Source organism: Gasterosteus aculeatus, chromosome 8, assembly GCF_964276395.1.
Source record: "Gasterosteus aculeatus chromosome 8, fGasAcu3.hap1.1, whole genome shotgun sequence".
Classification (NCBI taxonomy): Eukaryota; Metazoa; Chordata; class Actinopteri; order Perciformes; family Gasterosteidae; genus Gasterosteus; species Gasterosteus aculeatus.
In genome coordinates, this window is record NC_135695.1 from 20621925 (window position 1) to 20762317 (window position 140393).

The 140393-nt window shown below is 45.0% G+C and overlaps 12 protein-coding genes and 2 long non-coding RNA genes across 27 annotated transcripts in view; 7 read left to right on the top strand and 7 right to left on the bottom strand.

Annotated features, from left to right (window-relative positions):
• serpinc1 (serpin peptidase inhibitor, clade C (antithrombin), member 1) overlaps window positions 1–2748 on the bottom strand; it is a 3944-nt gene extending 1196 nt beyond the window's left edge. The window contains exons 1-6 of the mRNA XM_040184600.2: window positions 2387–2748; window positions 1246–1624; window positions 945–1160; window positions 685–822; window positions 381–599; window positions 1–144 (exon numbers count right to left, since the gene is read on the bottom strand). The exon at window positions 1–144 is cut by the window's left edge and continues 31 nt beyond it. Of these exons, the coding sequence (XP_040040534.2) occupies window positions 1–144; window positions 381–599; window positions 685–822; window positions 945–1160; window positions 1246–1623 (1095 nt within the window). The 5' untranslated portion in view covers window position 1624; window positions 2387–2748. The remainder of the gene's footprint in view (window positions 145–380; window positions 600–684; window positions 823–944; window positions 1161–1245; window positions 1625–2386) is intronic.
• A 546-nt stretch (window positions 2749–3294) lies between these two features.
• On the bottom strand, window positions 3295–10918 carry stil (STIL centriolar assembly protein). 2 transcript variants are annotated; one of them, XM_040184069.2, is made up of 16 exons: window positions 10514–10918; window positions 9637–9744; window positions 9088–9203; window positions 8757–8938; window positions 7578–7828; window positions 7408–7491; window positions 7148–7234; window positions 6911–7076; window positions 6730–6830; window positions 6487–6595; window positions 5533–6381; window positions 5312–5411; window positions 5053–5215; window positions 4893–4974; window positions 4481–4812; window positions 3295–4074 (listed from the first exon to the last, which is right to left on the bottom strand). In XM_040184069.2, exons 1-16 carry the CDS (start codon window positions 10591–10593, stop codon window positions 3540–3542), a joined length of 3345 nt encoding a protein of 1114 aa, XP_040040003.2. In that variant the 5' UTR covers window positions 10594–10918; the 3' UTR covers window positions 3295–3539. The 2 variants fall into 2 exon arrangements, with proteins under 2 accessions (XP_040040003.2, XP_040040002.2); XM_040184068.2 differs by having other exon boundaries at window positions 6730–6833.
• Window positions 10919–12391: 1473 nt separating this feature from the next.
• On the top strand, window positions 12392–23670 carry ptbp1b (polypyrimidine tract binding protein 1b). Of its 11 annotated transcripts, none has more exons than XM_078108688.1 (17): window positions 12549–12588; window positions 14746–14801; window positions 15444–15477; window positions 17222–17427; window positions 17655–17715; window positions 17804–17976; window positions 18091–18237; window positions 18337–18465; window positions 18577–18687; window positions 18776–18953; window positions 19104–19181; window positions 19448–19587; window positions 20171–20204; window positions 21152–21244; window positions 21343–21559; window positions 21643–21720; window positions 21813–23670. In XM_078108688.1, exons 5-17 carry the CDS (start codon window positions 17703–17705, stop codon window positions 21943–21945), a joined length of 1524 nt encoding a protein of 507 aa, XP_077964814.1. In that variant the 5' UTR covers window positions 12549–12588; window positions 14746–14801; window positions 15444–15477; window positions 17222–17427; window positions 17655–17702; the 3' UTR covers window positions 21946–23670. The 11 variants fall into 11 exon arrangements, with proteins under 11 accessions (XP_077964810.1, XP_077964813.1, XP_040040004.2 ...); XM_078108689.1 differs by having other exon boundaries at window positions 15447–15477; XM_078108684.1 differs by lacking the exon at window positions 17222–17427 and having other exon boundaries at window positions 12392–12588.
• A 4413-nt stretch (window positions 23671–28083) lies between these two features.
• Window positions 28084–66607, top strand: efna2b (ephrin-A2b). Its single transcript, XM_040184748.2, has 4 exons — window positions 28084–29559; window positions 60783–61075; window positions 62625–62690; window positions 63072–66607. Exons 1-4 carry the CDS (start codon window positions 29396–29398, stop codon window positions 63206–63208), a joined length of 660 nt encoding a protein of 219 aa, XP_040040682.1. The 5' UTR covers window positions 28084–29395; the 3' UTR covers window positions 63209–66607.
• Window positions 66608–70587: 3980 nt separating this feature from the next.
• LOC120824040 (T-cell acute lymphocytic leukemia protein 1 homolog) lies at window positions 70588–72286 on the top strand. Its single transcript, XM_040184597.2, has 3 exons — window positions 70588–70905; window positions 71325–71389; window positions 71607–72286. The coding sequence occupies exons 2-3, from the start codon at window positions 71344–71346 to the stop codon at window positions 71978–71980; spliced, it is 420 nt and encodes a 139-aa protein (XP_040040531.1). The 5' UTR covers window positions 70588–70905; window positions 71325–71343; the 3' UTR covers window positions 71981–72286.
• A 3030-nt stretch (window positions 72287–75316) lies between these two features.
• On the bottom strand, window positions 75317–84563 carry LOC120824205 (uncharacterized). Its single transcript, XM_040184861.2, has 5 exons — window positions 83251–84563; window positions 79328–79424; window positions 77690–77843; window positions 77282–77415; window positions 75317–76280 (listed from the first exon to the last, which is right to left on the bottom strand). Coding segments are annotated over exons 1-5 (714 nt in total). The 5' UTR covers window positions 83578–84563; the 3' UTR covers window positions 75317–76278.
• Window positions 84564–85318: 755 nt separating this feature from the next.
• Window positions 85319–86764, top strand: sid1 (secreted immunoglobulin domain 1). Its single transcript, XM_040183847.2, has 2 exons — window positions 85319–85707; window positions 86225–86764. The coding sequence occupies exons 1-2, from the start codon at window positions 85665–85667 to the stop codon at window positions 86569–86571; spliced, it is 390 nt and encodes a 129-aa protein (XP_040039781.2). The 5' UTR covers window positions 85319–85664; the 3' UTR covers window positions 86572–86764.
• Window positions 86478–88055, bottom strand: LOC144411491 (uncharacterized). Its single transcript, XR_013468680.1, has 2 exons — window positions 87974–88055; window positions 86478–86659 (listed from the first exon to the last, which is right to left on the bottom strand). It is a non-coding gene; the product is annotated as an uncharacterized LOC144411491 (long non-coding RNA).
• A 3538-nt stretch (window positions 88056–91593) lies between these two features.
• LOC144411490 (uncharacterized) lies at window positions 91594–92181 on the top strand. The gene is made up of 2 exons (XR_013468679.1): window positions 91594–91949; window positions 91985–92181. It is a non-coding gene; the product is annotated as an uncharacterized LOC144411490 (long non-coding RNA).
• Window positions 92182–93494: 1313 nt separating this feature from the next.
• Window positions 93495–107183, bottom strand: LOC120823668 (calcium/calmodulin-dependent protein kinase type IV). Its single transcript, XM_040183845.2, has 11 exons — window positions 106369–107183; window positions 103243–103321; window positions 102364–102426; window positions 102055–102137; window positions 101514–101586; window positions 99459–99549; window positions 98725–98799; window positions 96312–96387; window positions 95944–96070; window positions 95367–95519; window positions 93495–95254 (listed from the first exon to the last, which is right to left on the bottom strand). The coding sequence occupies exons 1-11, from the start codon at window positions 106473–106475 to the stop codon at window positions 94742–94744; spliced, it is 1440 nt and encodes a 479-aa protein (XP_040039779.1). The 5' UTR covers window positions 106476–107183; the 3' UTR covers window positions 93495–94741.
• Window positions 107184–108029: 846 nt separating this feature from the next.
• On the top strand, window positions 108030–111284 carry fam174c (family with sequence similarity 174 member C). Its single transcript, XM_040183846.2, has 3 exons — window positions 108030–108945; window positions 109826–109948; window positions 110188–111284. Exons 1-3 carry the CDS (start codon window positions 108644–108646, stop codon window positions 110189–110191), a joined length of 429 nt encoding a protein of 142 aa, XP_040039780.2. The 5' UTR covers window positions 108030–108643; the 3' UTR covers window positions 110192–111284.
• Window positions 111285–112166: 882 nt separating this feature from the next.
• On the bottom strand, window positions 112167–116271 carry LOC120824463 (uncharacterized). 3 transcript variants are annotated; one of them, XM_040185352.2, is made up of 10 exons: window positions 116119–116271; window positions 115810–115875; window positions 115157–115492; window positions 114748–114939; window positions 114324–114518; window positions 114040–114198; window positions 113496–113642; window positions 113291–113416; window positions 112980–113016; window positions 112167–112621 (listed from the first exon to the last, which is right to left on the bottom strand). In XM_040185352.2, the coding sequence occupies exons 1-9, from the start codon at window positions 116176–116178 to the stop codon at window positions 112981–112983; spliced, it is 1317 nt and encodes a 438-aa protein (XP_040041286.2). In that variant the 5' UTR covers window positions 116179–116271; the 3' UTR covers window positions 112167–112621; window position 112980. The 3 variants fall into 3 exon arrangements, with proteins under 3 accessions (XP_040041286.2, XP_040041285.2, XP_040041283.2); XM_040185351.2 differs by having other exon boundaries at window positions 112167–112779; XM_040185349.2 differs by having other exon boundaries at window positions 112167–112811.
• A 3924-nt stretch (window positions 116272–120195) lies between these two features.
• On the top strand, window positions 120196–122258 carry LOC120824312 (growth arrest and DNA damage-inducible protein GADD45 beta). The gene is made up of 4 exons (XM_040185039.2): window positions 120196–120836; window positions 121048–121146; window positions 121268–121490; window positions 121609–122258. Exons 1-4 carry the CDS (start codon window positions 120793–120795, stop codon window positions 121720–121722), a joined length of 480 nt encoding a protein of 159 aa, XP_040040973.1. The 5' UTR covers window positions 120196–120792; the 3' UTR covers window positions 121723–122258.
• Window positions 122259–134335: 12077 nt separating this feature from the next.
• LOC144411492 (uncharacterized) lies at window positions 134336–137726 on the bottom strand. Its single transcript, XM_078108695.1, has 2 exons — window positions 136401–137726; window positions 134336–136016 (listed from the first exon to the last, which is right to left on the bottom strand). Exon 2 carries the CDS (start codon window positions 135838–135840, stop codon window positions 134545–134547), a length of 1296 nt encoding a protein of 431 aa, XP_077964821.1. The 5' UTR covers window positions 135841–136016; window positions 136401–137726; the 3' UTR covers window positions 134336–134544.
• Window positions 137727–140393: the final 2667 nt, after the last annotated feature.

A 140393-nucleotide genomic window follows, 5' to 3' on the forward strand; every position in this document is an offset into this window, starting at 1 on the left:
GTCCGTCAGTCCCATGGCCTGCAGCTTCTCCTTCACACTGAAGCTGTCCTCGACCCTGAAGCGAGGGACGTGGACCGCCACCGTCGTCTCTTTCATCCCATCCAACCAGGACGTCAGTTTGTTCAGGTCTAGACCCTCCTCCACCTCCACACAACAACACACATTTAAACATACAACACTAAAACACACCATCTTTATTGTCCTTAATTGTTGGATAAGAGACGGTCACCAGGACACTGTCAACTTGTAAACTAATAGACATGTGAATAAACAAACATACCTTTTAATGAATATACCTTTGAACTAATATACATTGAAGAATCATGTGCATTGACGAAATGAACATCGGTAAAAACAAAAGGAGTACCGATTGGCGTTACCTTACTGAGAAGGGTGTTTTTCATCGGCAGGATGATCACCATGGTGATGTCGTCTCCGCGGTACGGCATCTCCAGCAGCTCCACCTGGTCGTCGGGGAAGTTCTTGTACCTGAACTTGGTCTCCTGGTACATCATTTTGACGGAGCAGGTCCGAGCCGCGCTGACTTGGAAGTCCGCGACGTACACGTTGTCTTTGTCGAACTTGTTCTTCCACTGACCCTGAGAGAAGAGAAGTGTGAGCTCCTCAGATTTGGAGCCCCGTCAACGTTTCGATCTGGAACACAACGTGTGCCAGCTCAGGTACCTTGAAGTAGATGGTGTTGACGAGGACCAGGATCGTGTTGGAGTCCAGAGCCCCCTCTGGCAGCGTGTCCTGGATCAGGTTCTCCGTCTTGTTGGCGATCCAGTCGTTGATGGTGACCCGAGCCTTCTCCGGGTTCTCCTGCAGCACATAACTAGGGTTTTGAGTATGACCTCTGTCAGGTGTGACGCCTTAAGGTCTGAACCCTGAGTGGTTCAGGGGACGGGGAAGTAAAGAGGACTCGGGTTTGACCCCAACATTACCTTGAAGTTGAGCGGCAGCAGTTTGGCCCCGTACACCGCCTCACTGATGTTCTGGTACGTCGCGTTGAAGACCAGAGACTTGTCACCGAACAGTCGGTTGGCGGAGATCAGCTCAGTGGTCGTGTCCTTCTTTCTGTACAGACGACAGTTGAGTTTGGCGAAGAAGAAGTGGACCTGATCCGACGTCTTCTCTTTGATGCCGTTGAACTCAAACACCTGCGGACAGAAACACAGTTTCATGACAGTGGTCTTCTCCGTTAGCTTCATGATATCAGTAATAATAGTTTATAATAATAAAGACCTCCATGATCTGCCGTAGCGTCTGGTTGCAGGCTCCCAGTTTGGTCATGGCGAAGGCCGTGGAGATGCTGATGGGGGACATGAAGATGTTGGCCTCGGGGGCCTTGTCGAGGGCCAGGTGTTTGTACAGGGACAGGGCAAAGCGGCTGTTGGCCTTGGACAGCTCCCAGACTCGGGGGTTGGTGGACTCTGGGATCGTCTCCGGCTGCGGGGTCGGGCCCTGGCCGGGCTCGGGCTCGGGGTCGGGGTCGGGGCTGCGGTAGATGCAGCGCGGCTCCAGGGGAATGTTTTTGGGTTTGGCGCTGCAGATGTCCGAATCGAAGGCGAAGGAGACGAGGGGCAGGGACACCAGAACCAACAGCCAATCAGCAGCCTTCATTCTGCACATGGAGTAAATCCGAGGGGAGTTTAGATACTTGTACAAAGCATCACCGTACTTTTTACTTATTTATCTTACGTGAGAAGAATGGGTTTTAATTTGCTGCCTTGGGCAAAACGCTTTGTAAAACCTACAAACGCAGATTTATTAGATATTAGTTTATCTGACATGAGAGGGTCGACACTGACTCACATAAAAAAGTGTAATTGGCAAACAGCGTTTTTAATATCTGGATTAGTTGTTGTTTTTTAAGAGCAACCTGAGAACAAGAGATATTTAAAGACAAAAACACCACCTAATAAAAACTAAAAAGACTGGTCTGTTATATTCAGAGAACACCACACTCCATTTAAAATAATCTAGTTCCACATAAATAATACAAAACGGTCTATAATCATAAACCTGATTGAGTATTTAATTTCAGCATAAATATAATTAATTAGAAACAACATTCACACTTTTAGCTTCACAGGTTTTGGTTTAATTCAACATTAATAATCACTAACAGGCCGAGAACTAAATCAATGCGCAACGTCATGCTTTAAAAGCTTTATGAGAGAGATGAAACGCTCATTTAAGAAATATTTAACTTTAAAACAAAGCATGAGGGAACAAAACTATAAAAGATCTGAACATTTAAAACGGGGCAACAGGATCGGAAAAGCTTTTCACTGAAGACGCCCAGGAGATCAATAACTTCACTGTTTCTGGACAAAAAGGCAGAACCAGCCCCCATCAGGAAGATTAGTTGGTAAAATCTTACCTGAACAGGTAGATAGACGAGTGCTGAGACGGTCGGTTGTGTGCGGTTTGAGCTGAACTCAGGTCAGTGTCCTGCAGAGCGCTCAAACATCACAATAACCTTTGAGACATTGGTCAACATCTGGACACAAACCGATCAATACCGGTGAGTGCAGGTCGTAAACACACTTTTACGTCACATAATTCATAATAATCTCTGAGGATCACAAGAGATATTTAGTTTTAATTGAGATCTTTGTGTCACACAGCTGTGACTTCATTTGGGAAGTTGGGCTCCTATAATAAGTTTACAATAAAATCACTGCAGTGTTTCCACCACCATCGAACCAGTGCCCCGACCCCCGACCCCCAGGCTCCGCCCCCGCAGGAATTGTTGTTCACGTCGTCTACTGACTGTGCACGACAGTTCTGCACTGACACGCCCACGTGTGCCCCGTCGCCCGCAAAGGGAGAAACCAATTACACTCAAGACCCTTCAAAACAAAAGCTCCCATTAAAACCACAATGTTCTATCCGATTATAGCAGCTCATTTTATCAGACTTCTTTCTAGAGATTCTAAACTGTACTTTTGATTGATGCATTTGCAAATTTTGCTAATTTTTAGTCTCTGGAACTAATACATGTTGTTTCCCCTGGTGTCCACTGGGGGCATCACTGCTGTTCACTTGACTTTTCATTTCCCTCTGACAGAAATGAGTCAATGTTTGTCCTCTGACAAGTGACACAATGGTTCAGAACAGCTGTGTTTCAAAATGAACATTTCCTCTTAAATTTAGGGAGATAAATAAGAGGAAAATCTTGTCTTTTATTTAAAGTGACTTCCAGAACCATTTTTCTTTGAAATTAAAGTTGAATATTTTAGGAAATATTCTTATTGCTGAAATGTGATAAAATAAATAATTCAAGTATTAAAAGTAATATGAATTTTATTTGTGAAATAAATATTTAAAAAACCTATGCAAAAGACATTAAAAACAGGGAGTGGTAGAAAAACACTTCACACATACAAATTTCAGAAAGATGCGTCGGCTCCCACGTAAGACACAGACACTCATTTAGAAAACATCAATTCATAAAAAGTCTATTTGACTTAAGATGGAAGACCAGCGGAGACGTTCCACGCTGAAGTGACGCCGCGTGCATCAAGACGTTCTTAGAAGAGTTTGGGCAGCTGTCTGAGGCGGCTCAGGTCCAGAATGTTTCCCATCGATCCGTCCGTCTGACGGCCGCTCGCCCTCAGTACAGATGGCCGCTTGCTGGAACAGTTCTCCTTGTCGGCAGTGTTCACTAATGGCTGCATTTTGGGCCGTGGGCACAGGATCAGCTGACCTTGTGGGAGGAGCTTAGAATTCAGAACATCAGCCTCCTGCTCCTCGCCCTCCACTTCTTCTTCTTCTTCTTCCCCCTGTTCCTCTTCTTCGATCAAGCCATACCTCCTCATGTACTTCCTGGTGGCCAGAGACATGTTGCTAAGAGACATGAGGGAATGGTTGGAGGCGGGGCCTGTGCGAGGGGCGTGGCCTCCCACAGAGAGTCTGCTCAGCTGCGAGTCGCTGAGGTAGCGCAGGGCGATGGCGTTGGCCTCCATGCTCAGATCCACGCTGCCCTCAGAGAACAGAGCGCTCGCCGTTGGCTCGGACACACTCAGCCGGGACAGAACCGCCGCTGGGTTGATGCTCGCCAGAGTGCTGAAACAAACGCAAACACAGTGAGACAAAATATTACATTCAATATTATTGAAAAAGGCAAAAGCCAGAAACTATTTGATTTGAATGATTACATTCATGTAAATGTTGCTTTCTTTTTATAAAGATGTCATTATGTGAAAGACTTTTTTTTTTTTGCTGCAAAAATTAGTGGATTGATAATAAAACTCTGGACTGGATGACGGATCAGTTCAGCACTAAAGGGAAAAGAGGAGCAAAGATAACTTCGATCCCTGAAACCTTCCTCGACTGCCGATACCAATTATTGGTCATTGATTGGTGATGATCCCTAGTGACAGATACCTTTGTTGTTTGATTACAAAAGTACTTGGATACTTCTTCTGAACGGCGTGTGATACACATCCAAGCCCTCGGCTGAGCCCTGTACCTGCTGCTCTCCACCGTCTCATGGATTCTGCGCTCAGACTCCGTCAGATCGTCTCGGCCCACGACGACCCCGAGCTGCTGCAGCTGCCTCACAGTGGCTGCGAGCACCGGGTCGCCTCCACTGCTCTCCTTCCTCCTGGACTGGGAGGACAGGCTCCTCCTCCTGGACTCCTCAGACAGGCTCCTCCTCCTGGACTCCTCAGACAGGCTCCTCCTCCTGGACTCCTCAGACAGGCTCCTCCTCCTGGACTCCTCAGACAGGCTCCTCCTCCTGGACTCCTCTTCTACTTCCTGTTTACTATCGGACTCCTGCAGACGACTGGTGACCTGAGTCTGAGGACAGGGAGGGTTAGCATGAGTGACCCGACACAGAGTAAATATCTACAGTTGGCATCATGTGACGGTGTTGTTACCATCAGGTTGTGGTAGAAGCTCTGCTGCTCTTCGTACATGCTGACGCTCTCTCCCAGAACGGGACTCTGCAGAGCGCTGACGCTGCAACGGAAAACACGGAGTCAGAGTCCAGGTCTCCTCTCACAAAGACCCGCTTGGAGGCGTCTGCGAGCGGCTCACCTGTTCTGACCGGAGGGGGAGCATGCAGCCTCGCAGTCCTCAGTGCGGCCTGCAGACCCGACGGCGGACAGGTCGCCGTGTGAGGAGTAGGAAGAAGAAGGGGCCGCTACCTCCTGAGGGGGGAGGGGCGACTGGACAGGATCCCCCCAGAACAGACTGGCCCCTGAAAACCAGAGAGGGAGACTTGTGATGCTCAACAGACAACCACTCCCAGCTTCTGCACCTTCAGTCTCAGTCTCCACCGTCCCCAGAGTCTCACCTGTCCCTACTGCGATGCTGGCGGTGCTCCTGGGCGTCTGAACCTCCACCTGCCCAACTGACGGCTGAGGTCTGGCCTGAGCTTCCAGCAGCATCTGGACCTGATGGCAGTTAATCCTTCACTCAACACTGTTGCCATGACAACACACACACACACACACACACACACACACACACACACACACACACACACACACACACACACACACACACTGAACTTACCTGTGCCTGCAGTAGGCGGAGCTGTCGGTCCTGATGGAGGAGGAGCTGGTAAGTGTCAGAGGGCACGACCCCCTCCAACTGATCACAGCACTGACTCACACAGGCGGGACGGGAAGGCCTGGGGGGGGACGCAGAGTCTGCTGCTGCTGGACGGGAGGGGGAGTCACCACACCATTGGTCGGGAGGAGTGTGGCGACAAAGACGGGAAGGACGAGGAGCAGAGGGAGGAGACGATGAGCTGTGAGGAGAGTGGGTGGAGACGGGAGGTGGAGTGTGGTGAAGGGAGGAGAGAGGAATAGCAAGAATGGAGGAAGAAAGAGTAGTTGGATGGTGACTGGATGGTGGAGGAGTGTTGTGATGGGAGGATGGAGAAAGAGGAGGAAGGTGTTGACTGGATGGAGGAGGAGTGTGATGGTGGGAAGATGGAGGAAGAGGAGCAGGGCAGTGACTACAAGGAGGAGGAGGAGTGTTGTAATTGGAGGGTAGAGGAAGAGAAGAAGGCGGATGACTACAGGGAGGAGTGTGGCAGTTGGAGGATGGAGGAAGAGGAGCAGAGTGAAGCCTTGGGGAGGGGAAGATGGAGGTGCAGTAGGTGTGGGTGGGGCAGCAGGAGCACGGCTCCTGCGGGTTGGAATTGGGAGTGCTGTGGTGATGAGGAGGTGGAGCAGCAGGTCTGGGAGCTGAGGAGGCGGTAGTGTTTCTGGATGGAGGAGCAGACTTCCTCCCAACAGCATGAGGGGGAGGGTCTCTGTGGGCGGGGCCAGGGCTTTGCCGAGCGTTCTGATTGGAGGTGAAGCTGCTCTCCATCAGCAGAGAAAGTTCAGGGACAGACGGCTGGACCCTGCGAGCCTTCAACAGAGAACACAGGAACTCAACTACTCTGCTGCTATTGGCTGCCGGTGGTGACATCACAGTGACGTCACAGATCAACACGAGACCTGAGCAACGACTGACCTGCTGAGCGGGGGCGTGGGGGCTCGGGGACGGCCGCGGAGACAAGTCTTCGTCCTCAACTCCAGAGTCCTGATCGCTGGCAGACAGACCGGCGGCGGGGGGGGCAGCTCTGAGGACAGAGAGGAGCAGTTCAACAAAACAAACACATCTCTCTGATATAACGTAATTAAATATTTAAATTATCTCTGATTAATATTCATGGGAATGTTGCACTGTGGCGTAGGACAGGTGAGGTTCTGGTACCTGCTGAAGGACGTTCTGGCCTCCCTGAAGACTTCCGCCTGTCTGCTGTGATCCTCTGAGCGCAGCTCACACTGCAGAGTCCGACCCTCTACCGAGACCACCTGCTGAGACCACATCAGTCCACATTCTTCGTCTTCGTCATTACCATCACTAGTCTCTGCAGGGACAGGTGTGTCGTTACCTGGTACAGTGTGACACACTGGGTGGCGGTCAGCAGCTGGTAGTCCAGCTGCGCTGCCGGTCCTGGTCCTGGTCCTGGTCCTGGTCCTCGACACTGAAAGAACTGAGGCGCTCTGTGGGTGGAGGCGAACAAGACGAGGAGGAAACAGCGGCTCTCCGAAAGAACTCTGAAACACAAGAGGAACAATCAGGGGCTCGTCAACAGGGACATGAGACTGGACTGGACGGGTGGACTCACCTGTCCTGGAGGGCGGAGCTGTACAGGAACCTCACACACCAGGCCCACACCTGAGGGTTGGAGACGTGTGTGACTCCACTCAGCCACCTGTCACATGACGGAAGGTTCAGTTAGCCGCGAGGCTTCATTGTCAGTGTTTTTGTAAGGATGAGATGACATAATAACAAACAACAGGAGCACCAGGTGAGACGCTGCAGGCGGTTCGTTTTGAACCTGCTGACAGACAAAAGATCTCCGGAAACCCGTAAAGAAACACTCACAGTCCCACTAGCGGCAGGTTGGAGGCTTTAGGGTCGGACTCCAGCAGCAGGAGCAGCTTCCTGGTCTGATCCATGGTCAGGAACCTGCAGCCACAAACACAGACGTGAGAACCGCGGCGCGTCCCTCAGGAGGAACCACGCCTCCTTTCTCAACAGGGGCGGAGCCTCACCCTCTGTGGCGGCTGGCGGTGCGCGGCGGCGGCGGCCGGTCGACGGCGGTCAGACTCCTCAGCAGCGCGGTGGGGATGATGGGAACGGCTCGGACCGGCTGGACGTCCACACTGACGGACAGGCAGACGGCCGACCAGCTGAGGCCGAACACTGCAGCGTCAGCCTGCCGGGAGCAGGCGACGTGACCTCTGACCTTCATCAGCTGAGACAGATCCGGGGTCTGTCTGCCGCTCACGCTCTGCTGTAGCGCCTGAGACGACAGACACAAGCGCTTCAGTTTGGTTCCTGACATTTCGTTCAGGTTCCTCACAACACAACGAAAGCAGATATTCAGTCAGTTTATGAATTAACACAAATCAACGGAAAGCATAAATAAAACATCTACTAAATCATTAAGATAGCAAACAACACTGCACTAAAACCCCTAACATCAGGATACACGTAGTAAACGCACCTGTAAACATGATTTATAAAAGGGTTTTAAATCAATAATCTTTACTGTGTTGAAACATCAAGACCGGTGTTGATATTTGTCACCAAATATATATATTTTTTAAAAGATGCTGTATTCAATCAGTCCTAATTTTCATGTCAGTTCGGAGAGCGAATCGGCGGTTTGGGGTCGAGTCTACGTCATGAAGCAAGGAATGTAAACGCATCCAATCAGCTGTTTGGATTTCAGCGGTCTTCAGTTTCCAACGGTCCGTCTCTGAAGCAGGCGGCGCCCTCTCGGACTTAGAGACCATTCGTAGTCCAAAGATGTGTAAAATATATATATATATATATACATACATATACATACAGTATCTGTATATATATATATAAATATCTATATATCTATATCAGCATTGCTGGTTGAATTATTATTCCTATAATAAAAAATGTTTAAAAAAAACAGCACGAAAATTAGAAAAAATCAGCTGTTGGTGACATTAATCAGATGTCGCCATGACAACAGAGAAACACAAACATCAATATCAGAGGACGATTATAGAAGTACATCTTTTTGTGTCTAGTAACAGACACAAACAAACTATTTCTTTCATCAGAAGCGTTTAAGTTCTTTTTGAAACCATGGAAACTTTCAGCAGCAGCTCGTCTCCGATTGGACGGAGCACATCAATTCAAAGAACCAGACAGGCAGTCCGTGACCTCCGACATTGAGGTGTCCGACTCACCTTGAAGCAGTGATGCAGCTCCGCCTCCGATTGGACGTCAGACGGGCTCTCGGCCTGCGTGGAGAAACAACAGGGCACCAGGACGTCTCCGGGCAGCAGAGCAGAAGGGACCCTGCTCAGGGATCCAGCCTGGTCCCGACCTGGGTCGAACCGGTCCAAAGTCACAGTGACCCCCTCCTCATCTGGACCACAGTCATCAGAGGTAACTTTATTAAAATTGGGTTTGTTACAGAGTCTGCTTGTCTTTGATTTTCAGTGATTCCTGATCTATTTTCTGTGCGGAAACAAAAGTCATCAACACCCAAGTTTGATTTGTAACAACTATAATTACCTGCATCCACACACACTGACCCCAGGAGGAAACACGGGAGGCGGGGCTTGTTGCTGTGACGGGCGTGGCGTTGGGCCAGTCGCAGAGCTTTCTCCAACAGCACGAGCCGAGGCCTCCTGTGCGCACACACACACTCGCTCTCTAATAAGAGCTGCTACACAACTTCATGTGTGTACATTCTGACCGAACACAACAACTGATTGGTCGTTTTCCACTGAGTAGACTCCGATATGTCAAACCCCTAACTGATGAGACGTGGAGACAAAAACCTGCAGTTTATCAAAGTTCCACTGGAGATTCTGCCTGGTGTCTATTTAATACATCATATGATATAGTGGCTTAGTTCATGACAACATTTACAAGCGACGTAAACACATACAGGTTTTTTTTGTTGTTGTTTTTTAAGTACACTTCAGACTGTAGTTCTTGTTCCTTTGAAGTCAGCGGCTGCACCAACAGATAATGACGAGGTGGAGCGTCAAGGCGAGGCAGCGGTTCCAGACTATACCGCTGGTTCGATTCTAGCTGTGACCTTTGCTGTGTGTTTACCTGCAAGCACAGAGCCCGAGGCGGAGCTCCTCTCCTGCAGGGCTGCCGTCCCACAGAGCGGATCTGGATTTGGGGAAACTCAGCGTAGCGAGAGAGTTCATGGAGGTTCTGGACAAGAGAAGAAAAACTTCCATTAATGTCTGATCTACTTTCTGATCAACTCATTAATCAGCTGTAATCTCAGGCATACTAACAATATTCACACTTTCCTAAAACAACTCAAATCCTACTCATAGTAACAGTTTCCGGGTAATGTGTGTATTCCTGCTGCTTGTGTTAAGTTTGAGTTTACATGCGGTTGTACAATTTGTATTTTAAGTTAATGCACTTTATAATAATGTTTTTTTGAACTTTTATAGAAATATCTGTTTTTGTCCCTCTGGGTTCTTGGTTTAAAAGGCTTTTGGGGGAATTGTTTTCTTAGGTGACGGTCAAAGTTGAATGAAAAAAGTCAACACAGCACAACTCTAGTTTCTAGAGCTGATGATTATTGAATTTTATTAACCAATATAAAAACAGTTCAGGTAAACGAGGATGCATGTTTTACTACCGTATTTTAGATCACAATTTAAACTTCTCAAAGAGTTCCGATAATTAATTGAGATTTCAAGTCAGTGAGGATGAGCGTCGCCTTTAAAGTGATAAACACATTAATGCATCCATTTAAATTCTGTGTCAGTACTTTTACTTAAGATGTGTTATCAACGGAGGACCTTTAACAATACTTGTAACAAGGTATTACTACATTGTGGTGCTACGTTAAAGTAACGTTAAAAGGCCCGAGTCTCTCACGCATTCACCGGTACGCGGGCGTGACTCCCACAGCAGGTGTTGTTGTTGTTGTTGTTGTTTCCGGGCTCTGCTAACAGCAACTCACCTTGCTCTCGCGTTCTCTGGAGTAAAAACCGCCTCAAACACCCCGGACGGCAGAGCCTGGAGGTTCACCGGGCAGCTCATCCCTGCTAAGGCCGACAGAGTAGAACTATTGACGGCCACCAAGACGCCTGAAACGGCTCAGTGAGTTCGGCTAACACATGCTAGCATCGTTAGCTCCCGGTTGGGTCCGCACCGGCCGCCTCTTTCGGCTTTGGAACTCGAGCCACTCGGACGGAAACCAAATGTTGAATGATGTTGCGAACTCCGAGTTAACATTAGCTCACGCGTGAGACATTTTGTATAAATGTTACCACAAAAAGTCGGCAGACGACAACTAATTGGACGCTGTTCAATTGTGGCGCTGTTTCTGGACCCAACTGGCGGGGCAACTCGGGCAGCCAATAGGAAACGCTGCCGCGGCGCTTCTGACCAATGGCGCGTCGCTTCCAGCTCGTCTTCTTTGTGCCCTTTTTCCTTCGTCCGCGGCGGATTAAACGGACAGAGAAATGACAGCGCCCCTGCAGGTCAGACGGCCATGAATCATTTTAAAGGACTATAACGCAGTTTTTATATATATTTTCATCTTGGGAAGGTAAATAGTGTATTTGTTTATATGTTTGTTAATTAAATTGTATAATAGTGTTCGTATTATTTCATATTAGTGTCAGTAAAAATGCAAGTACAACGTTGAAATATTATAGTGGAGATTATTTGCCGAATCATTTTTTTGCATTTGTAAAGTAACGATTGTAAATTGTTAATGATACATTAAATGTCCGGGTTATCTTCCAAACAATATATATATATATATATAGTATTACAAGATCTATTTTACCTCAGTGGCATACAAACACAATTTATTTGGGATTACGGAAAGGAAGTAAATAAAAATATTATTTGCATATTATCAGTAAAGGATTCTTTTTTATAACTGTGAGTGAATGTTTCTCATTTAAATTCATTCCAATTAAATAGACGTCTGTCATTTATAACACGTATCAAGTATAAAAATCAAGTATAAAAGTCACAATGTGTGTGTGCGCGTGTGATGAATTATTCACGTGTGAGCAGCGGGGTCATCTTCACAAAGTAAAGTAACGACGGGGCGCGTGGAGCAGAGAGGCGGTTCCATGTCAAAGTGTCCCTGAACAAAAAGACACAACCCCTAATTTCCCCCCGGGCAAAACACATGTAAAAACCATGGGGTAAAAACGCAATGTACGTCGCTTCTGATAAAAGCTAAATGACCTGTGATGTAATCCAATCTCCTGCAAAGCAGCAGGCAGAGGAATTATTCATCAGCGTGTTACTCAACACTGAGATGGACAGTAACCTGTCTCCTTCGTCCACGCTGTCCACTGGCAGTCCACTAGGGTTTGTCTGAATCATATGGTTTGAACTTCCCTTTGTCTCTGACGTGCTGAGATCAGACACACCAGGAAACTCCGGATGAATCCTCGTCCTGCACGTGGATTTGTTTCTTATACAATAAGCATAATCCAAATTATTTTTTATTTGTTGGGGCAAACTGATATTTTTACAGGAGACGCCATAATGTTTCCCTTTGTCAATCAACCCCAGAAACATGGGATTAGTATAATTAGTATTTACTAGTACACGTGGAGGCTTTTGTTGTGAATGGAGGGTTTCCGTTCATTTTATTTCTCTGATGTCCTCGGGACATCGGTCATATGTCAACGCGCTAGTATTTTGTCATGACAACGCCCACTTGCCCATAATATAAAAAACTTGTCTGCTTCTTCTCTATTGAGTCGCAAATATTTAAAAAAAAACAGCATATAATTGATGCAGCATCATCGGGCTTTTTGTAGTTTATAATAAAATAGTCCCTTTATGTAGTACGCCTCGAGTTACCTTTTTATCGTGGAGCTCGCTACGCACCCAGCCAATCAGCGCCCGGCTCCAGCCTGGAACGCCCACATTATTTCCTAAGCCGCCAATCAGGGAGCTCCCCCTGGACGCCATTTTGTCGGTGCGAGCGGCGCCCATCGGGGTCTCCTGCTGGCCGCTGGATGGAACCTGTTGCTCCGTAGTTCCGTGTTGTGCAATGGACGGGTGAGTTATCCCGTCGTCTTACGCGTTCGCCCGCATTCGGCGTTGTCTTTTGCCCCTTTTAGTCACACGCGAGAACGACCCCCGCGAGCGCGTCGTCACGCAACGTGAACCAGAGGGGCCGCCGGTGTTCGCGTTGGTCGCTTAACTGTCGACGAAGTTGTGTTTGTGGTGTTAGCGGGAAGCTAGCCGCGTTAGCTCACCGCGTTAGCCTCGGTGCAGAGACACAACTCCACACTTCAACTCCGGTAACTGGCCTCTAATCCAGGCGTCGTTCATCTGCGGAACGCGATTGCTTATTTAACACCAAGCCCGACACACTAGGATGTGATTCATTAATACGTTATGGGTGTTTGTGGCCAAGCGACGTGCAAAATCCGGTAAAGCGTCACCGTGTTCTCACGCCCACCAAGCTAATGTTGTACGGCGATTCTGCTGCTCAATGTTATTAAACTGTTTGTCCCACTCAATTCCTTTAAGGTGAACACCTCGTGTTCTTGTGGATTCGTTGATCTGAGTATTCGGAGGAGAAGTAAAACATGACGGTGTTTAATGAGGACTTCAGATTGCTCATTAACGACCTGGAATAACTCATGTTTTGGGCGGAAAGCGGTTTTATTTACGAGTCTGTTATGAAAGTGTAGTTTTAGTAAAGTGCCGAATTGAATAGAGTTCCCTGTGTGTGTGTGTGTTGGTTAAAGACGTGCAGTTGTGTTCTGTGAGGTTTGTGTGTTCCTTATTTCGTGCTGAATGTAAGTTTTTAAATATTACGTTCTTGGTGTTTGGGGTTTAAAGTCATCACGTGTTGTCAAGGGGAGGAAACATGCGAGCAACCCGTTTGTCTGCAGTTCCTGTTGATGCTTTCAAAGTCTGTTCTCCATTGATTCCAATAAGCATCGATATATTAGTTGTCTTTCACCTGCAGGAGTCGGCGAGCGTTTACGACTCCGAGCACAGTTGGTTGTCTCCACTGCTTTTTTTTTTTTCCTTTCCTTCTCCACAGTTAAATTGGAGGCGTTTGAGTTCCTGCAGTGAATATTTGTGCGTTGTTGGGGCCCATTGGTGCCCCGAGGGTCTTCCAGCTGATTCACTTTCTGTGTTTCACATCAGCTTCAGCCCGAACAGCCGGTTTGTCAGCCGCTGTCTTGGAGTCCGTACACGTGACACGTAACATCTGAAGTCAATTAACACGTCAGGAGCGTTTGTCTTTAGTGCACCCCGCGGATCCTGGGGTGGGGGGCGATCTAACCCGGACCCCCGGTCACAAAGAACGATCCTGATATTTATCTTTCATTTCCCCTCATTGTGTTTATTGTTTTGCACCAAAACACAAAGTCCATGCATCGGATTCTCAAACATGGATGTGTACGGTCGTCTTTGGTCACGTGGCTGCCAGGGCGGCGACCAGTGTTCGTTGTCATGGTAACGGCACACGTCAGTCGGGGCCTCTTAAGGGTCGCAGCTCGCCCGCGAAGACGTTAGCTAGCTAGCTAGCTAGCTAACTAGCTAGCTAACTAGCTAGCTAGCTCAGTAGATCCAGAAGGCGTTGATGCTTCCATGGTTACTGACTAGTTGTTGCTCTTTCGCTGTTCTCTCCTCCGCTACGACAAAGCATCACGTTGTCACATTAACCTGTGGCCTCTACAGCGGTCACCGTGGTAACGCCAACACGTAAAAATGGCCGCCACTTACTTCAGTTCCAGCAGATCAACGACTCTCCACACAAGTTTTACATCTCCAGCGTGTTAGCTGCTGTTTTAGCGTCAGAGTTCAGATGTTGATGACGGACGTGTGTTTCCTCCTCTTCGAGATGCAGACAGAGTTCTTTTCTTTTCAATGAATCTACAATAAATAATTCAATGAAACGTGACGTCCTGAAATGTTGTTTGGCCGACAGACCAAATGGTTTCTGAATATGGCAAAGAAAAGCTAGAAACACTTCACATGCTGAAATCACAATATTCTCGGAAATTATTCATACATTTTCCATTAATTGTTGCTGATTCATTTCCAATTGTTTCAGTTCTAGAAAACACAACTTTACTCTCGGATTCACTTCACAACCTGAGAGTAGAATCACGTTTCTGATGTGGATGCATGTTTCCGTCGTCGTGCAGGACCCACTGATACTAACTGATTCATCCATCCTCTCCTATGTAGACTTTTCTCTTCTGTGAAGAACTGTCAAACATCTCAAGCTGCAAAAACAATTGAAGGTTAATCTATTTCTTTACATAATGTTATTCCTGCTACTGACGGTGTCAAAAAGCCAAAGATTTTGACCTTTTTGATCTCTGGAAGCAGAACTAAGTTAATAATTACTCCTGTTCCTTATTCTTTGGTACCCTTTTTAATGAATAAACATACATGGGGCAGGGCGTTTTAGCCTCATATCGAATTATTAACACCTCACGATGGCTTTTTTCAAGTGGTGAACCATAAATACAAAAGCGATTGTTGTGGCTCAATGAAGCTTATTGCTTTGCTCCGTGTCGATGATCATTGGAGCGAATGTCTCTGTCGCTTCCACCCTGACTGAGCCGAGGGTTTAACGTCATCGCTGTGATCATTAAATATGATCAGCTCATTAAAGGGAACATCTCCCTGAATCAATTCCTTCAGAATCAACCCGTCTCCATACAGAGAGACGAGGAACCAAAGTGTCAGTAAGACCTCCTCTCACGCTTGTGACGTGATGACAGTGAACGCATCGCCTCAGTCAGCTGGTTGACCCCCGTCCTCTCTGCTGGGTTCCTCTGCCGCTCACTCGTCTCCTCGGGCTTCAACCTCATTTTAACTGTTGGTTTGTTTTAAGTTTTTCTCCCTGCTGCTTCTAACACGCTGTCTTCTCTTCACAGCAGTGTCCACCAAGATTTAACAGTTGGTACTAAGGTAGGCACCTGCTCCTCCCTCCTCCTCCTCCTCCTCCTGCTGCTGAACCTTCCTGCTCTTCCTCAGCTCCTGTAACATGAGACATTCAGTCAGTCAGGAGTCCCTCGCCTTCATGTGGTGTTTTTGTTGCGTTCGAGGGCTCTCGGACATTAGAGCTGAATGAAGGATTCGTCAGTTGGTCCGTGGACAGGAGCAACTTGTTATTGATTGATTGATTAATAATCTCCGGCCTGGACAAACCGACTTTAACATCCAGCCTCGGTCAGGTTATCAGATCTTTACATGCCGAGTATCAGGAAACGGGAACCAGTTTGTCTACTCTGGTGTCACTGGTTCTACTTGAGCCTGCTCGTTCAATGCTGTAATCACCTGTGGTGGGCGTGGCCTCCGTGCACCTGAGATTGAGGCAGACCTGCACATTTTTCGAATGTCATGTTTGTTGCTTCCCTTTCACATTAAAGGCGTTCCTGTTGTTGAGAAGGCCGGATATATTCTTGCTAGGGCTTTAATTGTGAAAGTCAGTTGACATTTGATTATAAATACCGAAACAACTTTCACCCCCAGAAACGCAGAAGGAGGACCTGCTTTTACTACTCCGCCTTCGCTGCTTTCACTACTGCATCGCTGCGTCCGGGGCCGACCACGCGTAACGCCCCCGAGGCCCCGGCTCTTTTGTCTAAGTGACTGAGACTCGTGTGTGGAGTTGCTCCTCCGCCGACGATGACCACGGTGCCATGGGACTCACCTTCGTCTCTCGGCTAACGGGTTCGGTCTCTGTTGGTCTGCCGTCCAGCTGCTGGTGTTTTCTGTTAGAAAAGTCTGGAAATAAATCCTTTATTTCTGGGTCTGATTTCCCAGCAGCCATTGCTCACATTCCTGATTGGTTCGCATACTAATCAAAGGAATGTGAGTTGGGGATTTTACGACCAAAACCAGAATCTGAGCCAAAACCACATGAGCAGGAAGTGGCGGGAGGGAGGCGGACTCTTGACGATCACAGGTGACATTTTTCCTCCGGCGAGTCACCTGAACCTCTGAAGAACGACTGGATCCTCTTAAAGGAGAAGTTTAGGTTCCTTTCAGCCGCAGATGGAGGAACTTCTCATGAATACCATTTTCTCAGAAACAACTAGACTTTTGGCACAATCGTCCTGGTCTGAGAGATTATGAAGGTCAAAGGTCACCGTGACAATGAAACGTACTGACAGATGAGTTGTGTTTATCACAGGGTTGTTAGGTTTGTGATGCTGCTGAAGGTCTCCAGCTGGACTAAAGGGGGCGATGAGGTTTGGGGATTTGACGTAGAGCCAGTCAGCGAGGGGGGGGGGGGGGGTGGGGGGTGTTCAGGTAAAGACCGTCCGTCCTCCGTGAGACAGACCGGTCAGCAGCTGTCAGACGGCACATCCAGGCCCAGAGACCTGGACTCAGGTTTCCGCTCTTTTATTCATGAGCGGCGCTGTAAGGAGATCCGAGCTGCTTTTGTTCAGAGGAAACCGCCGGCCGCTCAGGGACACGAGTGTAGCTGTTCATCTCGTTCTCCGGTCGGCATTTAGTCCGACAATCAATATGACGTTCCCAAAAAGCAACATATTTACTTAAATACCTCAGAAGAAGGGCTGTCTGCAGATGTTCTAACGTGGTGTTTGCTTCATGGAGGAAATACTTGTTCTTTTAATGGCAGCAGGTCTCTTCACGGTGGTTAAAGGACTTGTGTCCTACTTTTAATGTCTCTTTGGTTTCTCAGCCTTTTGTGCAGAATGTGAGCGAGAACAGCAGAACAACTGTTTGTCTTCAGAATAAGACTTTGTCTCCATCTGGTTTCCATTGCCCCCCCCCCGCCCCTCCAAAGAAGTTTGACCTGTCTCGCGCTGACCGTTAAAAGGACAAGAAGGCGTTGCGTGGGACACGTGGCTCTCTGCTGCCCCCCGGTGGTGTCTCCAGCCTCTGAATGTGAGGATTTCCTGCTTTCAGCTTTGTCTTTTCAAAGGAAAGATCACGTCTGCTCTCGGGCTCTCAGACGTATCGTTTCTTAGTAGCGGTCAGCATGGACGAGGTGCAGTCAATCCGCATGAATGTCTCCCTGAGAACGACTGCAGCTCAGAGACAAACAAACCTTTCGTTTCCTGTCACTTCTTCTCAGCGTCTAAATATGAATCGCTGATGTTGTTGTGTTTCAGAGAGGATCTGAAGAGACTTTCCCCAGCGTCTCCATCGGCCCGTATATCATGAGCACCACAGGTCGGGTACTTTTAAGTTGTCCGTACGGCGGCAGTGTGGAGGAAATAACCCGTCCTGACGCGCTGTCGTTGTCTCCCGTCCTCTGCAGCCAATGGAAACGACAGTAAGAAGTTCAAAGGTGACATAAGAGGCCCCGGGGTGCCGTCCAGGGTCATCCACATCCGCAAGCTCCCCAACGACATCTCCGAGGCCGAGGTGATCAGCCTCGGTCTGCCGTTCGGAGACATCACCAACCTGCTGATGCTCAAAGCCAAAAACCAGGTGCGGGACTTTCAGTCGCCAAGATGTGACCAACTGTCCAAAACGCTCCGCCCCTTTTACAAGAGTTGTCTGCGGTGAATTGTCTCTACTAATCTGTGCGTTGTCCCCCTTCAGGCCTTCTTGGAGATGAACTCGGAGGAAGCGGCGCAGAACATGGTGGGTTATTACTCCACCGTGATGCCCATCATCAGGAACCATCTGGTCTACGTCCAGTTCTCCAACCACAAGGAGCTCAAGACCGACAACTCTCCCAACCAGGAGGTACGACTCCCTCCCGGCGACGGGTCGATGCCTCGTGAGCAGCTCTTCTAAGCCCACCCATTCTAAGCATGTGTTCCTCTTGCCCGTGTCCCCTCTCAGAGGGCCCAGGCTGCTCTCCGGGCCCTCACTTCTTCTCACGTGGACCCGACTATGGTGGCTCCGAGCGCCGTGCTGAGGGTGGTGGTGGAGAACCTGGTGTACCCCGTCACCTTGGACGCGCTCTGCCAGGTAAACGCTGAACTGCCACAACAACAACAACAACACAGGCAGGAGACACAAGAACTTTGAATACCTCTGAGAGGGGACATTTAACTGATCAGTCTCCTGTCTCGTCCTCAGATCTTCTCAAAGTTCGGCACGGTGCTGAGGATCATCGTCTTCACCAAGAACAGTCAGTTCCAGGCTCTGCTGCAGTACGCCGAGGGAGCCTCCGCCCAGTCCGCCAAGCTGGTGAGCATCACACACACACACACACACACACACACACACACACGTACCTCCTCTTTGGGGGCTTGACCTGCCGCTGTCTGTGCTTCAGTCTCTGGACGCTCAGAACATCTACAACGGCTGCTGCACTCTGAGGATCAGCTTCTCCAAACTCACCACCCTCAACGTCAAGTACAACAACGAGAAGAGCCGCGACTTCACCCGACCCGACCTGCCCTCCGGGGACAGCCAGCCCAGCATGGAGCACCCGGCCATGGCCACCGCCTTCAGTAAGTAACCCCCCCCCCCCCCAGACACACACACACACACACGATTCAACAGGAGGGTCAAATAACAAAACGACAGATAAGGACACAACTTCTCTACAGTTTCTCCGATGGTCTCGAAGCAGCGGTTCAGGTGTTGTTTCTTGTCTGCAGCTCCAGGGATCATCTCAGCTGGACCGTACGGCGGCGCGGCTCACGGCTTCCAGCCGGCCTTCACCCTCCAGCCGGCCAGTAAGTGAACGCGTGACGTCTTCGTAGAGAACTGACCCAAACCTCCCTCGTGCGTAGAGACCTTTGGTTTGAAACAAAGACACAAACGGCTAACTTAATATAATGTCCTATATTCTACCAATAGGTGCGTCTGAATGCTGCACAATGTTCCTCTTTTCTTTTTTTAAAAGTCTGTAAACTCCTGACAGCCAATCGCATCGCATCTCGTGCTCATGCTGCCTTTGTTAGGAACGAGCGTGTCGTAATGCTCGTCCCACTTCTCCCAGTGTCCTCCCACTATCCAGGCCTGGTCCCCGCTATGCCCGGGGCCCTGGCCTCCCTGTCCCTCCCCGGGGCCGCCAGGCTGGGGTTCCACCACATGTCTGCTGGAGTCTCAGTCCTGCTGGTCAGCAACCTGAACCCTGAGGTGAGCCCTTCACTGCGCCCGGCCGTCGCGGTCCTCTCCTGCTTCTTACCGCTACATTTGTTGTTTCCTCAAACGACTAAACTCAAAACCAGCAGCAATCTGTTTTCCTGCTTTTTCTTTGTGCAGTGCATTGTGGGATAGCGTTGTTTATTGTCATATTTGTTTCCAATTTGTTAATTTTTTTATTTTTATTTTTTAAAGGAGATTTTTATCTTAGACTTTAATGTAAGAAAACCTAAAATAAACAAATACCAAAGTAGCGTAATATAATGAAACTAATACCAACAATTGCATTTAAAGTGCGTGAACACACACACACACGCACACACTCCGCAAAGCGCTGTGTTTTACCACCATCTGTAATGTTTTGAATTGACATTAAGCATCAACACACACACACTCACCTGTCTTATCAAATGCTACCTCCTCTCCAAAGGTAATTAACCTCCTGATTGACCCCTCACCTGTCTTTTTTTCCCCTGTTTAATTTGTTGCCATGGAAACGGCTCGGACCCTCCGCCTGTCCTGCCCTCCCACCTTTACCTGTCCTGTCCCTCCACTGCCTTCTCTGCTGTCTCTAAAGAGAGTTACGCCCCACTGCCTCTTTATTCTCTTCGGTATGTTGTCACTCGCTTCTTATTTTGAAATTTCAGTAACGCGGTTGTTCTGATATTAAGTTCATGTTGTAGTTTTTTCTCTTTTTCATTTGTTTTTAATGAAAAGTAATGAGTTTGCTTTAGTCACATTCTGCATGTTGATTTGAGTCCATTCACAATATTTGCAGCTTTTTTTTTCTTTTTGGGTTTTAGATCCAACTTTTAAGTTTCTTTTAAGTTAAAGAAGGTTTCTGCTTCTCAAAAGTCCTCGTGTGCGTTGAGCCAAATTAGAGCGAAATGAAGACACGTTATTACGCATTTACATGGTAACAAAAATGCTATGAGGATAGAAATATCAATATCTAAATGAAAAAATAACGATTCTAGAAAGCTTCAGTCTGGTGACGCTGATAAAAATCAGTCAGTCAGAAATACTTTCATAGTGATAAATAATAATAAAGGAATAGATTAATTACTAATGATAATAAAATGGTAATAATGAAAAAGTGATTAACGATATAACATACTTAAAATAGGGATAACAGAAAGCTTAATTAATAATAATGACACTGATGAGCATAACAAGAATCCGGAGTTCTATTACATCATTATATTTAGTGTGAAATAAGCTGTCAAAGTCGTTTTTTAGCCACATTCAGATCTTGTGCTTCAACTCACACGGTGGCCATCACAGCCTCTTATTCGGTCACGGTCGTCACGGCGATCACATTTGACGGAAGCTGCATTTATTGTGTTCCATCTGGCTTTGGATACGTGTTTGCATGCTGGGTTTCTTCTGCATGTCCAGACTTCCTGAATCAGCCTCTCGCCCACACTCCCATAATTCATAGCGGCCTGGCCGGCTGCAGTCAGTTGCGTTAAAACCGAGGCGACGTCATTGTGCTTGTCGGGCTTCCTGTTTGAGGAGAATTTAACCTGTTGTTGTTGTTTCTGGCTGCATCGTTAAGGTGTTTATGGCGACGTGATGAGAGTCAAGATTCTGTTCAACAAGAAGGAGAACGCTCTGGTCCAGATGTCGGACTGCACACAGGCTCAGCTAGGTAACCACAAACTTCCTTTTAGTGGAACAAGCTGAAGTTGTCTTAACTCCAGTGATCCCGTCGGTCAGCGGTTAACCTTTGACCTCCCGCCCCTGCAGCCATGAGCCACCTGAGTGGACAGCAGCTGCACGGGAAGTCTCTGCGCATCACGCCGTCCAAACACACCAGCGTGCAGCTGCCCCGAGAAGGCCACGAGGACCAGGGCCTGACCAAGGACTACAGCAACTCCCCGCTGCACCGCTTCAAGAAGCCCGGCTCCAAGAACTACTCCAACATCTTCCCGCCTTCGGCCACCTTGCACCTGTCCAACATCCCGTAAGTGCTTCGCCCCCCGGAGTAAATGACCCGCGGCGTTACTGAGATGCTCGCGCTCCTCTGACGCTCCGTTGTGTTCACAGCCCGTCTGTGGTGGAGGACGACCTGAAGATGCTGTTCTCCACCTCGGGAGCCATGGTCAAGGCCTTCAAGTTCTTCCAGTAAGTCATCCTTCTTGACTCCTCCCTCCTATCCCTTTACTCCCTTTATCCCCTGAACTTCTCCATGTGTCTTTGTCTTGTTTCCCGCTCAGGAAGGACCATAAGATGGCTCTGATCCAGATGGGCTCGGTGGAGGAGGCGCTCGAGGCGCTCATCGAGTTCCACAACCACGACCTGGGGGAGAACCACCACCTGCGGGTCTCCTTCTCCAAGTCCTCCATCTGAGCCCCAGACCCCCCCCTCACTGGTGTCCACTACACTCCCGTCATTCCCGCCGGTCTGCAGGAGCCACCGGGAAGCCCGGCGTGATGTTAACTTATTTTTTTTTTAAACTCATTTTTAGTTTCTTAGGGGGGATTTTAGGTCATTTTGAGAACCATGTGGAGGAAGCAAGAATTCTGGAGTCAATCAGACGTCGTAATCAGAAACCACCTGTCTCCATCCCGAGGTCCCGGTCAGGGTTGTTGAGTTTGTGTATTCGTGTCCTTCTCGTTTTGAAGTCGTTGCTTTTTCGCCACTCTTTCCTTTTTGACTTTAATCCGAGAATCAAGGAATTAGACTCGGCCTTCTAAACGTATTCCTCTGGAATGCAGACTCAGTTTATCATAATCCCGACTTTATTAACTCCGAATTCTTTCTATAATCTCAGTTTTCCTGTGGTCCTAATCCTCTTCCCACTGAAGATTCCCATTCGAAGCAAACCTTGAGTTTAAAGTACCCCCCCCCCCCCCCTCATCTGTGCCTTATTCCTGCAGACACAATGACCTTGACTCTGACATTAAAGTCAAATCTCCCGCCGTGCCTCTGAGCTGGCAGGAAGCAGGTTTACAGTTGGTAACGGTTTACTGTTGTGTTACAAATATATATCTTTATTTTATTGGTGTTGTTTGGTGCCGCTGGCGACGGCGGCGACAAACATGTGAACTCTTTCGGCCGGTTTGCCGTTCTTTTGACTTTCTTTTCTTTTTTTTAGATGCCCTTTTCTTCTTGATTTCTTTTCTATGTACGCAATCACGTTTTATTCAAATCAAACATTGTAGCAATTTTTTAATCATTCCTGACCTTTAACTTGTTTTTTTGTTTTTTTCAGTTTCTGTGGTGTTCTGTTTAGATTTCTGTGCGTCGTCACGTCTCCTCCGAACGGTTTTTATTTATTAGTGTTGTGATCCACTACAGCTGAAACCAAAAACGGCCTTTTTAGATGCAAACGAACCGCCTCAGGTTGATGGTCAGAGGACCAAACCAGCAGGAGGCGGAAGACGCTCAACTGGTTTGGGCTTTTGACGGGTGTTTTACTGAGGGGGGGGGGGGGGGGGGGTTGTTGTTTCCATCCGTGACTCCGGCCCTCTGTGGAAACGAGGCAGATGTAACGAGGCGTGCCTTCCCAGACCGGCATCAGCTATTGATGCCTCTTCGCTCCCAGATGGAAGTCTGGAGAAGAAGAAGAAACTTGCGGCCGTCACAAACGTACTGAAACCACGAGGTGCTGGTTTGGTTTCTTTGTCTTAATATTATCACGCCGACATTCCAGCCTGGACCCGACGTGATGCATTCAAGGCGCCTAGGACGTTTGTGCGGCGGTGCCCGTGTTTAGGCTCCTCCTCCTCCTGTGTTTTCTTTTTTTAATTCGGTGAAGGTCATGTTGACGGGTCAGAGCGCCGCTCAGATCCAGGGGACCAATAAATACATTTATAAAGCGTCTGCTGGCTGTAAATATTAGTTTCTTTTTGGGGGGGGGGGGACAAGAAGTCCAGGACACGGCGAGGCTGCTTCCTCCCGGGTGACTTGAATGCATCGCAGGCGGATGAACTTGAATCATGTTTTAGGGCACATTTCTGTGTCTGCGAGCTGATTGGTGGTTTTATATCTGATGTATATTTTGATTCTGAGCCTTTGACTGTTTGTGTCACAAAGACAAAAAAAACAATTAAATCACTTTTTATCTAAAAACTGTGTGAATGTTTGTCTAAAAGTGTCGCTTTGGTTTCTGTGTAGTTTTGGTGTCTTTTTAATTGATTACTAGTGGAAAATAAACAGCAATTCATTCAATTTATGAAAATGATCATTAATAGTTCACGATGAACTTGTTTTTTTTTACAGTACTGCATTAGTAACAATACTGATGATTATTATACATGAAAGTACCAAAGTCACAGTTCTGAATAGTTTTACTACATTGGACTGATATTTCTGGCATGATTTCAATGCAGATTTTACTGTTCGAAAGAATCTAAACTTAACGCAATACTGTAGATTTCACAGTATTTTATTAATGTGTTTTGTGATCAGAACCAGCAGGTGGCAGCAAAACACAAATGTTACCACGACAGGAGACAATAAATACAGCCAAATGTGTACACTCTAGCAATACTGTGTATTAATACATTAGTGCTGTGTATCAATATATTATATGAATACTGTATTAATACAGAAATGCTGTGTATGTATACATATTGTGTATTATTATTGGAATGTTCTATTAATACCTTAATTCTGTGTATTAATAAAATAGTAGGAAAACTATTAATTCATGAATGCTGTGTATTAATACATAGTAGGAACGCTGTTTACTAATTTACTAGTACTGTGCATTAATACATCCAATTTGTGAATTATTACATTTTACGAATACTGTTTAAATACCATAATGCTGCATCAATACATTATAGGAATACTGTGTATTAATTCACTATAGAAATACTATGCATTAATATCTTAATTTAATGTATTAATAGATATGAATACTGTATTAATCCCGTAATCACGTGTAAGCTACTAAAAAAATATAACGAATGCTGTATATTATTACATAATATAAATAATCTATTATTACCTTAATGATGTGTATTAATAAGTCATATGGATGCTATGTACTACATAACATGAGTACTGTGTACTAATACCTTATTTCTTATGATTTAAATCACTAAAACCAAAGAATTAAACATTTTCTGATTTAATCAATAAATTCCAGAAACAGGAACCTTTTTCAGAATCTTCACACTTTTGAATCTTAAATCTTCTTTTTATGGTTGGAGTCTTTTCCCCTGTGAACAGATTCCCTGTTTTTTAGTGTGGAACTACTTTTAGTCTTTATTTGAGGTGACATATTTTTCCTTAAAAGCATTTTTTTTTCTATCCGATAATCCATCAATTAAATCAGTCAATCAATAACTAAACCTCAAAGAGGGAGAAGAAGACAATGAAACGGGAGAAGTGAAGCGATCAGAGAGCTGAAGCTTTACAGACTGAAGGAACTTCATATGCGTATCTTATCCCCCCCCCCTGCACCCCCCACATGTTGAACCGGTGACACACAGCAGAACAAAGAGGGATTGTGGGTAAAAAAATACGCCAGCACGCCAGCTTGGTCGACTCACATGGCTGTCAGACAGGAAACGTTTAACATAATCCTCCACACACACACACACACACTCACACACACACACACACACACACACACACACACACATTCTGTGAGGAACAGAATAACTGAAACGCCAACATCAAACTGCAGCAGCTTTCTGATCAGAAAGTGTTCATCACTTTATGTTGCAGCTGGTAAAAGAACAAAATAATCCTCAGTTAATTGATGCAATAAAAAGTACACTTTTACCGCTGAGATGGAGCAGAAAGAAAAGTACGAGTCTCTCAGAGTGCCAAATGCTCGGTGTTGTCCGTCGCCAACTTTTTGTTTTCGGGACCGGCGGAGAAGAAGCGACCACACTGGGACAGAGGAGGAGTGACCAAATGAACATCACGTACTGAAGAAGACTCGAAACTAGAGACCGAGACCACAAGCTGTCACGTGTAAATGTTTCCAACGTTTACTGGGGGAATAAATCAAGAGAGAAGTCGTTTTCTCGTTGGCTTCTATTGGACCAGAGGAGTCGCCCCCTGGTGGGAGGCAGCGAGAATGCAACACATGAAGCATCGTCTCAGCTTTCCACAAGTTGTCTCCCGCTCAACGACTTGCTCTGACGCGTTTTGGGTTGAGACGGGAAGCCGGCGTTGGTAGAGACTGTTTGCTCAGGTTCCCGCTCACCGCCGTTCAGTCTCCTGCAGCATCCATGCCGTTGATTTTAGTGATGATAGTGTAAGTCAATGGATCGGGACCACCTCCCTTCAGGCTAAAGGACTGAAACGTGAGTCCGGTCAATGTCAAAGCGCCGGATAGCATTGTAGCTAAGCTAACGCCGGCGCCCGGCAGCGGATCTCCACACTGGTTGAGCATTCGGGACCTTTGTGGGTCTCAACGCCGGCCCGTGAACGTCCTTCAGTCCAATTCCCCCGCCGAGGAGAGTCGAAAAACAAAACGCCGACCACCCCGTTAGTGGAGGTCTGACCCGACCGCTCCAGGAACCATCTGACCCGTTTAAGGCCTTAAGGTCCAGACGGTTTGTCTGAAGTTACCAGCTAATGAGAACACATTTGACAACGTGTGATTGTGAAGTGATGTTTTTGATATTTCTGCACTTTTCTGGGACCAGCAGGGAGCATATTGGCTGAGCTCAACAAGGTGTGCTAATGCCCCGATGGGCAACTACTTTAAATGCTAATTCCGCCCGCCGCTTCCCCCCAAAAGACATCAGCTAACCGCCTCCGAGCCAATCTCTTCCTCCACATTTGCTCGTCCTCCGCTCGGCGGCCCCCCCCCGCAGTGACCGCCGTAAACAAGCGCCACACGGCCGCCGGACAGCTGATGCGGACACGGCGCGCTGGACCCGCGTGGAGCCCCGACGAGCAGTCACGCGTGGAGGAGGAGGAGGAGGAGGAGGAGGAGGAGGAGGAGGAGGAGGAAGAGGAGGAGGAGGAGAGTCTCAGCGTGCGGCTAATGGCCGTCCGGCTGACAGGTGCATCGTGGGTTTGAACCGGACGTCTCGGCTGCTTTGCATCCGGCTGACAGCTCCGCCGCTTCTGCCTAAAAGGCGGATTATGCGCCGGTTCGGTTCACCGGCCTCCCATCAACACGCCGCGGCCCCCGCCGGGGGACCCCGCGGGGGCCGCGGCGTCCTCCGGCCGGCCGCCAGGTACTTCTGCTCGCGCGCGATGGGTCGTGAATAAACCGCCGAGCTGCAAATTAACCCTTTAATTTAGTTTGAAATTACATGGAAACGCACGCACGCACACAACTATGATGGTGAGGACGCTCATTTTAATCATGCATTCTGTGCCCCTTGGCAAAGGGGGGGGGGGGTTCTAACACAGAACCCAACCAGAACCTGTCAGCGCCCTCCTCTGAAGGTGCAGCTGAAGTTTGAAGACCAGCCGACGTGTCCTTACTTCTCAGGGCGCAAAGAGGTCCACACTGAGACAGCTACACGAGCACACGAACACACAAACCGCCAGAGGGTCAATTAAAGGCTGATGGACGAATCAGCAGACAGTCCATTAACTCTTTTGTCCGTGCGTCCGTCCGTTGGACTCCTGCAGAGACCGTCTCCTTCAGCAAGGACAAACAGTCTTGACAAAAAAACACCAAGAGGCCTCAGATTTGGTTCAAAAGTAGTGAAGAGGGACGACTTTGATATCGGATCTGGATCCGGTCCTTGGACCGGGTTCCTGGACCCGAACCCTGGACCAGGTCCTTGTGCTAGGAACCGAGTTCATCATACCAGTTTATCTTCTAGTTGAACTAAAAACCAGAACCTCAACTCAGTAGATCAACCAGAGTTTATAAACCTGGTCATTGTCACGTTGTCATTAAAGGGGCGGAGTTTAAAGTATCCAACCAATCACAACACTTAATTAACTGATGAGCCAATTAACTGAGACTTAAGTTTTCTACTTGAATCAAATTCTCCTTTAATTCAGAGCTCCACTGGCTCTCTGGAATGAAGTAGTAGCACAGTGGAAGTAATACTAGTTGTACTTGTAGTAGTATAAGTACTGGTAGCAGAACACCACCAGCTCTTCTCTGGTAGCCAACCAGGTGTCAGTATACCTGAAATACCACTGGCCCTTAACCAACATCTCCAGAGGTGTGACGAGGAGGTCCTGGGATCATGTGTGACCAGATGTTTCATCCAGCTGCAGTGGGAACAAGTGATGTAACGTTTCAACGTGTGTCTCTCTCCGCGGTCAGTGGACGTCGAACGCCCGGCGCTCTGCATTTATTCATGAGACCCTCTGAAAGTTTAATAGAGCAGCTCCATTAATCCGTGAGCCTGTTTTAAAAGCAAGAATTAAAGATTCATCTCTCTCTCTCCCTGCCTTCCTCCTCTTCCTCCTCCTCCTCTTCCTCGTTGAAACATGTATGAGTGCTGAATCACTGGATGAGAGGAGACTCGTCACTGCGTCCTTCAATAAAACATTCAATAGAAGTCCGCTCAAACGCATAGAAACGCGACTGATCTCTTTTTCCTTTATTTTTTTTAGGAATCACGATTCATTTGTAACTTCCTGTCCGGATGTTTCATAATAAAAGCCGACCCGGGAGCATCAACACTTACTTTGTTAATGCATTTGATCAAAGTGATAATTGTAATAAGTGTATTTTACGTGTTTACAACGAAAGAGCAGCGAGATAAATCCGCCACGGGTGAAATGTGGGCTTTTATGTTTATTTATATTTGGATATATTATATATATTTGGACAAATCCTGTCTCTACCTTCGGGCTTTTATTGTGAAGCTTCTGCAGGAAGCGTGGTCACCGTGGACCCCGTCGGAGGGGGTCCGGCAGGGGGCGCTCTGAGTCCTGATCACACTCCTGGGGCTTCATCTGGAGATCATCTGACGCGGGTCCACAGGACCAGGAGAGCGAGTAAAAAGTTGCCTCGCGTGGAAAAGTGCCTCATTTCAACATGTGAGGGAAGACCTTTGACCCTTGACCCCTGGGACGAACCAGAAGGTCAGGATGTTATTCTCAAAACAAGATGCTCTGATGGACATGGAGGGGACGCCTGTCCACATGATGGGATGAGACAGGGAGAGAAAAATAGAGAGAGAGAGAGCGAGAGAGAGAGGGGGGGGGAATAGAGAGAGGAGGGAGCCCCGTGAACTACTAGCTCCGCCCCCCGCGGGTCGCACCAGGAGCAGTAAGGACGGAGCCGGTGACGGAGACAAACGCTCCTTCTGCAGTTCTGAGTAACTCTTTTCTTTGTCCCGTTCCTCGGGTTCTGCCCGGCTCGGTTCGGTTCTGTTCGGCTCGGCTCGGTTCTGTTCTGCAGCGGCGCAGAGAAACACGGAAAGTTTCGTTAGTCTGGGATCCCGGAGAGCGGGATCAGAGACCCGGTGGTCCCGCCTGGTCTTGAACTTCCAGAGCGATCCCGCACGCAGCTGAAGACGTGAACCCGATCCCCGCGACCGATCCGGACTCTGATCCGGACTCTGATCCGGACTCTGATCCGGACTCCCCCGGCTTCAGTCCTCCCGGACGCACATGGGCGGACCGGGTCTCTGCGTGCACGCGGTCCTGCAGCGGATCCGACCCGGTTCTGGTTAATTGAAGACATGCAACTTCTGGACCGTTTGTCCTGCGGGAGAATGGATTACCGCCGCGGAGCCTGCCGGGAAACGACCCGTCCAAACCAATGAAGCGGCGATGAACATTGATTATTGATTCCCACAAAGAAGAAGTGATTGATCTGCGATCCGCGGGGCTCTCCGGGGGGGGCTTTTGATGTGTTCTGGTTCCGGTCCGTGCGGGTCTCAGAGCTGAAGAGAAGAGCCGGATGTTCGGCGGGACGCAGCGCTCCGCAACGCCGCACATGGAGCGCTCCGGGCGGCCGCCGTCGCTGCTGCTGCTCGGCCTCCTGCTCCGCGTCTGCTCCGCCGTCACCGACGACCGGCTCATCTCGGACCGGTACGCGGTGTTCTGGAACAGCTCCAACCCGAGGTGAGACCCGGGGGGTCCGGGGGGGACCGGGGGGGACCGGGGGTCGGAACTTCTGATCCTTTTAGTTCAGTTCTGCAAACCCGAGAGACTTAAAGCTGACTTTACTTTAAATGAGGGTTTTAATCATTTAAAGGACCTTTCTGCAGTTTTCGTATCTGCGTTCTGAAAATAGAAGCACGTTTGATTCTGATTCAAGGAAATCACAACAACACTTTAAATAATGAATGATCTGCATTCAGAAACCAGTGTGGTGGACCCATGTGGACCCATGTGGACCCATGTGGACCAACGTGGTCTCGGTTCATGCTGTCAATGTTTGGAAAATATAAGATTTAAAATGAAGAACATGATCATTTGAAGCTGTTTAAACAAAAGCATTTTTTTATTTCCTGAAATTGATTTATTTTTGGTCTTTGACAAACGAGTACAAATTAATCCGGTGAAATCTGTAAAGCGAACATTGTTTAATTTAGTCAATAACAGCATATTCAATTCATACGTACTCAAAGGAAACGATGTCACAATGATCGTTTTATAAAATATTGATTAGTCAGTTCATCAGTAGAATCAGCGACCATATCAGCGACAGTTAATCAGTAATTTTAAACAATTCATAATAGTCCTTCTTAATGATAAAAAAATAATAAAACTATTCTCTTAAAATAATTCTAAATGAGACTTAAAATTATAGAGAGATTATTAATGCTAATAATAGATCATTGATCAGTCAGTGCCCCCCCCCCCCCCCCCCCCACACGCCGGCTCCTGCTGTGACCTTTGACTCCTCACACCAACATGTCGTTTGTTTTCTCTTCTGTCGTTTTCTTGTGATATTTCAGGATGAGAACTGAACTCTTTCCCTCTGAACTGACCAATAACACTTTTTTTGATGAGTTTTAGTTTTATTTTGGAGGTTTTACTGCAGGAAGGAAGTAAATCCGAGAAGTTACAGTTAAAGAACAAACACATGTTCCATTTTTCATTCTGTGTGTGTGTGTGTGTGTGTGTGTGTGTGTGTGTGTGTGTGCGTTTGTGGTCCTCCAGATGTAAGCCTCGTTGCACTATTTCTGTAGTATTCCTGCAGTTTTCCTCTAGTATTCTCATTGTGGTACTGCAGCAGTACTTTCTGCATAATTCCTGTTGTTTTTTTCGTGTACTCCAGCAGTACATTTGGTGTTTGGCAGTTTTCCCACAGTTCTCCTACAGTAACATCTGGTGTTGATCACTCCTGCTTTTATTATTTCATTATTCGTAACTATTGTCAACATGTGTATTCAAGCGTGTTCATGCATGATCTATGATCCATGTTCCATGTTCCGTGCACGCATGTAGATCTTGTGATGCAGGAGCCCAAGACAAATGTCCCTGCAGGACATGAAGTAAATCTCATCTTATATTCTACACAATTCCCTTTATATTTCCGTCAACATTCCCACAGTTTTCCTTCAGTATTTCTTGCACAGTTCCTGTAGTACACTCTGTACCTTGTACGGTAGTATTCTCTGTTCCTGTATGTTCTCTTCTCTGCAGTGTCCCCGCAGTATTCCTGTAGCGTATTCTACCGTAACGCTTTAGTCATTTCTACAGGGTTCCTGTAGTATTTCTCGCAGTTTTAGTATCAGTACAGTATTTCGCTTAGTATTTTTGTTGTATTTTCTGCAGTTTCTCATCAGTATTCCTGGAATAGTTTCTGCAGTTTTCCTTTTAGTATTTTCTACAGTACTCTTCCAGTATTGATGTTGTATTTTCTGCTCTTTCTCTTCAGTATTCCTGCAATAGTTTCTGCAGTATTCCTCCTGTTCGTACATTCGGCAGTTATTTCTCTAGTATTGCTGCGGTATTTTCTGTAGTATTCCCGTAGTATTTTCCTGCGGTACTCTTGTGGGACGCCCCCCCCTCCGCCTCGTGCTACTTCAGTGTGTGTGTGTGAGCTGCGAGGTAAACTTTGTCATTTTAATGCATTCCTACTATTCACAACCGTTTGTTTTTATCGAGTGAAACTTTAAACTTTGGAGGAACTCGTCTCGTCTTCCCCGTTGGACGGAAATATGCATCAGATGTTGTAATATTCCTAAAAATATGAGACAGAAAACAAAGGAGCGTCTTTGGGGCTTGAGGGCCGATTAATGCAAGAAGACAAAAAAAACGTCCGATCATAAATTCCTGTTTGTGACACGAGTCAATGACTCACGATGTTGACGTCCGATAAAACCAAAGTGTTTGTCCGTCGTCCAAGGTGATGGAATACAATCAAACCCGATGTGACATTAAATGACCGTCTGTGTAATGACACACTGTTCATTGTTCACTTCATCCTCATCTCAAAGCCGTTTGTAGATTTATTCATTTATTTATTCCGTCAAAGTCCCACGTTGTACTTTTAAAAACTCGAATTACCTGAAATTGTTTCAGTTTGAAGCGACGTACGTCAACAATTCATCTCTTTATACACCTCAGCGAATGTTGAGTTTTATTTTTGTCCTGTTTGCCTAAACGTAAATATCTCTACACTCATAATATATATATATTTGTATAAATATACATGTACTTGTGTATTTATGTGCGTACATGTCTATTCATATATATGTGTGTATAGCATGTGTGTCAGAATAAATAAAATAATGAAATTTCCTTTTAACTAAACATAAATCCGCTTAAAATAAAATCGTTCTAAGGTCATTTAAGGACACAAGTAGTTATTTCATTAACAAACAGTTTTTTTACAGAACAAATGTTGTAATTTTACGTAACGACGATGGTTAAATCACGCAACGAACTGCCGCCTCTCGTTAGGCTCGAACTCTTTGGCCGATCGCTCATGTTGTTCAACACGATCAAACGTAATGAAGAGCGAGAAACGACGCGACATCGATATCTCCCGTGTTTACGCACCGGCGCGTTTTATCGCGGCGTCGCTCCATCAATGCAATCAGAGGAGGAGGAGGAGCAACCAAACCTCCTCCTCCTCTCCTCCTGGTTCCCGGTGGAACGTGTCGCGATATTTAAAGTGAATCTGCAGCTTCCTGACGTGTCTCCTCTGCTTTCTTGCTGCATCCCGATCGGCTGATTGTCCGGAGTTGTTGACTCGAGGGATGCAGAGCGGCTTCCGATTGGCCGGCTGCTGAATCTGCACGAGACGTGAAAAGGGACAAAGATGGTAAAAACAATTGTCAGCGTGAGGTTTTTCTCCAGCAACTTGCCTCCTCTTTTCATTTGTCTCGGTATTTGGGACCAATGAGGCGTCGGCTGGATGGTATTTTGGGCCAATGAGGCGTCGGCGTTGTGTCAGCTGGGAGACTTTCTCTCAGAGCCTCTTCGCTTATTTTTATATTCTCTCCTCCTCGTGTCTCAGCACTTCATCATGCTCTCTGCTCCCCGCTCATGCATTTTAATGTCTGACCCACATTCATCTGCACACACACACACACTTTGAAGTCCTGGCCGGAGCTCACGGAGGAGGAGGAGGAGGAGGAGGAGGAGGAGGAGGGTGAAGAGCAGCAACCTTTCTCTGTGTTCTGATGAGAAGCAGCAGGTCGGACCAGGAGTCGAGCAGAAGAACCTCCTGAAGGTTTTGGTTTGTTTCACATTCTGCTTGTGAAACAAAACCAAAGACAAATACCTCATGAGGTCGAACTCAGCGCGGGTTTAGCTTAGCTTAGCACATTGCAGCGTAGCATCACGGCTCGAGGGGGAAATTGAAAAAAGATCCGTGTGATCAAAAAATGTTCGAGCAAGTTCAGATTGATTGTGATCGAGTCACGTGACAAAACTGATGACGTTAAAATTGATGAATAAATCAATCAATCATCACCAAACTCATTGCGTTGTTTATTAAAATCAAGTTGCCTCTATTGTTGCTGTCGGGATTGATAGTTATTGATAAGAGAGTTGAGAATTCCTGGACCGCAATAAATATATAAATGATTTTATATGTGTGTAAAATATCTATATAATACCGAATGAATAAGGCGGATGTGATTCAAAGCCTGACATCATGAGCAGCATCGTAATGTGACCTTGTGGCATCATGAGGTCACTCGTTGACGTCATAAGTTGGAATCGTGAGGATGGCGCCATGAGGCCAAATGGTGACGGGACGGCGGCGTCGCGGCGTCACTTCGCAACATCGAAGTCTTTGCCGCCTCCGCTTGTGGGTCCCAGTCCGCCCTCCGATTGGCCCGCTGGGTCCCGGTCGAGGGATCTGGAGTGTTTTGAGGAGCTCGGAGCAGATGTTGACCTTTGACCTCGGGCAGCCGGAGATTCAAGGAATGGAAAGAAAAATATATAAGATTTCTGAACCCGAAGCGGCCGGCTGTCCGGCTGTCAATCGCCTGTTTCCTGAGAGTGAGACCGGCGCCCCCCTGCAGAGAGGACGCCGCGTACTGAGACTCAGACCCTTGTTCCGTCCTACAGATGAAATTATTCATCCAGTTTTTGTACATTTCAATCGGCCAAATGGGCAAGAAACCACTCAGGTTGGATTTATACGACAGTAGAACTTCCTCCGTCGGGTTCTGAAACAGTCGTTGTTGTCGTGAATTAAAGCAAAAGGAAAAACTCGACAAAATGACGCCATTTAAATTGAGGACTCCAATGAAAACGTAGGATTCCCCTCGAACCTCCGTCTCCCGCTGAAGGTCCCGAGCTGGTGACGGGTTCGTCTCCAGAACTCCTCTCCGTACTTTGATCAAAAGTTATTCAAACCTCATCTGGGAGAAAATGGGAAACATATTTGACGTTTCGGTTCACTTTTCTTAACACGTCCTTTTGAAATGAATAGATTCAATAAATCGCTCGTGATGAAATGAAACCATCAGGCCGCAGCTTTATTTTGAAAGCTCAGCTGAGGTCGTTGGAGTGTCTTGATCTGGCGTTTTGATCTGGACTTGTGGACTCGTATGTGATATTTATATATACATGATATGTATCATCTAAATATACATAATGTCATACTAGTATCTGAATGTACGCATCATCCCATCACCATATTGAAGTGTACCCATAGACGCTCACGATGGTCAATAATGTTCAAAAGTGGAAACAGTTTATAGCAGCCAGATAAGCTCCGCCCCCTGTGTGTGTGTGTGTGTGTGTGTGTTAAACAGGATTATCAGCAGCTCAGGTGTCCCTCTAACAGGATTACGTAGTCCTGTTGAGTTCACTGACGGCGTGTTAATCCCAGTTATTGGCCTGATAACAAAAGGTGGGGTTCAATAAATAAAACAAACTTCGGCTGCCAACGTGCCCTCGAGCACGCTGAGCTATTTAACCTGCTCACCTGCCGGGACTCTTCTTCTTCTCTACTTCCTGCCGGACTGAATCTGCTCCAGAGTTTTTTGAAATCTTAAAAATCTGAAATTTTTCAGACGAATAATGTCTTTCTCTCTTGTCTCCTGATCAAAGCATAAATATTATTAAGACAATTAAGTAAATTGCGTTGAGACCAAAAAGTGTCTCGTGAAGATGAAGTTATGGCGCATTAAACATGACGGAGAGTTTAACCGTTTAAACATGAACTCAAAGTCAACTGAAACCGGATCCCGACAGGCTCCATGTGCTCCAGACCCCCCCGAACTCACCACAGGGTTTACTGAGGCCCGTCGGACCCTGAACACACCGCCGAGACCTCCAGAGTCCCGTTCAGGACCATCGGGTTCTTCTCCGACTTTACAAAATGAATATAATGAAACAATAATAGTAACAGAGGCTTAATAATCTTAACATTCTAAAATTTGTTTAAAAAAAACATTTATTTTCTTTATTGATGATATTTAGAATAATCAGCGTGTATTTTTCACATAAATATGATGAAAACAAAGTTTTAACAGCGTCAGAATAAAAAGCTCATGTTGGTTTTTGGTAGTTTGAAAATTATAAAAAATGTACTCCAGGCAAAAGCCTTAAATGTTTTTATTCATGGGTAAATATTTTCCTAATAATTTTTATTGGAAGGGAAGGTTATATTTGGGTTCCTCTAACAATTCTTATTAAAATTAAGTAAAATAAGGTAATAATAATGACTGATCCAAATCAGATCAATTAGTTAGCTGAGCGTGACATTTTTTTTAAACATTTGAACCTGAATAAAATAATTCTTAAATTCTTTGAAAATCACAGATCTGCCAAGTGATGCGTTTTAAAAGGTTGTCATCAAAGAAAATAAAAATATGTTTGACAGAAACTTGATGAAACGTAGAGAAAACCTGATAGTGAATTCAACACGTTTGACCTGATTTATTATGAAATGTCACCAATAATGCTTCTGTTTTAACATCATCTCTGGATGTAGAAACCACGTTATATTCATAATAACCAGATTTTATTTTCAGTGTCAACTTGAGCCTCCAGTTAATGAAGTGAATAAATGTAACTGCTGTATTTGGATTTAATTCTGCTGAATCTGGTGTGACATTGATGCGAAGGTGGATTTTAATGAGGAGCGTTAGAGTTCTGCCTGGTGACAGCCCAGCGGGGCGGGTGGAGTGATGGGTGGGGCGGGGTTGTCTCGGTTTGAAGCCCCCTCCACCACCTCAGAGCTGATCTGTAGCGAGTCTGGATCAGACCTCCTCATGAAGCAGGTGTAGAACCAGCAGCAGCTCCTCTGGTTCCTCCCGGAGGAATCGTCATGTGACTTGACATCGGGACCAGAACCGTTGAGCTTTAAGTTACGCTGAGCTGAATACGTCCGCACATGTATATTTACACACACGTGTGTATGTATATATTTATGTACGGTGCTCTGCTGGTTGCTGTTTGTACGCTGACGTTGCTTTAACAGAACAACGGGTCCCTGTGAGAGCGATTTCACATTAATTCATGTTGTGTCAGCAGTTCTGAATTATAAATCATTTTCTTGACTGAACAGAAAACCAAATTAACAAGAGAAAAATGTCGAACCTTTGCTGGTTTCTATCCAGTTAGATTGGTCGCGTCTGGTTCTGACCGGTGCATCTGGTTGTGACTGGTTCTGACTGTCGCATCTGGTTCTGACTGGTTCTGACTGGTTGCCTCTGGTTCTGACTGGTTGGATCTGGTTGCATCTGGTTGTGACTGGTTGCATCTGGTTGTGACTGGTTCTTACTGGTTGCATCTGGTTGTGACTGGTTGAGACTGGTTCTTACTGGTTGTGACTGGTTCTTACTGGTTGTGACTGGTTCTTACTGGTTGCATCTGGTTGTGACTGGCTCTGACTGATGCATCTGGTTGTGACTGGTTCTTACTGGTTGCATCTGGTTCTGACTGGCTCTGACTGATGCATCTGGTTGTGACTGGTTCTTACTGGTTGCATCTGGTTGTGACTGGTTCTTACTGGTTGCATCTGGTTCTGACTGGCTCTGACTGATGCATCTGGTTGTGACTGGTTCTTACTGGTTGCGACTGGTTCTTACTGGTTCTGACTGGTTCTGACTGGTTCTTGCTGGTTGCATCTGGTTGTGACTGGTTCTTACTGATTGTGGCTGGTTCTTACTGGTTGCATCTGGTTCTGACTGGTTCTTACTGGTTGTGGCTGGTTCTTACTGGTTGGATCTGGTTGTGACTGGTTCTTATTGGTTGCATCTGGTTGTGACTGGTTGAGACTGGTTGTGACTGGTTCTTACTGGTTGCATCTGGTTGTGATTGGTTCTTACTGGTTGCATCTGGTTCTGACTGGCTCTGACTGATGCATCTGGTTGTGACTGGTTGCGACTGGTTCTTACTGGTTCTGACTGGTTCTTACTGGTTGCATCTGGTTCTGACTGGTTCTTGCTGGTTGCATCTGGTTGTGACTGGTTCTTACTGGTTGTGGCTGGTTCTTACTGGTTGCATCTGGTTCTGACTGGTTCTTACTGGTTGTGACTGGTTCTTACTGGTTGCATCTGGTTGTGACTGGTTGAGACTGGTTGTGACTGGTTCTTACTGGTTGCATCTGGTTGTGACTGGTTGAGACTGGTTGTGACTGGTTCTTACTGGTTGCATCTGGTTGTGACTGGTTCTTACTGGTTGCATCTGGTTCTGACTGGCTCTGACTGATGCATCTGGTTGTGACTGGTTCTTACTGGTTGCGACTGGTTCTTACTGGTTGCGACTGGTTCTTACTGGTTGCATCTGGTTCTGACTGGTTCTTGCTGGGTTTGGAGCCGACATGAAATTAGCATTTCATTTTACTTTATTTTATTACTTGTGCACTGCTGTCTTGTCTGTCTACTGTCGCGCACTAACCGCCAAGACAAATTCCTTGTATGTTTGGCATATTTTGGTAATAAATGTTTCCTGATTCCTGATGTCGTCTGTTTTAACACCATTTTTTCTCTGAGTTCCTAAATGTTGTTAATGTTATATTTATACATTTTTTCAGGATACATTTCTGTTATGTATATTTCTTATTTCTATTACCTCTGTGAGCTTTCGCCAGAGCAGAAACTCTTTCATGTTTGCTGTTATTTATTATAAATGACCTGGAATTCCTGCTCGGAGACGGCTCATAAATCATTGAGAGACGACCAATCAAAGCAGAAACCACGACGCCTTTTATTCTTTTATTATTTTACACGTCATCAGAACCGGGTCTGGACCAGGATTTCTCTCTATTGATTTTGCGGCTTGTATTCGACGCGTGTGGGTAACGATGTAAATATTTTCATGGTTTGGCTTTAGGAGTTACGATGGAGGAAGCTCCCTGTATGAACACTAATCAATACGTCCTAAATCCACCAACTTTATTCTGTTTACTCACACTTTCAATCATCTGATTTCCAATCAGTTAAAGCACTTTCAAGTCCTCTCTTAAATATTTCATTCATTGCGTTCTTTGCAGTAGTTGATACAATGTGTCTTGTAGGAAAGGTAATAATATCTTAACATTGTTAAACTAAACTCGCTGGTCGTGTTGGATGAAATGGGTAAAGAGAGTCAATGGGGTTGCTTTAGTTTAGCTTCTATTTATTCAGTAAAGTCGGTGACATCCTGATCTCTTGAACGCGACGCGCACTTATCATTACAAATATCAGTGGCCAATTTTCGGCCCTTCAGAGGAACGTTTGATTTACGAGAAACACGAGACCGCAGCGGTGACTTCCTCAGATGTTTTTACCTAAAACCATCAGTCATAAATCATCATCAACTCGGATTCCGCCAAAACGATTGCAGCAGAGTTCCTCCACATGAAAACGTCCTCATCAGGAGACATGTTCTGACCCTTATTACGTCGGCCCACATCATCCGTCTCCTCTCCGGCCTGCAAACAGTGCCGGTTATTTCCCCCCCTGTGCTTCATTAGCGTTTCCCCCGGGAGCCGTCTGGAGTTAATTAATCACCCGACCGCTTTCCCGCTTTTTTTTTATCGACCTTTTGATCCGTGATGGATGTTTCATTTCCGTCCTCACCTCTCCGCTGCGTGGATCCTTACTTTTGTGTGAGAAGCACTGGGTGAGCGGCTGAAGGGGGTGAATGAATGAACGGATCCGGTTTGTTGGAGGCGAGCGAGTCGCCAGCTGCCGTTTTTACGAGCGGCGGCGCGGCGCTTAAAACGCACGCGTTTGGTCTGAATTTAAATCTGACCTACTTTTCTTGTCATCAGAAAGCGCGAATTTGTTTTCCTTCTTCCTCGTCTGAGGGAGGGAGGGAGAGGGGGGGGGGGGACGGACAAGAAACTGTAAGTGGACTTTTCCCCAGACGGAGGGGAAGCTCCAGCAGATTTACACCAGGGTGAAGGATTCCTCCCCTCTTCCTCTCCCCTCTTCTTCTCCCCTCGGCCTCCGCCGCCCGGCCTCTTCTTCTCCCCCCTTGTTTCTTTCTCACTCATTCACAAACCTGACAGACACTAAATCTGCCTTTTCTGTGCCACTTTTTCTCCCACCTGAGCCGGAGCTCCTGCTGGCCGCGGCGGCGTCCTGGAGTTAATGGGATTATGCAGATGGCAGCGCTCTTATAGCGCCCATTTGAAGTGTTTAATGGAGATTATGGAAATGGTCGGGCGGCTCAGACCTTCGCTCGCTGAATGAAAAGACGACACAATGACAAGAAAGGAGCAGCTGCGAGGACGGGTCGGCCCGGGGAAGTCGGGGGGTGAAGGGTCGGCCCGGTGATTGGCAGGTCGGTGCCTGGCTCCGAGGCACTGCAGCAGAGGGAGGACATGAGGCTCCTTCTTCCTCCTCTTTGGGCCTTTTCTCCTTAAAGTCACACGGATCCGCCGCCGTCGAGCCCGGGATCCGTCCAATAGGCCCCGGGTCACACGACGCGGCGCTCCAAGGCCGCAAACCTGACAAAAACTGGTCTTAAAGGTATAAACCGGTCAATACGGATGAACAACGTTAGATAGAAATCAACGTTGTTGGATTCATATTGACACGCTAATAAACATCAGATTAACGTGCATTTAAACATTCTTACATCCACGTAAATATTACACGTTAACAGTGTTACATATAATGTAAACATTCTTAAATTGACGTCTAAACCTTGTTACATATACGTAAACATTTTACTTACAGATTAACAATATTACGATAATATAAATATTGTTAGATTTACGTATAAACATTTTTACATACACGTAAATATTGTATGTTAACAGTATTACATATAATGTAAACATTCTTAAATTGACGTATAAACCTTGTTACATATACGTAAACATTTTACTTACAGATTAACAATATTACGATAATATAAATATTGTTAGATTTACGTATAAACATTCTTACATACACGTAAATATTACACGTTACCGGTGTTACATATAATGTAAACATTCTTAAATTGACGTATAAACCTTGTTACATATACGTAAACATTTTACTTACAGATTTACAATATTACGATGATATAAATATTGTTAGATTTACGTATAAACATTCTTACATACACGTAAATGTTATACGTTACCAGTGTTAGATATAATGTAAACATTCTTAAATTGACGTATAAACCTTGTTACATATACGTAAACATTTTACTTACAGATTTACAATATTACGATGATATAAATAGTTAGATTTACGTATAAACATTCTTACATACACGTAAATGTTATACGTTACCAGTGTTAGATATAATGTAAACATTCTTAAATTGACGTATAAACCTTGTTACATATACGTAAACATTTTACTTACAGATTAACAATATTACGTAGATGTAAACATTATAACTCACACATGAACATAATTGTGTGAATGTGAACAATGTTAAATACATATAAAGATCGTTGAAAACTTTTTCAGTATCAATGGTTTGTGTCTAAAGAGCTTTTTAGACTTTGATTTAAAAATGGTGGACAAAAACAACCGGACCGAGTGTACATGTGAATGTGTGTGTGAATGTGTTGTACAAAAAATCGGTTGAAAACCCGATGAGTCAGAAACTATTTGTAAACAATTTAAAAGGTTCGTCGGAACATGAACCCGAACCGCGCTTTCAGCAGCGTTTTTCTCTGTGATGGACGTTATTTAAAGAAAACCCCAGTGTGGAAGGAATGTGTCCAGAACCAGGCCTGTTGCTTCAGGTGCCGCTCACACATGAAACCCGACCCAAGCAGTCCAGCGGGAGAACCGGCTCCATCAGAACCCCCGTTCATCATCATCACGTCACTCCACGTCTCTGGAAAGTTCTCTTTCTTTTTTCTTCTCTTCTTGTGGCAAAAAATAAACCGCAGAAATAAATTGTTCCTATTACAAAAACCACCGAGTGCTTTCCTGGATGTGACGTGATCGGCGGACGTGGACCAAAATGAGCCGATCTGGCTGATCTGGAGTCTGCCGGTTCACCGAGGGTCCGCGTGGATTCTCTCCAGCGGGCCAGATGTTGTCGTTCACGTCCCGCTGCTGTGCGGAGGGCAGTCAGCGCTCTGTGAAGGCGGGTGTGAGCGTTCCTGTAGAGGCACCACTTGTTAAAGGGGATATTTTTGGAAGTGTGGACGTGAACAGTTTAAAGTCTCGTCTCTTGATAAGTTGATTTCCACTCCCGCTTAAAAGTGACGACGCCATAGTTTTCCGTCTCTTGGCGGTTGTTGTTTTTTTTCTCGCGTTGGTTGTTCTTGTCCCGGTCGTTTGGTTTGACAACCTGTCAGAAACGAGAGGAAATCTGAGCAAACTGTTTCTCTCTCCATCCGTCTTCTTCCCGTAAACCTGATCCGATTGGACGGCAGAGTTTCATGCGGTTGTTGGGCCTTGGTTTATTTTCTCTGCGCTGTGCAGATGTTTCGCTCTCTCAGCTTACTCACTCGGGAGAAATGCTGCGTGTTAATAATAAAACCTAATATTTCTCTGGCGTCAGCGGCGAGGATAAACATGGCGGCAGAAGAAAAGAGGAACGCCGTCAGTGTTTCACGCTCTGATTACTGCGACGGCCAAACAAGGTTTACATGACGGAGCTGGCAGCGCACACACACACGCACACACACACACACACACACACACACACACACACACACACACACACACACACACACACACACAGTTTTCCTGACTTTAAAGGACATTATCTTAACTTAACCAGAATAACTGTAACTTTAATCGCATGCTAACCGTAACCTAACAGAGGGTCAGAGGGTCAAACATGAGCCAACGCCAAAATAATGGTGATGATTTAATTTTATTACGTGATTTTTTTTTTCCCTCATAATTTCGTCAGCGTTTTGTGTTTTATTTCAACCATCCGAAGAAGAGCTGTGACCTGATGTGAAGGTCACATCTGGTTATCAAAGAGTCTAATGGCGTTACTTAAGTTATTATGAAGACTAATAATTCATTATGGAAACTGTAAATTCACTGAAAACAACATAGAGAGGAGTCAAGGACACAAGGAGATGAGGAAAGAAAGGAAAGGAAGTGGGAGAGGTGTTTGGGTCCTGGTTACTGGGATGGCGGCTCTGTGATTGGCTAACGGTGTCGCAGCTCTGTGATTGGCTGACGATCTGCTGACGGTCTCACAGTAACCAGTAATAATTCATGTGTGTGTGTGTGTGTGTGTGTGTGTGTTTTACAAAAAATACATCACCTTTTTTATTCATGTCTTGTTTTCTGTCCTTCCTCTTCTCTTCTTCCTCTTTGTATCCTTCCTCTCTTCTCTTTGTGTCTCTTCTTCTCTTTAAGAGAAACTATTTCTGTAAGTCAACACGTCTGTCTCGTGGGATTTATGGTCTCCGACTCTGTTTCTGAAAAATTGCTTTTTGTCTGTTGAGTTTTAGATTATTTACTTGTTTTTACAAATAACCAGACACAAAAAAGCTGATGCATCAAAAGAGGTTCTTACTACACGCCGATTATTCTGAACATGTGATTCCAAGGGAAAGGGAATAGTTGTTTATGACAGAAACTTTGATGAAATCCCAATTATTCACATTTAAAGGAGAAGTTTTAACCGTTTAGTTTTACATTACATTTAGCTGACGCTTTTCTTTTTACCGAATGGAAAGTGTCTTTGAAAGAAACAACAGTATCATCAGCAAAAAGTGACATTCTTACTTACTGCTGCTGCAGTAGTAGCTGTAGTAGCAGTAGTAGTAATATTAGCAGCAGTAGTATTAGCAGCAGTAGTAGTAGTAGTAGCAGTAGTAGTATTAGCAGCAGTAGTATTAGTAGTAGCAGTAGTAGTAGTATTAGCAGCAGTAGTAGTAGTATTAGCAGCAGTAGTAGTAGTATTAGCAGCAGTAGTAGTAGTATTAGCAGCAGTAGTAGTAGCAGCAGTAGTAGTAGTACTAGCAGCAGTTGTATTAGTAGCAGTAGTATTAGTAGCAGTAGTAGTAGTATTAGCATCAGTTGTATTAGTAGCAGTAGTAGTAGTATTAGCAGAAGTAGTATTAGTAGCAGTAGTAGTATTAGCAGAAGTAGTATTAGCATCAGTTGTATTAGTAGCAGTAGTAGTATTAGCAGCAGTAGTATTAGTAGCAGTAGTAGTAGTATTAGCATCAGTTGTATTAGTAGCAGTAGTAGTAGTATTAGCATCAGTTGTATTAGTAGCAGTAGTAGTAGTATTAGCAGCAGTGGTATTAGTAGCAGTAGTATTAGCAGCAGTAGTAGTAGTATTAACAGCAGTAGTATTAGTAGTAGTATTAGCAGCAGTAGTAGTAGTAGTACGTGTGTGTTTGTCTCTGACAAAACACAAACTGAGCTCATCCGCTTCCTTCGCCTCAGAACCAAGACGATTATATATTCTTGTTCCACTTCATGCTTTCGCACACGGAGCGGGACGTAACTTTCAGTCGTCGTCTCCCGTCTTCTGTTTCCTGTCCCGCTCCGTGGGGACGCGTCTACTTCCTGGACCCCCCAGGTGTCCACGAGGAAAGCAGCTGTCCTTCTTCACCTCCCGGACTCTTTGACTCTCACCTGAAGGAGCCGGCGGCTCCCCGGAGGACGTCGCCGTGGCCCCATCCTCCCTGGCCCCGTCCTCCATGGCCCCGTCCTCCCTGGCCCCGTCCTCCATGGCCCCGTCCTCCATGGCCCCGTCCTCCATGGCCCCGTCCTCCATGGCCCCGTCCTCCCTGGCCCCGTCCTCCATGGCCCCGTCCTCCCTGGCCCCTTCCTCCATGGCCCCGTCCTCCATGGCCCCGTCCTCCATGGCCCCGTCCTCCATGGCCCCGTCCTCCCTCGCCCCGTCCTCCCTGGCCCCGTCCTCCCTGGCCCCGTCCTCCATGGCCCCGTCCTCCCTGGCCCTGTCCTCCATGGCCCCGTCCTCCCTGGCCCCGTCCTCCATGGCCCCGTCCTCCATGGCCTGTCCTCCCTGGCCCCGTCCTCCCTGGCTGCCGTGGCGATGAGCCGTGGGGCCGATGAGGAATTGAGGTGAAGACAGTTCAGGTTTCCTTTCTCTGTTTTTCTTCTTTTTTTTTTTTCTCCCGTGTCCCAATGAATGTCTCTAATGAAGCCTGGACATGTCCAACTCGAGCGCACTTCTTTTTTTCTTTTTTTTTAAAGGACGGCTCGTCCTGCTCCGTTGCAGCAGCTACAGGCTGCGTTCTGTTTTAGCTCCTAACAGAATTAGATGGACCGTCCAGTGAGTGGGTTCCGTTAATATCATCCCCGGAGCAGAACCCAAATTTAGCTCGAAGAAAACGGAACCTGAGGAATGGACCCACTTTTTCAAAATGGACTTTTGCTCTTTGGCTGTAATCATATGTGTTTTGGTCCAAACAGAAGTGCGATGATGCCAAGTCAGTTATTAGCTGCTTGAATCCACCTCTGAATCGGAACCGAACGTCGACTCGAGCTGAAGACGAGCGAGTGAATCTTCTTCCCTCACCGAGCTGCATCTTTTATCATCTGTATGAATACGAATGGAGCTCCTGTGATCCACATGAATATCAAGCAAACACTTTCTATTCGTCCTCTTCTTCTCTGATTACTACAGCGGGAGACGGACTGATGCCCCGGTGTTGTCTCCTATTTGCTGTCTTCGTCTCATACGTCCTGTATTCATCTCTCCAGTGTCCTGTTTTCATCTCCTACGTCCCGTCTTTGTCTATTATGTCCTTTTGTCTTCTCCTACGTCCTGTCTTTCTCTCCTATGTCCTGTCTTCTGCTTCCTATCTTTGCTCCCTTTTGTCCAGTGTTTGTCCCTTACGTCATGTCTTTGTCCCTTACGTCCTGTCCTTGTCTCTATGTTAGATATGTCTCTGAATACTCGACATTGATTGGTTTGTCTCTCTCCTCAGTGTGTTTTTTTCTAACTAACTTACACAAAGTCAACATTTTGTCTCTTTGTCTCTTTGGTCCGGGACGTTTCTCACATTTAGTTTTGGATCAAAGTGAAAAATCGAGATTCAGATTTTCAGTTCCTTTTCTAGAATAAGCAGCTCAGACCTGCACAGTTCCCATCATGCATCACCTCGGGGCGGCGTGGGCGGAGTCATGTGGTCGGGTCAGAGGAAATCACTTCAGTCTTCAATGAATACATAAACAGCCCCCCCCCCCGTCGGCGAGCACCGTGTCCTCCCATGACGCCTCGCCGTGCTGCATTCACCGTGGTTAAATAGAAGCGGCGCCCGCCGAGCCCATTTTCCCTCCGAAACTGACCCCAGACGGTGTCCTGCTGCATGCTGGGAAAACACCTTCATCTTGTCATTCATCACTCGTCCTCGTCCTCTTCAGAAGGAGAAAGCGTCCTCCTCTTCCTCGCCCCTCGCTGCTCGCAGGTTGTCCTGAAGCTGTCAGCGGCCCAACAGTCAACTCAGCGGGAATCAAATACGCCGCTCGCCGCTCGGCCTCCGTCCACGTCTGGAGGAGGATCTCCGTCACAACTACTTTGTAGTCAGTGAACGTCAGACATTCTATCTGTTACATTATTTACAGATAGAATGTTTATGTTATAAGGTTTATGGTGAAAAGTTTCAATAATGAAAAAGGGACCCCGATACAAATCTGATGGACGAGACGTCCACTGAGACGGAGACTCGTCCAACTGTGATTAACGGGGTCTCGGGACGCTGCCGGCGGTCCCCACTAGTACAGATAAACGTGTGTGTGTGTGTGTGTGTGTGTGAGATTTCGTCCAGATTCTCAGGTCAGTGTGTGTCTGTGGCGTCTCTAAGGAGACACTAATTTACCGTTAGAGAGGCTGCCGTCCCCCGAGAGGCCCCGCCGACACACACACACACACACACACACACACACACACACACTGTCCACAAGTGAAGCTTCAGACCTCTGGGCTGTAATTATCTGTCCTTTGTCATCAGTCCCCCTCCTTCGTTAGGTCATCTTAATTAGTCCCACACCTCCGCCCCTCCTGACTAATCACAGCGGGTGTTGGTGACCAGCGGAGCTGAACAATTAGTGTTTCTATTAGTGAGTGGACAGGAAAAACACACACACGGTTAATTAATTAACTGTGGCTGTCCCATGACAATAATTGATACCCCCCCCCCTCACATAAAAGAGCCACGTGACAAGCGAGTGGATTCTATCACATGAGGATGTGCTGTGAACACATTCATTAAGAAGTCGCTGTGGATTCTAAAACGCGCTGTTCTGAACGCTCTTATTATGACGGTCTGCTACTTCCAGGTTGTGTATTAAGCTAATGCTAAGCTAAGATAACAGCAGTGACCCCCCCCCCCCCCCCTCCCCCACGAGAGGAACAGATGGAAACAACGGCCCCAGAGGCGTTGGAGGCCCCTGCGGTCGCGGGTAGGAGACCCGCTGCTGGATGCTTGTGTCTGTGAGGTCATTGCTAAACTTGGGATGTTCCTCTTCGGTTCAGCCGGAACCGTCCTGGAGAACCGTCCTGGAGAACCTCCACGTTACCGCGCCGACCCGCCGGCCGAGACAGGAAGTGATGTCGCTTGGGTGTCGATCAGTTTTCGGCGATTGACGTTTGATTTGACATCATGTCAAGGTTTATCACCGCTGTGTGTCCTCGGCGTGGTGTCCTTGACTCCATCACTCTGAGCGCTTGTCTCCTTTTCATTAATTCTGTCCCACGCCCCCCCCCTCCCCGGCCTCTGATTGGCTGCCGGTGGCCCGCTGTGGTAAGACGCCACATTTATACAGGGCGGTTTCCGACAAACAGGAAGCAGCGGGGACGCTTATGACCTCAGAGGAGATTACAGAGCTCTCGGGGGGACTCTGAGTCTACACTGGGACCAGGACCAGAACCAGAACCAGGACACCAACATGTTTATCACCATGGAGCCGTTTCTGATCACTTTTGTCTTTTCCCGTCCTGCCGTTGTCTTTATTTCTGTTGTCTTCACTGAGTGTATTTCATATTCTCTACGGTTCATTAGAGCGGACGGAACCAGATCCTGTTGTTGAGTGTTTATCGGGTTCTTGAAGGTTCTTTCTTTGAAAGTGTGGAATCTCTGACAATGCAGCCGCTTCTGATCCCGCAAAATGGCTCCAATGAGAGCGGGAGGGAGGAAAACGCAGGGACGGCTGGCGTCCAATCAGACCGCACCGACGGCCGGGGCGGACCAATCGGAGCCAGCTGCTCACATCTGGATGTGATCGCGACCTGGCTTGTTTGACTTTTACTGTCAGTCTGAGAACTACATCAACATTTAATACTTAAATATGAATACTTGCTCAATATTTTAATTTTATAGGTTTTATAAATACGTACTGATGCTGGTTTTATTTTATTTTATTGTTTGTTTTTTTAGTTTGCAGTAGTTTGACTGCATTAGAGGCACCACTGGATGAATGAATGAATGAATTATTTTTTATGGATCTTCACACCAGTAACAGTTTTATCTTGTATAAAACATTCCCGACGATGACTTCTGACTGTATTTAAATATTAATCGGAATAATCTTTTCCATGTGATCATCCTAAAATGTTTCTGTCTCCACGGATGAAGATATTAATTCCTTCTTCTTCTTCTTCTGTTTTTTCTCGGTCGCTGCTTCTTGTCCACCTGCTGCTCCTCTGAAGGTAAGCGCTCACCTGAGGTTTTACTTGAGAGAGTCCGAGATAAAAGACACGTTTCACCCACGTGTTCTTCTGGTCCATGTGCTTCTTTCATAATGTGGATCATGTGGGTCCTACAAGTCCTGTTCTTCAAGTTCCTGATGTTCTTCTGTACAGTGGGTCATGTGGTTCTTTGAGATCATGTGTTTTTATATAGTGGATCATGTAGTTCATTTTGACTTTGCTGATCAGTTGGTTCCTAAAGTTCTGGGTCTCCTGTCCTCACTGCAGAGGACCACTGTGTGTTTAGGAACCAGGTTCTCTCATGGGAACATGTGAACATCAGTTACAGTATTTAGTTCTAGCAGCAGCTCTTTGAGGACGTGTTGGTGGGTTCCGCTTGATCTGAGAACCGTTGTTACGGTTTGGATTCAGAGGGTCTTTAATTCAACGCAGGTGCTCACAAGAATACAAAGACAAACGCGTGTGTGCAAGTAACGGGATAAAATGGATGTAACCACAGAAGAAGAACCCTGCTGTGTGTGTGTGTGTGTGTGTGTGTGTGTCATGCAAATCTCTGGCACCGCGTAATCTGGGCCGTGTCGCGGCGCTGATAAGAGCGCAACACGCTGAGTTTCCTAGTCCCTGAATGCATCACACCAGACAGGTCAGTTTATTATCCACCCATCCTTACACACACACACACACACACACACACACATCCCATAATGTCTCGTCTGGTTTTACTTTGAGTTGTGTGATGACGTCAGAGATGATGAACCTGAGCGTGAGGATGATGAAGGAGAACCTCGTGACTCTTCAGCGCCGCCTTCAGGTTAACGAAGGTTGAGATGAGTTGAACTTCCCCGTGGAGATAAGTGACTAACAGGAAGTGGATTAATGACTGCTCTCAGATCAGATCAGAATGAGAGTCTGTCTCGCTGAGGATCTTTGGAGGAACGTCTCGTCCTCTCAGGGAATTCTGGGAATGATGGCAGCTATTGTTGAGCGCAGTGTGTGATTGGTGGAGCGTAGCGACCACTGACAGCCGGGACAAAGAGGGGGGGGGGGGGGTCCACCAAGTAGAACTAATCCACCCCCTGCAGGGCCACATAGAAAACGGTAAACCAATATTAACGGTATTTTCTTTGTATTTCTTCTTTTTTTAATTTATTTTCCTATTTTGGTGTTTTTTGTCATTGCTTTCTACAGAAATGACAAAAATAACGTTTTTCCAGTTTGTTGCTTTTTAAAAATAGTTTTAACCTGTGATTTTTAGTTTTTGTTGTAAATAAGAAAAAGAAATGTATGCCCCAAAATGTTTTTAGCTGGAATATTTTCTGCTATTTTACCATTTAAATAAGTGTTTGATATTGAAAAACTATGACACGTAAAAACAGCAATTTGATTTAATCTCTATTATAGAACATTGGACCAATATTAGTAATTTGTTTTATTTTCCATAAAGCGTTTGTATTAATTACCATTTTTAAAAAATATAATACATGAAATATTTTTCTTTCTGTATTTGAAAAGTATTTAAAGAACTAGAATCTTAAAATAAAATCAAAACTCATTTATATCTATTCATATTACTCGGATAGAACTCATTGATAGATGTATATATTTATTACCTATTATTAACCATCACTACTTTTCATTATAGATTGATATGCTTAATTTTGGGGTAATTGATTCACATTTGGTTTTGAGATGATGAAAACCAAACGAAAGAAAGAAGCAAAATATCGATCAATATATTTATATTTTCCCATCATTATGAGAAAATGGTGAAAATCCATTTTGTGTGCATGTGTACATTATTTAATTTTCTATAACATTTATGAATCTTTACCTTAATATTCTCTTCACAAGCTCAACATCATAAAATCTTTGACTCAATTAGACCTAAAAAAATCACCTTTTTTTTATTGATTATTTTTTTATTCATTTTTTGTGAAGAATCACTGAAGGTCCGTGTACTCGCATGTTAAAGCGTGTGAATCTAAAACGGAGTCTGCTGAGGAAGAGAACAGATTATTCATCCAGAAACGAGGCTTCGTTCTGCACGCGCTCAGGCCGTGTCTGCAGAGCGCGGAGGTCTCATGTTTCGCACTCCAGGGTGTAACAAATCAAACACTGTTGACCTGCGACCTTTAACACCCGCTCTCCCCATAATGGCTGCTCATGTGAGTTTTACCTTTTATTGTAAACTTTATTTCAAACAAGGAGAGACTCTCAGCTCTGTTGCTCTGATATAATATTACTTTAGTCATTATTTAGTCTTAGTACAGACACAGTACAGACTTTTATTTGAGGGTCTGTGGTGCGTTCGGGTCCCTCAATGTTCATCAGGACGGAACAGTTCAGAGTTCAAATCAATGCTGCCGTCTGCAGGGGTTAAAGTTTAACATCAGCGAGACCTACACTCTGTGTTGCACTCGAACGCATCCTGTCGTCACCAAACTAGTTGTAACTTCTTCAACAATTTCTGGATGTTTCGGTCTGAAGCGTCACAGCAACGTGCGTCAAAATACTAAATTTGGCATCAGGTAAAACTTATTTCTAAAACTTGTAAACTATAATATAAAAATGTAAAAAAAACTATTGCGACAAACAAAACTGTAATAACAGTGTAATAACAATGTTGGAAGAAGAAAGAGATTAATGAGAATCTTCAAACGCTTCATTGTGTTTACTTCTTAGTTTGTAGTAAGTAATATAATTATAAATAGTGGAAGCAATAATAATAACACTTTTTATAATAATAATATAAAGCAGAACAAGTTGTGGGGTCCAGATTCTGGTTTCAGTGGGAACAGGGTGTCCTCCCAGTAACCCTCCTCCCTCTGTGCTGGGGGGCGGGGCTGAGATGCCCCCCTGACCCCATACATTGGTCACGTCAGTGCCCCCCCATCCCTCCCCAAACAACGTCTTCCCGATTGATGAAATCAACTTCCTGGTCAGTCTCGTCTCTGAATCTTCCTAAAAGGGACAAGTGAGTTATTTCGTCTGAATTACCCAGCAGCCCCGTCACTTCCCCCACTCCCCGAGCAGCGGGACTGAAACCCGAATCCGGTCTCCAGGCTTGTTCCATGAAGGTCTCCATCTGCAGCTGCTGATCCTAACTGAGACCTGGTCTTCAAATAAAACTTCCCAAACTTTTTTATATTGGAATATTTTAGAGAAAGATCTTTAGCATCAATCACGACCTTGTTGTAACTAAGCAACTTATCCACCTACGATTTGTGGACTGAAGTCAATTCTCAAACTATGCTGAAACACCCATTTGGACAGAGATCGTAAAACGTGTTAGCTGTGTCAGTCTGAAGGTGTCTTCGGGGGTCCTGCTGAAGAGCAGATAAAAACTCAATGACTCCTGGAGGATCTGGGTCTTCTGGGAAAATTCTCCTGCTGCCCGCAGAGCTAGTGCAGAACTTTGTCCCTCCATTCTAGTGGAGACAAATACAAATTTATAGCCATGTTGTTCTTCATCATTACTCTGATGGAACGGAAATGTCCATCGTTACATTAGAGGAACCATCTGGATCCATCATGAAGACAAACTGCAGGTCAATATCCTCCAGCTGCAAGATGCTTTTATGGATCGAAACCAAACCGGTCTGTGTGTCTTTTATATGTAGTTGAAGGTACCAACATCTGTCAGCACTGTTGCTGTCTGTAATATGAGCTGAGTGTGCCTGCGTATATGTGTGTTTAGCAACTGGTGAGCTAATAACACACACTCTCAGCAGGGCAGATGGCAGCAGGCAAAGTGAGACTGTGGCGACGAGAGCTGAGGGAGGAAAAAAACACCCACAGTTCTTCTGTGAGTGTATGTGTGTTTGACACAAATGCCTCCTCTGTTTATCGCTCCTTAAACCCCCCACAAGAGAAAAATAAGGTTTGAAACAGTCTTAACAATAAACCAGAGCCAGCCCTAATTAGAAACCTGAGCCAGCCCTAGCAATAAACCTGAGCCAGCCCTAATTAGAAATCTGAGCCAGCCCTAGCAATAAACCTGAGCCAGCCCTAATTAGAAATCTGAGCCAGCCCTAGCAATAAACCTGAGCCAGCCCTAATTAGAAATCTGAGCCAGCCCTAGCAATAAACCTGAGCCGGACGTATTAAGAAACCTGAACCATCCCCGACCATAAATGTGAGCCAGCCCTAACTACACAAGTGTCCAAAGACAAAAGTTTCATATGAAACACAAGGGAAATTTCTTAGCTTCAAATTACTCACAAGAAACCATTGTGAAGGAAGGCATTTATTTATGCCATCAACCATGGAATAAGTAACCACTATTGCTGCTTTGTACTTGTTCTGGAAGTCTTGTCTCATAACATCATTCATGTATGAACCCAAAATTCACAATTTTGCAAAAATTTTTTGTAACATTTTCTTTTTACAAAAAACGGTTAAAAAGATTACGACAAAAATTACCACAGAATGATAAACATTTGTAAAAAGTCTGAAGTCATATTTTGTTCCCAGGACGACAAGTAAACAGCTCTTTAAATGCCTGTTTTCTCAATGGAGCTTGGATCGATCGATGCTAGGCTAGGCTAACATTAAAACCGCTCCATCGACTCTAAAAGTAACATCGTCTGGCACTAATACAGTTGAGTTGTTAGTGTTTGTACACATTCATTAATACATTAATACAGAGTTTATGATCAGCTCATATTCATGTCTGACTCGTCTTCTCTGAGGAAAGTAAGATTATCTGGGAAATGTTTCAACTACTAGTTGATTAATGTTTTCAGCTCTTTATATTTCCTGTCAGAGGTCAGCAGCTCACAGCGGGTCTGGTCCTGATGAGTCTCAGACCGGATCCAGAACAGCCCTGATGTTAATCAGACCTGATCCAGGACCTGCTCAAGCAGATCACACCCAAACAGTTCCTCTGTTCCAAGTCTGTGACGGAACAAAGACAGGCTGACCTGTGTGTTTCTAATCCGAGTTAGTCTCGGAGTTTGATCAGATGAGTGCTGAACCTGACAGGTGAGGGGGCCGAGTCTCCGTTGGAGAAGAAGTGGAAAACAACGCGGACCGTCCTGCCGACAGGATGGATCGTTCCATCACAGCTCATTTGTCGAAGATGCATCAGAGACATTCAAGAGTAAGATTAAGACTGATACTCAAAGTGCAGAGAGAATGACTTGATGGAGGAATTCAAGTGCTGCTGACACGATTCAACGTTTGTTCTGTTGTATTTCTCTGGTTCTTGATGATCCTGCTGGTTCTGATGGTCCTGATGTTCTGGATGAGCTTAATCGTCCTGATGATCTAGGTGATCCTGATGGTCCTGTTGGTTCTGATGGTCCTGATGTTCTGGATGAGCTTAATCGTCCTGATGATCTAGGTGATCCTGATGGTCCTGGTGACCCTGATGATCCGGTTGGTTCTGATGGTCCTGATGTTCTGGATGAGCTTAATCGTCCTGATGATCTAGGTGATCCTGATGGTCCTGGTGACCCTGATGATCCGGTTGGTTCTGATGGTCCTGATGTTCTGGATGAGCTTAATCGTCCTGATGATCTAGGTGACCCTGATGGTCCTGTTGGTTCTGATGAGAGCGAACAGTTGTTGAAGGTCTTGGTTTTGAAACTCGTTACAGTGAATTAAAGAGAAAAGAAAACAAATAAAGATCTCAGGTGGGACGTTGAAGGAAACGACTCGCCTCTGAGGATTCAAACTAACGAGCTCACTCACTCATCTGATTGGTTCATTTGTTTAACGAGCCAAGAAGGAGAAGAGTAATTGTGTGTGTGTGTGTGTGTGTGTGTGTGTCGTGGGACTAGATGTTTCACTGTTTCTCTTCATGAGGCTCTGGAGGGTTCAGTGTCTCCTTGGCGTTTAGAGGTGAGGTCTACCTACGCCTGACGTGTGTCAGGGATTTGTTTTTTATTTCATCCACTTTGTCTCTTTTTGTGATTAGAACGATTGATGTTTTTAATGCTCATTGTTTGATCAAATATCACTAAATGTTTCTTCAGGTTCTTCACATGCAAAAATAATGAATGATTAAAATAATTTTTAACAGTTTAATACAAGCCTTAACGTTTTTAACACACAAACACACACTAATGTTTGTGTAAAGGGGACCAAAGTCTTCAGACATTCATCAGTACTAAACAATCGCACAACTGCACCCTTTGTGGTCTCTTAACAGAAGTGGATACATTTTCAAAAAATACATCAAAAGCAGATCAAAAATAAAACACTCCATACTGTGTGTGCGTGACGGACTATGACAGCTGGAGAGGTGCATCATGGGAGAGGAGGACATGCTCTAAAAATCAGTCCCACATGCACAGATCCCCCTTGATTGACAGCTCTGGTAGTCTCCCTCTTGGTCGCCCCGGTGACCGCGTCCCGCTCCGTTAGTTCGTCTCAATTGGCCGAATCTGCCTGCCAATCAGGCACACAGGCCATGTCCCGCCCCCCGGGACCTGCAGCAAAACACTCCTCCTCCTCCTCCTCTTCATCTTCATTCATCGGTTTAACTTTGGACCATGATCCTCCTCCTCCTCCTCCTCCTCCTCCCCTTCATCAACTCACTGCCCCTCTGCACATCACAGTTTATCGTTCCCACGGCAACGGCCGCGAGGACCCGAATGGTGCTAATGAGGACGAGTGAACACAAACAAACACAATGAGATGGAAGAAAAGATGAGGGAGGAACAACGGAGGAACTACGAAAGATGGAGGGAGAGAAGAGAGAAGAGGAGGAGGCGTCTGGAGATTAAAACTGATGAAAGTTAAAGGATTAAAACTTCGCAGCACTTTTCAGTTCCTCTCTGATGACTCCATGACAAACTTGTTGAAGGTCACCGACATCACTGTTTGTTTTAACCCCCACCTCCCCCAGTGACTCCCCCCCCCGCCCTCGTACGGTTAGAACTACACCCTCCGGCCTCTCGCCACCTGAACAGCTTTGAAGTGCTAACGAGACGCCGCTGCGCTCGCCTTACACCGACAGAGAGCGAGTCTGACCGCCACGCCGCCGCAGGGCCGGATTCAAAGCTGCTCTGGAGGGGAGGAGGAAAGAGGGAGGGAGGGAGGAGGGGGGAGAACAGAGGGAATCTGGAGCATTCTGACTGCTAACAAACCTCAACTCAGTTTTTTTGTATTTTTGGGGGGAACCTCTGCCTCCCTCGCTGACGTCGGCCACATTTTATATCGCGCCTCAGTCCCTCGTTAAACCTCGTTGAAGCTTGTAAGACCCTTTAAAGTTGTTACGACCCTTTTAAAGTCGTTTAAACTCCGTTGTTGCCGCGGTGATTCAGGACGCGGGTCACGTTGGAAGGTCCAAAACATTTTTTTAGCAGTTTTCAAACCACCATTTCTTTTCGTTGGTAGTAAAACGGAGCGAAGACTCACCTGGATGATGTCATGACCATACAAGATGATGTCATGACCAAACAGGAAGCAGCTGGTCCTTTATGGATAAAACCATACAATAGCAACAACCGTAGTCATCATTTTCTCTTTTGTGTCTTTTTCTCAGAGTCGCCATTTTGCATTTTGTTGTCGTCATTGTCGTCACCTTTTGTTACTGTAATCATCGTAATTTTTGTTGTTGTCACACTTCAGTCAGCTGACTGCAATGATTTAATTCGTAACCATTTCGAACAGGTGAAAATGCGATTGGCCCGTTTTAATGTCACTCCAGAAAGTAGCTCTGCCTTATTTTTCACTTTATGAAACGCGTGTTTTAAAAGCAGTCTGCTGCACAAAGTGACTTCATCTCTGCAGCAGGTTCTCTGATAGTTACCCTGCCGCTTCCAGTTTTTGTGCTAAGCTAGGCTAAGTGTTTCCTCTCGTTTTGTCAAGTGCTAAGCTAGGCTAAACACGTGATTAATTTCCCTACTGCTCAGGAACCTCCTTTATTTCCTTTCTTGACGCTTTAGAAAAGCGGTCAATATGTAAGTTTTATATTCACTGAAACTGTCTGTAGGTTTAAATCGCGGGATTAAAGACATTAAATCAAGAAGCCCCATTAGGGACGTCTACATATTAACTTGAGGCCGGATTGGAGGAGGCGACGGAGCGATGAGTTCTTCAGTGTGGACTGAGATGAGTCTAAAGCGTCTGTAAGCGGATTTCAGAGGGTGAAGTGTGGGGGCTCTGAGCCGGGAGATGGAGAGGAACTCCTCCTGGTCTCACTGAGCTCTGATGCTCTAAATCCTCTCTGATCCACGTTTCAAGGGATGCCTTTCCAGGACATTCCTGCTTTATTTGGTCTTTTTTTCCAGGTTCTTCGGGAGTTGTGGGGATTGAGAATCATCTCCGCTCCCATGAGAACCTGGATTCAGAAAACCCTTTTCCAGGATTTGTTTTTCACATTTTTGCTATAGTCTCTTAATGAAATGTCAAAAGGTGTTTTACAGAATATTTATTAGACGTAGTGCGCATTGAACACTTCTCCAGGACGGCTCATTGCTTTCCAGGACACTCCTGCTTTGTTTTGTCCTTCTGTTCAGGACTTTTTCCAAAACCTGCCAGGGGACATGTGGGCAGTGGGACTTTTTGTGGTCCTTCTGCTGGTTTCTTGGTTTTCAGGGTTTTTCCGCTTCACACCTGTAATCCCTTGGTTGATCAGGACTCAGCTTTGGGTTTTCCAGGAAACCTCAGCTTTGCTCTAATAGACGTTACAGGTTTCTTTTTTTCGAGGACATAAAGATAAAATCTATGAGCCGGTTCTCCAGCACATGTCGGTTCCCTATCAAGCTTTTTGGATTCGTACATTCAAAACCTTTCCAGGACCACTTTTCCTAAGTGTTCCCAACATTGTAGTCACTCCTCCTCCTCCTCTCTGTGTTGGATGACTGACAGGACTAAAGATAATGGAGGGCCATGCGGGGTCTCAGGGGCCACAAGGGGCCACATGAGGGGGGAGGGGGGGGGGGTCTCTGTGTGTTTGTGTTTGACAGGCTTCACCTCTCAGATCAGAAAACACAAAGAAGAAGCAGCTTTGCATTGTTTCTGATTGGGGCTGGGGGGGGGGGGGGGGGCATGATGAGGGCGGGGGCCGGGTGAGGGGGGGTTGAGGGGGAGGGCAAGTCTGATTGACAGGTGGCAGATTATTTTTGGTTGAGGCCTTCTCCACCGCTCGTCACTCTCTTCAGCGTTCTGGAAACGTCTCTCCTGTTTCCAACCTGAACCTCACCTTTCACACTGATGCATTATGGGTAACCATGTCGCCCGTTGTGTTCCCCTTAAACACAGAAGAAGAAAGTCAGTTTTGTCCCCGGTCGTTAAATACAATGTTTCCCCTCGCTGCCAGGGTTTGTGCTAAGCTATGCTAACCGCAGGCTAACACGCCTTATGTTGAGTTCATCATGAGTCGCCCTGGTAACCAGAGACAAAGAGACCAGAGTCGTGTTACAGTGAACATGTGGCTGCTACTGCTGTGTGTGTGTGTGTGTGTGTGTGTGTGTGTGTGTGTGTGTGTGTGTGTGTGTGTGTGTGTGTGTGTGTGTGTGTGTGTGTGTGTGTGTGTGTGTGAACACGATCCCACATACTCTGAATATTACACGATTCAGGAATCTGTTTCCAACATAACTGCTGTCAGTACTGCAGTACTAATGTAACATTACTGATACTTTAAACACACTGGATACTAAGTTTAGAAAAATAAAAGTTTTCCAGCTGTTTGTTTCGTCCCTTAATAAAAATAAATCCGCTACATCAAGTTACAGTACACGCTTGACTGAAAATGTACGTAAAAATTAGTCCAAAAATAAGGAAAAACGTATTAGTTATAAGTTACTTATAGAAAAGTTATTAAAAAAATGCTTTTCATTTGAAAGTTCGGAGCCGTTCTCCTGTGGTGGAGTTCATAATGAGACCGTTGGCTTGTGGAGAGATCCTCTAGCGCCGCCATCAGGAGGAACTTTGCACCTTCAACATGTGTGTTTCCTCACTCGAGATCTGATGCACCAAGTTCACTACGAGAATCACGTCCTTGAGTCAGAAGCCTTTTACGTCTTCAGCGAACAATTCACAAACTTGCTTCCCTAGTCTGGTTCGTTTCTCACAGCGGAGACGGAGGTTTCTCCTTACGTGTGTGTGTGTGTGTGTGTGTGTGTGTGTGAGAGATCAGGTTTTCAGACATCAGATCAGATAGGTTTGTCTCAGAGCTTGTAGCTTCTTGTCTGAACCTGAAGGAAACACTGAGGGTATTGTGGCCCCGGCCTGTCAGGACAGACTCCGGTTACATGAACTCTCACAATGGGAAGTGTCTCCAGAGGGATCGATTATGTGACTGGGACAGAAATAATAAAGCGGCTGTGGGAACGTAGTCCAGAGATAACGTGGTTATTAAAGAGCTTTACAGAATAAATACATTGCACACATCACAGCTTATAGTTAAAGCTGTAAATTGGACCACTAGAGGGCAACAAGCGATGAATCAAAGATGGTCCAGGACTTCATCCGGAATTGAATCCAGGTTTGGTCCAGGATTTCAAGCCCTGATTAAAGGCCAGATGCAGAATGTGAATACAGAAACAGAAACGATCCAGCTGCTGCAGCCTCGACCCGTTTCTGTCCGAGCCGCTCTGAACTTCAATCCGTCAGTTCTTCTGTCAGGAACTCTGACGAATGACCCGGACCCCCGTCCACCTCCCTCCCCCCATCACCGGAGCAGGATCCGATCCACCTGACCTTCAGACACCTGCACAGATTAAACCGTAAATCACAGCCGGGCATGCTGGGAGTCGCAGGCGCGACCGTGAACTATATTCAGGGTGGAGGGAGTTAAAGAACAAACAAAGGACGAGGGAACAACCGAGGCCGAAGATCCTCTGACTCTCTGCACCTGTTTCCAGTCAGCCGGGTTCGGACTGAATGATGATGATGATGATGATGAAGATGCTACTGGACCCGCTGGCCCCTCGGCCCGCTGCAACGGACACAGAGCCCCCCCCTCCATTAGAGTGATGAGTGATGATGTGAGAGCCGAGGGGACGGAGGTCAGTGAACGCATCGCCTGTTAGCGGCACCCGATCCCTCAGCTAACCGAGTTAGCGTGCACTTTGCTAATGGTGTTAGCGAAGACGGAGAGGAGAAAGTCTTCGCTCTGCCGTCACTCAGCAGGATGTTTCCAGCTGATCGACCTCCATCAGGACCGAGCTCTGATGCTGCCTTCAGGTCACGCGGGAATAATCACCGCTGTGATTCAGCAGCTCGGAGAAAAAAACACTCATAACACAATTACGTGGAGCATTTTAGCCCAGAATAACGGCGTAGATCTTCCAACTGAAGGCTTTCAGGAGGCTTCACAAAGACGTATAACACTTCATACCAAGATGCATAAACAAAATCAAGCTTCTGAGAACACTTGATTTGTTTCAATGCACACAAGAGTCCAACAACTGTGAACTATAATCCATATTTACACAATAATAATAATAATAGATGGAAGAGCTTGTTTAGGTTCCATTAATAATATTCTCTGATAACCGTGCTACTGTGTGTAGCTCACAGCTCATCCAGCTTGTTGCAGGATCGTCCCGCTAAGTATTGTGGGTAAAATGGACAGGAGAGAGCGCCCCCTGCAGGCCAAACCGATGGGTCCTGTAGCTTGACATGACTCGGCACGGTAACACTTGGGAGGGCGGCGTGTTTTCTGAATGTGTTTCTGGTTAGACGCCGCGTTGAGTTCCTCTGGAGTAAATCAGTAGAATCGTGCAGAGACGGTTTTTGGGGAAAGAACCAGTGACGATGACTTCCTGTTACTCTCTGTGTCTGTTAATATATTCACCTGGTTTATGTCTCAACTCAGCAGCATCGCTTTGATTTAATTAGTTTTTTATTTGGATGCCAGTAAACACACACACACACACACACACACACACACGCTCTGTTAGTTAAAACTGTTTTTTTTTAACGAGCTGTGATTGAACCAGGACTGCTGAGCCAATCGGGACGGAGCTCGTTAGCAGAATGTTAATGAGCTCTGATTGGCTGCTCCGCCTCTATCTGTGAATATTCAGAGAAACACGAGGTTGTTTGAGGATGATGATGATGATGCTCTTCCTCACGAAGAGGCCACTCTGGATCTGTTTGAGCTCAATTAAATCCCGTAAATGGGAGCAGCAGCTGTGAGGACGAAGCTCCATCGCCATCATCATCATTCTGCTGTTTTACATCAAACTGTTTATTGATCTCACCGGACAGCAGAGAGACTTGGACAGAAGAGATGAAGCACTTATACGGACGCGAGGTCATATTTCATCATTTCTTGTTAACGACGACGTCACTAGTTTGTCTTTGAACGTGTTACAGTCTTGTTTATGCAAAAAGCCTCCGATTCATTTAGAAACCTAAAAACTGTTTAGCAAATGTTTGACAGGAAGTGAGTCAGATCGCTGCTCTGTAAACAAACAACGCTCCCATAAACAGTTAGTTTTGATTTAATTGAAGCCTCGTGGGGGGACGGAGACTCACACACACACACACACACACACACACACACACACAGGCACTGATCAGTAGTTTTCCTGTGTAATTAAATGTTTTCTCTGCTAAATGACGCTAGTTGTTGGTCGAGGATGTGTGTTGTGTGTATTGATGAGTGAGGTATTCGTTCTGTGGAAGCTGATTGGCTGCTGGAGCGTTTCGGTGAGCGTTTCTTTAGACTCCCAAGATGCAATTCACCAACAGACACGAAAAAATAGAGCATCACACATGCTAAAGGAAAGGAGTGCTGTTATTGTCCCCTCTGACTCCAAAGCGACAGCAGCTGAGGCTCATGGGTATTGTAGTTTTTAACCAAGAAACCCTGTTTGTCAGAAACAAAGGTGTAAACCGTGAGAACATGAACCGATATATTGGACTCCTGTCAATCAAACAGGGAATGACATCACTTCTCCCTCCTCCTTCCTCAGGTTCTTTCGGGGCGAGTACACGGTGGAGGTGGCCATCAACGACTACCTGGACATCTACTGTCCGCACTACGAGTGGGCGGAGCCGGACGAGCGCATGGAGCAGTACGTGTTGTACATGGTGAACTACGACGGCTACACCACCTGCGACCACCGCCGGAAGGGATTCAAGCGCTGGGAGTGTAACCGCCCTCAGAGCGCCAACGGGCCGCTCAAGTTCTCCGAGAAGTTCCAGCTGTTCACCCCCTTCAGCCTGGGCTTCGAGTTCAGGCCAGGACACGAGTACTACTACATCTGTGAGTACTACGTGCAGAGTACTGCTACATCTGATAGTACTACACGTTGGGTTGTCGTAAATCCTGTAGTAGGTTCCCTGAAGGCATCGTGGTTGAGGAAGGTCTTCCTCCTTTGTCATGTGTCACTCATGGTTACACCCCCCGTTCGATGGAGACCACGCCCCCTGTGCCCTCTAACTCCTCCCCACCCAGTAAACACCAGAGACTAGTATAAAATCAAGTATAGAACTGAAAGTATAAACTCAATAAGATCTCAACGAAAAAGTATAATAACTCAAATAAAAAATATACATGAAAGTCCAAAATTCTAATTAATATTTTCTTTGAAACAATTCAAGAAAAAAGGTTTTATTTTACCCCAAAACACCTGAAGTTCCCTCATTCTTACTTCCCTGCATTGTGTTTCTCAAAGTCCTAGACAATTTATTTTAGTTCCATTAGCCGTGATATCAGGGTAAAAGTACACGTCCTGCGATATAAGCAGAATGTTTAAGATATCAGACCCATGCGGTCTAAATATAGAAGCACACGCTGCTGCTATTATGTATGTATGTGCGTGTGTGTGTGTGTGTGTGTGTGTTTCTGTCTAGACATAATTTGTCATCCAACCTGGAAAAAATTTCCTAAATTGTGGCTCATTTGGAGCAAAAGAGTTTCCAGCAGAGAAACGGGCCGTTTGGTTTAAATGACACTTAATGGCTGTGAGTGTGTGTGTGTGTGTGTGTGTGTGTGTGTGTGTTACACGGCATCTGCAGGTTAAAACAGCTGCTCTCTGAGAAAACAACCAATCTGAACGCGTTTCAAAAACAAACATTAAATAGTAATGTTTCACTTCAAATACGTTAATCCATTAGTCCATAAATCAGACAAAGGATGTCAAACTTGGTGGATAGATCAAGTAATTGTTTCTTTACAATGTGTGAATGGTTATAAGTATTAATTGGTAATAGCGATGAATTAGGTATAATGTAAATAATGTTTTTTTATATTATTATTGCTATTAATGTTTATGTATTATTAATAATACTAATGCAGTATCAATCATGTTAATAATGTTAACTTCTGTTATTTATATTATGTGTGTATTTTTGGACTAGGATGTTCCTTTTGGGTTCAGGATAATTATAACATCTCTAGATATTAATCGGCATAAAAAGTGCAGCTAAACACTTTGTTTAAACTAATACGCGAGTACTAATATTGTAATTATAATAATAAATAATCACAGATAATAATATTGTAGTACATAACGGTCCAATATTTTTATTAAAGTTGACCAATTATACTGACTGAGTATGGAAATGTTAAGGAACATTTAGCTGTAATACATTATTTATACTGGTATTTTTTAATATACTAAAACCAAATAATCTTCAATGTGTTCTTACCAGCTTTAATATAACACAGTATTTGAATGTGTGGTATCAGTGTTTTAATCTGAGTATTATTCGGAACATTACCAATACCATGGTATTAGTACATTTAGTACTGTAAAGGATATGAGTACTTCTGAATACCTCGACCACTACTGACGTCTTTCTTTCTGCAGCTTCTCCGCCTCCGAACATGGCGGCAAAACTCTGTCTGAAGCTCAAGATCTACGTGAAACCAACCAGTGAGCCTCTCCTCCTCCTTATTGATATCGACACAAAATATGTTATACATGCTTTTTAAAGACTTTTTTCTGACTTTTGTACTGGAACTTTTTTTAATGTTTTTTTTTTAAATGCTATACTACGATTTATGACTTTCTACATAATATACCATGATTTTGTTAGTTATTTAAAAAAAAACGATCACTTATTTATGGCGTTTTTTTTCGACGACCAAATATATGTCTTGTTTTAATGTACTTCTTTGATTTTTTAGAGATTTAGCATGCTACACAAAATGAACCAATAGGCCTCGAGGGGCCTTGATTCATTCAACCCCAAAACTCCCCTCAGCTGTGCGAACATAATAATCGTAATAAAAGTTTCCGTTCTGTGTCTCTCAGATGACTCCGTGTACGAGTCTCCGGAGCCCTTTCTGACCGACGACACCACCGGCGGCTGCAGCCTCGCTCTGCCCCGCCTCCCCATGCTGTCCGCCACGTTGCTCCTCCTCCTCATCCTCCTCCTCGCCTCCTCATAGCACCTCCTCCAACCCCTTCTCCTCCCTCCGTTTGGACAGATCTCCGTCCGCCTGTCCGAGGAAACTTGGGAAGGGGAAAAGAAACCCAGCGCCCGACTCTCCCTGACCTCTTGACCTTTACCTGAACCTCAGCCAATCAGACGAGGCTGAGGTCACTGGTGGGAGGAGCCTGGAGCTTCTTTTTGAGTCTCTGCTGGGATCTTCATTGCTATGTGGATGCTTCTGTTCTGAGAAAGTCCAGACTCCTTTGACTCCCTCGTTAATTTATACGTTGTTGTGGTGTGTGTGTGTGTCTGTGTGTATGTGTGTGTGTGCATACACAAACACACACATGTATCTCTGTATTTCCACTTTAGTTCGGTATATTTCTAGACTTTTATTTTCCTGCTGCCAAAGTGAAACCTGAGTTTAAATTCAGATGCAACAATTTAACTTAATACATTTTCTTACAAAAACCTTTAGCGATTAGCGAATCTTAAGGGTGCCCATGGTTAGTGTGTTTTATGTCCTCGTCATGAATCTACAAGCGAGCATTCAATGAAGAACCCACGAGTAGTTATGTGAAAAACAATCGCAACCTGGAGCTGACTGAAGATCCAGAATGATGAAGGTTTATTGTTCCTTTATACGTTTTTGTGCATGAAGTGAGATTCCGTGGCAGGAGAACAGCAAACGCGGTCAGAGGGTGATATTTATGATGGTGTGTCCGAGTCACTCTAGCGCTCCTCGTCCGTTAGCACTGAAACATTTAGAGCATTTTTAAAAATCTTTGGTGAATAACTAAACTGTAAACCCGTACACTTTACATACTCATCCATTTGTTCTGGAGTTTCAGTTAACTTTTTCTTCTGTTCCAGCTGAAGATGTTGAATCAATCAAAGCAAACGACTTTGCATGAAGTAAATGTTACACTATTGATTTGATATATGCAGAACCCCTGAAAATCCCTGATTTGAAACAATTACAATTGTAGCATACTTGACATTACTTGATAAGATAATTCATTTAAATCCAGATTTAAAGTCATGAATAACAACTGCCGGTTCACATGTCAAACTAAGTTTGAGATTTGACTGGCGACAAATGCTAAGATACAGAGATACAAAGTTACAATGCTAAGAAGCAGTATAAGTTACTATTGCCACACATACCTATTGGTAAAGATAACGTAGCTTCACCGGGCTACTGGATGAGCTATGGTAGCTTTGCAGACTTACTAGACGAGCTAGCGTAGCTTCACAGACCTACTAGACGAGCTAACGCAACTTCATAGACCTATTTGACAAGTTAACATAGCTTCACAGAACTACTTGACAAGTTAATGTAGCTTCACAGACCTACTAGACGAGCTAACGCAGCTTCATAGACCTATTTGACAAGTTAACGTAGCTTCACAGACCAACTTGACAAGTTAATGTAGCTTCGCAGACCTACTAGGCGAGCTAATGTAGCTTCACAGACCTACTTAACAAGTTAACATAGCTTCACAGAACTACTTGACAAGTTAATGTAGCTTCACAGACCTACTAGACTAGCTAACGCAGCTTCATAGACCTATTTGACAAATTAACATAGCTTCACAGACCTACTTGACAAGTTAATGTAGCTTCACAGACCTACTAGACGAGCTAACGTAGCTTCACAGACCTACTAAGCGAGCTAACGTAGCTTCACAGACCTAATTGACAAGTTAATGTAGCTTCACAGACCTACTAGACTAGCTAACGCAGCTTCATAGACCTATTTGACAAGTTAACATAGCTTCACAGACCTACTTGACAAGTTAATGTAGCTTCACAGACCTACTAGACGAGCTAACGTAGCTTCACAGACCTACTAGACAAGCTAACGTAGCTTCACAGACCTACTAGGCGAGCTAACGTAGCTTCACAGACCTACTAGGTGAGCTAACGTAGCTTCACAGACCTACTAGGCGAGCTAACGTAGCTTCACAGACCTACTTGACAAGCTAACGTAGCTTCACAGACCTACAGGATGAGCTATTGCAGCTTAGCAGACTTGCAGACAATCCCAATAGATGAAAACAAAAATAAACAATATTAATTAAGTGTTCAGCCCAAATCAATACTCTCTGATTAAACTTCTGAAGGTTTCGGATCTTTTGGCTAATTCATACAAACGTAATCATCTGGTTGAGTACAAAAGTAATAATCATAAAAAAAACCTTTTCATTTTGTGTTTTTTCAATAGCAGATGGACTTTTATTTCTGTAAATCTGCCAAAGACTATTGATTCACTTTTCTATAAGATGGAAAGTCATACAGCAGCTACTGTGGTCATCGTGACCACGCCCATCTCTGCCATAGGAGGCGGAACTATGAGAGGAGGAGGAGTCTGGTCTATTTCTCTTTTTTCTATACTGTGTTTTTGTTGTCAATAAAATAAAAACGAATGTTAAACGCAAAACAAAAATGAACCAATCAAAAATGGCCTTTTCCCCACTGGTGCTGAATTTTATGTCATTGACTGACGTGTTTTCTGGGAAACAGCGACGCCACGTGGTCCTGAGGACTTTTCTTTATTTCTCTTCATCTTCACGATCTCCGCTGATGGAGGACAAGTGTGTCTCCTTGGACAAACAAGGGCATGCTGGGAAATGCAGTATGTGTAAACGAAAGCACTGTGATGGAGGGTGGGTTGGAGAACTGACTTTGCTTCTTGTTTATCGGTACAAAAACAGCAAACGTTTTTTCTTTGATGTTCGTGCCATTTTGTCAGTTTTAAAAAAACGCAGGGGAAAATTCATATGAGATATGAATTCATGAAGGATTCAGATGTTTGTTGTTATTGTTGCTGCTGTTGTCGTTGTTTCCTCTTATGTTCCTGCTTGCATCACAATAAATTCTTGTACTTGTAGTCCTGTTCTTTTGGGTCGTGTGGGTTTTAAGTTTTTCTCATTACCCGCCTCATTTTTCTGTGTATAGAATCAGTTTTTTGTGGCGTATGAAATGTTATTAAAGCAGCTGGAGGAGAAAAAAAGTACAGGAACCCGTTCTGATGCTGGTTTTGTGAGAGGGGGTGAGACCTCCACGATGTCCTTCTTTTACAGTGTCTATGAGAAGATTTTTTTTTTACATAGAAATGTCTGCATATTATATTCTCTAAAAGACGAAAAAACAAATCTGTTTTTCTATATTTTCTTATTGGATGCTTATAAAGTCCTGTTGAATATTGCAATTATCCGATTGGCTAGAGAGCTTACGCGGGGTCGGAGGTCATCAGGCCTCTTCAGGACTTTATTTTTCTGCGCTGCATGAGCTGGAAGAATAAAAATTTAAAATACATTTACTGAATTTACTTTTACGACAAGAGAAAATGTTAAAAAGTGTATCAATCTGTGTCTGATAAGGTCACCAATAAAAATATGTTCCACTAAAATTGACTCAATGTTTGCTCTTCTTGGTTTTTGGTTCATATTTTCACTGTTGTATAAAGTAGAAAGAAACTCGGTTACAAAGATATGTACAAGAACATAACTTAGATAAACAAACTTATTTAGAATTTAACCGAAAACTCACCTGCTTTTCAAATTTTTGGCTTAAAACGACAAGAACATTTAACATGTTAAAGGTTATATATCTAAATAAACACAGATTAAAATTACAATATTTAAGTGTAGTGAGAAAAATGAAAATATAAGACATTTAAGCAATAATACGTCACTAATGTCAGATCTCTTCAATATGAGAAAACCGTGAATATATCGAAATTCAAACAATACTCAAGAACTATAACCAAATGGCTCAGTTCTTAATATTTGATTTTCCTATCCATCCGTCTGCAAACCGCTTATCCTGCACACAGGGTTGCGGTGATTTTATTAATATAAACCTTAAAAAAAAAATATATATATATAAATATGTATTGAAAAATTATTTGAAACCTTTAAATTGAAAAAAATACTGAATATTATAGAAGATAATTACCAGTTATTCAGTTTTACAATAAGTTATTAAGTATCTTCCATATTTATTCAGAAAGATTTTTTTCTAATATGAAGGCTAGTTTTGAGAATACAATCAATACAAAAATATATGAAGAGCTTCTAAAATGGGAAATAAAATATTAATAATATTCATGCAACCAATCACAATAGAACATGGTTAACAAGAGCTCAATGAAACCAAATTACAATCTGCAGGTAATAACAACTATTCAGTCAATTACTCTGTGTCTCCCCTATTCCTTCCCTCTCCTCCTCACCTAATGTCTGATTCTGGTCCACAAGAGATGTGAAAAGAGGAGGCTAAAGACGGGGTAAGGAGACAGGACGCAAGGTCAGAGAAGGCTAAGAGCTGAGAGAAGAAGAGAAAGCAGGAGACTCTGAGTAGGAGGTGAGACGATGCTGAGAGAGGAGGCTATAGGAGAGAGGAGGCTAGGAGAGAGGAGGCTATAGGAGAGAGGAGGCTATAGGAGAGAGGAGGCTAGGAGAGAGGAGGCTATAGGAGAGAGGAGGCTATAGGAGAGAGGAGGCTATAGGAGAGAGGAGGCTATAGGAGAGAGGAGGCTAGGAGGATTTGGGATTTCAGTGTATCTTTATTGATCAAGAAGACACCAGATAACTTTAACATTATAGCGTTTGGAAAAAAATAAATAAACAACTCATAAGAGCACAAAAATACAATCAATATACCATAAATATATCAATCAGCTCCCCATCCTCCCCCACGGAGCAGGTCTTTGACTCTTAAATGGATGTCAATGATAAATGATGAAGTAATTCCATAAAATGTTCGCTGATTTCTCTGAAAACACAGAGAACAGAAACTGACACTCAGTGAGATCTATTCAATTCAATTCAATTCATTTTATTTTATTTTGTAGAGCCCAAAATCGCAAATTACAAATTTGCCTCAGAGGGCTTTACAGTCTGTACACATACGACATCCTCTGTCCCAAAACCCTCCACCGGCACGGGAACAACTCCCCAAAAAATGAAAAATCCCTTCCAAGAGGAAAAAAAAGGGAAGAAACCTTAGGGAGAACGTCAGAGGAGGGATCCCACTCCCGGGATGGACAAACTACAATGGAGGCCATGTGTACAGAATGAACAGTATATAATACATTTAATTCCTATGACAGAAATGATTCAAGTCATTGTGAGTAGTAAACCAGGCGCACAGCAGGACCACTGCAGGGGCAACCACCATCAGATAGAACCACCATCAGATAGAACCACCGTTAGATAGAACCACCATCAGATAGAACCACAGTCAGATAGAACCACCATCAGATAGAACCACCATCAGATAGAACCACAGTCAGATAGAACCACCATCAGATAGAACCACCGTCAGATAGAACCACCGTCAGATAGAACCACCATCAGATAGAACCACCGTCAGATAGAACCACCGTCAGATAGAACCACCATCAGATAGAACCACCATCAGATAGAACCACCGTCAGATAGAACCACCATCAGATAGAACCACCATCAGATAGAACCACCGTCAGATAGAACCACCGTCAGATAGAACCACCATCAGATAGAACCACCATCAGATAGAACCACCGTCCACAGAAGCCTGGGGAGGGAGAGCACAAGACTCTAGAGGGTAATGTTGGTTAATGGTTTACAGTAATATGATTAATATCTAAAATAATGATGATGATGGTGATGATGATGATGATGATGATGATGATGGCAGCAGCAGGTGTCAGCAGGGCCACGGCAGGTGTCAGGACCAGAGTCCAGAAGGAACCACAATCTACGGAGACCTGCCAGGGGAGAAAGCACACAAAAAAGTAGTAGTTCATTATTTTTGTTGCATTTATCACATGTTATTGTTATTCCTTTAGTTTTTTGTTGGTTCTTTTCCTGATGAACTTTGGTTTAATACGACTTTCAATGTTAAAGAGGATTCTCTGGTTTCTGATTGGCTGCATGTGTTATATTGATTTTTACAATGTCGTAATGAATGAACCTCCAGCGGAATCAGTACAGAACATAAATTGAATAACATTATTAGTATATATTAATAAAATAACTTAAATTATTTTCCTGGTTTGGTGTCGAGAATAAATTAGAAGACGTCACATAGATTTATTGATTGTTGTTCTTGATTAATAATAATAATAATAATTAATAATTGTATTAGGAGATTTCTTCAATGTATAAATTAAATTGATTTATTCATTTAGTTTTCACTGGTTTTAACATTTGAAATTCACACTGGGAAAACTATCGAATATTTAATTATTTAAAAATAAAAGCTTTAATATTCTTAAAAATGTGTTTGTAACGCTGAATGTTTGTGGAATAAATAAATTTGAGCGGGTGAGTTCTGCCCCCTGTTGGATAAAGCAGGAACCGCATCCATTAAATAACCCAGCGGTTCTATTTTAGAAATTATACTAGTATATTATTTGACAGTTCTAGTGAACCACATATTGGAAATATTGTACTTGTAACTGTAGGCTTCATCTCATAGGTAAAGATTGTATTGTTTGAAGTCCTTGTAAAACCACATAGCTCCAGATGTGTTGTGATGTTTATGATTAACTGAATGCTTCTTTTACCTGTTGGATCAGCTGGAGGAAGCATGGTCACGAAACTGAAGTTCTCAGAGAAAAACAAAGGATCTCAAAAAGACGCACCGATGTCTATCAGAAATCATTTACATGCAGCAGGAATATTGAACAGGAAACAGAACTTATCTGATCAATGAATACTTTTACTTCACTACATGAACTGCGTGTACTTTCACACAGACAATTAACGAACCGCAAACACGACGCAGATGGAAGCTGATAACGTTCAGCAGCTTTTCAACCACCTGATCGAACATTTCCAGAACCAAAAGAGAATGACCACTTCCGGTAGTTAGAGTCACTTTTATCAGTCTACTCACAGCACGAGCTTCTCACAGTACACACACTTACCCAATTTACAGAGGTGCATCCTACCAAAATAAAAGCAGGATAGTTTCGAGCTGAACGTACAGAACAAACAAAAAGGTTCTGAAACAGGATAAATTATGTACTAGTAAAGCAGTATCAGAGTATCGAGTAACGCATAAATGTATAGTCATTATTGTAAGTAATAAGTATCCATTTAATGATGAATTACTGTTCATATTTTTAATGTCGCACCTAATAATCATGACATCATGTCTAATATATCATATTTTTGAATATTCATAATCTACATTCATTTTCTGTTATTATATAATATTATACAACAACTGTCTACTCATAATAAGATAATATTAAAACTACTAATTGTATTACCTATTTTATTTGGATTTTTCGCCAATTCACCTCATCTTTGAGCAAAAAAACAATTGATCTATAAATCACAATGGTTTTTATGTGAGATTCTGTCTGCACTGGTTTTCCTGCGGGGTGGGCGGGGGGGGGGGTGGGGGGGGCTGGTTCGTGACTGAGGAGGAGACGCCGGATAACACGACTCCTGCAGCGGGGAGGGGGAGCGGCGGGCCCCCGGCGGGTCCCTGGGGTGCCGCTTCCTGGGACCTCCCGTCCGTCTGGGTCTAATGGGACTGTCAGCGTTAATGGGGTTTCCATGGCGACGCGGCGTCACGACACGCACAGAGGGACGCGGCTCAGTATAAAAGACGCGCGCAGTGAAGCTCTGCAGCCGAGAGCAGCGGAACCTCCAGCGAGACCCGAACCGAGTCCTGCGCGTCCTGCCCGGACCTCCTGCACCTCCACAGGTGAGCACGTCACTCATACTGTTTTGTTAAAATAAGACACGTTTTCATTATTTCAACCCGATTCTCAGTCCGAGATAAACTTGTAGGTGACACGGGTTTAGTTTCATTTCATACATATTTTAAAATATTGTGTTGTTTTTCTTTCTATGTGAGTCCCTGATTTTTTCTTTAATGATTAATTATCAATATTTTTGGTTTATTGTTTCACACGTCTTCATAGTTTCTTTTCTAATCAGATGTTGTCAATAAAACATGATTCTGTTATTTCGTCTCTCAATTGAAGGACATTTATATTCACAAAATATTTTTTCCTTAGCGAAAAGATGAAAGAAAAGCTATTTTACACGAATTGATGTTTAACTTTGTACTACTTTGAAATACTAAATGAGTAATTGCCTCGTCTGTCTCTGTGTCTGCAGTGATCCTGTTCAAAGCTTGATGATGAAACAAAGAACGTTTCCATATGAGATCAACCTCAGTGACGGTACGTTTAAAACTTATTTTAGATTCCTTCTTCTTATGAAAAATGTTCAAATCAGTGACAATCATATGAAGCAGAGTATATATTTACAATAAAGAATAATTATCAGAGCATTAGGAGGCGCTCTGATGGGCTGTCGGTTCTTCCTCGTGTGTTCTGGTGTCCTCGTCTTGGTTATCTGTCCTCCAGCTGACCCCCCTCATTTCTCATCCCCCCTCAGGTCCCGCCCCCCAGGTGGTCCGCCGGGTCTCCACCAACAGCCGAGAGCGCTGTCGCCAGCAGAACGTTAACGGGGCGTTCGGCGAGCTGCGGCGTCTCATCCCCACGCACCCCCCCGACAGGAAGCTCAGCAAGAACGAGATCCTGCGCCTCGCCCTCAGGTACATCTCCTTCCTGGACCAGGTGCTGACGGACCAGGAGGTCAAGGGGGGGCGGCGGGGCCGGGCCGGGAGCGTGGGGGAAGAGGAGGAGGACGGGCCTCAGGGGACGATGTCCCCGTCCTCCAGCTCAGCCGACGGAGACTCAGAAGGTCTGACGGAGGATCCGGACTGTGGAGGTCTCCTGCAGTACTTCCACCTGGTGGGACAGATGTGATCCAGCAGAGACCAGCAGAGACCAGTCCGCACTGGTTTAAAACGTGGTCCTTTAAAAACACATGTTGATGTTTTGGACTCAGAGGTCATGTGATATTCACATCGTATTATGAACTACCGGAGACACGTTGACTTGTGTCCTCTGTTCTGCCGGAGAAGCAGAAGTTCTGCTGCCTCAGCGGAAGAACCCGTAACCAGATCCAGTTGCTTTCATGTTGAAGGAACTTTTGGTGATTTTACAGTTGTGTTTTGTTTGTGATGCTAAATGTGTTTATGAAAGAACAGATCAATAAACATTGATTCAATACGCTGTGTTGTTGTTATTATCTCCGCTATGCATGAGGCTGGAGAGACGTTCCGTGTGAGACCAAAGTCCTCTGGTCGGTTCAGGGACATCGGGCATGAGACACTTTACTGTGCTAACCGCTAACCGCTAACACACCTACAGAACACACTGCTGTGTTTCTCAGGTCTGAATTAAGCCTTAAAGCGTCTGCAGTAAAAGTTCTAAAGGGAAACCTTCTGCTTCAATGATGCATTCTGGGAACTCTGGTCTGTCTATCTGATTGATCGACATCTGCAGTCACGTGACTATGCCCACTGCGCAATGTGACGTCAGTGTGACGTCTTTTCTAGGTCATTTTGGACGTCCAATTTTGGTCCACTGAAGGGGTTGTTTTGTAACGCCAGGTGACGTCTACTGCACGTCGAATGTTCACGTCCGTGGGACCTCCATATAAGAGCTATTTATAGTACAAATGTGGTCGTTTTAGACGTCTTTTCAACGTCAAATTTAGACTAATTTTAGACGTTCTATACTACTTCTATAACTAAGAGGTAGGGGACATGTTTTCTGTACCAGTTAATTTCCTTTTGTTTAGCTAACGCAAAATAAAAATGTGTGTCGTTAAGGCGTGCTGGGCCATTCGCTACGATGTAGGGCATGGACATAGAATTCACTGGGCTTATCGAACTTACCTTCAATTCAGAGGAAATCGAACACGCTGAATCGTATGAAATGTCTGGCGTGTTGCCTTGACCGAGTGGCATCATTACATGGTGTTGCTTCAGCCAATCAGAGTGACGTTAACTGGTTTTTAAATTACATTACATTACAGGTCACTTAGCAGATGCTTTTATCCAGAGCGAATTACATTACACCGTAAACCCACAGCTTTTTCACATTTTTGCCTGGGGAGCAATTAGGGACACGGACTCACGGACACTTCGACATGGAACATGGGGCAGCCTGGACTCGAACCACCAACCTTGTGCTTCCCTGCACACCTTCTCTAACCCGCCCAGCCCGTCCTCGGGTGTGACTTTTCTGTTGTTGTTAGTTATTTTGAGATCAGTGGCCATCGCCCCCCCTCTTGGCTACTTCAAATGTATTTATTAATTTAATAAAATTATTATTTTTTTATTATTAGTATTGTTCAGTAGGTTTTTTTTCACTAAAACAGGAAAATTACCCACTGAATAAATAAACAGGCATGCACATATTAAATTATGTTTGTGAATAATATAGGCTATTCATATCATGAAACATGTTGATATTTGTAAATAAACAGCCTGTCATTGACGTCCAGATGACGTCCACAAAACTTACCCGCTTCGAAGGTCAAATTTCTAACGTAAATATGTTGTCCAAGTTGGGTCATGGTTGGACGTCCAAATAGTGGACCTAGTATGGACGTCGAACAGATGTCCAGAATTGGTCATGGACCGACGGACCCAATATAGACATGATCTGCACGTCTATCCGACGTCCAATGTTTAGTGGGTGATGTAACAGAGACTGGACCAGGATCAAACTAGTCCTGAACCTTTATCCCACATCCAGGACCTTAAGGACCGAGGTCCGCTGGTCCAGAACCACAGAACATGTTGAATGAATGGACCCAGGAGATGTGATCAGACTTCAGATCCTGGGCTCTGTCAGGGCCAAATCTGACGGAGGGTTATGAGGTCAGGAGGAGGCGGGGCTTGTCACTGTAACAAGCCAATGATGAGTGGGCGTGGAGCCAATAACTGATAAACATCTCAACCAATAAGACGGCCTGAGGGAGACGATAACAGCAACAGGTCCCAGAGGAGCAGAGGGGCGTGTTTCAATTAGTGAGTGTGTGAATGTGTGTGTGTGTGTGTGTGTGTGTGTGTGTGTTTGTGAGATGATTCCTCCGTCTCAGTTCCCACCTCTGTCTCTCATTATTGTCCCATTTTATCCAAAGAGAAATGTTTCTTCCTCCCAGAGACGATCAAAGAGGCGGAATAAGTACTTGGCACATTACTGCACACAGTAAAATATCCAACAATGTGAAACTACAAATGAACAAGTATTATAACAAGTATCAGTTAATGCAGTTACACTTGAATGTTTTCCTCGCCGTTCCAGATTATTGTTCCTTCTATACTGAAATAACAGAGATGATTTGTGATGACATAATAATTAAAAGAATAATAATACAAAAATATTGTATATATACAAATACATTGATAAGAAGACACAGTATCGTAGCATGTATTATGCGTGTGTGTTTATATACAGACACAGAAGAATCATTCTCAGGCCTCTGATCAGATAGTGATACTGAGACAATAAAGAGAAACAGAGGTGGGAACCGAGACCGAGCGCTTATCTCACACACACACACACCTATGCTCACACACACACACACACACACACACATACACCTATACCCACGCACACACACACACTCACCACACTCACTAATTGAAATACGCCCCTCCGGTCCTCTGGGACCTGTTGCTGTTGTCGTCTCTCTCGGGGCCGTCTGATTGGCTGAGATGTTTATCAGTCATTGGCTCGTTACTGCGGCAGGCCACGCCCCCTCCTGACCTCTTAACCCTCCATCAGAGTTGATCCTGACCGACTGAACTGTGGGAAATCAAACCTCGCTGACTCTCACAGAAAGATCAATAAACACGATCAGGTGTGTTTTAATATACTAATATTGTACACAGTGTAATAACACCTGAAACACGTTTACACAAGTACTTTTCTGAGGTACAGGTACTTGACCTGAGTATTGCTGTGTGCTTGTGCTTCATCTCATTGGGAAATATTGTTCTTATTAACACTGAATAGAAGATATTGTGTGTTTGTATTACGCCGCTATAGGAAGTATTTAGTAAAAGTGGAAGTAGTCGGATACTTGACATCGTACAAAAATGTGCTTAAAGTAAAAGTACTGTGACCAATGTACAGTATTATTGATAGTTATTAGATGAGAGTTACTGATACATATTAGATATTAATGATCTGGATGTTAAGTTCACTCTGTTCGACTCTGAAATCAAATCAAGACAAAGAAAACAGTTTAGAAACTCAGTTTTATTATTTTATACCCCTCCTACCCCCTTGTTCTAAAAGCTTCTAAAAGTCGAGTCGTTGCTTCACAGTCTAGCGGACTGTGGATCAGCTGTTCAAGACTCCGGTGTGTTGCGATTACGTCATCAGTTATTGATCGGACTTCAGCTCACTCAACACATCGGGTCGGATTTAACCCTCGGGTACAAACAGGGACCTTTTGGGTTTGAGTCATCTTGTCTGCTCTTATTGTGAAAGCCTAACTTCCTCTTTGAATAAAGACCCAGATGTTTCAACTGTATTAAAAGGGCATGAAGAACAGAAAAAACATGCTGCATTCTGGGAACAAAGTCCTGATTCATGACACAAAATATTACTGATTCGTTATTTCTGTTTCTCAGGTTCTTTGTTCAGTAGCTAATTCTCAACTCTCCGATGTCCCTGAAAGCCCCGCTGTGTGGTGGTGAAGGTAAACTAGTACATAGACTCAAGGAACTGTTCTGAACTAAAGTTCTGATGTATTTTACTTCAGTATTTGGAATGTGGGCCCTTTTATACTCCTCCTCAATGACATCTCAGAGGGAAATATTGTCCTGTGAAATACATTCGGTAATGTTCTCTCGACAGAAAGTTATTTTCCATTAAAGTCAGGATTTCATTTTTTTATATTTAAGAGGACGAAGCAGCAGCAAAAAGTAAAAGCAGTCGTTAAGCTTCATGAAGACATAAACTAAAAAAACTCAGTGGTGAAGACGCATTTAAAAATCTTTAAACGTGTCGGCTGTTCAAGTCAAAGCAAAGTTTCTGTCCAATCATTCATCGTGCCAGCGTCTCCATGGCGATCTCTTTTTGTGTGTTTGTTACGCAGACAGGATGTTTGTACAGCAGTCATGTGGTCCGTCCAGGCTCCGCCTCCGTCCTGGAATACAGTGCTCGCCGCCGTACGACAGGTCGCCGCCTCGCTGACCTCCTAAAAACACAACGACACACTTTATGTAGAAAACCTGTAGAATGTCAATCGGAAAGAATACCCAACATTTTTAAACATTATTTAACGTTTCTTTTCAAAACATTTATGGACCTAATATTTATTTTACTTTTATTTCCATGGCCTAATATTTTTGACTTTTTTCAAAATATTTGTCCACTTAATAGTTTGACTTTTGTTAAGAAACATTTTTGACCATATATTTTGACATTTTTCAACATTTTTTTTATCGACATTACTTATTTAAATTTTCTTTCCAAAACATTTTTCGGCCCAACTTTTACGTCCTTTTCCATTTTTGGAAATGGTCTATTATTTTCCAAACATTTTTTGACCATATGATTTATTTCAATTCTCTAATACATTTTTACTTTATTTTTTGAAGCATTTTTCCACCATATATTTACTTTCTTTTAAAATCATTTTAAGACCATATTATTTTTCTTTTTTTTTTCAAAACATTTTTCGACCAAATATATTTTTACTTTTTTTCACACATGATTTTTGACATTAAAAATAAATAACTGTTTTAAAAAAAAAGGTTTTAACCTAATATATTTTTAATGAACTGTAAATATTGTTTAAGTCTTTTATCTATATTCTATATCTTATCTATATATTATTCTCTGCACGTGTTTCTGCTCAGTGGTATAATGATGCTTAATAATACTGCCGTGACAGGCTCCTCCCAGCAGGTGGAGCTGCTCTTTTCTCTGCTGAGGAACAAACCGTTTCCTCAGTAATGGATCACAAACAAATTTCACTTTCAAACTCGGCATCAGAGATCGGAATTAACTCGGCTCATACTTTGTCCGTTACTCTTTAGTCCACTGATGTGAGATCGGATTCCTGACTAAAATAAATACTCAGCAAAAAAAATAAAAATGCATTATTGTTTTTCACTCATCTTAAGGAAATAAACTTCCCAGTAAAAAGTAAGGGAGGCGTTTTTGTGCACCGTGTGAGTGACTACGAGTCCTTACAGGTCATCAGAAGCAGAGAGCTGCAGGTCAGCAGCGTCAGCGCAGGAATACCAGAGAGGGGCGAGGTGGAGGAGGACAGGTCCGTCTTCTGCGGCTCCCGAGTAGCTTCAGGTACCCCGTCTTTGCACTTCTGACTGTGTCCACACACACACACACACACAGGCCTCATCAGAATCTATTGATCAGCTTCGCATCAATCTGAAGATCACAGATCTCCAGTCCAGTCTCTTCCCATCATTCAGGTGTAGACCCTCAACCAGGTTCTATGACCTGACTCACAAAACATCATTGAAGAAATACCTCATTTAAACACGCTCCACCTACAGTCTGTTACAGGTCCCCGCTGGAGGTACAGGTAAAGCAAACAGGTGCTGGTCACCTGACCAGGTGAGGCGGGTGTGGACTCACAGTTGTTTCTGCAGGAACTCCTTCCTGGAATTGCAGGCGCTGGTCTCACTCTGGGCCGCCTGCATGTGGTTCTCAGCGGCGGCCTTCAGGCTGGACAGGGACTCGGCCCGGTGGCCCGCCTGGGTCAGGTTCTGCTGCAGGGTCTCGATGTGTTCTGAGGGGACAGAAGTAGACCGTCACCGTCTCCAGCCGAACTAATTCAATTACAGTCAAAGTTCGCTCCGGTTTCCCGACTCGGACTCGAGCTTTTACTCCGATGAGCCGCTTCCTGACGACCTTCCTGATTGCCTGTTGTCATGGCGACGTGTTGACAGGTGTGCAGGGGGAGGCCCGTGTGGCGTGACGGGAAGCCTCACGGGTAGCAACAGTAACTAAGGAGGCGGGTGGGACGGAGGGCGAGCCGCTCAGCCGCCGGCTCTTGTGTTTTTGTACTTGAGTTTGTTTCAGGTCCAGGATCACGGACCTGATCCTGGACCTGATCCTGGACCTGATCCTGGACGTGATCCTGGATCTGATCCTGGATCTGATCCTGCATCAGGTCTGACATAAGAAGACGTTCACTACGGTGAGAGGTGAAATAACACGTTAGGAAATAGAGCTTTCTGCTTTACTGAGTCCAGAAGTTTTACTTTTATATTAATAAATAATCCCACGGGATATTTTATTTCTCAAAAACGAGGCTCAGCTATGATTTTGACATAACTATCTGTCCATGTAGTACTTTAATGTAGTACTTACTATGTGAAGCACCGTTGCACCGAGTAAAACAACTTATTTGACAACTAAATGAGCTGTTTGGTGGTGAATATTTAAAAGTGTGTGACTCCTGTTCCAGAGTGATGTTTATCAGAAACACAATGCTTCTCTCATATCTGCTTCATACAGGAATTCATCGCTTCCCTCCGACTATTCACAGCAGGAACTCACTTCATTAGAGTATTTCCTCACTTCCCATTACGCTCCCGTTCCTGCTGGTGGAGACTGTTACTCATGAAGATATCTGTTATTCGCTCAAAGTTTAAGAAGTCTGTCATCATTGTGAATGCAAAACGGAATTACTAATATCTTATTAACTCAATAAATAATACACATCTTCTGCTTTTAACAGCTACATCTTCTTTCTTTACAGTTCCATTTATTTATAGTGTTGCCTTTTGTAAATAAGTAATTATTTAATAATCCTTTCCTTCATCTAGTATTCCTTAATTATGTTTTTACTCCTTAACTTTTATCTGTTATTATGCAAAAGTTAGACTTTTCTTCCTCACTTTGTTTCCATATCTGAACATTTTCTTCTTGCCGTACATTTTCTTTTTTTAACAGTATTTACAGATTTATGTTAAAGTTGTTTTGTGGATGTGTTCATATTATAAAATAGATTTAAATTTAGAACGAGGGGTATTTTCTATACGTGTGGTGTTCTGATAATTAAAGGAGACCTTCTCTCTTAGAGTAAAACACACATTCCTATTTTTTTTTCAGCAAGCCAATCATGTGTGTTTATTTACTCTGACTCACTGGTTGCCGTGGTAACAGGAGGGGGGGGGGGGGGGGGAGCTAAGAATACGGCCAGTGGCTCCGCTGAGAAGGTCTCCTTTCATGGCAGTGATGAGGTTTTTCCTACACAGCGAGCGTTACCTTCCTGCAGGCCGATCCGAGCCGTGAGGTTGGCCTCCGTCTGACGGAGCTGCTCCACCCTCTCGTGCAGGACGCTGATGTTTCCGTTCAGGACCACCTGCAGCACCACAGAAGAAGACGTCATTTCAGCCCGAGACCTCAATGGTTTAACGCAGCGAGGAAGGTAAATTTGGACCGAAGTTTAAACAAGTCGAAACAACACAGACAACAAAAAGTCGAAGCGCAATAAAAAAGGAAGCCAGAACAGTTTTGTTTGTGGAACAGTCGGATGTTCCCACCCGGTACTCCTCGTATCTAAAAAGAGACGTTGGTAGCACTGCTGTGTGACCAGCTTCAGGGGATTCTTTGGCACCTGGACTCCAAGAACAGCGCTGACATGAAAGTCATGTCCGCGTGAGTCCGACTCGCTCCACTGGTTCAGTCCCATCATCGTCTGGTTTAAAGCTTTTCATCTGTACCATCATCTACTTATATACTTATCAAGAAAGAAAAAGAGAAATAACCAGATTCTTCTTCTTCACCGATTCTCAAATACTTAATTTGCGGCTCCTCTGGTCCAAGATCCAAGAGCTCAGCCTAAAGTGTATCATGAAGCTGCTCAGGAGGTCCCTCACCCAGGCACAGCCTGGCTTATCCAGACCAGGACCAAACAGACAAGGCCTGATCGGACCAGACCGGACCCACCCAAACCAGGCAGTGCCAGGCTTCCCTCAGGGATCAGGTGGTGATAGAGAGCAGGACGTCTCCACGCTGAGAACGGCTTTTAAAACATTCCTTTGGTCTGACTCAGCGGTTATAGTTAGATCGGCTCTTTAAACAGACTCCTGCTCCTAGAAGAACAGCCCGAACAAATGTCTCCACACTGAGAGGCTTCTGATACCATAATGACACGCAGTGTTCGCTGGGATAATAATGCTAATGTGCTAAGCTAACTCATCATCATCTGACTGGTTTCTGTCAGGAACATTTCAAAACCTCCTGAAAGAACCCTGAGTCTGACTCAAAGACTCACGATACATCCTGAACAACCTGCAGGAGCTTCTCAAGGACAGCCAGAATCTTCAAGGACCCATGAAAACCCTTCCAGGGCCGTCCTCGAGCATCTCCAGAACCTCCATCAAGAACCAAGGACACCATCGAGTCAACATCTCCCCACACGCTCTGATCCAAGTTTCATTCTTTTTACTTGTTTTATTTTAGTGAATTAAACCTCATTAAGTTACTGCTGTAAATCTCTCTACCTTTTCAAGACAGATTCTCTCTGAAGCATTTGGGGATTTTCTCACTGATGATTTGGGGCTAAACCGACAGGAAGTGATGCACAGGAATTGATGCACAGGAAGCGGCGGCGGGCCTCTTCGTTATGAAAGTTGAACAACACTGAACAGGAAACCGTGTCCAACCTCTTACAAACAGATTAAAGATCGATACCAGCTGACTGAGACTGTAAGAGTGGATCCACTCCCTCCAAATACCACAGGACGCCTGCAAATATCACAAGCGGTTCCCAGTTTCACAGATGAAGAGCGGCTCTGCTGTGATCAGAGGGGGGAAATGTACCCAGCATGCAGTGGGTTAAAGAGGGCCGCTCTGTGCTGAGTCACGCCTGAGGTCACGTGGTCATCAGCGTGATTTCAGGTGGATTCAATCAGTGGCTCAGGTACTATGTAAACTACTTAATCAGGTACTCTCTAAACTACCGTCTCAGGTACTATGTAGACTACCGGCTCAGGTACTATGTAAACTACCTGCTCAGGTACTCTGTAGACTAACTGCTCAGGTACTATGTAAACTACTTAATCAGGTACTCTCTAAACTACCGTCTCAGGTACTATGTAGACTACCGGCTCAGGTACTCTGTAAACTACCTGTTCAGGTACTCTGTAGACTAACTGCTCAGGTACTATGTAAACTACTTAATCAGGTACTCTCTAAACTACCGGCTCAGGTACTCTGTAAACTACCTGTTCAGGTACTATGTAAACTACCTGTTTAGGTACTCTGTAGACTAACTGCTCAGGTACTATGTAAACTACTTAATCAGGTACTCTCTAAACTACCGTCTCAGGTACTATGTAGACTACCGGCTCAGGTACTCTGTAAACTACCTGTTCGGGTACTCTGTAGACTAACTGCTCAGGTACTATGTAAACTACTTAATTAGGTACTCTCTAAACTACCGGCTCAGGTACTCTGTAAACTACCTGTTCAGGTACTCTGTAGACTAACTGCTCAGGTACTATGTAAACTACTTAATCAGGTACTCTCTAAACTACCGGCTCAGGTACTATGTAAACTACCTGTTTAGGTACTCTGTAGACTAACTGCTCAGGTACTATGTAAACTACTTAATCAGGTACTCTCTAAACTACCATCTCAGGTACTATGTAGACTACCGGCTCACGTACTCTGTAGACTACCGGCTCATGTACTATGTAGACTACCTGCTCATGTACTATGTAGACTGCTGGCTCATGTACTATGTAGACTACCTGGTTGGATACTCTTTAGCAGATAAAGAGACGGATATTTCCTTCAGGTGGTGTAGACCACCAGCTCAAACAGAATATTGTATCTACACTCACAGGAACACAAAGACTCCTGATGGATCATCATCATCTACCTGATGGAGAAGGAAGAAGACAATCGACTGAAAGCTCATTGACTCCACAGTGAAGTGACTGTCGATGTTTCACAAGAACAGAACTTTCTTTTGGGCTCTTGAGCGCCAAGGCGTGATTGGAATGCACTGCTGGCAGGGGATTCTGGGTAACGTAGTACCAGCCGTGGGATCTCTCCCGCACGTCGGTTGGCAGCCAACTGTTTGCTCGCTTTCTCTCCGTTTCCATAAATAAAAAAATAGGAATATTCCAGAAGCCTCTGCGATGAGGAGACTCTAACAGGAGGAGCAGTGATAAAGAGGTCAGGCGGCGAGTAGACCAGAGGGGAAGTAAGGAGACAAGGAATAAGTCAGGACCAACCGGCAAGGGGGGAAGAGAGGGAGGAAAACACTCACTTTTTCCAACCAACAACTCTTACGAAATTAAGCTGGAAATGTTGAGAGCTACTAAATTCTTCTCAGTTTAAACACTGGCCCACTGAGAGGGAGAACTACTCAAGATCTCCACTGGAGTAAAGAGGAGCAGCAGGAGGAGGGTGAAGGGGGGAATCACTTATTGAGACTGGACTACTTAGACTCTCGATGCTTTCAGATGAACCGCTGAAGACTGTTGGAATGTAGCTGAGGGAGCTGACGAATGGAAGCCGGTTTGGCGAGGTGGGCGGGGCATTTTTTAATAATTATAATCATAATTTTGGGCGTTGGTCTGAAGACAAAACTACTTTCAGTATCAGTTTGTTTACTCGCTATAACTTCAGTATAGAAACATCTGGTCTCACATCGTCTGTTCTCCATGTTTCATCCATAACCTTCTGTCGGCCTCGTCCGACCTTCAGTTAGTTAGTTAGTTAAAAACGTGGAGACAAAACAACGTGTGAGCACTGAAAGTAAAACACGCGAAATGGAGTTTGTTTTCATCTGAAGGGAGACGGCGTGCAGCAGAGCATGTGACCATGATCCGTCTCAGACTTCTCCAGATTTATAAACTAAACACGGTGAACTAACTCCTGTCACGATAATCAAAACATCTGCTTTTTTAAATATTAAATATGTTTTCATAAAATCCAACGCTGACATTTTTTCTGTGTAAAAAAATGAAACACATCCGAATATCTCCAAACATTTACAAAATCTGAGACACGTAGGAGACAAACTCCTCCGTCCTCAGCTCTGTAACTTTAACCTTCCACTTCAACCTTGTATCAGGATAAGGACGAGAGTTCCTCTCCTTCATTCCTGCTGAGGGGATTTCTCTCTTCTAAGGAGTCAGCGATGACATCATCGCCTCAGGAGGTAACCTCACCTTCTCCTGCCGGCACTCCTCCAGGGTGGCGTTGGTGGCGTCGAGGCGTCCCACCAGCCGCAGGATCTCCGCACTCTGGTGGAGCTGCTCCTCCCTGGCCACCTCCAGCTTCTCCTCCAGAGCCACCTTGTTCTTGCTCCACACCACCTTGGCCGCCTCCATCTTCTCCTTCGCCTCCTGCAGCTCGGCGCGGCAGGCGGCGGAGCCCTTCAGGTCCGGGGACGTCGCCCACACCACGATGACGACCAGGGAGATGAGGGACCACAGGGTCAGCAGGGCCAGCACCACGTTCTTCACCATCTGGGAGGACTTGGATGCGGCGGCCATGAGGGAAAGGATGGAGACGACGGTGGAGGTCGACGAAGACGAGCGGTGTAGAGGTGGAGGTCGACGAAGACGAGCTGTGTAGAGGTGGAAGTCGACGAAGACGAGCGGTGTAGAGGTGGAGGTCGGCGAAGACGATCGGTGTAGAGGTGGAGGTCGGCGAAGACGAGCGGTGTAGCCGGCAGCTGCTCTCAGTGAGTCTCTCAGGTCGGAGTGATGTGGACTTTCCCTTCGGGCTGAGCAGGAACTCGGGGAGGGGCTCCCTCACGGGGTGACGGCAGAGAACAGGACCACACCCCCTGCCTCACCCGCTCCACCCACGCTCCACCCCCACCTCCCGCGGCCTCCCCGCCATAGACCTCACCCTCCTCGCTATCGTGCCCAGAAAGGACGATCAACAGGAAAGTCTCACACATTGACACAACTTTCCATGTGCACTGTGTGTGTGTGTGTGTGTGTGTGTGTGTGTGTGTGTGTGTGTGTGTGTGTGTGTGTGTGTGTGTGTGTGTGTGCGTGTGTGTGTGTGTGTAGACTGAGGCTTTCTGTTTCTGTTTCTCAGCCTCACAACGATGAACCTGGATGAACTCCGGAACAGAAACTATGCAGTTCTTTTGGCAGCAGAACGTAAAACGATCGCAGCCCAAAAATGAAACTTAAGGAAACAGAAACAGATAAAAAAGAGAAACAGAAGTAAAGACAGTAGAAGAGACAGTAGAAGAGACAGACGTAAAGACAGTAGAAGAGACAGAAGTAAAGACAGCAGAAGAGACAGTAGAAGAGACAGACGTAAAGACAGCAGAAGAGACAGTAGAAGAGACAGAAGTAAAGACAGTAGAAGAAACCGTAGAAGAGACAGAAGTAAAGACAGTAGAATAAACAGTAGAGGAGACAGAAGTAAAGACAGTAGAAGAGACAGAAGTAAAGACAGAAGTAAAGACAGTAGAAGAGACAGACGTAAAGACAGTAGAAGAGACAGAAGTAAAGACATAAGTAAAGACAGTAGAAGAAACAGTAGAAGAGACAGAAGTAAAGACAGTAGAAGAAACAGTAGAAGAGACAGAAGTAAAGACAGAAGTAAAGACAGTAGAAGAGACACGCAAACACAAGTAGAGACACAAAAAGACACAATAAAGACAAATACAGTGATCCTTCGTTCAACAACAGTTCTCGCTCTTTCCTGACTTCCTGCTCGCTGCTGTCACACAGCTGGCACAGGTCCCGCCCCCGCCCTGCCTGCATGAGCTGTGATTGGCTCAGAGCGCCACTCCTGGAAACAGCAAACAACACCTTTATAAACATCTGTCATTCCTGCCAGGAGCACCTCTAATGAGGGTTAATCCCCCCCCCGTCACCTCCCTCACCCCCCCCCCACCGGGGCCACACCTAGAGTCCAACTGTCATGATAAAAACAATGACAACATAAATAACAATAATAAATAAAAAGGCAATAATGCATAAATATTAGTAACAGAGATAATAATATAAAATAATGATACGTTTAAGTAGTATAAATATATATATTAGTATATATTAATATAGCGGTTCAGATGAGACCGTCCCCGAGGTTCTAGAGCCTTGGAAGTGTTTTCTGACGCCTGTTTACGGGTCAGTCTGCCCACTGTAAATCCTCCCCGAGGCACCGGCAGGGTTTGGTTGGGTAGCACGGGTACTTTTACCTGCCACATTCCTAATATAATATTCAATTCATATATTTACCGACTGCACTCATTTATGGTTTTAATTTTCTGCTGACATAAACGAGTTGATAGCTAAAGTTTGAACTAATTATTAAATCTGTTTGGGATTATAAACTATTTCAATCTTACAACGAAAATATTCTCATCTATAAAAGACAAGCGGTTACTTAAACTTCCTGCAGGTGTTCCATGGTCACATTTACCCCCCTGGTGATTTAGACCCACACGCTCAACCATCACTGCAACACCAGGAAGTAAACAGGAAGTAGCTGTTGGTGTGGATCAATAACAGAGCGGGACTGATGTGTGATCGGCTCGTGTCTCAGTGTCTCCACCACCGGAGGACATCTTTGTCATTGAAGTCTTTCAGTTAGCAGCTTCCTCGGTCAGTGGATGATGGAGTCTCTGCTGGTTGGTCTGATCCTCTGTTTCAGCAGTGAGTTGTTTTGTTTATATTATTAATGTCTAAACTCTGCATACACATATTTAGTTTTATGCTTAAATTGATATTGAAATATAATCTTCAGGCAACTGATTCCTAATCTGGTGACTAAACGCATCAACTGTTGACAGGTAGAAGACTCATTTTGGGCAAATTGAAGGGATTTTATGCCGAACGTTCCTTCAAATTAAAGCTTCCTTTAAGAAGGATTAGAAATGCAGCGCCTGAACGATACTTTACATGTTTAAATATTCAGGATTAATGGAGGAACAAATATTCAGAGGTGCAACTATTGGTCAGTCACCACTTAGCGGCACGAAATTAAATCAACTTTCCATCTCGTTTTAACTTGAAAAGCTATATTATTACTTTTGTTTCAAATGTAATTTCTTACTGTTTGGAATCAAAAGCATTTTTTTTCTTCTCAGAACTAGTTCTACTACAACCTACTTTAGTTATATTGATTCTGTCTGTGTGGATGAAAACGATTATAAATAAACACGTGTCTCAGGTTTCCGGTGGGAGCCGCACGCCGCCGCCGCGTTGCCAGCCTCCCCCGTGCGGGTGAGGGTCGGGGAGGACGCCGCCCTGCGGTGCCCCCTGCTGGACGCCTCCACCAACGCCTCCTCCACCAACGCCTCCTCCACCAACGCCTCCTCCACCCTCAGCTGGTACCGGACAGCGGCAGGACGCCGCCCGGAGCTGCTGCTGGCCTTCAGGTCCACAAACGCCTCCGACGTGAAGTACGGCGCCGCCGTGGGCCCGGGGAAGGTCTCCGCTGGAGCCGACGGCTCGCTGCTGCTGCTCGACGCCACATGGAGCGACTCGGCAGTTTATTACTGCGCCGTGACCCCGTGACCCGGGGAGGAGAGTAGAAGAAGAAGAAACGACGCCATGCGGTTTCATCTGAGTCGGATGGATCTTCAGTCTGTTGTACTTTCACTGTCTGTCGGTTTAGAGTTTGTTTCACAACAACAGGAAGAAAGACTGTTAAAGTGATAAATGGAAACACCTGTAAAATGTTGAATAAACAACAACCTCGATGACCTCACTAACTATTTTGTTGTTATGAACATAAAAAGGTTCCGTACCATTTATAACAAATAGTCATTTTACATCATACTTTTAAAATTATAAGTATGTTTTTAAAAACCTCAGATTAAAAGAAAGATGGTGATAACAGGTAACAGACAGACAGCTTTTTGGTAGAGCCATCCATCAGGAAACAGTAAATAAATATAAATAAATAAACATAATAAACATTTATTCAACAGTTTAATAAATCAAGGACGTCTTATTCAAACAATTCACTATATCAATAAATATATATATAAAACCACTTCTAAATATGATATAGAGGGATTACCTTACTGTAACAATTATAAATATCATATAATAATTTTATTATTATTATTTTATTTATATAAAATCTATTAGAACATGTATATATTGAGATGCACCTGTGTGCGGTCAGTGTGTTGATGAAAGACTCAAAAGCCCCAAAAAACGTCACACAATGATTTTTTTGGATAAAATGTGCCTGTTTGCGTCCTGGTTGTGTGTCCTCACCGCGGTCCTGTGTGCGTCGCAGCTGGGCAGCGATGTCAACTTTAATGATGCTAGTCTAGAAAAATACACAGCGTTAGCGCGTAGCTAGCTAGCTAAACATCCCGGTGTAGGAGTCTCTACAGACGCGTTGTATGTGCGTCGGGCCGCTGTCTGATCGTGAGGTCGGGCTGATCTGGGCCCACCTGTTTTACCACCTGTTTTACTTCTAGTTCTTCCGGCAAAGTTCTACCCTGGTACCGAGTTCGGGTCGGGTCTTCTTGGAGGACACTGCCGGTGGTCGCTCTTGTTACGTTGTTAAGCGCAGGGCCCAAATCTCAATGTATTTTACGACGCTGAAATTCTAATGTCACTCATTAACGTCATCAGTGATTGGCTGAACTGCTTCTTTGACCCGCCGCTTTGGGACCGACCAGCTGAGACAAGCGGAGAGGACGTCATACATTTTGCCAGATATGTTAATTTACAAATATGACCGGATATATAATCCATCTTTCAAAAGCACAAAAACACGAATATTGACTATTTGTAAAATGTATGTATACAAAAATTAATAAAAACTATTTATTTTCTTTTTTCTTCTTCCTTTTTTCTTCTTACTTCCTGTCTGTAGTCTATGGACCAGCCGCCACTGCAGACAGGTAACAGGCAGACAGGTAACAGGCAGACGGGTAACAACGTGTATCTGACTCACGGGATGTGAAGCTGGGTCTCTTTTTTTTTCAAGGTCCTTAAACCATCTCCATCGGGTCCGATAATGACAGCGCCAGAGCTGCCAACTTTTCAAAAAACCTTGGAGTGAGATTTTGTCGGGGGTGACCAAAATTTTGCCGCGCACGCAGCCACACACGTTGGTGGCTCAAATATCAGGAAATTGGAATTCATTTGGCGTAGTACCCATGTTGTACCCTGCATTCTGGTGGTTTGTGGGGCCCAAAGTCGTTGATAGGGGCGGCCTACTGGAGATGGACAACATTGGTTACATTCTGTGAAGCAAAGACATAGCTGAAGGTCCACCCCCAGGACATTTTGGTTTAAGTAGATGTTATTTCATGCATTCTCGTGGATTTTTGGGTGGTATGCCTGAACTTATTCTGATTTATGTTCATCTGCTCATGACTTGTTGGGCCTTCTAGACTTGAGCTGAACATTCAACCAGAAAACTATTGCTGTGCCTCAATGACTGTCTATGTACCACAATATAGCCTAATTAATAGACCTGTGTTTAAGATTAGACCAATTTAGGTTGATTGACATTTTGATTACAATGGTATTCAACTAATTCTTAACTGAAACCTAACCTATATTGTTAATAATTGTATTCTTAAGAGCACTTAATGATTTATGTTCAGCAAAAAATGACACAAGTTTAGTTAGGGAAAAATATTTTTCATTATCAAACAAAAAAGTGCAACAAATAAAGTGCTTAAAGTGCTTAAACAGTAGCCTTTCAAAGCAAAACAATGGATACACATAATATAAATACACATAAATAAAATAACAAAAAATGAGGTATTAAGAAGGAGATCAGAAGCTGGTTAGTAATTTGTGTTTTGAGCATGCAGTATACCAAGAGGTTAACAAGGTGCTCTCCTGCTGCTTGTTATGACAGCTGAGTTTACATTCACCACTCAAAATCACACGCACAAACACAACAAATAATTTCTTTCAAGATTTAAAGTTTAAGAGAGTGAGTACTTAATTGAACCACATGTCATTAACGTACCTTAGTCTTTGCTCCTCCTGAGTTTCTCCCGCGGTTGTGTCTGTTTGAAAATCTTCTTCTGTTGCTAACTTCGGGACTCTTTGGGGTAAATAGGATGTCTATGCAGCCAATGGGTTTACAGATGCGCTCCTTAGCGCCATCTATTGTCGGGGAGTTTGAAAAGGAACGAACGCGCTTCGGCCCAAAATCAGATTTTTTTTTTTGCCGTGAGAAATTGGTTGTGTGGCGTGAGTGCGTGTGAAAACATGCAAAAGCGTGTGTCACACGGCGAAACCGTGAGAGTTGGTAGGCCTGCAGCGCACGTGTTGCTGAGACGCCATTTTGTTTGTTGACACTCCGCCGCCACCTATGCTAGAAGCATTAGCATTAGCAATGGCTGGACGCCAGCTAACTGTTGACTAAATTCACTTCCACGGTGCCACATTTTATTACATAATGATACGGCAATACTTAGAAATCAGATTCACCTGTTTTTTCTCAGTTAGACTCGCTGTGATTGTTTGATTATACTCACGTTACAAACAGGGGGCGCCGTTTCATCCGGAGACAACCTGCTCTTTTTTACGTCACTAACACGCATGTACATCATATCTACAATAGTGGAATATCAGTGCTTTAAAAAACTACATCAACAATATAGTTATATGTTAACACTTATTGTCAAGTTGTATTTGGGATCAAATCCCTGGAGAAAAATCCAACAGAAAGATTCATTCAACACAATGTCGACAGTAAGAAGATCTTCATGTTGCTATAATAATATTAAAAAACCAAAAGAAGAATGTTACAACAATTCTTATCATACTAGTTTTACACAGACCAACACTATGTGTTGTAGCGATTGTGTTTCTTTGGTGTGGGGATCTTATCTCGGACGCCAGTTGGAACCACAGTGAGAAGATGTCCTGTTTTTCTGTCACCAGCTGCGAACCAACGGTCGATCTGATCCCAGAGCAGCGTCCCTCCTCTGGAGGCTGTCGGTGTTCTGCTTCAACGGTTTTCATATTTCTGTTTTACAGACCCAAAGATCATCAGACTTCAGACTGACTGCAGCCGCAGCTCCAAGGACCACTATTAGAAAAAGGTACGAATACTTTTAATTCGACGTTAAAAAACGATCATTACGATGACTTTAAATCAGAATCCAAACAATGTTAAATGGACTCTTGTTTTAGGTAAAAATTGTCTGTTAAAGCACATGCTGGTTTTTCAATATTATGAAAACATAAGATTAAAAAAACGACATTTATTTGAACTTAAGTGAGATGTGAGGACTTAAAAAAACCCAAAGAATTTAAAACTTCTACTTTCATTTCAGTGTATTTCCTCCTCGGCAGCTTGAACGGCTGGAGATAGAGGCCTTTGGGATGGATACGGCTCTGAGCTTCATCTTCCTGCTGCGGTGAGAAACTGAAGAAGCTGCTCTGTGAGCGTCGCTTTGTCCTCACGGTGCGTTTCCTCCTGCAGATGTTGGTGCGTTTGCTCTCTGCCCGGCAGACGCGCCGTCTCCTTCTCCGTGGTTTTCAGTGGCGGGACTCAGCTGCTGGTCGACGTTGGTGAAGAAGGAGCCGACTATAACGGAGATGATGATCATCGTCATATCAAGACAGCAGGTCGTCTCCGAAACATACAAGATAAAATGAGCCGATTACCAACTGGAACCAGTTACAATTGTCAAGAGAAGGCATAAAACAAAATGTCTATTTGTGGTTATTTTGTGTCTCTTTTTGTTTGTCTTGTGGCTCCTTTTGGTTGTCTTGTCTCTTTGTGGTTATTTAGTCTCCTTGTCTGTGGTGGTTTTAAGTCTCGGCTTGATTGAGTTTCCAACAATAATTGTTCCCTGTTGACAAACGAGCAACGTGCTGTGACTCAAGTTCTCATTGTGAGCAAAGCGAGAGAGAATTGAAGAAACGATATATTCTTGTTATTTTGTCCGCTGCAGGTTGTGGTCCGTCAGTTCAGATTTTATCGTCCGTCCCGTCGTCTCCACAACCGGAATCTCCTCCCCTGCTGGTCTGCGTGCTCACGGGATCAAACTCCCCTCTGCGGGAGGTCATGTGGTGGGTCAATGACACGATGGTGACATCAACAGACGTGTCACGGACGGGGTCAGGTGGGGGCGGAGCCTACGGCGCCACCTCGTTGTGGGAGGTGCCAGCGGCGGACTGGAGGTCGAGCTCCACGTACTGGTGCGGGACGATCCAGGGAGGACGGCGCTACCGTCAGAAACTCGGCTCACAGGACTGCCTGTGACTCAGAGGTCACGAGTTCGAGTCCCAGACTGGACACCAGCAAGTGGAGCCGCTGATGAAAAAAAACTGCAGTATGTCACCATTTATGAACTTCATGTCTGTTTTACATTGAAAATGATCTCCTTAAGTCCACCGGGGGTGACTTAATGTTTCAATAATACCAATAAATAAATACCTCTTTCCTTCTGGCATTGTGAGGGAACGATTTAAGCATTCATGAAGAAAATAAATGTGTGTAAAGTAAAGCTGAAAGTTAAATGAATAACAAATAAGAACAATGACAGAAGCCATAACTGATTCAACTACTGTTTACTGTTCGTGTTACATCCTGCTCAATCAGATCAGCTGTTACCAAGTGTCCGCTCCGGTTAAGTCTTTAATCTGATATGATCAATAAATAAATGATACATGCAGAGATACATGTGTTACAGCTGTCAGTTTATATGTCATCCTTCAAAATAAAAAGAGGTACAAGTTCACTCAGCAAACACAAAACCAACATAATTGACAGATTAGTCCCCACCCCCCCCCCCCCCGTCACACAGAAGTCAAGATAAATAGAAGCAAAATATTCATGTTTTTACAGAATAAGAGTATATATGTAAATCAAATATACAGAGTACATGCTTTCTACCATGACAGCTAAATATCCAGATATCTGCATTTGGCAAGACATTTTAAACTGTGGACAGGTGAACACCTGAGGACGGCTAGACGCCGCGGACAGGTGAACACCTGAGGACGGCTAGACGCCGCGGACAGGTGAACACCTGAGGACGGCTAGACGGCGAAAATAGGTGAGCGTTGCGGCGGTTTTGTTTTTTCTACACTATTTGAAGAGGAACCAAACCGTAAGGCGAGACCTTCAACAACACTGAAGCGCCTACTTTGACTGGCGTCGGACTCGACCAATCGCAGAGCTTTCTGTCCGGCCACGAGGCATCAGTGAGAGAAGGCTGGAGGTGCTCTGGGGGGGTTCGGTCTCTCCCGGCTGGCGAAACGCGGGGGGGAAATAATTAAAACCATATTGTGTAAAAATATTAGATGTTCTCATCTACTGCCCACTGAGCCTTGCAGACCACCATGTCCCTCTGAACAGGGCCCGGTTGGACCAGCAGGACCACATGAAGCCCGACATCTAGTGGTGACGACCGGTCGGGTGAAGCGTCCACCTGTGTGACGTCATCACCCGACAGCAAACACCAGTTCATTCCATCCACATCTTCCGCACTCAAGCGTGGGCAGATACAGAGGGATTCAAATTAAACCATATGCATTTGATTGGAGCGCTGAAAGTGGGCGGAGTCAGGGTGAGGCGACGCCAGTGGGGACCGTGTCCTACTTTTACTTTGAAGGATCTTCTTCTCCCACCACCAGGTTCTAGAAGTTTGGTTCCTTTTTAAAGAGAGTTTGTCTTCCCGGTCCAGGATTTCCTACGGTGGCTGAGACAGAACAAAAAGCAAAGGCTCTTTCAGAAATGAAGACCATCACCGATTCACCCGTATCGATCATGCCGATTGGAACAAACCTCGCCTTCAGTAAAAAATATGAAATGGTGTTAACTTCTAAAAGCAGAAAAGCCCTACTTCTAGACAATGTGTAGGTTTAATACGTGAAGGTAAATGGTAATACAAAATATGTCCCGTTGAGTATTTCTATCCAGGAAGGACTTTCTCTTCATGAATGAAAGGCCCAGATGTTTGTGTGACTCTCCGGTAAAGCTTTGGCCTCCGTTTGGTCTGTCTGGGCCACCGTAGAGAGAGTTTTAGTTTCCAGAGACGTCTGCATCCTTTCTAAAAATAATTTTGGAAGCCCCTGTGGAAAGAGAGGTAGAACGTGTGGTGTCAGATCAGGTCAAAGGACAAATTTGGTATCTTTTGAGGGGTGGGGGTCTGAACTGTGCAGACTGTGTCTCTGTCAGAAGTTTTCTTTGACCATAATATGTACAGTGCAAACAGGAGATCTTCATCATCCCTGCTGATACAAGTGTAAACAACACCGTTGCACTAGGAGCTGACGAACACGACACGCCACTGAACTACACACGGGATCCATCACTCATGCAGCTGCAGAACAAAGTCAACAGCAAAGAGTAGAAAGGACAGAAAAAACGACTGAAAGCAAAAGTGTCTCTTCAAACGGAAACAGCAACTTCGCAGTTTCTCAGTTTGTCTGAAGCTGTTAAATAAAAGAGAAAGAGAAACCACAGAGAGAGGAAGAAGCTGCTCTCCTCCTCATTGTCCTTGTTCAAAAAAGTTTAATGAAATACAATCAGTCGGCTCCGTCCTGAGCGCCCGAGGAAAAGTCTCCTTCAGTACCAAAAGATGGAAAATCAAAATAAACAGAATATAGTCAAGAAGGAGAAGAAGGAACAGAAGGAGCAGAGGAATAAGGAAAAAAGTAGGTGAAAAGAAGAAGATGAAGATGAGGGGACAATAAAAGAAACAAAAGGAGAAAAGCAAAAGGCAAAGAAGTAGAAAATGATCTGGAGTCTCCGTTTGTCCCAAATCAGAACTTTGAAAATCTTCAACGGTTGGATCCGCCGCTCAAAAAAACACCAGCGATGTTTCAAGTCAGAATCTCACGTCTGGGTAGCTGAGAATCCTTCAGCCCGGTTCCCCTTCTTTCAGTTTTCACACCTAAAAACAAGCCGAACCGTTCGAATGGATCCAGACTGACACGCAACAAGCGTAGCAGAAGAATGGAGGAAAGTTCCAACCGGACGAGGAAGGGCCTTCAGACCCTGATGGTTATTTAACAGCGAGCGCCATCACACATGTGACGTATCCAGACACTGATCGGTGCAGCCAATCACCAACTATTAATGAGTTACCGTGGTTACTGTGATAAGAAACGCAACCAAACAGCAGGAGACTCCCTTGAGGTTTCATTTTAAGTGTTTTCTGATAACAAACGTGGATAAAATCCCACTGTTTTATGTATATATTTATACATATATATGAGCTTAGGAGTTTTAGAAACGTTTAAATAATTACTGTTTATGCCCAAAATATAAATATTTTTCATAAATGTAAAAGATGGAAGAAAAGGTTTAACTTGCGAATGGATTTTTTTTTTTTTTGAGATGTGTTTTAAATATTTTTTAAAAAGTGTTGGTGTTGAAGACTTCCTTTCTGCCCATTTAAGGACCTAAGAAGTCCATTTTCTCTGAGCTCTGGTAGTTTTTCTTACCACGGCAAACGCCATCAGCAATCACTCGTAAGTCCCGATGTGGAACAAATGCTTTTTTCTTTCTTCATATCCTGAATCATCCCAAGCAAAAAAAAACCACCCTCAGTGTGTAAGTAGCTGTTAGCATGCTAGCGTAGCAGCAAAGCTACAGAAATGGAAGTTAAATGTTGATGCAGATACTTTAGGTTAATTTGGTCCCATTAAATGACTGTAGATGTTTATAACGGTGGAAGGCTGAACATTCTAGTGGTTATGGAGGAACCAAAATGTCTCTGTCCTGTCTGTCAGCTGATTACTGGCAGTTGGAAGTCTTACTGGCGGACTCGGCCCCCGGCGTGAAGCCGTTGGTGAGGCTGTTGGGATTCGGAGGCGTGGTGAGAGTGGGTGGGGCCTCGGCCCGGGAGGCGGGCTCTATCATGGAGCAGCTCTTCTGCGGCGGCCGTGGCTTGACCAGCTTGGTTTTGGGGATGACGGACACATGTCGTTGCCCTTCGGCTCGCAGCGGCGGTCTGGTGGGGGCGGAGCCCGTGGTCTTGACGTCAGAGCTGGGTGGTTTGGGGGTCGAAGGAGGGGAGGGGCTGAGGGCACTTTGGTCAGCGGACTTTGATTCGTCGTCGTGCGGCGACTGTTGATCCGGGGGTGGCGCTTCTTTATCCTCAGGGGCGGGGCTTGTTGACTCAGGAGGCGGGTCCTGCTGCATGCTACTCTGCCTTGAAGTCCCCGAGCCTGGAATCTCACAGCTGTCGGTGCGACGCCGCGAACTCTCGTGCATCCGACTGGTAGCGACGACGGCCTTCATGGCGGCCTGTCGACACATTACAGCTTAAGGAACATTGTGATGATTTTAGATCTTAACAATCCGTGTGAAGGCCACAAACCAACAACGACATTGGTCGTCTCCGAGACGCCGTCCTCACCTTCAGTTTGCGGCGAGCGTTGAACTCCTGCAGCTTCCTCTGGGCCGTGTCCATGTGAGAGAAGCGGGCCGCTTTGCCCAGCACCCAGGGGTGCTGCAAGGCCTCCCGGACGCTGAGGCGCTTGGGGGGGTCAAGGACGATGAGCTTACTGACCTGCAGACGGATAAACAGGGTCAGGACCGGGTTCAGACCGCCGGTCCAGCTGGAAACCCCCTCCAGACAGAACTCAGGGTTACGGTCGATTAGCATCAACTAGTCTCAAGCTTCTTTATGCAAGTTTAGGACATTCCAGAGTTAAAGTCTTTCAAGGCTGCTCCAAGTCATGTCGGAGCTCAGAATCAAACTGTTGAGTCTCAACTCAGGTCTTAACTCATCGCAGACAAGTTTATGTTGAGCGTAAACTCCTTTAGGACAAGTCCTAGGCAAGTATGACACCATCTGAGACGAGATGTTGTGCATAGAACTATATTCACAGGTCAGGTTCCAGTCTTGACTTGATCAAGAACACGTCGGGGTCATTCAACATGAGTCTAAGTAGTGTCTCAAATTATTTAAAAAAACGTTTCTTTAGACCAACCAGATCCTTGGCATTGAGGGAGACGTCGTCCCACCACGGAGACACAAACTCGTAGTCGCAGTTGAGGATTCGACTGTACATGTACTGATCCCCCCTCGGGTCGAAGAAGGGCTCGAACCCACAGAGTCTGGGGAACAGGACGCAGTGAATGCTACAAGTACTTCAGATTGTAATAAGGCTGTATTTCAGGAGGTCAAACACTGGCTCAGACACTTACAAGAAAGAAAAATAAACTAAAATGATAGGGTGGTCTTTTTAGATTAGTCAATTAGAGAATAACCTCTGGCTTCACGATTTAAGACCATAAAAGTTAGATGTGAAATCCATAGAGAATCAATCTATCCTGTGTGGGGTGTGAATGCACTCACAGGATGTAGAGGATGACGCCCACCGACCACATGTCCACCTCAGGGCCGTAAGCATTTCCCCGCAGGATCTCTGGAGCTGCAGGCAGAGGAGCCCGTTAGCCAACAGATGGCTGACAGACGCTCTAACTAAGACTACGCCATCTACTACTGCTACTACCCCATCTACTACTACACCATCTACTACTGCTACTACCCCATCTACTACTGCTACTACACCATCTACTACTGCTACTACCCCATCTACTACTACACCATCCACTACTGCTACTACACCATCTACTACCGCTACTACACCCTCTACTACTGCTACTACACCATCTACTACTACACCATCTACTACTGCTACTACGCCATCTACTACTACACCATCTACTACTGCTACTACACCATCTACTACTGCTACTACACCATCTACTACTACACCATCCACTACTGCTACTACACCATCTACTACTGCTACTACACCATCTACTACTGCATTATCCACTACTGCTACTACACCATCTACTACTACACCATCCACTACTGCTACTACACCATCTACTACTGCTACTACACCATCTACTACTGCATTATCCACTACTGCTACTACACCATCTACTACTGCTACTACCCCATCTACTACTACACCATCCACTACTGCTACTACACCATTTACTACTACACCATCTACTACTGCTACTACGCCATCTACTACTACACCATCTACTACTGCTACTACACCATCTACTACTGCATTATCCACTACTGCTACTACGCCATCTACTACTGCTACTACCCCATCTACTACTACACCATCTACTACTGCTACTACACCATCTACTACTGCTACTACCCCATCTACTACTACACCATCCACTACTGCTACTACACCATCTACTACTGCTACTACCCCATCTACTACTACACCATCCACTACTGCTACTACACCATCTACTACTGCTACTACACCATCTACTACTACACCATCTACTACTGCTACTACGCCATCTACTACTACACCATCTACTACTGCTACTACACCATCTACTACTGCTACTACACCATCTACTACTACACCATCCACTACTGCTACTACACCATCTACTACTGCTACTACACCATCTACTACTGCATTATCCACTACTGCTACTACGCCATCTACTACTGCTACTACCCCATCTACTACTACACCATCTACTACTGCTACTACACCATCTACTACTGCTACTACCCCATCTACTACTACACCATCCACTACTGCTACTACACCATCTACTACTGCTACTACACCATCTACTACTGCTACTACACCATCTACTACTGCTACTACGCCATCTACTACTGCTACTACCCCATCTACTACTGCATTATCCACTACTGCTACTACACCATCTACTACTGCTACTACACCATCTACTACTGCATTATCCACTACTGCTACTACACCATCTACTACTGCTACTACACCATCTACTACTACACCATCTACTACTGCTACTACGCCATCTACTACTGCTACTACACCATCTACTACTGCTACTACACCATCTACTACTGCTACTACGCCATCTACTACTGCTACTACCCCATCTACTACTGCATTATCCACTACTGCTACTACACCATCTACTACTACACCATCTACTACTACACCATCAACTACTGCTACTACGCCATCTACTACTGCTACTACCCCATCTACTACTGCTACTACACCATCTACTACTGCTACTACGCCATCTACTAGTGCTACTACCCCATCTACTACTGCTTCTACATCTTCTTCTACTTCTACTACACCCTCTACTACTGCTACTACACCATCTACTACTGCTACTACACCATCTACTACTGCTACTACGCCATCTACTACTGCTACTACACATTCTACTACTGCTACTACGCCATCTACTAGTGCTACTACACCATCTACTACTGCTTCTACATCTTCTTCTACTTCTACTACACCCTCTACTACTGCTACTACACCATCTACTACTGCTACTACACCATCTACTACTGCTACTACGCCATCTACTACTGCTACTACACATTCTACTACTGCTACTACGCCATCTACTAGTGCTACTACACCATCTACTACTGCTTCTACATCTTCTTCTACTTCTACTACACCCTCTACTACTGCTACTACACCATCTACTACTGCTTCTACACTATCTACTACCACTACTACACCATCTCCTACTGCTACTACACCATATACTTCTACTACACCGTCTACTACTTCTACTACACCATCATCTACTATGCCATCTACTACTTCTACTACACCATCTATTACTGCTACGACACCATCTTTTACTACTACTGTTCCATCTACTACTACATCTACTTGTAGTACCTGTGTATCACAGCTAATACTAGACCATTAAGTACTACTCCTGCAGCCCGTCAAGGTCAAACTCACCACAGTACCCCGGCGTGCCACAGACGGTCTTCATGGTCACCTGGTCATCAATGATTTTGGAAAGACCAAAGTCGGCTGCAAGAGAGGTGGATGTTTTGTCGTTAATGGATTCTACCACACGATCCACTGTTTGTTTTTATCTGTTGGGGGTTTGAGAATAAAAGCCGTTTCTCGTATTGAGGTGTTTTTGCCTGTTTCCTGTTTCTATTTAAAGTGAAGGGAGGGAGTGTGAATGTGGAGGAGGAGCGTGTGTCTCTGTACAGGAGAGTCTCTGAACCAAAGAGGAAGGCGTTGGTGTTGGAGAGTCTCATGAAAGAGAGCGGAGGCTGAGCTTATTCCATCTGTAACTGTTAGCCGGAGGCCCAGCGGCCATCTGGAAGCCAACGCGCAAAAACACAGAGGCTTCTCCTGACCGCCAAATACCAGGGACCTGATAACGAGCCAGCGACGAGCTCGCTGTCCAATGTTCTGTCCCCATCGAGCATGAAGCTGCCTTTAGGTGCCGGTAGAATTAGCAGCATCACAAGGTCAGTTTGATTGGGAAACACAGAACGGGGGTTTTATGTGACTTTCCCCTCTTTTTGTTGTGTAAGTTCTCGGCTTCACTCTGATATTAAGCTCAAGACACTCTGACTTGTGTTTATCGGGCGGAGGCTCAGTGAATCTTCGTTTCCGTGTGTCATCAGCAGATGTAACGTGGAGTCAGAGGGTGGAGGTGGGCACTGGGTGGTTACCGATCTTCAGCGGAGCGTCCAGAGACAAGTCGGCGTACAGGAGGTTCTCTGGTTTGAGGTCTCGATGCACGACTCCGTTCTCGTAAAGATACTGAAAAAGACAACGACAGGGTTTATCGGTACATAGAAGTCAGCAGCGGGTTTCACATGATGAAAAGCCTAAAGGTGTCTGTGGGAGGCGGAGGAGATTTGGCAGGACGGGCTGACAGATGGCCTCTTCCCCCAGCTCCCAGCATGCCCTGCTGCTCTGGGAACACTCACTTCCTCTCTTCGGATCAGCTGATGTCTGCGGCGACTAGAAGAGACCTCATTTCCTTCAGGGTCTCTCTCTAACAATGAAATCTGCCACACAATAGTCTGATGCCTATTTTATTTCAAAAATAAGGTTAACTGTTATTTGTCTCATTTGAATAATCGTCTGAGGGAGAACGAGAACATTCTGGTGGTTTGTTGCAGCTCGCCTCTCCCCTTCAGAGAACCCGCGTGAGCATAAATCACCAGAGCTTTACAAACTGGTGCAAAAGAGATGCTGGTGTGTTCAGGGGGTGTAGGATGTTTGCGTGCTGCAGATTAACGGCAAACACACTTGTGTGATACAGCAAATACAACCGCACTGTAATCCTGATGCGCACACACACAGACATACACAGGCGTATGTTTCTCTGCGTGGTAGATGTAGGTCAGCTGTGGTCAGATTGTGTTTACGTGTTTATATTTATGTGTGTGTGTGTGTGAGTGTGTGTGTGTGTGTGTTTATTAATCCTCTCTGGCTTTAATCTGATCTGCAGCAGGATGGAAGTTGCTGTTACATAAGAGACCTGCAGCTGCTGCAGGCTGACAGTTTCCACAATAAAGCTGCTGAAAGCAACACCTGCAACTACTACTGCAACTAACTACTGCAACTGACTATAGCAACTGACTAATGCAACTAACTAATTTACCTAATGCAAGTAACTACTGCCACTAATGCAACTGATTACTACCACTACTACTGTCGCAACTAACTACGGCAACTAACTAATGGAACTAACTACCATAACTACTGCAACTAATGAAAATAACTACTGCAGATAATGCAATTACTTACTGGATCTAAATACTGCAACTAGTGCAAATGACTACTGCAACCAATGCAACTAACTACTTAAACGAATGTATCTAACAACTGCAACCAATGCAACTAACTACTGCAACACCTGGAATCAACTACTACAACAATGAAAAACTGCTTGAATACTACTAGTAAAACTGCTGATAGTAAATTGAAAAGTAAATACTGCTGCAACAACTACTATAACTACTGGAACTAACTACTCCAATTAACTACTTCAAAACCCCTACAACAACAACAACAACAACAACAGGTTTTGCTCTGACCAACAGCCGTCTACCCAACTCACATTCGTTATTCAACTGTTTGCACATCCGTTTTTATTCATCATACAAACGCTTCTCTGAAAAGCATTGTGTGAACACCTCGTCACGTGCTATAACTTCCGGTTAGATAAGATCTGCTGAGAAGGAGGAAGAGTGTGATTCATCAGTTGGAAGGAGGACAAACTCCTACATCTCCACTACTAAATCTGCTTCTGTGGGAACACAGGGCTGTTTATGTACTGATAAAACTCGAAGGAGACTTTATGTAAACCTTAAAGGAACAGTACACCAATTAGACGTCCTTAAAGAAACAGTACAATAAGAAATTAAATCACCTAAAGTATTTTTGTTTCATATCTATGTGCATAGTTAATACAAGGGCTGATGTTTAGCCTTAACACAAAGAGTGAGGACAATGTGAGTTAGAAGCTAACTAGAAGCTAACTCCGGCAAACAGAACCTCGAAGCTAAACGTGGTCCAGGATTTGCTTCGTGTCCAGCGGTTCAGCGTGTGGAGTCCCAGCGACTAATCAGAGATGGAGGAAGTGAACAGTAATCTAATGAGCAGAGGGCCGGATGGAGCCGGATGATCCACTCCGACTGTGACGCTAACCAGACACCCAGACGGTGCTGTAGGTTACTGACAATGACAACAGGCACTGAATGCAGCAGCCTCACCGCCACAGCCTCCAGGATCTGTTTGATGACGTGAGCGGCGTCTCTCTCGCTGTAGTAACCTCGCTCCACGATCCTGAAGACAAACACCAGTTAATCGTTTATTTCTCCAACAACGTTTTCTCTTTTTTTATTCCAGGACCAACACCAAACGAAACCAATGATTTATGTATTATCAATAATATGAATTATGTTGGTGTATTCATATCAATGTTAATGTGTCAGTTCTTATTTTATATGTTAATGTATAATCAACAATGTTGGAACTATTGATATATGAGCAATAATAATAATACTGTTAGTGTATTACTAGACATCACTAGACATTAATAGGTTATTAATAATGTCAATGTATTATTGATTATCATCATGATGTTACTGTAATACTACCATTGTTATCAAATTAGTAATTAGTGACCATTGACCATTAACTACAATAAAATCCATTGATCTGAGAATCCTCTCTCCTGATGGTTCCGTGAGTGGACCTCAGATCATTGATATAATATGATACAACTCAAATAGGTGGAGCGACGCACTGCACCTGTCAAACAGCTCTCCTCCTGTGACCAGCTCCAGCACCAGAGCGATGTCCGTGTCCGTCTCGAAGATCTCCTTCAGCTGGATCTGAGAGACGACAAGGTACCACTCTCAGTAGCCTGTTCTCATTGAGATCCTGTTTAATGGAGAACCTTTTCTAGTGGAGAACCAGGTCCTAATTCATTAGAACGTCACATCGTGAAATTGTTGTAGACTAGCGCATACAAAATATATAAAACACAAGATCAACTGATGGTCACGTTAGTTGATCAGTTATTAACTGTTGGATCAATGTGGTGAGGAACATACTTACAATGTTTGGGTGGGAAAGACGCAACAGCACGCCGATTTCCGTGCGAACTATTTTCTTGTCAATCTACGACAGAAAAAACAACGTAAAACATCTGATGTGTTCAAAGTCTGACAGGAACTGAACCTTAACTGTTGTGTATAAAGTCCAACAACACAAACAGAGTATTTGAATTTAGCATCGAACAACACAGACCGGGAGAACGGAGAAGCTGGTAGTCCATTAAAGTAGTTTATATTCTTAAAAGAAATGTTATTACAAACAAACATGGGTATACTATGAGCTTTGACACGATGTGTATTGTTAGTTACACATACAATGGCCTCTCCATTTAAATGTGACCTCTGTTTGATAAAAACCCAGACAATTGATCTATTACATGTTGCCTAAATTTAGTTTCTGTTTCTAACATTAACATTAAAGGTGGGAGATAAAGCGAAGGAATCCATAAACCCACAGAGCGAGCCTCTCAGCTCCAATGGCTTCCAGGTATCTTCCAGGTTAACTTTTCCTTAACCTCTAGTTTGAGGTTTGCTGCCCTTAGTTTAGAGTTAGCTACTGTGCACCATTAGCTTAGCTTCTCTTTCCCGCTAGCTCAGTTTGAACGGTTTAAGAGTTAGCATCTCTGCCCTCGTCGGCGTGGAGTTCGCCTCAGGATCACGATGTTGGCTTGAGGGAACCTCATCGTCCCCGATCAGGGACAGAATAGGACGAGTCCTCACAGAAATCGGGTGGGATTATTTGTATGGGACGCTGCATTGACGACATCTCGGAGGATGCAGATGACGGACAAACCACGTCCCGTATCCATTCAAAACGGGACGCGCTATTTTATTCTCAAATAAAATTAAAAATAAAAATTCACCCTGACACAACACTGACCGTTTTCTTGAGGACTTTGAGAGCGTAGGGCTTCTGAGTCTGCTTCTCCTCACAGCGATACACGATGGACGTTGCTCCTCTGAAAAGTTAAACCAATACTTCTTTAACTAAATGCTACTCGTACTACTCGCATACTTCTACCTTAGAAAGGCATTTTCAGTGAAAACAACTCCATTTAAAGTAATACTTTCATTTTTTCGAAAGAAGCACAAATAATATTACAAATAAATATGGATATATTTGGAGTTCTTACGTGATGCTTAACGTTAGCTAAACTTAGCCGCCATGTTTCTGCCGTAGCTGCTCTGTGACGACGGTTCGGCCGTTAGAGGAAAACTAGTATGCTTACAAACACACTCATTTAATAATAAAAAAACAGGAAAACATCCCACAAATAATCCCCCATCATCCTCCGGAGCGAGAAGCCGCACATCCGTGGCCTCTCCGTTTAAACGTGAGCCCTGATCAATAAACCCATCACATGTTGCCTGGACCACGCTTCACGGTTTGTTTTTAAGCTTTAGTTTCTAACACACAAAGGGTGAGTGACATAAATCCAGTTAGCTGCCGGGTCCGGATAGCTCAGAGTCACAGCCGTATTTTCACAGAGTGGCGCCAGTTCTTTTATTGTTTATTTAATTAGTTATTTTACTGCAGGAAATTGAGACAAACTGGATGAACTGGGTTTTCCTCGTCTTTCCCCGGGATAAGTCATGTTGACGGTAAAAACATTGTTCTCTATTTGGGCAGAAAACAATTCTTAAAATGTGTGTGTGTGTGTGTGTGTGTGTGTAGGGGGGATCTGTTATTCTGTTGGGACAGATGGAGGAAACAGATCCATCTGAAGAGAAGCCACAAACACACACACACACTCTCTCTCACACACACACACACACACACACCGGTCCTGGCCGGTCTCCATGGCAACAGGACACCTGGTAACAGGACTGGTGGCCTGCTCACACGTGTCTGAATTCACCGCTGACATATTCATATTATTTTTAAAGTAATGATAGTAAATAAATACTGGTAAAAAATAGATAAATAATGATAACACATATATATAATTAATTTCTTGTCCCGTTCATACGCAGATATCTGTTCGGGATTATAAGGTTTCTGACTGCAGGGACTTAACGTCACCTGCCCAGTGATTTTAATATTTAATATTTGGGAAATTTTTATCCCGACAGATTAAAATTGGCTTTGACGTCATCTTATTTAACGGGTCGATCTGAGCGATGAACTTAAAACTATCAGAGAAAAGAAATCTTTAAAAAAGAAATCCTTTGTCTTACCATGTTTGCGGAGAGTGTATTTTGGAACTGCAGTTCCCATGATGCTTTGGGGGATGTGAGAGTTTATATTTCCTGTGCGTTTCAATACCCAAACAGCCAGCAGGCCTCTCTGGATGTTCTGACCCACAATCCTCTGTGCTGCAGATGTATTAAAGGGCAAAGTCCAGGGTGGCATTTATGAGGAAGTACTTTGTCCTTACGGCCTTTATCTAAGGAGTCCTACTGATCTGAGATCGGCGCCTGTGAACCACAGAATCGTTTCAGTGGAACAAAGAAACGTTGTCATGTCTTGGTGTTCCACACACTGGGCATTCTGGGCTTTTCATTTCCATCGGCAGGAACCACGGCAACACATCCAAGATGACCGCGCTTTTAATGTGTGTTGCATTAGCGATGTTTAAATATTGATGTTGCAGCCAGAATCAGCCGACAGAAATGTGTCTCAGAGACGACGGCGAAGAGCATTCAGTTTCAGAGAGCGTCGCAAACTGATTCAAAATGACTCAAGTGACAAAGAACCCGACGAACGCAGAGAAAAGGTTTAAATGAATCTGAATCGCTAACGGAGAGTTTCGCCTCAATGCAGACAATCGTTCAGGGTCCAAACCAAAGGGAGTGACATAGTGAACAAACGGCGTGATTACAACTTCCTGGTCCATCACATGATGTCATGGGGCTCAAATACCCTTTTCCCCATTGATTTACATTGAGAAAGAGGATCTTCATATTCGACGGGTCTGAGCAACTAACTGTTTAGAAGAACTTGGCATCGCCGTCATGACGTCTCGCGTTGCTTTGAGACGTTCTGAGGCGTCCTAATTTGTACTGAGGAGGACCTAGAGACACCATATGCGTATCTGGCAGTGACCTGTCAATCACAACAGAGTCTTTTATTTCATAATGCCGTTTTACATTTCCAGAGACTTTTATTTCACAATGGCCAACGGCCTTGATCTGCTAATGCTAGCATGCTACCTCGGAGCCCACCGATGTCTTCCATTATGTCAACACTCACGTCCCTTAGCCAGCCTTTTTTGCACACGGCTCTGTTGTCTGTTCTGAATGGTAGATGTAGCTACGCCCCCTGATTTGCATATAAGAACGTGAACTGAATAACAGCATTATGAAATAAGTCTCTAGAAATTAAAAACGGCATTATGAAATAAAAGACTCTGGAAATGAAAAGTGGCATTATGAAATAAAAGTACCATGAAATAATTAAATGTATTTAATATTTATGTATTTATTGCCTCATTTATTTATTTCGTGATGTATTTCAAATGCATATTTCATGTATTTATTCATTTATTTAATTTTGACTAAAACGGCATTCCATATAAGTGGACGTCATCATCATTATGTGACTTTTTGGTGTTTTTTTTGGGACGTTATGAAGCATTTTGAACCACCAGTTTGATTCCTAAACCAGTGAATAGGAAGTGATCGTATTTTAACTGAGGACGTAAAGACCAATTACTGTATAACCCCGCCCCAAAGCCCCCCCCCCGATGGTTAATTTAACTCAAAATAGACCATCATTTACTCGATAAACATCGTGCTGTGTTGAAGTTTGGAAACTATAGATTGAGACCATAAAGTCACGTTTACACTGTTCACTGAGGGAATAAATCAACAGAGAAGTACAGTAGTTTTCCCATAGACGTCTATGGGACCAGAGGAGTCGCCCCTGGTGGCCACTACAGAGAATGCAGCTCTAAGACATGACACGTGGGGATCCCATGGACCCCTTATGGAGGTGGTTTTGGTCCAATGAGGAGGCCATGTGAGCCTGTCTCCCTTCGACCCCCCCAAATAAAGTGGTCCAGACCTGCCCAGCTCAGAGCTCAGGGTGTAGAACTCCTCCACCGCCCCGTCCCGCCTCGACCCGTCCACCCAGAACTCCACCGGCGCCGAACCAGGCCGGGACGTCGGCATGGCAACAGAAGCACTCCGCCGACACCAGGACTGAGGGGACCTGGACCGAGCGCGAGGTCAGAACCAGGACCGAGGCCGGCTTCAGACCGGGTCAGGCGTGACCCGATCGGATCCGTGAGCGGAGTAAACCAGGTCAGACCTCAGATTTAAACCCAGATTAGAGGAGCAGAGGGGGGATGGTTCATGATCCCGATGGGCTTTAATCCAGACCAGCGGCAGGAGGAGGATCCCTCAAACTCTCAACCGGGACCGTTTATCAGAGATCTGACCCGAAAAACTAGAAAGACAATCAATCTGAAATCCTCGGGGACAAACTCGACTCTTCAGTCCAGACCGGGGCAGCAACTGGGACGCGGACGGACCAGGTCCAGATGTGTCGCAGCTTCCATCGGGGCCTACAATCCTCTCGGATAACGGATCACTTTAGTCCATCACCCCTCCTTCGGGGATTTTGTCGTATTTCCGTGTTTTTAGCGGCAGACGCGGTCTCTCCGAAGCGCTGCAGTCCCCCGGTGAAGAAGCGGCACCGGAGCCCGGGCGGGTGTTCAGCGGGAGAAGGACGGCGAAACCCGCGCTGTCTCGGTGCGGGACGTCTGTCTTCTGGTGCTCGGAGGTTTGATTCCCGGGCAGGGCAGCTCCAGATGTCCGCTGGATCCGCAGAGAGAGGCAGGGATGCTGTAATCTCACAGCCCCGCCCCTCTGTCACCGAGCCGGCCAATCACAGCGCGGCTGGGTGGGAGCCCCACCCGCTCTGCCATTGGGCGGCCCGCCTGTCCGTCACCGAAGACTGGTCGGCAACCTAAATACAGAAATAACCTATGTATTAAGGTTTTTTCTCTGTGTGCGTATGCTAATGTACATTAGCATCGCATCTGGAGACTTTGATCCTGCGGGAGTCAAACCCGCAACTCTGGGACCAATACACGTACCTTGCTCATGGGAGTCACGTGGATCTGTCGTCCTTTCACTTCAGGCAAAGAGAAGGTCTGTCAGATTGTAGTATCTGTATAGTCTGTTTATTCAAAGTTTTAAATGTTCGCTGAGACATTAATGTGTGATGATTAAATCATTTTAGTTCCTTTATATTAGCCTCTAAAAGAATCTTCATAAACCTAAAATCTGAGAAATAAAAACTCTAATGATTAAGTGTTTTAATGCGTAAATGTGTTGTTTGAGATTTCCCCAAAATAACACAAATCTAATATTTGAAAATTGTTGTCCATACAGTTTGAGTACATTTTGTGGGAAAATGAATTAATAAATCTATGAACAAGACAATTAAATAAATTATCTGTTGTTACTACGATATTCTAAAAACATTCGGAAAAATATGAGATTAATATTAATAAACACTCTTCTGATCCTATTTCCTTCACCTAAAACACCACAGCGCCACCTAGTGGACGAGAAACAGCTGACAAGAATACATTCAACTTTTTCTCCTACACACGCGCACACACACGCACACACACACACACACACACGCACACACAAACATTTATACTTCTATATGTCTATAAACATTATGGATTGTGATGAGTCAGGACGGACAGGTGAAAGTGGATTTATTTTCTCATTCATCTCTTCAATAACAACAAACAATAGACCCAACGTGTCTAAACATTTATATTTTAATAGACATATAATTTTCGATCATTTCTCCCCTTCTTCATAAACTCGGATTTCCACAGCCGTCATTCACCAGACAATAGACAATCTGTACACAGGTGTTTACTTTGCACATGATGATTCATGTGTTTTTTTCTGAAACTGGAGTCGCCCTTCAGTTCAATTGAATCTGAAATCCTTTAAAATGAATTTCTTATCATTGGGCCACCGATATTTGAGAAAAAGAAAAAACGGGCGGACTGTTATAGATCGTTTCAGGGATTATTGATTTAACGTGAGACAGCGTGCACATTAAACCCTGTGTTTTGACTCGCGGCTGCCCGGATTCATTGTGCGATCGGTTGGCGGGAACTACCTGACAGGCCTGCGAGGCAAACCGAGGGCGGAAGGAGCACAAACTACGTGTGACGTCAGCGGCAGTTGGACGCGAACTTCCGAGTCTCCACTTTTCTTGTATCAACAGAGTTCAGTTTACGCGACGTGGAACCGAGGAGCAAACTCTCCCGCCATTGTTTACCCGCTTCGTTTTTTTTGCGAACATGACTCCCGTCGGTTTTTTGTCGGCGGTTCTGGTTCCGCTCGGTTGGATGTTCGTCTCCGCCGCCGCGGAGGAGGAGGTGGCGGCAACGAACGTCCAACACGACGCCGCCGCCGCCGCCGCTGGCGGCCCCGCGGTGCCGCGACCGGCGGCGACCAACTCCAGCGGGGGGAACTCGACCAACAGCCGCGGCGGGATGCTGGACGGCCTCGGGGCGGACAGCTCGATGATCCAGAGGGCCCTGTACGTCCTCATCGGCATCACCGCCATCGGGGTCCTCTACTTCCTCATCCGAGCCGTGCGGTGAGAGCCCGAGCGGGACCGCCTCCAACCGAACTCCCTTCGCAAAAGCGGGGAATTAGTCAACGGGTTAAATCTGTAGGTGACACGCGAAGGGAGACGGTGTTAAAGTGGTTTGTTGTATATTTACTGTTATGATTAGTTTTAAAATATCCATTAATCGGGTTCTGGCTGAAGGGAAGAGACGCTCCGGAGCTTCGAGGAAACCACGCGTCACATTTAACAAGGAGAGCCGAAACTTAAATCACTGTGATTCTGAACGGAGTTTGGTGAGAGGAAACGCAGGATGGAAGATGATCATAAAGATGTTTATTTATTTTTTATGTTATATTATTTAAAATGTGTATTAGTATGAGCGTTACGCTATTCGATTATTCTGTTATGATGGATTTTCCTTTCATAAAAAGAGCAATTTAAGACTTCATCTCGTACCAGTAATCTGGCATCTGCTCCCAAAAAAAAATGATTTGTGCTATTTTGTTCAGCTTTAGTTGCCACCCTTCAATTCCGGCAATGATCTCATACGACCACCTACTAAATCCCACCTATAGGACATATTTTACACAAGAAGAATGAATGAAGATATGTTGATAAGAGAAGCATCCTTAAATCAGAAGATTTCTGAATGCAGTTTGTTGGAAGGTAGAAGGTACATAACTACTGATGTTCCACTAAACCACATTCATATATCTATAAATGCAAGATTCCCTCTCCAGACAGCACAGAACTATGGTTCATGTCCATGACGTTTTGGGAGACTCTCTTCATTTTGTCATTATACCATTTTTAATATTTCCTTTCCTGCCTTTCTTCCTGCGTAGATATCAAACCAAACTCCATCTGTGAATCCCACGATTTAACCCGCGCTCTTCTTGTCCCACAGTCTGAAGAGGCCGACGCACAAGAAGAAGTACGGCCTGCTGTCCAACTACGACGACTCGGTGGAGATGGAGGCGGTGGAGAGCGATGAGGACGACACGCTGTACGAGGCCCGCGGCCTCCGCAGGTCAGAGGTCAACACACAACAACAGAGTCACCGGCTCACTTGGCACTTGTTCACTGCAATTTATGTGCAAAATCCAATAATTAAACACATGAACAACAACAAACATCCCAGCTGATCAGATAGTGGATCCTAAAAGTGACACGTGAGGTCTTAAGAACTCGTCACTGATCGAGTCCTGGACTGGGCTCACATTGATCTGCCGATCGATCTCATTGCCGTTATCTGTGTCTGTGTTCCAGATGAGTCGTCTCGTGTTCGGCGGACCAATCGGAGGAGTTGTGCGTTTACCGTCTGGTGATATTGATTATGGACAGCCGCAGGAGGAAGACGTGGACCAAACAGTTATTGACCATTGATGCCAAAGCTGCTCGAGGACCCTCAGCAGGATAATCATTCTTTTTTTTAAACTTGTATTGGAAAAAGAAAGGAGTTAGTGGAGAAGCAAGCGTGAGGGTTCTGCGGATGATTACGATAATCCCCCTCTGCTTATTATTACTATTATTATTTCAATGAATTTTCTTTTTGCTTCCTTTTTCATTCTGAGCCTTTTCTGCTCTGACTGCGTGCTTTAACTACTGCAAACTGACTCCAGACCAGCGCATTCAGCTGAGCTGTGGACCTCCTGGTGTCGGCCTCGTGGAGACGGAGAGTTGAACCGACTCCGGTTTCTTCACATTAGATGTAGATTGATTATTTTACGCGCGATGATGTCATCCCCCGCCGGTCACGTCCCGAGGGAAGACACCAGCTCCGCGTTGGTTTTCTTATTCTGCGCGTGATTCTGTCTGCTTTCCATATCAATGATGGTGATGGTGAGGAGGAAGAGGAGGTGTCAATCATCTCCTCTACTTTGAGTTTGACACAAAGGAATCGTTGAATCAAATTTTCTGATCTTTTGTGAATTAATTAAAAAGGATCATCTTTTCTTTTTCCAACAAGATGTGAGAAGACTAAAAAACACAATAAAACAAATCCTGAAACCCAGAAAATAAGAAACAGACCAAAATAATCTGACATCAACGAACAAGGACGGCTGAAATAAAGATGACAGATCTCAGTAGTTTTAAATTTGAAAAGTCAACTCGTTTGGATGAATGAGATCCTCTGTTTACTTAATGACTAGAATAGCAACATTACATTTAATCCAGCTGGATTAATTATAAAATATTCTGGTCAAGTCAATCTATTAATATCCGGTCAGGTGTCACTTTTCTTCAGTGACACTTTGTTTTTACGAAACGTTTCCTCTGGACTTAAGTTTGTTTTTCTACAGACATTTTGGTATGAACTGTAAGGAAAAGTGTTTAAAGGAAATAAACAAAGTATTTATTTATAATTGATGCTGTATTTTTTATGTGAGACGACTGAAGTGCTTCATGTCGCATCTTTAGATTAATGAGCTCGGGACATAAACACAACTAGCAGATCCTCTACGCTGCTGCAACACAACACAATGAAAATGGAACATACAGAAACTACGAGTTTCAGATTAATTCACTGTGGTTCATAAAAACATTCGTTTTAAATGTCACCTTGGTTAAAAAAAAAAAATCTGTTCAACAGACTGAGGACAGCAAGTTGTGTAAAGACGTTTCTGTCTCAGGATCCAGAAACAAGCAACAGTGTAAAGTTTGATCCTTCGGTTTGTGCGGAAGGCCGGTAACTGCAGCCCAAAGGCATTCTGGGAAATTTGGGGAAACAAGGAAAGTTTGGGGGCAACGGAAGCTTGATGCACTTCAGACGTAAACCGTTTATAAAGAGGCCATGAGGAGATCTGCTAGCAGCTAGCTAGCTGTTAGCCGTTAGCAGCACAGTCCTGTTTGGCTAAATAATGCAGCTAATAAGCCGCACGTGGCACTCATGGTGTGTTCAAGAGCAATCTGGTAAAATGTAGTGTTGGTGAGAAACGTGAATAAATCCAGTAGTTTAGAGGAACAGTTTTCACATTAACAATATATATATTAGAGATGAATGAGTGGTTTAAATTTCTAAATACTAAAATCTACTTATGATTAGATGTTTTATTCAAAAATAAGTTTTTATTCCCCATATAGTGTGAAACTACAATTGAACATCAGACCAGCATGTGTGAGTTTAAGCCGTGGTCTTATAGTCAGAGAAGACTCCCAACAAAGTTTAAACATACCTTCTGTGATTTGTGTGAACTGAACATTTAAATGTTAAAAAGTATAAAAATGAGGACAAAGAGGGAAACGAGTTGTCCACCTTTCGTTTTTAATTCCACAGTCTTGAACACTTAAACTCGAATCAAACTTCTGAACACAAACGGATTCTGTACGATGAACATTCAAAATATTCCAGCATGAAATCAGTCAAACAAATAAACTAAATTATACAAGTGCACTTTATCAAAAAGCAAAGAAAGGCCTCCCCGGGGCTTCTGAGCCCATAATCTCTGGCTCTGAGGCAGAAAACATGAATTAAATAAGATTCACATCTCATCATGAAATCAAAGACTTCCATAGGTTTACTCAGTAAAGCCTCCGCTTTGTTCTGAAAAAGACCATATTCTTAAGATTTCAGTCAGGCTTAATTTAGAATTTATATTCAATTGAAATTGAAATTAAAATCCTCAGAGCAGCCTTTCAGTTTCCTCCTAAATGAGTCATGAAGTAGCGAGTCGGCCGTCACAGAACAGAAGAATCATCGATTCTGATCGCCGCTCAATGCAAACAGAAAAAACAAAACACACATTGTCAGTCCGTCTCTTCTGGACTTTTAGTCCCTTAAACACTGGATCCTATGTTTCCCATAATGCACCTGGATGATGTCTCGCCACACAACGGCATGTTTGTGGTGTGATGACATCACTGTGACAACATACAGGTTTTCATTGGCTGAGCTGAACGAATGAATGAATGAAAAAAAAAAAAAGGTGGATTGATCCTTTATAACAAACTAGTCAAATAGACTTTAGTGTGGTGAAATAGTGTAGAAGATCCTGTGCGCTTGTGTGTGCGCTTGTGTGTGTGTGTGTGTGTGTGTGTGTGCGTGCGAGCGCAGCTCTTACCTCAGTCCTTGGAGTTGGACTTGAACCCCTGCTGAGCCTGAGACAAATACAAACATCAGAGGGAACACAGCTTGTGATCAACAAACAACCATAAACAAGTTAAAGTAAAAGGTTCTCCAGAGAATAAAAGTCATGTGTTGTTCTGAAGGAGTTCATGAACACACGAACACTCCTACTGGACACGTTGTGATCTACTGCAACATTACTGTGAGTTTATTAGTGTATTGACATACTTCTTTCTCTTCGTATTATGACGTATATCATGATTCATTAGATCGTCCTGATGAGGATCGGCGGGAAACACGACTCACCATGTAGCTGCCGGTGTGGAAGCCACACATGTACCACAGCATCAACATGCTGGAGGAGGAGTCGGCCGCTGCTGTGCTACTGAACTGCCAGAGAGGAGGAGGAGGAGGGACGAAGGACACAGAGTCCTAAAGGGGGGGGAGCACAGTGTCAGACTGATCATAGGAGGGAGGAATAAACACTAGTTATGTTAATAGTAAGTTTTACCGCTGAGCCCGGCTGAAGAGGAGGAGGAGGAGGAAACGGAGGGAAGAAGGAGGAGCTGTGATAAGTCGGTTTATCTGCTTTGTTTCCTCTCTTCTTCTCTTCTTCCTCCATCTGCGTGTGACCCTGATCACTTTGTTTGTCTTTCACCTGCGGGGACAACAAGGACGCTGCTCTCACCTGAGATGCTTACAGGTCAACATACCAGTTATCCTACTGGTCGGACAACAACAACTAGATCCTCCAAACTGGTCATCAACTCAGTAAATCAGCCAGTTTATTCATCTGGCCATGAAGCGGTGACATTAAAGGGGCGGGGTTAATATAATCTAACCAATCACAGACAAGGACAAGTCTGCTGGCGCGGCGCCCCCCCCTCACATGATGTAATGAATCAAAAAGGGTGATGGATGATTGAAGGGATTTTTAAGCAATTCCAAGCTGGTTTTCCAGGACAAAAATAATTTTAAAAAAAGATCTGCCTTACAGGTCAGAAAAATCCACTCGTGCTCATTTAAATCAAACGCTCCTTAACTGGAAGACTCACCCAGGACGAGTTCTGCTCTTCATCTTTCCATGCCGACCTTCTCTCTCCTCCTCTCGCCTCTCTCTTCCCGTCTCCTCCTCCTCGCTCCCCCTGGTTCTCATCTCCCCTGCTCTTCCAGTCAGAGTTGCTACTGGTTACACTGGACTGCCAGTTGCTGCCCTGCAGGACCAAGTTTTTTATGCGTTCATTTAGTATCAGATACAATAATAATAATAATAATGAGAGTCAATGAAAACGTAAATCAGAGGGGATGTTGGTTGAGAGCCAGGACCAGGTTTTGATACCTTGGCTGCAGGAGGTCTGCCGGATCCGTGGAGCTCGTTGTGTCTCAGCAGGCTGCCGACGTCCTTTTCCTCCTCGTTGTTGTAGTTGTCGAAGCGAACGCGGCAGCGTTGACCCTTGACCCACAGAACGACAGCCGGATAAACCAGACCGTCCTCTGAGAACACGGCCCGACACACCGAACCAGGTTTCCAGTCCTGAAACACGCAGAGAGCTTTGCTAGGTGTCCTCAAGGGACACGAGAACAGCATCCAGGTGTTGAAAACCATATTTTAACGACATGTGGACACGTGCAAACATGTTAGGGACATAGACTCCATTGTTGGGGAGCTTTTGTAAAAACAGCCATTAAATAAATTCAAGGGGATTTCTCGTCTTAATAGTCTTAACAGTTTCATTTCAGGGACGTCGTCTGGTAAACGGTACCTTGGAGTTCTGTGTCGCTGGTTGCGGCACCACAGCCACTGGACTTGTGAGCGCGCTCACATCCACGTCCTCCTGGTTGCCGTAGCCGTTGAAGAAGACTCTGCAGCGCTCTCCGTCCACAGACAGCACCGTCGCCGGGTACACCCGCCCGTCCTCCGACCACACCGCCCGACACTGAGACCCCATCACCCACTGAGAGACAGGGACACTACTGCTGAAGCCAATCGGTCAAATAGTCCGGCTGGGAATTATCGCAGCAGGTTTTATACTACGAAGGCAAAAGATGAGATGAGGCAAAAATACTAAAACTATGATGCCGATACATTAAATACACACAATATTTTCTACAAAATACAAAGTCTTGGTCCAGTTTTCCACATGAAAATCGTTTTATAAAACACACCCTCACCTTTGACTCTTTAATGGAGGATTCAGCTGCAGGTTGACGAACCGTCTGCCCTTCCTGCCTTCCATCTGGTTGTCCGTTTGTCTCTTCAGCCTGCTGTCGGTCTTCCTGTGTGTCCTGCTGTCGGTCTTTCTCTCCGTCCCTCTGTGTGTCCTGCTGTCGGTCTTTCTCTCCGTCTCCCAGTGTGTCCTGCTGATTGTCTTTCTCTCCGTCCCTCAGTGTGTCCTTCTGCCCGTCTTCCTCGGTGTCTCTCTCTTCAGCCTGCTGTCTGTCCTCCTGCTCTGGTTTCTCTGTGCCGTCCGTCTCTTCTGGCGCTGCAGGTTCTGTCGGTTCAACATGCTGCCATCCAGAATTAGAAAACACTACAATATCCGCGTTGTACTAAAGGTAAAAAACGAGGCCCATCGGATTCTAATTAAATTGGGCAAGTTTGTGCTGTCATTTGTGGGTGCAAAGTGTCAATTGTTAGAACCATGTTAATTTTTTTTTATTCTAACAATTTAATTTGATATCAGATGTGGTGTTTTTTAATCTAGTATTAAAATTGGCCGACGTTTGAATAGTTTGGTAAACTGCTCTCTTTCATGTGAAACGTTGACACATAAACTATTTGTTTCATTGGCATAAAAACTGTAAAATTAAATAACAAAACACACCTGCAAAAATTCCAAAGGGTTTTCAAAAGTTTCTATGAGTGAAGTTTCGTGTGTAACGGTCTCCGCCTGCGGACATGAGAGGTAACCGTTAGCATGTAGCGTTAGCTTTAAATGTAGCTAGCTAGCATGCTAACCGCAAAGTTCATACATATCTATGGTAAAGTGAGCCAACCGGCCGGTTGAGTGCGTGGTTGTTAGCTAGGCTGGTTAGTCAGTTAGTTAAGCTAGTTGATTGCTACCAGTTGAGCAGTTAACATATTTATGTTTTATAATTAAAAACTGAATATGAGAAACGAATAAAGACCGTACCGGCTCCACGGCCCCGCCGAGGACGGGATCTTCTGTCATTTCCGTCATGGCTGCCATCATCAACGGGAACAATCCGGGAAAGATTTAACGGACAAACCCATGCGTCAAGTTTACCGGATATTGGGAGGTCACTTCCGGATACACCTTTTCACAATAAATTATGCAAAATTAGTAAAAGAATATCAAAACATGGGGCGGCACGGTGGCGTGGTGGTTAGCACTGTTGCCTCACAGCAAGAAGGTCCTGGGTTCGATTCCACCCAGTGGCCTTTCTGTGTGGAGTCTGCATGTTCTCCCCGTGTCTGCGTGGGTTCTCTCCGGGTTCTCCGGCTTCCTCCCACAGTCCAAAGACATGCTCTGGGGATCAGGTTAATTGGGGACTTTAAATTGCCCGTAGGTGTGTGAATGTGAGTGTGAATGGTTGTATGTCTCTGTGTAGCCCTGCGATTGGCTGGCGACCAATCCAGGATGTACCCTGTCTATCGCCCGAAGTTGGCTGGGATGGACTCCAGCCCCCCCGCGACCCTGTGTGCAGGATAAGCGGTTTGACAATGGATGGATGGATGGATGGATGGATATCAAAACATGTTATGGGAAAGAAATGTCCCAAAACACAAATGTCATGGATATGAAGTCAAATTATAATGGATCAAATAGTTTTTATATATATATATATATATATATATATATATATATATATATATATATATATATATATATACATATATATATATATATATATATATATATATATATATATATATTTATTTTTTTATTTAAAAAAAAAATCTAAATATGTATGAGAATGTCATTGAATGTCCAAACATCCAAACAAGCCATAACATATCAGTTAGTTAATGTTATAGGACAAAAAGTTTGATTGTATTAGTTTGAACAATTTAATTTAAAAAAACTATAATAGTTCAAAAAAACAAAAATAATATTAGGCCAAAAAATCAAAATGGTAACTGAACAAAAACACAAAAATTAGTTTGGTTGAGAAATGAACGAACTGTGACTGAGAAAAAAAGCCAAAATAGGTCTTAAAATTTGTGAAAAAAAAGTCTAAATAAATGAAGTGGAAACATTTGATGGAAAAAAGTGTGGACGTAATAGATCAAGAAATATTGTTGAAAAATGTCAAAATAGGTCAAGAAATGTGTTGTATTTTGTTAAAACCTTGCTAGTATCCCAAAGCACCTCGTTAAAATAAAGTTATCTGATTAAGCGTGATCCAACGCTTTGACCCTGCTTTAACCACACTGATGACGACATCAACGCGTCACACGCGTTGATGTCGTCAGCTCTGATTCCTTTTAATATGAAACAACAAACAGGATCGATTTCAGAGACAAACCGGCAGCTTAAAGTCTGCAGGAACGAACTGAAAATAAAATCAGGAGGAAGCTGCTTAAAATGCAAAGTTGACATTCAGCAGCAGAGTGTGTCGACTTTCAAGGCTTTTTAGGACGTGTGAGATGGAAATGATGCCGAGAGGAAAAACTGCAGACTGCAGACGAGTGTCAAACCAGCAGGAGGGTTCACACACACACACACACACACACACACACACACACACACACACACACACACACACACACACACACACACACACACTAAAACATCAGATCTGTGTATTGTGAAATAAAAGGTTTAATTAGTCCGTTTGTGGATTCTTGGATTCACATCTGGGTCTAAATCTTGCCTCTTTAAAATGGCATTATTGAACCCTTAAAACAGCCTTGATGCTTTCAATTTGAAACTTTAATAGTCTCCTGAAAATGTATCTTAACCTTAAACGTCCGTAGATTTTAAGCTTTAAAAGAAGGAGACCTTTATTTCCCCTTTTAACACATTAAACTCTTAAACTCTGTATGAATGAAAAGCCTTTCAAAGTAAAGATAAATAAAAAGTAGAAACACACTTGGCTCACAGAAACTTCTTTTGTCTTTTATCATCACGGAAGCAGCGACAGTTTCTGAAACCTGAAAGATGTTTAATTCTAGTTTTACATTTTAAGGAACTGAACTAATATTATTCTGTAAAATGTATTGTTCTTTAGGGATGGTTTTCTGTCCCTTCATTAAACTTCCTTTTGTTAACTTAATAAAATCAGTGATTGACGACCCGCTGATCAGTGATCAATCGACCCATCGACACCTCGTAGCAGACGGATGAGACGCTTCACGCGACGATTCCTTGACTTTCCTCTCCAACTTTCTTTTACTCTTGAAAACTTTCTTTTAAACTATTTTTTTAAGAAGCAATACTTTATCATTAATATGCTCCCCTTTATTACCATAAAATCACAATCTTTCTATAATAAACTTCATTTACATCATGAAGCCTCTGAGCATTTAGATCTAAAAGTACATTTTGTCCGTATTAAGTGTATTTGTTTATAAAGTAATACTCTAGTATTTAAATTCTTTAAACTTTAACCTGATACGTTTACATATTTCTATATATTTTAGCTTCGCACCTTTAAGGTTTTTTCACTTGGTTGAACTGAATGTTTTTAAGATCAAACTCTCAAATGTTATGGACATTTTTATTTGATTTACTTCAAGTATTTGTTTTCTGTATCTTTTTGGTTCTAAATTAATCGTTTAAAAGTTTCCATCAGATGATTATTTCTTCCCTCATCGTTAATCAGGAGTTTATCACCAAGGGATAGAGATTTAGGTATTGATCACTTATTGTTTTCATCAGAGCAGCACAAGGTCATGTGATCAGCCCTCATCATCATTGTGATTGACTGCTAACAGGCTTCATCAATAATCAATCTCACCTTTCACGTCTCCTTCAGAGTTCACATTGAAGGGTCTTTTGTGTCTTTTACTTGTATTGAAAAGGTTCAATAATGTGTTTTTATTGTGGTTAACAAGCTTGTGACCAAAAAACAAACACTTTAATATATGAACAATTTTAAAAACAAGGTATTGTAAATGTTTACAATATTCAATGTGGGTCATGTTTACAATAACGTTATAAAAATGTTAAACCTTTATTTTAAATCAAAAGTTTACTATCAAGACAAACCCGAATAGTTTAAGATCCCCGTAAACTTGAACAGAGCAGCAAAGTTGCTTAACCTTTAACTTTATGGCTTCACATCAAAAGAAGGATGTTTTACGGTGAGAGAAAAGTGTTCTACTTTCCTTTGTAGTTTTAATGATAAACTGTGAAGAACGCGGAGTTAATAAAAATAATAAACTGTATGATTTTGTTGAGAATTCAAGGAGAAAAATAACACAATTGTACATTTCAACCGAAATGTTATTATTTAAAAACATTTCCACTCATAGTTACTGACGGTCTTAAAATCCTCCTGTAGGAACCGGATCAGACCAGCAGGTGGCAGCAGAGAACCAGGCGAGGATTTTAATCTCTACTTTACCCCCAACTTCAACTAATAACTTCCTATTTTATAGATTATGAAATCTGAATGAATTTGTAAAATAAGTGTTGTAAGAGTCAGACTGAATGGAAGATCATGTCCGAATTAAATACAATAATACAGCAGATTTAATTTAAACGCCGTATGAAGATCAGAGTGAAAGAAACATGAAATTAGAAATGAATCTAAATGTTGCCTTCAGGCTTCATTCGTTGTTCAGGTTGACGAAACATTATTTATGTTGAAAATGGAAACTTTCCTTCACCAAACAGAGACTCACCTCTTGTTTAAATGCACTTATTGTAAGTCAATTTGGATGAAAGCTGAACGCTAAACCCAGAAACCAAACCCCCCCGCATCAGAACCAGTTCCTCAGCGTGCCCCGACATGTCCTCCTGGTCCCGCTGCTGCAGCGTCACTGCGGGGCCGCAGGGGGGCGCCGGACGCGTGTGAACATGCGCGTGCGTCTGTCTGTGCTTGTGATGAAGCGCATTTACTCGAAATAAAAGCGTTGCACCAATGGTTTTATGTTATGATTATGTTACCAGTCAGCCCTCTGGTCCCGGTTCTGGTCCCGGTTCTGACCGTGTCAGAAACAATAACCACGAGTGCGTCTCGCGACTTTCCCCTCGTGCGTATCGACGCGCTTTTTCCATCTTTTATTTTTAACCCATGTTGCACAACCTGCTGCCCGCGAGCCACGTAACAGTCCAACACGAGGCCGGTCACCTGCTGCAGCTTCATGGAGGCGGTGCAGAGGGAAGAAGTGCGTAGAAGGTGCAGGTGGAAGGAGCAAGGTGAAGGAGAAGAGAGGAGGTGCAGCGAGAAGGAGCAGAAGCTGGAAATTCCGCCAGTCTGAAATAACTCCGTAAACAAACCTGGAGGGTGTGAAAACCGGGAGGAGGAGGAGGAGGGGGAGGAGGAGGGGGGGGGGGGGGGAGAGAGCGGGGGTTTCTCCGAAACCACCCACGTGGGATCTCCAGCGTGTGCTGCGCACTCAGCCAATGAGCGCAGGGTACGGGGGATCTATTGTCAGCGGCGGACCAATGAGGTGACGGGCGGCCGGGTGGGGTGACGCCCACTGCGGGGAGAGAGATAAAAGGACCCGGGTTTTGCGCTTCGGAGGCAGACGGCTTCTCTCTCACGGACCTTTGAATTCACTCTGCGGGCTTCAGAGCATCTCTGCGCCGCTCCGGATTAACGCTTGTTTGGGACTCTGTTCCGGGATACTTGTTTTTATCCTGGATTTAGTGGATTATTTTACCGACTTCAACATGACTCTGGAAGAGTTCATCGGCTCCAACAGCACCGAGAAAAGGTGAGTCCCTGACGCGTCCTGGCTGGCACCGGCGCGTAATTGCGCGCCGGCACGCAGTAGAACGTTAAACCCTGGATACAATTGCATCATTTTCTATATTCATTTAGTTTTTAGAAGCACAACCCGGTCTCTTGAATCGCGCCGGGAGCCGTTTCGCGTGTTCTCGCTCTGCCGGTTTCGGCCACGTTTCTAACCTTCCGTGTCCCTGCAGGATGGAGACGGTGACTGCGCTGGAAGAGCTGCTGGTCGCGGCTCGGAAGCAGGACTCCCTCACGGTGGGGGTCTACGAGTCCGCCAAACTCATGAATGTGTAAGTTTGATTTGTGCAGCTTTTGCACCGTCCATCATCCTGATCGTATGCCAATGACGGCTAATGACGGACGTAGTGACGCAGACATTAACCCGCGCTCCTCCTCTTCCTCCTCCTGCAGAGATCCGGACAGCGTGGTCCTGTGCGTCCTCGCCACCGACGAGGAGGATGAAGATGACATCGCGCTGCAGATCCACTTCACGCTGCTTCAGGCGTTCTGCTGCGACAACGACATCAACATCCTGCGGGTGTCCGGCATGACGCGTCTGTCCCAGCTGCTGGAAGAGGACACCGAGGACAGTAACGGGAACGAGCCCCGGGACCTGCACTGCATCCTGGTCACTGTAAGTCCAGCTCCCCTTTGATTCTAACAGAACCGGAATGTATTTCGATCTCGCACTATGACGTAATGAGTACGTGACGCATACCGGAGGTCTCACGCCGCCTTTCTCTGTCGTGCAGAACCCTCCGGTGCAGCCGCTGCAGTCTCCGGCCCTGCAGAACATCAGCAGCTTCTGCGAGGAGAGCCGCTGCAGGAACCAGTGGGTTCCCTGCGTGGAGATGCAGGTCCGCTGAGCCGAACCGCGCCGAGCCGAACCGAATCATACCGCTGCGCAGCGGTGAGAACGAGCGCAAACCGTCCAAACGGCCGCCCTCTGCTGAAGACGTACAACGGCGTTTGATTGGAGAGTCGGACCGAACCGGACCGGGGAGTTATGCGGCCCGATTGGTTTATCAGTTTGGCCGTGGCCACGTGGGGTACCGGTACCGGACGAAATCTGGAGGCCGGACCGGCCGTCCGGGGAGGGGAAGACTATTGCAGGTGGACCCGCGGTGCCCGATCTGCCGGGCGGGGACGCTCACTTCATGACACGCGAGTGACAACAGCTGGATGTCATGTGACTTAACCTGTGAATGAGCCGCACGGGCTGCTCCGGACTACCACGTGAGCTGCAGGTGTTCTGCTCACCGGACACGTGAAGTCACGTGTGTGTGTGTGTTTTTTATGCAGTTATTTGTGACGCAATGGATTTCCACACTGAGTGTTTAAAGGAACAGAGAAATATATGAACTGTTTATTCCACATGACAAATAAATTATTGACGAAGAAATCATTGATCTCACTTTTTTATTGAGGTGTGTGTGTGTGGGTGTGAGTCATCGTCACGGTGATGACTACAGAGTCACAACATTTGTTGAGAATATTACAACTTGTTACAAATTCAATAAATGTTAAAGAAAATGAGGGTCCTGGCAACCAGACATTTAATCACATTACCTCATTAAAGCGAAGGGGACACGGGTGTCCTCTACCTTTGCCCACATCATTGTCATTGTAGTGTTCAGATTGGACCACTCCGCCTTCCACGGTGGTCTAGTTCTGGTTTTATTCTATTGGATCCAGTGGAGGAAGATCTTGTTTCATAGAATATAATGTAATTTTAGATCCCGACGGAGAACCTCGGTCCTTTACTCCTTTCTATATGTTAACCTATCAAATATTTCAAATCTGTTCAAATTGCAGTGTTACATTCTGGTGACCTTTGTAGACTCATCGTAACATTTGATCCGTAGTTAAACATGTTCGTCTAACATATCGGCTGCAAAACCGTAAAACCTGTAAGTCAAAGTAACAATAAAGAAATACTTTGGTCAAAATCAGTTACTTGCCATGCAGACTAAACTAATGTGGATGCATTCATTTTATAATGCAGCTGGAAAAGGTGGAACTTATTGTATTGACCATATTAGCTATTATGATACAGCATCATTGACCAGTTGATTATACGTGGTTCAAATCATCTGAATCTGCAGAGTAACTGAAGAGAAATGTAAGATTTAAGATAAGTAGTAGATACGTAAGTACCTCAGAATTGAAAAGTACAAGAAAGGAAATGCTTTCACTACATCCAGACCTCACATGTTCTTAAATAACAGGCAAAAAGAAAATGCATTGAGCCCCAATTTAATTGCTTATCTCTCTACAAATGATCCAAGATGCTTCGGTGTTCACAAAATGAAGTCCGGAGGCTGCCGGATAAACGGATGGTTACATAAGGAGCGTGTTGGTGTTAATCTTCTGTTTCCATGGCGCCCTCAGCAGTGGGTTTGTGTGGTCGGCAGCATTGTCACTAGTAGGTTCCCTCTCCCTCTGGGCTTGGTGCTAAGCTAGGCTAACCCAATACTGGGGCCCACCCAAATATCACTTACCCCTTAGCAAGATTTAGAAAAAGTCTACAATCTAAAAAGTAGTTGTTAGAGATGGTTGACTGGAGGTAATTCGTTTCTGATTGAAATATTTTAAATAAATAATAAATTATGTTTGTGTCTTTCGAGGTCCAGATAATTGTGACTAAAGTGAGCATCTCATTACATTAGCTTCTAGCTTAGAGTTAGTTTCTCTTAGTTTAGGGTTAGCTTATAGGTTTTGTTAGCATAGAGTTAGCCTCTGGATTTGGTTAGCATAGAGCTAGCTCCTGGGTTGTCTTAGTTTAGAGTTAGCTTTCAGCTGCTTTTGGCTTAGCTTTCACTCTCTGTTAGCCTTGAGTTAGCATTATGTTTAGAGTTAGCTGAGGCCTTTGGCTCCTGTCTGTGGTGTGTAGCTAACACAAGCCCCCGATGGTGCACACTGCACATGAGCCGCGTCCTTCTGACAGTATTTCAGTATTTGTTTCCATCACCGAGCAGAAAACAGCGCGCTAATGTTCCTTTTTGTTTTTCTGACCTTTGAGGGTTATTTTCCCCTGAAGGATTTGGGGGTCACATATCTGTGTGAAGACAGACACACAACACAGAGTCCTTCCAGCTGTGTGTTTGTATGGAACCATTCGGCTGTTAAACCGAAGCTCCGCAGCCACCTCCGTCAACACCGCCTCCGTGATGTCACATCCTGATGTCACATCCTGTTGCAACGGGGAATCCGCCTCTCGGCTGACGCCACAGGCGTGTTTGTTTTGGCCGCCGTCCCGTCCCTGCAGGGGCCCCCCCGTAGGGCCCCGCGGGGGCGGACGGGGCCAAAGATACAGTCCTGAACTAACACCGCTAATCTGCAGAATGAAGAGAAATGTCAGTAAACACGACATACGACATACAAGTGTGTGCATAGTTCAAGCGAGTTATCGTCACGGAGACCCTGTGACGCAGCGTCTTTCGCACGTCGACTTTTTTCCACGCCTCGTTCTCATGACGTCTGAGAGGTTTCGCTTGACAAAAAAATCAAAGGTGTCATAAAACCTCAACCTGCGGATCTTTGTCTTCTCACACGTGTGATACCGTCGTCCCGCTGAGGGAGCTTCTACTCAGACATTATTATGTGAAAAGGTACGAGACATTTAGGAAGCGCAGTTTAATTAATACCTAACACACTCTAATGTTTGCAACAAATAAGAGTTTAAACTCTAAACTAACGACAGACTTACGCGAGAGAGGTATTGCATGGAACAATAAACACATTTATGGAGCATCGGAGCCGTTAGCCGGGGGCCAATTGGCGCCGGGAAACAGACGGTTGCCACGGCAACAGGAACATCAACAGTTGAGAGAAGACAGGCAGCTCACACCCTGACAGCTCGCCGTGCAGAGCGGCGGGACGGACGTCACGAGCCACTGAGCTGATCGGAGGAATCGATGGTCTCATGAGTGTGTGTGTGTGTGTGTGTGTGAAGACACGACAACCAGTGCAATCAAGCTGTGAGACTGTTTTCACTTCAGCACAATAAGCCATTTAGCTCTGTAAAGGTAGTATGTGTGAGACATGTGAGGAAGTACTCAGGTGCTCTCTTGTAGTAAAAGTACTACCACATCTGGGTGTACTAAAAGTATGGCATTTGAAACCTGACATAAAAGTACATAAATGTGTTCACATACTGCTTAATGTGTCTGGATCAATGTGAATGTTAACTGCTTTGTATCCTGTCGGCTACTTTAATCTAAATAATGCTTCGTATTCTACGCAGCTCAGTCAAAAGGATACAACGTATTTACCTCTGAGACGGTGAAAGACGAGTAAAACATGCGAAAGTAACGCACCTCGGATGAAGTAAACAACTGTGTTGTTCAGGGAAACATTCAGTCATTTTAGAGTATTCTTAGAGTCATTTCTGTGACCGTGATCAGGGAAGCAGTACATCGTGATCGTGAAAATAACATCACAACGTGTGATGACTTGAGTATTTTCGGCACACGGAGAAAACCACATTTCAGGAATAGCGGCCGTATTTTTAGAAAAACACTCCAGAGGAGCAGCAGCCGTTTATTTTCTGCTGAGGCCAGGAGGCCCGCCTGCGTCACGTTGCCACGGAAACAGATGGAGGCCGCCGATTGGTGCGGGTGGGAGGCCGGACGGCCGCGGCGGCGCTTCACGTCGGACCAACGAGCGGAGGGACGAGACGAGAAGCCACGTAGGGGGGGGGGATCCTGCTGCTGCGTCACTGACCATGTAAGGCTGCTTCTGGAACAGCGAGGAGCATCACAGGGGCTGAGTCACGGGGGGGGGGGGACGTAACGGGCGAAGGATGAGGGCGTCACGGCAACACGTCCCACCGCAGAGAAGAATCTCGGATCTCTTACGCCGACTTCAGGTTGTTGAAGGCAACACAGATTGTGTCTGGATGCAGGAACACGGTGCTGACCGGCCGCCATGACGGCTGCAGAACACTGAAATGCATCACTTCCCTCCAGGAAATCAACACTTTCCTGGGAAACGGAACTCACTGACTCTCTCTCCCTCTTAACAGTGTCACGTGCAACCTGTCATTTGGAGATGATTAATGCTTAATCAGAGCTTTACTTTTACTTTGTGTGCAGGAGTGGCTCCTTTTGAAATGCAGTCCCTGGCAGAGTCATCACAGTCATTTTCGTGGTCTATTCAAGTTCAGCTTCCTCAGTTGTTTGTCCCACAGACTCAACAGGGACAGAATGTTAAGAATGTTCTTTCAGTCTCGGGTTTCTTTGCTGATCTCATTACCTGTAATTTGCATTTCAGACACTCACTTCTATTTAGGTCCTGAGACTAAAACTAATTGGTGTTAAAAGAAACTGAATCTGGTTTGTTGACTCTGACGGTTGGGGGTGGTTGGTGTGGGGGTTTGGGTTGGGGGGGAGGGGTATGGGGGGGTTTTGGGGGGGGGGTCGTCTATCACCTGTGTATCACGAGTCCTCTGCTGTAAACACGTTAGTCTCACAGCAGGATTCTCAGCCGGCTTTAGCGTTACAGCACGTCGGTAAACGTCAGCGGCTCAAGCACTAAGAAACGAGCTCAGGTGTGACAGGCTCCGCCCCTTTTACCTGGGATGCATTCAGGGGGGGATTTGTCTGTACGACCAAAGGCCCCATAATGCAACAGGCAACAATGAAAAATTGAGATTGAGCGCACAACGTTTCCGATCTGCTTCACACATTCATGTTCTTCTGAGCTGAACATTAGCACGTTAGCATTTGGCTCTGAGCACAGCCGTGCTTCACGCCGTCCTCCAAAAAAACGGCTTTGCGATCAGATCAGAGGTCGGTTTCGCCTCGTCAGCCACTTTCGAGGTTTCCTGCTCAGGGTTTGTTGACTCTTTGCGGCTGCAGGCCGAAAAGCCGGGGAGGTCAGGTGTGCCCGTCCTCCAGGACGCTGCTGTGTTGTCCGTTTCCACGGTAACAGTTTGTTTCCGCCCTCGCGAAAACACCTTTAGAATTTTATTGCGCAACGCGTTGCAAAATGACGAATGAACCTTTCACCGTAGACACCGCGGGACTGAAACGCGCCCGCTGTTGCACGTACAGACGTTAATCTGATCTCAGGTCAGAAATAAGCTTCAGTTGTTCCAGACTTCTGCCGTCAGAAGGAAAACGGTTCGCCCAGATCCTCCGTCACGCTGCTCCGCCTCGCACACCGCTTTTTCCAGACCCAAATAAAAGTCAAAACCTCAACCTGGAGGCTGCATTTGCAATGCATGCTGGTCCTCAGAGGACTGATGTAGACGTTTATTTAACATTCACAGAAACACGTGTAGACTTTAGGGGATTTATGACTGTATATAAAACCCCAAAGGATCAAGACAGTCACTCAGTTCATCATTTACAGGGTTATTATCAATATGCAGGAAATCATTTAAATAACCGTAACTCCTCAATCTGCAGTATAAACACGCGATGATCACGTAGAACAACGGCCGAACTAAACTGACCTAAACTAAACTGACCTAAACTAAACTGACCTAAACTGAACCGAACTGAACTGAACCGAACTGAACGGGGTGAAGAGACTCAGAGAAGAGGGAGGCTTTTCTTCCTCAAAATGTCTGAGCTATAAATATCCTCTCTGGTTATTTTTGTCTCAGCTGAGGCTAAATTTACTGAACCGGGCGTCTCCTTCGCCCGTCCCACCGCAGAGAAACAGCCCCCCTCCTCCACCTCCTCCTCCACCCGACTCTCCGCTGTGTTCAGGAGCCAAACCGGAGAGCTGAGGCCTCAGTGTGTTCCTGTGTGTGTCTGTGTGTGTGTTTCTGTCTGGATCAGATAGAAATGGTTCAAACAGGAGAAGAAGACCTTCTTTTTGTTTGTGAGAACTATTCAACTTCAACATATTTTCCGTTGGATCGGTTATTTTATTGATCCATGAACTTCTTCATCGCTCAGACATTCATGTCAGCAAATAAACAGAAAGAAAAGTGAGAATAGTAAAGGATGAAATGATAAATAACAAGATTACAGACAAAACCGTCTTTGTAAATAAATACAGATCTAGTCTTAATAAATAATTTCAGTCAAACAGAATAAACAACAATCAGTAGAATCTAAAGTCGTTTTTAGTCATCAGCTCCACAACAAAAGAGGTGAGAATCTTCACAACGCAGGAAGAAGACTTCACGTGTGCAAAAAGTGAAGTAATAATTTGCATCACAAAAGCTTCTGTTTCAAACACCTTCCTTGAAAGAATAATTAAAAACAGGGAATATCTTCTTCATCGGTTTAACGGCTCTTAATAAAGTCTAATAAAGTCTTGGTTTGTTTGATTATTCATTTAACTCAAGAGGCTTCACTTTAAATAAGTTACTTAGCAGTCTAGTAAATAAATCAATACACAAAATGCCTTAATTATGAGAAAAGCGAACAATAATCCTTCAACTTGGAAACAGTCTTAATGAAGAAATGAAGTGGATTTAATCGATGAAGAAACAACTTTAAAGAGATCCAATTATGTTTATTAACATTTAACTTTCAGATCTACATTGACATTAAAACAAAAGCATTCTTAGTTAAACTTAAATCAGAGACCTTCATCATCATCATCATCATCATCTGTCACAGGGCCTCCTTTCTCTTCGTGCACGAGCCCACAATTACAGACCATGTGCTGAGGTCCCCCCCACCACCAACTGCCTGACCCCACCCGCCCAAACCGCGCTTTGATCTCAAACCACACGTCCCCTCCCTCTGTTGGTTCACCAGACCACAAACCTGAGGGGCCCGGAGGAGTCCAGACCGGCAGAGACCGCCTGACTGAGGGTCTGCAAGGTCTGCAAGGCCAGAAGGGTCTGCGGGGTCTGCAGGGTCTGTGGGGGTCTGCAGGGTCTGTGGGGTCTGCAGGGTCTGCGTGGTCTGCGGGGTCTGCAGGGGCTGTGGGGTCTGCAGGGTCCATGTCTTTCTCTTCCTCTGCAGAGCTTCAACGGCTCTGACAAAGACATTCAGTGATTAAAACGTTAAACATTTACAGCTGATATAATCTGTTAACAATGAATTATTCAGACCGGAGCACCACAAGGTTCTGTACTCGGTCCTTTATCATTTAAAAATAATAGTACTCCAGCTCTGACTTATAATAAAGGTTTTTGTGCAGATGTTTTTGTGCAGATGCTCTTTTGTTTGTGACTCTTTGTAGTGATTTCTACTGAACATCTGCTGCTACCAAGTACTCCGATTGAATTACTCACCAATGGATTAAAGGTAAATCATAAACCGTTTGTGAGAACATGATTTGTTTTACCGTTCGTCTTGCAGGAGACTATTAACAATTCAATTTCTTGGTTGCTAATAATTATTAACGTTAATATGCAGTATTTCATCTTTAGTTGAAACAAGAACTTTGTAAAATGTTTTTCCATAAAACGTCTGCACACACACACACAGAACATGCAAATCCTGCAGGGAAACATCTGTATTTCCCCTTCTTGCAGAACCCAGTTCAGTTGCATTTATTTGAAAACAGATGGAGGAAGTAAATGGTTTCAGTATTTAAACATCAGAATCACACTCGTTTCTCTTTCATTATGCAAATCTGAGCCGTGGGGTTTCTCCCTCAAAGCTGCCGGGACGGAAACCAGAAGCTCCTCTGTGCTTGTTCGTCCACCTCCACCCTGAACCCTCCGGCTGTTTTGTGGACATGATTTGCAAATTACTCGCAGATTCAACCAATGAGAATCAGAGTCGGGCTCGGCAGCATTAAGATGCTGATGCTTCCACCTACGTGATGTGAGAATGATTTGAAACGTTAACATATTTTGGGGCCAGTCGGGTTATAATACTTTTATTTCCTGTGGTCATGTTTTAAATGCAGCTCTGTTACTGTGTGCAGCACATTCCCTCCGTTGAACTGCTTCCTATAGGATCTGAATACTTCCTCCTACGCGGGTTTCTGTGTATGAATGAAGATGAAACTCGATCCCGCTGCGTCACGGTGAATAGAAGAGACCTGCTGAGTGTGTGTGTGTGTGTGTGTGTGTGTGAGAACACCTGCACAGTGATTCTCAGGAAAAGCCTCGAACCCGTTGAACTACAAGGGAGCCGCCGCCATGTAGGCCCAGTGCATCATGGGAGGCCCTTCAGCAATCTGTTCAGTTTGTCGAAGCTTTTCTCTGATTGATCCCTGAGTCCAGTCAGCTGATCACACTGAAGCTAATTGATCAGGTGGGAAGCCGTGATCAATGTCTGTGAATGTACGATGTGAATCCTGCTGTGAAACCGATGTGTTTGCAGGAACCCCCCCCCCCCCCCCCCCGTGCCCCCTCCCACCCGTGTAGTGACCCCCACCCGTCCCAGTGAACTAACCACATCACACACATGTTCATCATTCATGTCAGAAAATAGTCTTAGTCAGAAGAAAAAGGTTTAATGAATATAGATTCCTGATATAGATAAATATACTGAAGAAAAACATCTGCAGGATTTAACAGACTCTGTTCAGTTTATTGAGTCCTTCACGTTCCTGTATCATTTTAAACAAACATATTCCCTTTAATATTATTATTATATTGATATTTCTATCTATGTTTCAAGGTTAATTTATTGACACAAGGTTGCACAACAACATGCAGCTGTTCGTTCACGCCCACAAGTTCACAAGAAAGGCCGTGACGGGCGGAGGAGCAGCGGAGGAGCCGGAGGAACGCCGTCCGGGGGTGCAGCTGATACTGCATCTCCGTACAGACGTAGCAGGTAGAACAGGATGTCTTTCATGTCAATTAACTCTGTGAAAGCTCACAAGAACTTACAGTCGTTCATTTTTCTTCACCAGGTCGGAGACACGGGAACCTCCAGCTGCCAACTTTCTACACTTCAGCTGCATTGATGCCGACTGATTGATCTCTACGTGAAGTCTCTTTTTTTCTTTGTGATGACAAAACGTGTCGTCTGCAAAACTCACAACCGAGTTCTCCTCCAGCACGCGGCCCCGCTTTGACTGTTTGTGTCTAATAACCGGGTACCTGGTGAGGTACCCAGGTACTCGTTGGGGGGTGGGGGGGTGTGAGGGGGTGACGGGGGTCAATGCTGAACTGAACACGGTGGAGACAAACCTGTTTTTCCTCTTTGTGTAAGTCGGCATCTTATTCTTATCTTGAACCTGAACAGTTTCTGTCTGGATGAATAAAGTTGTATCTCATGTTAAATTAAAAAAACGTGTATCTTGTTTAACCTGTTTTATGACAATAAAAGCCGTCCCCGACAGTTTAACCAGAGGCCCGTTGCACTCCTGGCCCCGCCCACTTAATGAGCAGAAACCGTCCCGACCAATCAGGTGAGCTGCAGGTCTTTGTGTCAAACACAGGGACAGACAGCTGGACGGAGACGGTTTACCTCCGTCCTCTCCAGCTGGGACGACACCTGCTTCTTCTTCTGAACAGAGTTTTCTTCGTTCGGCGGGTTTGAATTTCAGCCCGTGTCCCGCCTCCATTCTACCTGCCGACACGAACACACCTGAACCTCAAACCTCCTCCTGAAAGTAATACTCTGTGAAAGGGTTCTGGTACTAGTACTAGTCCTCTGGTACAGCTTTACGTCTACGGCTGAGGTGTAGTGGAGGACCTGGACTTGGTTACAGTCTTCTCTGTTGTTGGACTTTGGGTGGGAACCAAGAATAAAAATAGAATAAATAGACCTCATCTCCGTCTCCACAAAGCAGCCCCCTAAAAGACCCTTCTCGGCAAAACCACCAGACCTCAGGCCCCCCCCCCCACAGCTCCTCACAGACCCCCCCAGTTATCTCTGCATCACCACACATTTATAGAAACTCTTTGAATAAGCCACGATTTGTATTTGACTTCAAGGTGTAAAGTTCAGGAGAAGTTGATGGTTTAGTTCGGAGCAGAACAAAGACACTCAGGGGGAAACTCACCGCTGCAAAAGACTTCTTGTTTAATTTAGTTGTAATTTAAAGCTTTAATCAAATGTTAAACACCATTCATGACTGATGTGTTTAACAAGAAGCAGCACACACACACACACACAGACACACACACACACTCACGCACAGGCGTGTCTCCTCAGTGGGGAGGATAAATGTGCAGATAGCGTGCAGCGTAAAACAGCTCATCCCAAAATATGTTCCAGAGCAAACAAGGGCTGCTGCAGGAATCTGATCCCGCACCTTACTGCACACACACACACACACACGCACGCACAAAGACACAAAGACCCACACACACAGCCCCGCTGTGACTCATGCTGGTTTCATCAGTGGAGTCAGAAAACACCCACAACAGCAGACTGCAGGCATCGCCCCGCAGCCGACAGACGCAAACACAACGCCACGGCGACCCACACGCTCGCACAATACGCACACACACACACACACACACACACACACCAGCGTCCCAGAGACCTGACTCAGGCCCGACTCACCCCGCTTTAAATAGCCCGCGTCCAAATATCAGCGCGGGGTGACGGCACACGGAGAGAAAGAAACCGTCAGTGAAACAAGCCCAGAGGCTGCGTGAACTAATAACTGATAATCACTATAATAATGTGTAATCAATACATCTCTTGTAGATGAGTATGAACCTTAATCAGATATGATGTATAAATAAAAATAATCTATATCTGACCTACATGAACATTAAGATCCCGCAGAAACAGTAGCTATCTGTAGCAACGTTAGCATCAGGTAGCAACGTTAGCGTCAGGTAGCAACGTTAGCATCCGTAAACTAGACCAGCAGGAGGTTTCTGCTGTTGGAACGTCTTGAACACATTCATCTTGAGCAATTTTTAATTTTTTTTTTACTTAATTTAATAATATCTTTGCCGTAACTTTTCACAATAAAGCTGCTTCCTCTTTATTTTATTTTTCCCTTCGACCACATGAACTCAGAAGAGATGCTTTCGAGTTTAGTCTTTTCCGTATCAGACGTCTATCCGCCTGGGAGGTGGATGTGAGGTCGAAGGTGTAGTAAGTATTTTAATGTCAGGGTGGAGGTGAAGCGGCTCACCTGAGCCTCAGGTAAACCCGGCTAACGGCTGTCAGCTCCATCAACAGAGAACTCACCACCCGGTGAAGTGTGAGAGGAGGATCCCCCGAGTGCTCCGACCACCTGGGAAGCTTCCCCCCATTGAGGACCTGATGGAGGTCAGCGGAGGTCACGACCCCCAGAAGTCACGGCGTGCTCAGCTGTCACACACAGACGCTGACAAACACACACACACACACACACACACACTGATACACGTCTTGAATAAAGAACTTTAATCTGAGTTTAACCGTGTGGTGCCTTCAGGTTCCGCTGTGAACAGGTGGAACTGATGTGACTCCACATTCTTCACATTCCTCCAGCGCCTCACCTCCACCTTTAATGTCACAAAGAATCCACAATCAAAGGTCAAGGTCATTTATGCTGTTAACACTATTAGTTATGTAGAAAGGCCAAACCTCTTTATAACAAACAATAACTAATTGTCTCTTCATTGAATCTGATTCAATTGTTTTTTTGATTAATATTTCTTAAAATGTCAATAAATGCCATTAAAATGTCAAATGTTTTGTTGTTTTCAACCAACGATCAAAAACAGAGAGTTTCAGTTAATTGACATGAAATGAAAGAGAAATTAAGAAAACAAATGCAATATACATAAATAAAAAAGCACAATATCAAGTTTAATTGCTGGTGTTGAATCGCCGATCGACGGGTGTGAAGCGAGCTTCACCGCCGACGCCTCTGAGTTCACAGCTTGTGCATCTGTGAAGGTGTGAATCCCACGCAGCTCTGAGGGGGTTGGAGGGGTCAGAGGTCAGCCGATCTAAACTGACCAGCGATCAGATCCAACAGGAACAAATCGGAAGGAGACCTTAACGTTGAATCAGATGAAGACAAACACAAAGACGAAAGACCCGCTCGGCTTCAGCAGAGACGCTTCAGCAGAAACAAGCCCCTCCCCCTCGACCCCCTGCTGCCCGCTGACCTGCAGAAACATCAAGATCTTCTCCTCATTAAGTGTCCGTTCTCTGTTGTGTTTCTTCTCTCTATAAGAGCAGGTTTCCTGCACGAGAGCCTCATTGATTCCTCGCGTCTCCCTTTGTTTCCTGTTTGGATTTCTCGGGCTGTTTGTTTCCCCTCTGAGCCTGAGCGAACTCACAGGTTCCCGAATGTGCCGCTGTCGTCACACGCCTGCTGCATTGCTCACATTCCTCGCATTCCTCCCCGGCTGTTTGGGAGGCAGGAATGCGGCGGCGCGGCGCGGACGCCAACAAAGCTCGAAAAATCCGTTTATGGAAGAGCTTTGATGAGCGGAGACTCTGGATCCGTGAGACGCCGCGAGACAGGAGGAAAGTCTGCCGCGTTGGGGGGGGGGGAGAGAAGGAGCGCTTGATTCGCGAGCGGTCCCGGGTGGGGGGAAACACCTCCCCGGGCTGAATCACTGTCTGTAAATGTGGTGTGGGAGTCAGACGGCACGGATCCAGTCTGCAGAGTCTGTGTGGTCCCCCTTTCTGCAGAGACGGATTAAAGTCTGCTCTCCGGGTTTACCACACGTCTGGAGCCAGAAGGCCTCATTTAGGGCCCCAGACGGGCGGAGCCGGCGTGGAGCGGAGGTGGGGCAGACGACCACAGCGCCGTCTGATACGGTGACAGTCGCTGGCTTTAATGAAGTGGTATTTTTAGAAGAAGTGAGGCGGGAGGATTTGGATATTCCTCCGGATCGCGAACGCTCAGAGTCGAGAGAAGCACCTCAGAGGAGCAGCGTGGAAACGATCGGACCTGAGCTGAGGAGACGAAGGCCCTGAGGTGAGGAGACGAAGGACCTGAGGTGAGGAGACGAAGGGACCTGAGGTGAGGAGACGAAGGACCTGAGGTGAGGAGACGAAGGCCCTGAGGTGAGGAGACGAAGGACCTGAGGTGAGGAGACGAAGGCCCTGAGGTGAGGAGACGAAGGACCTGAGGTGAGGAGACGAAGGCCCTGAGGTGAGGAGACGAAGGCCCTGAGGTGAGGAGACGAAGGACCTGAGGTGAGGAGACGAAGGACCTGAGGTGAGGAGACGAAGGGACCTGAGGTGAGGAGACGAAGGCCCTGAGGTGAGGAGACGAAGGACCTGAGGTGAGGAGACGAAGGCCCTGAGGTGAGGAGACGAAGGCCCTGAGGTGAGGAGACGAAGGGACCTGAGGTGAGGAGACGAAGGGACCTGAGGTGAGGAGACGAAGGGACCTGATGTGAGGAGACGAAGGCCCTGAGGTGAGGAGACGAAGGGACCTGAGGTGAGGAGACGAAGGCCCTGAGGTGAGGAGACGAAGGGACCTGAGGTGAGGAGACGAAGGGACCTGAGGTGAGGAGACGAAGGCCCTGAGGTGAGGAGACGAAGGACCTGAGGTGAGGAGACGAAGGGACCTGAGGTGAGGAGACGAAGGCCCTGAGGTGAGGAGACGAAGGCCCTGAGGTGAGGAGACGAAGGCCCTGAGGTGAGGAGACGAAGGGACCTGAGGTGAGGAGACGAAGGGACCTGAGGTGAGGAGACGAAGGGACCTGAGGTGAGGAGACGAAGGACCTGAGGTGAGGAGACGAAGGCCCTGAGGTGAGGAGACGAAGGCCCTGAGGTGAGGAGACGAAGGACCTGAGGTGAGGAGACGAAGGGACCTGAGGTGAGGAGACGAAGGCCCTGAGGTGAGGAGACGAAGGCCCTGAGGTGAGGAGACGAAGGGACCTGAGGTGAGGAGACGAAGGCCCTGAGGTGAGGAGACGAAGGACCTGAGGTGAGGAGACGAAGGGACCTGAGGTGAGGAGACGAAGGCCCTGAGGTGAGGAGACGAAGGCCCTGAGGTGAGGAGACGAAGGCCCTGAGGTGAGGAGACGAAGGACCTGAGGTGAGGAGACGAAGGGACCTGAGGTGAGGAGACGAAGGCCCTGAGGTGAGGAGACGAAGGCCCTGAGGTGAGGAGACGAAGGGACCTGAGGTGAGGAGACGAAGGCCAACGAGAGCGTCCCGTTTGATCTCTTCTGCAGGACTCGTCATGTGATCAGCAGGGACCAATCGCACCTGCTCACCGGCAGGAAGCTCCTCCGCTCGCCTCCTCGGGACGGAAATCAAGCATCAAACATCTTAATTAAAGTCATTCATGAAAATCGGTCGTTTATTCCTCTGTTATGAAATGTGTTTCTCAGTCTATAATTATTAGGGTTGATCAGCACCTAATAACAGGCGGCACGGTGGCGCGGTGGTTAGCACTGTTGCCTCACAGCAAGAAGGTCCTGGGTTCGATTCCGCCCAGTGGCCTTTCTGTGTGGAGTCTGCATGTTCTCCCCGTGTCTGCGTGGGTTCTCTCCGGGTTCTCCGGCTTCCTCCCACAGTCCAAAGACATGCTTTGGGCATCAGGTTAATTGGTGACTCTAAATTGCCCGTAGTTGTGTGAGTGTGAGTGTGAATGGTTGTGTGTCTCTGTGTTGCCCTGCGATTGGCTGGCGACCAGTCCAGGATGTACCCTGTCTATCGCCCGAAGTTGGCTGGGATGGACTCCAGACCCCCCGCGACCCTGTGTGCTGGATAAGCGGTTTGACAATGGATGGATGGAGCACCTAATAACCAAAATAAAAGAACATTTAGTTTAGAACAGAAACACACCTGACAGAGAGATGTTACACGTTTAATTAAAATAATGAATTTATTATTCATTAATATAAGAATATAAGAATAAAAAGTGCCCGCTGACATTTCCCCCCCTTCTCTCCTCGTTAAAGTCAACGTGTGAAAGCCGGACTTTTGCTGTGATGAGTTTATAGTTTCATAACGAGTTTCTAAGAAAGAAAAATGTTAATAGAAGCTTTTAATACGTCCCCTAAATATGGTTTTAATATGTTTGCATGAGCCTGCCTGACGCTCCGCCCCCCCTGTGCTGCACCCAGAGCTCATTTCTGTGTTTTACTTTATCAACTCATCAAACAGACCGACAGCCGCTTCCTGCAGACACGTTGGAAATAAACAGTTTGATGTCATCATGAAATAAACAGTTTGCTGTCATCATGAAATAAACAGTTTGCTGTCTTCATGACATGAAGAGTTTGCTGTCTTCATGAGATGAAGAGTTTGATGAAGAGTTTGGTGTCTTCATGAGATGAAGAGTTTGATGAAGAGTTTGCTGTCTTCATGACATGAAGAGGCATCAGGATGAAACTGAAACGTTTTCTTCTTTCACAACGTGTTGAAAATAAAGACGCAACGAGTCTCGTCTCTGAACTTCTGATGCAAATCCGCTGCAGCTTTAAAGAAGTCTTTACTGACATTAATCACATCATTTCCATGACATTTGCATGTCATTTGCATGGACAGAGACATTTCCCAAAGCTGCTCATTGTCTTCATGGACTCCGGACCTTCGTCCTTTAACTGCCGGGGTCGGAGGCTGTTAAACCGAACAGAAGAGGCCGAGAGCTTTGTAACCACCTGTGGTTCCACAAAGGCTCCGGTCTGAAATGCTCACACCGGGTCAGTTTGGGAGGAAACGCCGCTTTACCCATGAGCCTCGGCTGCAGCTGCTGCGGAGCAGAAGAAGAAGAAGAAGAAGAAGAAATGAGGCAGTGGGGAGATTTTAACCCATGGATGTTTATCAGCAGAATGAGATGTTCTGTGAGGAGCTTTGTTAGTGAAATGCAATAAAATGTAATGTGTCATAAGGCCGATATTTTCAAGTTACACTTGAAGAGTTTGACTTTAAATATGAATCATAGAATTATGTATTTTTATTTGTGAAAACATGCATCATTCTGTAAATGATTTTATGACTTCGAAGGAACACGTTTCTCTATCAAGTGAAAATAATATTGATTTTAGTTGTTATGAGATTCATTTTGAAGGTTGAGATGATTTCAGAGGAAACACACACACACACACACACACACACACACACACACACACACACACACACATATTTCTAACAAACATCCAGCATTTTGTGTGATGAAACGTTTTCTAGCTCTCTATAAATCTGCTATGTGACGCAATCTGTCCCAATAAATCTTCAATAACATCGTTATTCATTCTGTAATTTGCAACTCGTTCTAAACTGTGTAAATTTGCCCAAACCGGATTTAGACAGAAATAAAAAAACTATCTGTTTTCAGTCATTAAAATGCTTCTTTGTGAGTCGTTGAGATTTTCATTTACATCCAGACACAGACTTTGATCTGAGTCCAGACCCCAACCCAGATCAGAGGAGCGTTCCCTTATCGGCCTCGTTCTGCTTCCTCCTCCCACTTCCTTCCTCCTCCTCCTCCTCCTCCTCCTCCTCCTCCTCCCTGCAGCTGTCTGAGCGTCGGGGTCGAGGTCCTGAGGGGGGGTTGACACGTTAGTTGCTCACACAGTCGATCAGCGCGACGGAGGATGAAAGTCACTACCTGAAGTCGGGTGCTTTTATTGTGGAGGGGTTAGCCACAGCGAGTGATTCCTGCCACGCGCCGCTCAATTACAGCCAGTAACCACTAAATGCTGCTGATTCACACACACACACACACACACACACACACACGCACACACACACGCACGCACAGTCTGATTGAAATGTCATCAGTGGAGGAACAGGAAGAGAGCGCAGAGAAGATGGTTTCTCCTTCTGACCTTTGACATCTCTGCCACACTCCCCTTCCTGTTGACCCTCCTCCCCCTCAACATCGTGACAGGACGTAGCTTGAAGTCACGTGGGCTGTGTGGTGGAGGTCAAAGGTCAGGTGGGGACTTTGTAACATGAAATGCCTCGCTGTGACTGGTCGTCATCGCCACGGGAACAGTGTTTCCAGCGTAATCACAGTTTTGTGATGACACTTCCTGTTGTGTTCCTGTTATTCTGTCCACTCCTGCGTGCAGCGGCACACTGACATTTACAAGTAAAAGTTTAACTTCCTTTTGCAGTTTTTTTTGCATCATCATCTCAATAAATAGAACGGAAGCATTTCAAAATAAATCCCAGCAGCTTTGACTGTAGCTTCAGGAGACGAATCAGCTGACTGAAGGTCGCACAGCGAGGACTCGCCTGACCTCAACTGTCCCCACGGAGACACGCCCGCAGGAGACCCGGCGTGACGCCAGCGCCGTCCGTCACGTGACCTCTGAGGCGACCGAACGGGCGAACGCAGCGAAGCTTCTCTCCCGTCAGAAGACAGTCCGACAGTTGAGGACATTCCGTACCTGAGACTCTTTGATCCAAACCCGCAGGCCACGAGGCCTCAGAAGGCCTTCAGAGGAAACACCCAGTGTGCGTCTGTGTGTGTGTGTCTGTGTGTGTCTGTCTGTGTGTGTCTGTCTGTGTGCGTGCAGCATTTCAAACATGCACCAAACTGTGTGTTTGAATCCTTTTCAATGGTTGAATAAATAAGAGGACCACAGTTGTTATTTTGATACATCAAAGAGTCCCCTGAGGACCGTTACATATCAAATACTTGCTGTGTATATTAGTACGTGTCCTCATATTGCCTCTCGTCCTTGGATGGTGTCTGTCCACTGATCTCTTCCTCTCAGCTTCAGGTCGCGGTCCCTGTGAATGTCAACAAACGGGACATTTGTCTTGATGGGTGTGAGACAAAGTGAGAGGGACAGAAGGAGACAGAGAACGTGAGCAGGATGTCTGCCGTCATCATTATTTCACATTCCAGCTGCGGCTCATTGTCCGCCTCGGGGACGTTTGTCCCCCGGCCGTCCTCGGGTTTGTCAGCGGCTCGTTTGTGCTGCGGCGACGGGCCGATAAGGACACGGAGGAGGGGAGGAAGTGCTCTCCGCTCGAGGACAAAAGACCATTGTCCCGTCCGAGCCGACCTGAGAGACGTTCACATTGGGACAACAATGAGCGGCGCGGAGAGGAGGACCGAGGGGGGACGGACCGGCGAGGAGGGGACCAGAGTCGGAGTCAAGGAAAGGTTCAGTCCCTCTGTTGTCCTGAAGGAGGACGGGGCTCACTCACGTCTCTCCGGGACAAAGACAGGAAGACGTTAACACTGTACGCAGTGATGGGAGAGTTGTTGTCCACGAGACACCTGGACGTTAAAGTCCTGCTGCTGTCTTTGAGCTTCACAGGAGGGGACGGGGACTTTGTTCTGTGTGTTTATATCACACAAAGAGTGAAGTGAGACGTGTCCAACAGACGGAGATCTGTCCTCCAGCAGATAACTGTCTCTTATCATGGTCTCCGTGGTCCATTTAGGGAGAAATACGTTAAAGCAGGGGATGCTTTGGGGCGGGGCTCAACAGTGATTGACAGGTTAACGGCGTCTCTGCATTGCTCGTCCTCACTACGAATGAGCGACTTCCTGTTCATTTGTTTTAAAAGCAAGATGGCGACGGCTAAAAGACGAACGTGAGGCTTCAAAACGTCACAAACCAAGAAGAGACGTCTTCTTCTTATCGACAGTCTGATCTTCTGTAGTTATTGGAACTCAACCCTCTTATTCCAAATGCAGTTTCCTGTGAAGACGGTAGTTTATTTTGAAAATAATTACTCATCTAGCGAGCAGGAATCTGGAGTAACGTTTCCGAGGATGAGAACAGTCGCGTCGGGAAGCGTGATTAAGTGAGAATAAAGGTTTG

Coding starts and splice junctions, on each gene's coding strand:
- stil (XM_040184068.2), bottom strand. CDS start 10,593: ATGAGCTGCCCGGTGAACCTCCAGGCTCTGCCGTCCGGGGTGTTTGAG. Junction 9,204..9,636: donor CTCGGGCTCTGTGCTTGCAG/GTAAACACACAG, acceptor GTGTGCGCACAG/GAGGCCTCGGCTCGTGCTGT. Junction 4,075..4,480: donor GAGACGGTGGAGAGCAGCAG/GTACAGGGCTCA, acceptor CGTTTGTTTCAG/CACTCTGGCGAGCATCAACC.
- ptbp1b (XM_040184070.2), top strand. Junction 15,478..17,654: donor ATTTAACAGTTGGTACTAAG/GTAGGCACCTGC, acceptor GTTGTGTTTCAG/AGAGGATCTGAAGAGACTTT. Junction 21,560..21,642: donor TTGCACCTGTCCAACATCCC/GTAAGTGCTTCG, acceptor TTGTGTTCACAG/CCCGTCTGTGGTGGAGGACG.
- efna2b (XM_040184748.2), top strand. CDS start 29,396: ATGTTCGGCGGGACGCAGCGCTCCGCAACGCCGCACATGGAGCGCTCC. Junction 61,076..62,624: donor ACACGAGTACTACTACATCT/GTGAGTACTACG, acceptor TTCTTTCTGCAG/CTTCTCCGCCTCCGAACATG. Junction 62,691..63,071: donor GATCTACGTGAAACCAACCA/GTGAGCCTCTCC, acceptor TGTGTCTCTCAG/ATGACTCCGTGTACGAGTCT.
- LOC120824040 (XM_040184597.2), top strand. CDS start 71,344: ATGATGAAACAAAGAACGTTTCCATATGAGATCAACCTCAGTGACG. Junction 71,390..71,606: donor TGAGATCAACCTCAGTGACG/GTACGTTTAAAA, acceptor ATCCCCCCTCAG/GTCCCGCCCCCCAGGTGGTC.
- LOC120824205 (XM_040184861.2), bottom strand. CDS start 83,577: ATGGCCGCCGCATCCAAGTCCTCCCAGATGGTGAAGAACGTGGTGCTG. Junction 77,844..79,327: donor TCGGATCGGCCTGCAGGAAG/GTAACGCTCGCT, acceptor CTGTCCCCTCAG/AACACATCGAGACCCTGCAG. Junction 77,416..77,689: donor GAGTTCCTGCAGAAACAACT/GTGAGTCCACAC, acceptor GTGTGGACACAG/TCAGAAGTGCAAAGACGGGG.
- sid1 (XM_040183847.2), top strand. CDS start 85,665: ATGATGGAGTCTCTGCTGGTTGGTCTGATCCTCTGTTTCAGCA. Junction 85,708..86,224: donor TCTGATCCTCTGTTTCAGCA/GTGAGTTGTTTT, acceptor CACGTGTCTCAG/GTTTCCGGTGGGAGCCGCAC.
- LOC120823668 (XM_040183845.2), bottom strand. CDS start 106,475: ATGCCGACGTCCCGGCCTGGTTCGGCGCCGGTGGAGTTCTGGGTGGAC. Junction 101,587..102,054: donor GGAGGAGAGCTGTTTGACAG/GTGCAGTGCGTC, acceptor GTTTGTCTTCAG/GATCGTGGAGCGAGGTTACT. Junction 96,071..96,311: donor GGCGTCATCCTCTACATCCT/GTGAGTGCATTC, acceptor CCTGTTCCCCAG/ACTCTGTGGGTTCGAGCCCT.
- fam174c (XM_040183846.2), top strand. CDS start 108,644: ATGACTCCCGTCGGTTTTTTGTCGGCGGTTCTGGTTCCGCTCGGTTGG. Junction 108,946..109,825: donor TTCCTCATCCGAGCCGTGCG/GTGAGAGCCCGA, acceptor CTTGTCCCACAG/TCTGAAGAGGCCGACGCACA.
- LOC120824463 (XM_040185352.2), bottom strand. CDS start 116,178: ATGATGGCAGCCATGACGGAAATGACAGAAGATCCCGTCCTCGGCGGG. Junction 113,643..114,039: donor AAGAGCAGAACTCGTCCTGG/GTGAGTCTTCCA, acceptor TTGTCCCCGCAG/GTGAAAGACAAACAAAGTGA. Junction 113,417..113,495: donor CTCTTCAGCCGGGCTCAGCG/GTAAAACTTACT, acceptor CCCCCCCTTTAG/GACTCTGTGTCCTTCGTCCC.
- LOC120824312 (XM_040185039.2), top strand. CDS start 120,793: ATGACTCTGGAAGAGTTCATCGGCTCCAACAGCACCGAGAAAAG. Junction 121,147..121,267: donor TCCGCCAAACTCATGAATGT/GTAAGTTTGATT, acceptor CTCCTCCTGCAG/AGATCCGGACAGCGTGGTCC. Junction 121,491..121,608: donor TGCACTGCATCCTGGTCACT/GTAAGTCCAGCT, acceptor TCTGTCGTGCAG/AACCCTCCGGTGCAGCCGCT.
- LOC144411492 (XM_078108695.1), bottom strand. CDS start 135,840: ATGACGAGTCCTGCAGAAGAGATCAAACGGGACGCTCTCGTTGGCCTT.